At 53.4% G+C, this 143,050-nt stretch overlaps 1 long non-coding RNA gene across 1 annotated transcript; it reads right to left on the reverse strand.

The window, feature by feature from the left end:
- Positions 1 to 36,231: 36,231 nt before the first annotated feature.
- Positions 36,232 to 98,305, reverse strand: LOC144299522 (uncharacterized). The gene is made up of 6 exons (XR_013366229.1): positions 98,205 to 98,305; positions 75,126 to 75,249; positions 63,127 to 63,407; positions 61,646 to 61,806; positions 38,644 to 39,686; positions 36,232 to 36,514 (listed from the first exon to the last, which is right to left on the reverse strand). It is a non-coding gene; the product is annotated as an uncharacterized LOC144299522 (long non-coding RNA).
- Between the last annotated feature and the right edge of the window lie 44,745 nt (positions 98,306 to 143,050).

Here is a 143,050-nt window from a genome sequence, read left to right on the forward strand (position 1 = left end):
ACGTCCTCTCCAGATCTAATCTCAGGATGTGGGGAGATCATGGTCAGGGTGGATCAGGGAGGGCTTTGTAAGCCATCAAGCTTACAAGCACACGGGTTTCTGCGGAAGGACCAGCCACTGGGCAGCCTTGAAGGGGTGACCCTCCCTCTGGGACTCAGTTTCCTCTATTGTACAACCAGAACATTGGACAAAGTGACCCTTTACGTCTCCTCCGGTCCCAAACCCTGAGATACAGAGTATCTATGAGTCCTTTTGTATGGTGACAACAACCTGACACCATCTGCAAGGTACCTGGCACATGGCAGGTGCCCATTAAGTACAGAAACCCTCGAGGTGGGATGCCTGGGTGGCTCAGCGGTTGAGCACCTGCCTGTGGCTCAGGGCGTGATCCGTGGTCTCAGGATCAAGTCCCACATCTGCTTCTCCCTCTGCCTACGTCTCTGTGTGTCTTTCATGAATAAATAAATAAAATCTTTTTTTTTTTTTAAAGAAATCCTCAGAGGGTGTCTGCCCCAAGTCACAGAGCCGGTCAGGGTCAGAGCCCAGGTTCCAGGTGGGCTCCAGATGCCAGCCTCCATCCCGTTTCTCCCTTCTCCCCATGCCCCCCCCCGCTGCCTCCCAGCAGAAATGCCATCTTCATCTTGTCTTTTGGTACCCAGTCACCAGGGAACCCCCTCTTTAGCAGCAATTGGCTTATTGAGCACAGAAAGGTCAGCTCCCTCATGGAGGATGTGTCTGCAAAAAACAACCTTTCACCAACTGCAGGATCTTAATGATCCGTGCCATTGATCTGCCTCTGCTCCCCATTCCCAGGCTTGGGAAACACCCCAGACCTTCCAGGAGCCCGTTGAGCGGGAGCTGAGAGGTACCAAATATCTGCCCACAGCCCCACCTGTTATTTGCATGGCAACTGGCTTCCCCAAGCCCAGATAAGGATACTGAATGTGGCTGCTAGATAGAGAAGTGGGAATGGGAGCCAGTGGCTCACACGGTGCATAGTGAGCATTTAACCAACCTTTGCAGGGTGGGAGGTGAGAAGGAAGGAGAGAGAAGGTGATCCTGGAGCCTTGGTCCTTGGAATGGCCCCCTTTTATCTGGTAGACCTCTTGCTATGGCCATTGTAGAAAACCAAATTCAAATTGTTCTTAAGAGAGAGAAAAAAAAATGACAGAAAAGGAATGTACAAGGGGATTTGGGGGAAATGGTGGAACTGTACTATATCCTGACTGTGGTAGAGGTTACATGACTCTATGTGTTTGTCGAAATACATAGAACAGTATGCTAAAGAATGTGAACTTGACTATAAGTAAATTCTATCAATAAACTTTACCCTTCTTTTAAAAAAAGAAAGAAATTTATTAACGTATATATTGAAGTATCCAGGGTTATCTGCTTTCAGGCAAGGCTTGATCCAGCAACCCAATGTCTCCATGGTCCCAGTTGCTCTGTCTCTTCATTCTGCCTCCTGTACCACCTGCTTCTTTCTCAACTCTCTCTCTCTCTCTCAGCTGCCCCCAGAAGCTCCAAGGTACCCCCTTGTAGGATATCCAAAGGTGTCAGGGTCTCTTGACCTGGTAGAAATTTGGCCACCTACAACCCAGCTATTACTTCCTCACTCCTCAATCTCAAGTAGGAGAAAGAGGAAGTGTCTCATTTCTGGAAACCCCAGGAAATACCTCCTGGCATCTCATTGACTCTTGGTGGGATCCCCAGAATCTACCCGTGAACCAATCACTATGGCTTGGAGAGGGAAAAGGCTGATGGCTTTAAGCCACTCAGGGGCCCGCCTGGAGAATAAGGAGAGTTCTGAACTACCCCCATGGAGCTGAGAATGGGAGAAGGGAGGAACCCCAGAGAAACACCAAACAGGCCTTCAAGGAGGGGAAAAACAATTGCCCATTACATCCCCACTGGGGAGACTCTCTCTGCACAGCAGCACTTGTGCTAACATGGGTACCCCCCTCCATGGGCGTGCATGTGCACACACACCCTCCCGGCAGTCCCCCTCTTCATTTCAGGGAACCGTGGGGCCTGGTAGCTGCTCCCAGGGAAGGCGGTGGCTTATGGCTGAAGGATGGAGGATGGAGGAGGCTCACCAGCCCACAGGGATTTCAGACCTTGAAGCATGCCCCCTCAAAGGCACCACACAGTGCAAAGAAGCAGAGAAACTGAGTCATTGAGCCCTGAGAGATATCCAGCCAGATTCGTGTGGAAATATTGCCAGGCCTGGAATCATGACCTTCTGGCTTCTGGTCTGTAATCCACAGAGCCCTGGCTCTGTGTTTCTGAGCAAGTCGCTTCATTTCTCTGAGTATCGGGGTCTTTGCAAAAATGAGAATGAAGATGCCCCCCACCATGGAGTTGACACAAACTAGAATGGCGGTGGCCACCAACAGGGATCCCAACCCTCACCATCAGTGGGGCTGCATTTCAGGAACACAGATGTTTGTGATTCATGCTTCTCTTTGCTCTGCTTTGAGAGAAAATTTTAACTATTCTCCTGTCTTAGTTTGGATTTCCCTAGCAGCAGGCCTCGAGATGAGGGGTTTACATGGCACGTGCAGGAAGGCCTGACCAGGCAGAGGCACAGTGAGTGAGGCAGCAGCCTCACAGGATGTGTTATCCGAGGTGGGCAACTGGGGAGTCAATCTCACTGGGAAGATTGGCAGATTCAGCAGTTATTCTGCCCAAGAAGGGAGGGAGCTGGGGTATTGATACACCCATTCCCATTTCTAAGCAGTTGAGGGCTTCCTTAGAGCGTCAAATCCCAACCCCCTCCTGCCTGCCCCTCCGGAGGGCAGAGCAAGCTCTGGTGGCCAGACAAATCCTCAGACACGGAGCTGTTGGTGCTGCTGGCCATTGGGTGGGGCTGGTTTGCCCAGAAACACTTAGTACCAAGAGATATGGGCAGAGCCCCAACAATGCATGCCGCACCCTCTTTCCTTCTCCGAGTGGAGAAATGCTTTCTTTATCTTCTTTAAGACTCAGCTCAGAGTGTAACTTCCACTGTGAAGCCTTCTCCAAATCCCCCAAGGAGAATTGGAACGTTACCTTCTTGCTGCAACGTTATCTTATCTCTATCACGGGCATTGCTTTCATTCACGTCCCAGACGTTTCTTCAGAGGTAGCTGCGTGCTAGGTACTGTGCGGGTCTCCGATCACACGGCCCTGCTCCTGACTCACCTAGACCATGTGAGCACTAGACCATGAGGTCTCCGCCTGCAGGAGGGGCGTGCGAGGCTCATTCCCGCATCCCCAGAGCCTAGCACATGCTAAACACTCAGTGAGTCTTGGCTGATTGGAACCTCAATGTAAAAGCAAATCTGATGGTACATGAAAAGCGCTTGGCTTGGTACAAAGCCTGCCCAAATAAAAGTTCTGGAGCAACCGTAGTTGATGCGTGGGTACAAGCTGCGCACGTCCCTCTGGAATACATCACTCCACCATTCAGCACCCACCTCGCCCCTCCAGGCATCGCAGTCGACGACAGAGCCTGCATCCTCTCGGGAGACCCCAGCACCGGAGCCATCTAAAATTAGACGTACCCCTGCTGGTGCTTTAAAATTAGAAGGACTTTGCATTCCAAGATGCCAACAGGTGCCGAGCAACAGTTCATGGACTAAAATAAATCGGTGGCACTCTGGGACTTAAAATTAGAAGAGCCCTCTGGGTTCAAGCTGTTGTCAGCATTGGGCAGGCTCTCTTGGATAAAGGGCTGAGAGAAGGAAGTCCAAACCCCTCAGGGTCTGAAGTCAGGACTTGAAGGGGAACCCATGGGTACTGAAAATCTATTTTGTGCCTGTCCCTGGGCCAACAGCCTGGTCTGCAGCATGCAGCTGGTTGTGCACAGTGGTGCTGGGGAAACATGTATTATGATGCCGCCTTGCACATGACCCAGCACGGTGTCTCCCAAGGACTTGTCCAAAGGCACCCGGCAGACAGGACGCAGGACAGGGTTTGGTCTTCTACACCTCACTGGTTGTTCCCACTTGGGTTCTGGGAGCCAGACCAGCATCACTCGTTTCTGGGAGGACCGCTTACCCATTAATCCTATGTTCCTAAGCAGGCTTTATGTGACCTGCCCCTGGCCACGCTGATTGGGCAAAGCAATGGGCATCTACCCTAGGGTGAGCTGCTTACTGGTCAGCCAAGGACCCCTGGGGCCGGCCAGGGAGGACGAACCGGTCCACTCAGATGTCTTCGGTTGAAAGTGCAGCAGCACAGATAAACACAGTCATAATAGCAATTTCAGCCGATGTCAGGGAGCAGCTGGGCCTGTCCCACTGAATCCTCAACACATGCTTAGGAACTGAACCTTGGGCAGCCCTGGTGGCGCAGCGGTTTAGTGCTGCCTGCAGCCTGGGGTGTGATCCTGGAGACCTGGGATCAAGTCCCACGTTGGGCTTCCTGCATGGAGCCTGCTTCTCTCTCTGCCTGTGTCTCTGCCTCTCTCTCTCTCTCTCTCTCTCTCTCTCTCTGCATAAATAATAAATAAATAAATAAATCTTAAAAAAAGAAAAGAAGGAACTGAACCTCCTTTTACAGATGAAAGTAGCTGTGGACCGGAGGGGTCAGCAAGGGCCCCCAGAGAGAGATGAAGAACGATGTTCAGGGCCCCAGGGTCTTTCAGAGTGTGTGCATGTGAGTGGGTACAGGTGTGGGTGTGTGCAGTTGTGGGGACCACACAGAGGGAGGTGACAATTAGGAATCCATCCAGACCAGCATGACCCTCCATGCAGCCGCACTGGGTGCCCCACCCTCTGAGATTTCTCCTGGTTTCTGATAACAGAGCCATGTCAGCTCCGCCAAGGCTCAACTGGAAATTGCTGTTGACATCAAGACAGAAAAAGCCTTTTTTAAAAAAGATTTTATTTATTCATTCACGAGAGACGCAGAGAGAGAAGCAGAGACACAGGCAGAGGGAGAAGCAGGCCCCATGCAGGGAGCCTGACGTGGGACTCGATCCCAGGACCCGGGGACCATGCCCTGGGCCGAAGGCAGACGCTCAACCACTGAGCCAGCCACCCAGGTGCCCCAGATAAAGCTTTTCTCACTGGCGGCCCCCATGGCCCGGTGGCTCTTCCAGGGACAGCACAAGGACTCTCTGGGAGCCCTGGGAGGGGCAGGCTCAGCTTTGGCTGGAAGTTCTCAAAAGAGTAGATTTTAAATCTGACTCTGCTGAGTGCCAAAGATGTCCCTCTAGAAGAGCGAGCAAATCCTACCCCAAATTTCTGGTCAAGGCAGGCACCTAGTCTCAAATCCTAGATCGTCCACAGAATGACTGTGAGCAAGTTCAAACCTCCTCAAAACCATTTCTCCATCGGTCATGTAGGAGACTTAACAGTACCTTCTTCACAGGTGGTTCCAAAGAAATAAAAATACAAAGCCATTGTGCAGTATTTTGTCAGTTTCTTTGAGCATTTTGCACAACAGCCTAAAATAAATCTTACGCGAGGGCTCAGAAATACTAGGCTCTACTTCCTCACTCGGCCACTGACATACTGTGTGACTTGGGACCAGCCCCTTGTCCTCTCTGGATCATAATTGTTCTCAATCCCATCATAAACGTGTAGCCTGTATTCATTCATTAATCCCTACTATGAACCAGATCCCGCATTCAACATGGTCGGTGCCGATGTGAAGGAGGCAGAGAAGGTCGCTGTGGCATCTGGGAAGGCTTCCTGGAAGCAGAGGCACTTGGCTGATTTTCTTAGGAGGGGTCGCAAAATCTAAAAAGAAACAGAGTCCCCCTCCAGGCTTCTCGCAGGCCTGTTTGTCAATTGGCTCGTTGAGCACGAACACACAGGTGCGCTCCCATCTGCATGGGCGTGTGTACACATGCAGACACACACCCACCAGAAGACAGGGCTCTACAGGCCCAGAGACGGCGTCTCGGGAGAAAAGGACTGATCTGAATGAAAACAGGAAGGAACTCCAAATGTTCAAGCCTCCTTCAGCAGCCCCATCCTTTTTCCATACTTTGTGAAAACGAGATCGGACGGCAGAGGGTGGGGAGGTGCGTAATGCTCTGGCTATTTCCTGACGTCCTTCCCGGTGCCCCAGAGGCTTGGACCCAGTGGAGTTATCTCCTCCCTGGCTGGGAGGGGGCTAGATGGGAGCCAAAAACACCAAGATATGGGGAAGAAGCATGAAGAACTATACAAACAAGCCAGACGTGTGGCTTTAGGCCAACGGGAACGGAGCCAACGGCCCTCCCCAGCCCCGTCCCAACTGAAATGCCGGCTGGTCCCCCGGCTGTTGGCCAGAGAGGTGATGGGGGTCCAACTCTGGGATCAGAGTCCTGCTTCTTGAGTGGAGCTGACGGGGAGCTGGTGCATGAATCTAAGAAGCAGAGGATTGCTCTCTCGCTCTCTCGCTCTCTCTCTTCTTTTTCTCCCTGTGAACTCAGGTCTCTCCAGCTCTGCTGTGCAGAGGACTATGAATCTGCCTTTATACCTACATCTCAGCATCTGCCCTGTCCGTGTGTGTGTGCACTGTGCGCACATCCATGCTTGGGTGTGTGTGTGTGTGTGTGTGTGTCCCCAGTGTCTGTCTCTGGGGGTTGGAGTCTATTTCTCTCCCAAACGAGTAGGGGGAGGCTGGCAGGATAGCTGATAAACCCAACCCTACAAAGAAGCTTGGTATGAAACAAGAATTAAAACAGGACACTGGGGATCCCTGGGTGGCTCAGTGGTTTGGCACCTGCCTTTGGCCCAGGGTGCGATCCTGGGATCCCGGGATTGAGTCCCACGTTGGGTTCCAGGCATGGAGCCTGCTTCTCCCTCCTCCTGTGTTTCTGCCTCTCTCTCTCTCTCTCTATGTCTATCATAAATAAATAAAAATAAATCTTTTAAAAAGAAAAAAAAAACAGGACACTGTGTTCTGCCTATCACATTGACAAAAATGAAAGGATCAGTAATATCCTTCACCAACAAGGGCAGAGCCATGAGGCACTCTCAGAAACTGTGGATGGGAGTAAAAACCAGCATTGTTAGGGTTTTTTAGATTTTTAATTTTTTTTTAGTGGATCATTTGGCAATATCCACAGAGATGTTAAATGCACATGCCCATGTGCAGGAATCAATGTGCGCAGAGATGTGCAGGGATGTGTTAGGACACAGTATAGTATTGTTGACACACTGCTGTTCGTAACAGTGAAAGATTGAAAGTAATCTAAGAAGGGGACAGGTCAAATAAGTCAAGGTGTAGCCATGCTGTGGAATATTACGCCGATATGAAAAAGAGTGAGTTAGACTTACACGGCAAGGCAGGGAAAAAGGCCCGTGAAATTAAGAAAGCTCCATGACCTATCAGTCAGGAGAGCTCAGGCTGTGCTGCAGAAACAAATAAGCCCCAGAATTTCGGTGGCTTCACGCAGAAACGGTTTACTCCTTGCTTACACGGTGTCTGATGGGAGCTCAGTCGCCCTCCGGAAGAGCTGTCCTCCGTGCGGGGACCCAGCGATCCCAGCCTGTGTCTACCCTGTGGCCCCACTGTGTCGCAGGGGCCCCAAGATCCCCCACAGCAGCAGGAGGACGGGCACAGAGAACTCGCGGCTGCCCTCCCCTGGATCACTCACTCTCTGGAAGGCACTTGATCTGCCTGGTGGTGAAGAAACTGGGGAGAATGTGCAAGTATCAGGTGAGCAGTTCTGCCAAATATAAGGATCCCATGCAAAGTACGATCTCACTTGTGTGAAAAAGTTCACCATGCTGGGAAGTACGTGATATATACACCAACCCTAAGATAAAATCAGGAAGGAGGCGCCCGGGTGGCTCAGTCCGTTAAGCATCTCACTCTTGGTTTGGGCTCAGGTCGTGGTCTCAGGGTCATGGGATCGAGCCCAGCCTCGGGTTCCACGCTTAGTGCAGATCTGCTTGGGATTCTCTCTCCCTCTCCCTCTGCTAGTGCTCTCTCTCTCTCTCTCTCAAATAAATAAATAAGTAATTTTTTAAAAATCTTTTTTAAAAAAGAAAAGGTGTCACATATCAAGGTGTTAAGTGAATTGATCTCTGAGGAGGGGGGCATAGCATTAGAATTAATAGGTTGGGGCATGATGGTCCCAATTTTGTTCCATATTCATTCATATAGATTGAATTTTTACAAGCAGGTATGTTTGTTAGAAAAAATAATAGGGTAGACACAGGGAGAAATTGCCTCTTTCCCATAGGTCAACCACCTCAGTTTACTAATCATTGATCAACTCACTCATCAATTATTTTTTTCTGTTTCCCCAATGACACAAGAAAGATGCTTTCTGCACTGCATAAGGACCATGTGATTGCCTGGTAGACATGGCCAGAGGCAGGGGTAAAAGAAGAGTGGCCCAGCCCAGTCCAGGTGTGTTCTCCAAGAGTTCCACATTTCCCAGATTCACAAAACCAGAAGAGACTGCAAAGACTCTTCTCCAACAGAAGCAAATGAAAAAGGGTCTAGAGATAAATTAGATTTGGAAAATATTGCCTGCTATGTCCCCCCTCTTACAGTTTCCTGAAGCCAACCAGTGTGCCAAAGGCACTGACAAGTCCCGCAGGAAAGAAACTCACATTAATGTTAATACATCTGATCTTTCTCAATTTGACTGTAGCACCTTTGGTCTTTTTTATCATGGCACACATTTCAAGGGCCCATGCTCTTGATTCATATGATCACAGAATGACAACACTGCAGGCTGTGTGACCCCATTCCCTTTTATGGTCAAGGGGTTTTCTCCATGCCAGGAACTGAGCTAAAATTCTACATACATTCTCTCCTCTTGTTCTCACAAGGCAAATGTAAGGATTGTCTTTACTCCATATATGAAAAAAAGAAGTCTCAGAGACTGTCGCTTGCAGCAGTGAATATTTTTACCTGCCTAATATCCATTCCCCTCTGCTCCAGCTAACAGGATCACGTTTTTCCCTTTGGAAACCTGTCCCATTCTCTACCCTGTGGAGTGGGTGGGTCCCTAATGGCTTGGATGAGTTGCCTCTCTCATCTTAGCCAGTGATGGCTTCTAGAAGGTGCATGTAACCCAACCAGAGCCAACGCAACAGGACACATTCGCAAGAGCTCTTCTAGTTCTCTGCAATTGAAAAAGGTGAGAAAGTTACATCTTGGAGCCACAGAGCCATCTTGCCATCACGATGTGCAGCAGTTAGATGACATGAATGATGCCAGAGTGGCAGAGGGCTGGAGAGGCAGAGATTTGGAGCCCTGGGGACCTCATTTGATCATCTGGGTCAATCCTTTCCTGAAGGCGAATCCAATTACTGCACCCAATATATTCTTACATTTCCCCATTTTTTGAGGGTGTTTTTTTTTTTATTTTCTTTTGTTTTGTTTTGCTTAAGCATCTTAGAGGCTCATCAGAACTTACACCCAGATCTCGTATATTCCAATTCTCACCCTCTTAACCAACATATAAGGTGCCTTGTTCTGGGCAATGGAGTCAGAAGAGACCCTAGATGTTGTCTGATGCAAATGAGGAGACTGAGAACCAGGGAAGTCAAGTGACTCCCCTGACGTCATACAGCAAGCCCATCCTGGAGCCTGCATTGCTCTTTACGTACCCCCAATCTTTCTGCAAAGCTCCCTCTCACACTTACCTGACTTTGGTCCCTTGCGTGGCTCTGAGGCCCTGGAATGTCAGCATCATTTCTAATTTTTAGCAGAGGATGACTAGGGCCCACCCTGGTAACGTTGGCTGTGAACTCTGTCCTGCGCCATTTGTTACCAATAGTAGTTGAAGTGCTGACACTCGAGAGTGACTTAGTTCCTTTTTCATTTTATTTAGTGTGGATTCTAATGACATCACCCTCATCTGCCTTCCAGTAGGGTTTATCCAGTGGGAGACAAAGCCAGGGAGTTGCAACTGACTGGATGCAGAGCATTATGAGCCCCACAACCCATCCATCCCCCATCTCGGGACTCCAAGCATTGATTGTATCCCCCTGTAAAATGGTGATGGCAACAGCACCCACCCCACAGGGTGTCACCAGGATTGAATGAAACCTGGTGTGAGACAGCCAAGCTCGTGGGAATGCCCTTGTATGAATGAGTGTCAGTTAGCATCCTTCTCATCATCACTGATGGGGCTCTGCCTGGTAGGGTAACAAGAGTTTGGAGCTGAGATTTAGGAGGCATATGTGCCAACCTCAGCAATGTCATTCATTTCTCTGGACCCTAGAAAAGTTCTCTCAGTTTCCCCCAAGCACAAAGTGAGACCAAGACTCTAAGAGCCTTCCAGCCTCAAAACATATGGATGGCTAGCTGGAGGGACAACATCTATCTGACTGCTGTGATGCCTTGGACATTTGTCACACCAGAACCCCTCCAGCCACTAGCTCACTAGGCCTGGTGGGGTGGGTGTCCTCCCTTCAACTGGCAGAAGAAGGAAAAAGGAGACCAGAGAGCCTGGAAGACTCACGTGGGCAGTCCCAGCCCCAACATCCAACCCTGGACACATTCCTAAGCAAGCAAATTGGACTCTCTTCCAAGTTTCAACAGGCTCTTCAGAATGTTTTCTTTGTTTCCTTAGAAGGAGAGTCCCTCATTTACTAGCGGGAAATCCCAAATCCAGAGGTCTTGACTGACTTGCCCAAAGCCACTCAGACATGGGTAAAGATCCCAGAGTGGGAGCCCAGGGCTCCTGGCTCCCAAGAAATAATTCTTTCCCCCAGACCCCATTTCTTTTGGATTGAGAAAGCCCTTCTCAGCTCTCGGCAAACAACGAGCCATCAGAGCTGTTTTCAGAGGTGAGAGAGATTTGCCCCCTGATTGTTGAGACTAGGAGGTAGGAGGAAGTTGACTCTGAAATCTAGTCATTCTTGAGCTTCAGTGACGACCACTGGTGACCTCCTGAATCACCCAAACTGGCCCCCGGGCTGGTTCTCATGGAAGAAGTGGGAAAAAATATGAGTGTGTGGCCAAGGACGGATCCAACGAGATGCAAGCAGAGCCTTGAAACATGCTTGTGTAAATCACCTGGGCTCTCCTGCTCCTCTGTGATCGCTGGGAGCACAAACCCAAGGGTAGCCTGCTGGCAGGTGAATGACAAGGAAGCAGAGCCAAGATGTCCCCAGCCAATGCCATCCCAGATCAACCCAAGCCCTGGACGTGTGAACCAGCCCAGCCAAGATTGGAAGAACTGGCCAACAAAACCCAGTCTAAATGACCAACCTGCAGAACCATGTGTGAAGTAAACGCTATTGATTTATAAGACTACACGTTGGAATGACTTGTTACACAGCATCATGTGAAGACAGGTGACTGTTACACTACTGACTCAATTCTGTCAATTTGATCACACATATACATGTATGTATGATAGACTTCACCCTATCCCAAGCCTGCATTTCTCGCTCCTGGGTTTCTACAACAGCCTCTTTGTCTGTCTCTCCCCAGCAGACTCTTGGTCTCTCTAGTCAATCCTCTTTACACATTGGCAACCTTGCAGGGGATCCTTGGGGACACCGTGGACCTCTCTGAGTTTCAAGTGCATGAAATGAAAACACTCAAGGGGTTAAACTCAAGGTGCTTCACCACCTGTACCAGGCAAACACCAAGAAATGAGAAGACAGCCAAGGATGGCGGCCCAATAACCCTGATGTCAGCCCAGCACAGCTCCCATAAGGTTAAACAAGAACACAGGCTCTGCCCACTGAGAAGAGGTATCAGTGTCCAATTCATAACTGGACAGACTCCAAAATCAGCCTCCAGGCTCCTCATTTTAAAACCAGGGGAGCCGAAGCACAGAGAGAGAAAGCAAGTTGTCCTGAATCACACAGTGGCCAGGAACCTGAGAGGCGCCAGCGGCCTGTACGGGCTCGACTCATGTCTACGAAATGCATGACCGAGAATCCAGAAGCTTTCTTCTTTTTGCCACACCCCTCTCTATGCCGTGCCCACCGACACTTGCCCCCACCCTGAATGGGTAGGGGGTGGGATGGGTACTCCAGCAGCCAGCCTAAAAGAAGTCTGGCATCATCCCTGGACACACCCTTGTGTATGATGATTCAATCAGCAAACCTTGACTTCACCTGAATGTTGTGCAGAGCCGCTGAGAGGCCCCGGGGCACCAGGAGAACCCAACATGGGAGGGGGCGGCCCAGTAGGAGCTACTAATGATTTAGATGATCCTAGGCTCAAACCCTGCCCTGACCACACTAGCTGGGCTCAATGGCTGTACCTTGCTGAGCCTCTGTTTGCTCATCTGTGAAACGGGGATGACAGGACCTAGCACACAGCAAGCACCCGGTGAATATCAGGTCTCCTTATTACACCACAGAGGCCATTGGTCACCTCCTTCCATTCTTTCAACTTAAAAAATGTGGATAGAAACAAAAAGACAGGCTTTGAAGGGTCCCCCAACAAAGACATCTGAGAAGAGGCTTTAGGGTCGCCCTCTCCCTAAGGGTGTCCAGGGGCGGGAGACCCCTTTCCTACATTCTTCCAAGTCCTAATTGTGTGCTTTGCCAAGTTGATTTTTTAGCTCAAAACATCCACTATCCAGGATGACCTCCGGCCACATGTGGTCATGTGATGGTCACCCATCAAGAGATGGGTGGCTTGATGGTGCCTTGAACCCAAAATAGGGAGAGGCCCAAGTGTGAATTCTGGAGCACCTACTTACTGAGTGACCTTGGGCAAGTCACTGCCCCTCTCTAAGCCCCAATTTCTCTGTCATGTAGGAGGTGTGGCACCTGGCTGACTGGGTCACAGTGAAGGCCAGCAGACAAAATGAGCCAGAAGAATTCGCTAACACTGTGACTCAGCCAGTGAGCACACCAACCACATACAGGGAGCCGAGAGGCAGGACCACCCGAGCCGGTGTGACACCAGGGCCAGACTGGCTGAGGCCAGCGAGGCACCCGGGCACACGCTTTAAGAAGGTGCTCTGGCCCAGCCCTGGTGGGGGTCATTATTTCCAGCTCCAAGCCTCTCCATCTCCAGCAGGCCTGTGGCAGCCTGCCAAACAAGCAGGGGTTAACTGGCGGCCCTTCCAAAACAAATAGAGCTGGTTCTGACTCAAAATGCACTGGGAGAGGGACTCCCCTCCTCCCACTCTCCTCTCCCCACCACCAACCTGGCCGCCTTTGTGAGGCTCCCCTTCTCCTTCCTGCCTGCCTCCAGCTTTGTCAACCCCAATCTGAGGGTGGAGGTACCAGGGCCACCAGTTGACCTGCTCTCTCTGCCTCCCAGCCACTCTCCACCTCCCCAACCCCTGGCCCCTGCCTGCTGGGGATCCCCTCTTTGGTCCCTCCATCACTCTGGCTCTGTTGACATCTGTGCAGGATCTGAGGGTGGAGGCGCCCTGGATGTGTACACATTGAACTCTACCTTAGACTCCCCGCAGAAGGAATCTGATGGCACCCGAAGACTTGGGTCTGCACTTTCTGGGTGCAAAAAAGGGAGGACATTTTCTGCGTCCCTCTCTGGGCCTGCAGTCCTCCTGGGAAATGACATTGCAGCTGTCCGGCTCTCCTCCAGGCCACCTGGGCTGGGAACAGTTCTCATCAGTGGCACAGGTGGGGGCAGCCTGTGGTGGTCTCAGCACCATGGCTGCTCCACCTGTGGCCTTCCTTGCGCAGATGACATTTTCTAGGAAGGAAGAGACTCTGGCTCTCAGAATCCCTGCCCCTCCAAAACAAGAATCGATTCCTGAGCTTTGAGTAATAGTAACCCACAAATACCTCATTGATCCCCACTTGTACCCCAGTCCCCACCCACACTGGGCCATTTCTGTAAAGTTTTCATTTAATCTACATGACAATTCTGAAAGACGGAGATACTCTGCCCATTTTACAGATGAGGAAACAGGCTTGGCAAGCTGAAAAAAATGTACCCGATTGTGTTTCTCTTTGAAGAAGAAAAAGAGAATTGAAGAAGTTCAGCTTTGTCGCCGCCACCCTCATCATTCATCAGTGCCAAAAACAAAACAAAACAAACAAACAACAAGCAAAATGTTTTTCCAGGACCAGAGACACTTTCAGTCTGGACCAGGGACCAGGGAAGGGGTGAGCTGCAGGTGCCTAAATTAGTGCAGACAGTCTGCCCAGGTAACCTTGGGAGCCAGCGTCATTTATTCCCTTATCATAAAAGTGGTTTTTTAAAATGATCTATGTTTAGGATGCTTTAAATGGACAGTGCACGAGGCAGTATGTCACCCTGGAGGCCACAGGGAAGGTAGATCCAACCCGCCCATTTTACAGATGAGGAAGCTGAGACCTGGATCAGGGAAGCAACTTGCTGGTGGTCACAGGCAGTTAGGCGGATCCAGAAGGAGTCTTCAGCAACCTGACCTCGAGCCTGGATTCTGTGGTGTAGACAGGCTGTCAGTGAATCTGACACCAATGAATCTTGAGTTAGTTTCAGAAGGCTCTGGTAACACTTGTTATAACAGACTGCTGGGCTCACCCTCAGAGTTTCTTTTTCTTTCTTTTTTTTTAAATAAAGCTTTTATTTATTTATTCATGAAAGACACACAGAGAGGCAGAGGCAGAGGGAGAAGCAGGCTCCCTGTGAGGACTCAATCCCAGGACCCTGGGATCATGACCTGAGTCAAAGGCAAATGCTCAACCACTAAGCCACCCAAGTGCCCCTACCCTCAGAGTTTCTGACTGGAAGGTCTGAGTGGACCTGAGAATTTGCATTTCTAACAAAATTCCCCAATGATGCTGCTGCCGCTGGCCGGGGAAACACCTGTGATGAGATTCACTATTATGGTGGCCTATTGGGAATTATGAAGAGTTAAAAAAAAACAAAAAGACAATGTTTGGGGTACAGATGGTAACACCCAAAAGTCATTCTGTGTGGCCATTTCCCATTTAGCAGCTGGGAAAACTGAGATCTAGAGAGGGACTGTGCCAAGGCTAAAGGGACATCGCCAAGGTTATGACTAGGTCCCCAGGTGGGACTAGCTACATAATATGCCTGGCCTGGGACAGAGGGAAAATCTGAGGCTCCTAGTTTAGAAATGTATGACAAATTTCAAGACAACAGTAGAGCAGTAAGCCAAGTAAGGGCTCTTCTGAGCAGGGGGGCCTGTACAGTTGGAGAGCTCTGTGCCAAGAACCTGCGTTGCCCCCGGGTCTCCAGGCCGCGCCATATACCCGGTCCCCAGGGAAAGGTCTGCAGGATCTGATCTGTCCCCCAGGACCAGGGTGGCCACCTATGATAGATTTCAACTAGTTTTCTTTAGGAGGAGTGATATCACCTACCCCCCCCCCACAAATCCAGCCCCCAAAGAACTTGACCTGTCCTGGCCCAGCTCTCCCGATGGACCCCCACCAGGCCTGCCCACCCCCACAAGTCTGCATCCCATCCCTGAGTATTTTAGAAAGCTTTGTGGGCAAGGGGGAAGGCCAATTGGGTAAAACGGGGAGAAAATTATTTTAAAAGTCACAGACCGAAGAGATACAACACGAAGGACTCATTGAAGGATGAAGTGAATTTTCCAGAAAAACCAAGGGTTGAGTAATGCTTAAACTGAAACCTCCAGTCCTACACAGCCTGAGCTGGCCCCGTTCAAAACAAGCCATGTGGGGAGGCAGGGATTTCCCAGGAGATGAGACCCTTCTGCTGCCTTCCTGGCCCTGACCCGGTCCCCAGATGCCACCAGGCCAACTCCTCTTCCTCCTTCTCCTCTGACAGGAGACCCCTTTGTGGCCCAGCCACAGATGACAGGGAGACTCTTCCAGGCTCTAGCACCGGAGCCATAAATGAAACCACCACATCACAACAGAGCTCCAGGGGGAGGGTGTAGAGAACTGCCACCCTCTCCCAGTGACTGCAAGGGGGAGAGGAAGAAAGCCAGCTGCAGGACCAGATCCCTGGGAGGAACCTGTTTGTGTCACCAGGCCAGGTGTGCGTGTGTGTTTATGGCAGCAGTCTGTTGACCGTGGCTATCTGGGGAGGGCGTAAGAGAAAGGACAACCTTTGTCTTTGACATGAAACTCTCCTCACTACCTGATTTTTTTTTTCTAAAAATACATATGTTCCAGACATCTGATTCTTGGGATACCGTACAATTGCCTATCCACATGATGGGATATTATTTAGCCGCGAAAAGGAATGAAGTACTGATTTGTGTTACCATGGGGATGAGCCTCCAAAACATTGAGTGAAATAAGCCAAAATCAAAAGGCCACAGACGGTTCGATTCCACTTGTATGAAGGAACCAGGATAGGCAAATCCAGAGAACGCAGAGTGGTGGCTGTTGGGCTTGGGGTGCGGCGGGGTGGGGCGGGGCATGAGGGGAACGTGCAGTTTAATTTCCAGACTGTTGAGCAGGCACGGGGTTCACTTTTAGGGTGATGAAAATGTTCTAGAACTAGATTCGGGGGATGGCTGCACAGCACTCAATGTGCTAAATGCCACTGAAGGGTTCACTTTGAAATGGTTAATTTTATGGTGTGCGAATTTCACTGAAAAATCTTTGGGAATTCATATGAAAGCGGAGTCTGGGTGCACCCACCTCCGGGGAGGCCTGCTCAGCGCACCTGCCGAGGCGGGACACCCGTCTACATGTGTGGGCCTGCCGGCCGGAGGCCCACACCCAATGGGGAGCCGTGTGCGGGCAGCAGAGCCCCGCAGGACATAATCCCCCTGAAGCGGACACCGCGCAGGCGGCCGTCGATAGCAGAATGCGTGAACGCATAAACTACGGATGGTTCACAGAATGCAAAATGCCCCAGCAACGAAAGACAGCAAAACCGCAGATAGCCACCACAAGCACGGATGAACCTCAAAGATTCAGTGGGAGCTCTAGAAGCCAGGTACGAAGGACACATGCTCCGTTCGGGTGAAGTTCAAGGGCAGGGGGTGCATCAGAAGTCAAGATAGAGGTCACACCTGGTGGAGGGGCACCAGCGATGCTGAAGGAAGAATGTTCTCATGGACGGAGAGGTTCAGGGTGCTCCCTGCCAGCCAGGCAACATGTCGAGCACTCAGGCATTGAATCCTTGTAAGTTTGTGTATTCATTTCACAGACAAGGAAGCTGGGGTGCAGAGAGGTGACCTTTGGGGCTCCAGGGTGAGCAAGGAGCCGAGTGGCAGGTGGAGGTCAGAATGCAGTTCCGCTTGGTTCCAGGGCCTGTGTCCCTAAGTCCTGGGTGAGGACTCAATCAGAGATGTATGACTGTCTCCAGATGGGACTTGGACTCGGAGCCTTTCTGGAACCAGAGTCCCACGCTTTTAACCCCTACATTTTAAGTGATGGTGCGTGAAATACTCAGCACATGGCGGGAGTTCGAGCCATGTTGGCTATTACTGTCAACGATGCCAGTGGCAGCCTCACCTAGCAGGTGTACAATGAAGGAGAATTGTAGCCTCACTAGGAAGCAGACTCATGATCAGATGGCTCTGGCAGGGCACAGTGGGACCGTGATCCAGGGCCATCTCTTGAGAGCCTACGGGTCAAGGCGAGTTTCCACACACCAGAGCCCAGACTCCTGGGAACTGTCCTCCCAGAGACCCCAAACCTGGCCCTTCTGAGGTCTTCTTGACCAATTGGACCAACCTGCATAGCCCACTCCAGGCCCAGCCTGGGTCAGAGGGAGCTGGAGCATGTGTTCAGAGTAGCTGGGGGTTGGGACCAGTGCAGTGCGTTCCGAGCCATTCCACTGTGAAATGTGCATTGAAAATATGCCCAGATCGATCAGAAGCCAGAGGTCGGGCTCCAGGGACAATAAGTATTCCCTGCATGCCCAAATGTCCCCAGCAATTTCACAAATGAAAATTGAGAACGCCTTGATTATCTCCCCTAGGACAGACAGGAACAGCCTCCTCCAGTGCCCCGCTTCAAGGCCAATGTCTCGTGCCAGCAAAAGCAATCTCAATCTCAGACTCAGAATTGAAAGTTGCCTCAATCTCATCTACTCCATTACCCCCATTCTACAGATAAGGAAACTGAAGCCCAGCAGGGAAAATGGACTTGCCCAAGATCAAAGAGGGAGAGCTGGAGGGAGAGCCAGGATTCAAACTCGGGGTCCTTGACCCCATCCTTCCCCTGCAGGCTGGGTCTTGCTCTATACTCCCAACTCTGTTGGCCAAAGGACTCAACCTAGAGGATCTTTGAATCATTCATGCATTTTGCAAATACTATACACCAGACTCTGTGCTAGAAACCAGCAAGGCAGCAATGAACAAGCCTAGGAACAGATCGTACCCTGGAGCTTATGGTCCAGGCAATGGCACGTCCAACTGGCCATCCAGCTAAGCTCCTTCTTGGCCTTAGAAATTCTCAGCACCTCAGCACTTCATGCACATTTACCAGACCCTTCTTGCACACCAGGAAGAGTGTCAAGACTGAGAAATGCAAAGATGAAGAAGGTAGAGCTCAGGATTCTAGAAAACCAGTGGGGTAGATACTCCCTGTGCATGAATAATTACAAATTGAAGAAGATGAATGGTGGATGTCAAAACAGACAGAGATGGTGCACAGAGCCTGGGAGATTAGCCAGGGCTTCTTGGAACATGTGGCCTTTGGTTTGGGTCTTGAGACCATGCAGCTTTGAGTAGGGAGGTGAGATGGGGAGACAGGCATTCTAAGCGAGAGAACTGGTCATTGAGCAAAGGTGCAGAGGCGAGATCATGAGTGTTCTATTAAAAGAAATCACAGCTGACCTCACTGGATGGAGCAAAACAGAAGCTGGGATAGTCGATTGCAGTCATGTCATAGAAGGAGTTCGAGGCCAGATGAGAAGGTTATTCTTTATTCTGTTGTGCAAGGAGAGAATGGTGGAAAATGTGGATTCCTCACCCCATCCCAGACCTGTTATATCAAAATGCCTGGGACGAGTCTGACAGTTCCTTAAAAGGTAAAATAATTCCGCTCCTAGGTAAATACCCGAAAGAAATGAAAGCAGGGACTCAAACAGACACTCTTACGCCAGTGTTCCCAGCAGCACTATTCACAGTGATCAAAAAGAGGAAACAAACCAAATGTCCATCGACTGATAAATGGCTAAAATGGAATATTACTTGGCCACGAAGAGGAACGACACTCTCACCCATGCCAAAGAACCTTGTAAACACGCTCAGTGGACGTGCGTTTGTGGATGAACCTTGAAAACATGCTCAGCGAGAGAAACAGGGTACGAAAGGACACTTACTGCATGACTCCGTGTGAAAAGTTCAAAATAGGCAAACCTATATACAGAGGGAGGAGAGTAGGGGGTTGCCCCGGGCTAGGGTAGAGACAGGGGGTTGGGGGTGATGGCTAAAGGGATCAGGGCTTCTTTTGGGGATACTTCTATTCTAAAATTGTGGTAATGTGAATATAGCAAATGCTTTGAACTGTACACTTCACATGGGTGAGTCGCATAGTGTGTGAATTATGTCCTAAGAAAGCTATTACGGGGGCACCTGGCTAGCTCAGGCAGTGGAGCCTACAACTCTTGGTCCTGGGGTTGTGAGTTCAAGCCGCACACTCAGCATAGAGATTACATTAAAAAAAAAAAAAGGATAATAGGGATGCCTGGGGGGCTCAGAGGTTGAGCATCTACCTTCAGCTCAGGTCGTGATCCTGGGGTCCTGGGATCGAGTTCCATACCAGGCTCCCCTGCAGGGAGCCTGCTTCTCCCTCTGCCTTTGTCTCTGCCTCTCTCTCTGTGTTTCTCATGAATAAATAAATATAATCTTAAAAAAAAAAAAGAAGGGGTAATGGCAGTAGGGATAATGGACGGTCACTGAGGGGACAGGCTGGGGGAAACAGCACATGTAAGAAGTGTTAGCAGAATATGGGTCCAGAAGAAGGAAGGCAGTCTAAGGGCCATCTCAGAGCATCCATCACCACCACAGGGGACGTCCAACCCTATGCACTCACAGTTTCTTTTTTGGCCAACCCTTGGAAACATGGTGAGAAGTCTATGGAGACTCTTCACCTATTCCTCCCAGGGCCCACCTGGTCCACCCTGATCACTGAACCCCTTGTGGGTTGTTCCTCTGTCAAAGCCCCCATTACCAACACCCCTCCTACAGGCACAGCTGAAGCCCCTCCTTGCTACCACGGCCACGGGGACAGTTACAGCCATGATGACCCTTGCCAGACAAGGCACGTCCTGCCAACTTCATCCAAAGGGTTCCATCCCAACCACCATCTTCTGGCTCAAACCACAGGTCTCGGGTTCCCCATAAATCTGACATGATTGGCTCTGCAGCTAAGTTCACACCACATTCTGGCTGATTCCTGTGCCCTCCCTTCCTCTCTCCAGGGGGCTGGGTTGTCAAGAGCACCCCGCTCCTCGAGCCTGACCTACTCCCCTCATTACCACCCAGTTAGGGGCTCTCCCCGCACCTTCCATCTGGCCTTTCTGGGAAGAAGCAATGGTGTCCGCCCCCTGCCCTGTTCTGCAGGTCATGATGGCCTCGTGTAGGGGAGGCCTCATTGCATCATTTTCTGGGCATCAGCCTTCCTGGATTATTCCAGAATGTGTTCTCGGGAGGGGGGCGGGTCACACTTCTAGTCATACCCTGATTGCAAGGTGATTGCAGCACCTCACATTTCGCATGCCACTCCTGACTTCACTTCTCTTGGCCTTGGTTTTTCCCATCCATAAACTGGGGGCAGTAATAGTAGCCATCTCATCAAAGTGTGGGACCAGGCTCTGTTTCAATTGCCGAGGACACACAAACCATCTGGAAGCTGACAGTGGGGCGGAGGGGGGAGCGGGGGCAGGAAACAGGATGAAAGCAAACAATACAGATGACACATAAGGAAACAGTACCTACGGTTTGGCAGGAAGAGCATGTGAAGAGGGAGCTGAGGGTTCGTTTCTTCATCTAGATGCTGGTTAGAGGGGCGTGTCTGGTTTGCCAAAGCGCACCGAGCAATGCTGAAGGGGCAGACACTTTTCTAAACGCTCATTACAATTACATTCCAATATGTTTTTTTTTTTATAAAATATCAGAAGTTAGGAAGTGATAAATGCTATATTTAAAAAGAGAGAGAGAGAAGCAGAGTAGAGCTAAGGGACAGCATGCCAGGGAGGGTAAAGCAGGCTGATTTTAGATAGGGTGGTGGAGGGAGGTCTGGAGGAGGTGACGTTTGAGCAGAGACATGAAGCAAGTGGGGGAACTAGCCTTTGGGTTACTCGGTGGCGGGGAGAACATTCCAGGCTGAGGGGGGCGAGCCAGTACAGGCACAGGGCCACTCGTGCAAATATTGATTTATTGGTAGCATGGTTTGTGTGCGGGCTTGGCTCTTCACACCGAAGTGTGCCAGCCGACACCTATGCCTCCGCTGAAACTGAGGCCCCAGGAGGGGAGTGCCCTGTGCAATGTCACAGACAACTTACTGGCAGCTGAGGGACTTGGGGGTCGGTGAGGTGGGCAGGGGCACCTTGCCGCACCCTCGAATCTCAGGGCCCCGGCCACCAACACCTGCCCCAGGTGTTCCTTTCAGAGAGGGAGGCTCCGGGGGGAGTGCCCGCCCCCATCGCACCCCTGTGGCCTCACCAGAGCAGCTGAAACCCTTCAGGTCCTGGCCCCTCGCCTTTGGGGGGCTGGTTGGGAGAGTGGCGCTGGGAAAGAGGATGGAGAAACACAAAGCCTTCCTCCTTAGAGACAGTTTGTTCTCTCAATGGCTTTTGGAAATTGGAGGCTTTCGTGCTCCAGGCTCAGAAAGGAAAGAGGAGAGACAGCCCGGTGGCAGGAAAGTTCTTGGGAGACATCTGAGTGCAGGGAGGGCGGGCGTGCACCTACTGTGCTCCGAGAGCCCTGTGGGCAGCCAGAGGGACCCCCTACCCCAGCTGTGCTGCATTCCTGGCTCCACTGACCTCCTGCAGGAGACTTGGCTACTCTCAGCCTCAGCCTCCTCATCGATAAAATGGACCCGACAATAGTCCCTGCCGTGAGGGATGACTGTGACAGTGAGAGCTCCCAGTTCTTAGCACTTGGCACAGTGCCAGGAGCAGGCCTGTGCTCAGTAGGTGCAAACTGTAGTAATCAGTTACGTGCATGAGATTCTCATTGCTGTCGCCACACTGTGCATTGAAGCAATCATCTCCCTTCTTGAATCAGGAGCTAAATCCCAGGAGGTCGAATGACTCACCCAAGGTCTCATGGCCATAGAACCTCCTACAGGATTTGGGTGGCCCCGTGCAAGATGGAATACAGGTCCCCTTGTTCAGAAATTCTCAAGAATTGCAAGACGGCAAGAGTGGAGCCCTATACAGGTGCAGGGTGCTCTTGCACAGGGAAACTCGTGCCTCTGCACAGGTATCATGCCCGTGAATGGACAACAGTGCAACCCGAGTGAGCAAAAGTAAAATTCACACCTAGGTTGCCCTGACTCCAAAACTGATGCTCATTCTCCTTCTACACACCAGCACGGCACAGAACCTGAGCTGGCCACTGCAGCAGTGAGCTGGAATCCAGCAGCCCCCAACAAGCACCTGCCACAGCCTCAGGGAGAAAGCACACGTGCACTTATTCGGGGTAGGGAGGTACCCGGTGACTGCTGAGATTCAGACCCACCCCTGCCCAGAAGCTGCCAGGAGGCTCACACACCACCCCCTGCCCCAAGGAAGCTCCCCCAAGGTCCAGGTCAAAAGCCGGGTCCTTGCAAAAGTCTTCCCCGATTGCATGTCTGCTCCCCTGACATTCCTTCAAAGGCCTAAAAGATACCTGTTGAGCACCTGCTGTGTGCCAGTCTCTGTCCTAGGCCCTGAGAGGGTCGAACAGGGACAGAATGTGCATTGTACCCGCAAGGAGACTTGCTGTCAGTGAGCTCTCATCTGGGCAGAGAAATCGACCTACAAAAAGTACTGGTGGGGAGGATTTCAACATGTAGAGCACCTGTCCTTGTGAGGGAAGTGACAGGAGTTTTCCCTTTGAGGCAAACAAAGAGCCTCCGTTGGTCGGGGCTGCTGAATCTGGCTCAGGGACTTCTGGGCTGGCAGGTTTAAGCTGTAGGCTGCGAGAATGTTTCAATTCAGATATTTTTTAGATTAAGCTTTTGTATTTTTTCCAAAATTTTTATTATGATCCCATGGTAGTTGTATAATTAGGGAGAAATGAATTTCTTCATTTAAATGATATTTTAAGGCGTGGGTCATGATTAAAAGATGTGGAAGGGTAGGAGCCTGTGTGCCTGACTCCCAAGCTTGTGTATCACCTTCTGGCTCTGTGCCTCAATTTCCCCATCTGCAGATAAGGAGATGGGCTGAGATGCCTTCTATCCTGAGATTGAGAGCATTTTGACATGGGCTGCCATGTGGGAAAAACTGGGGTAGTTTTTGGACACTAGTTATGCCATACCCCTCAGTCACAGATGCCGGCTGCACACTTACTGGACATGCTGTGACTAACAGGCCCGTGTAACATCTCGAAGCTCAATGGCAAACAGCAAACAAGTTATCTCAAATGACCATCGAAGTTAAGTCCAAGTTTGCAACATGCTGCAAAGAAGAAGTGTGGAAGAAGGTTTTGGAACGTAAAGCACAAGATCAAATGCACGGGTCAAGTGAGGTTTCCTTGTGGAAGCATCGCTTAAGGGTTAACCAGAGCCAGCTAGGGAAAGGGAGGAGGGAAGGGTATGTGAAGAGCTGGAGGCAGGGGTCCCAAGCTGTGGGAGGGATGCTCAGGGTTCTGGAGCAGAGAGAGCCAGAGGGGTAGAGGTGGAGGACAAGGCTGCAGAGACCAGAGGAGCTGGTCCATGTGGGGCTTTGGCCAGGCAGGAGTTGGTACTTGTCTCGAGGGCACTGGGGAGCCATGGATAGTTCTCATCCCAGGAAGAGGATGGCAAGCCTCTAGGAAGACTGGAGCCCTTTGTTCTGAGCAGCCACTTGAGTTGGAGAAGGCTCCATTCATAAAGGAGGTCTGGCTCAGGTGTCAGGAGCAGGATCCCCACAGAGGAGAGGATTTTGAGGAGTCAAACACCATGAACATTCCCCAGCTGCCACCACAGAGCCATCCCAGGTAAGCTCATAAGCCGGACTGTTGAGCACTCTTCATTGCACAACCTGCATTGTCTCATCTCAGACCCTTCACCTGTCATGGGCTTAACGGGGACCGTTCCTACACAGGGTGGCACATAGTAGGTGCTTCACAATGGAAGCCGCCATTCACTAAGCAGCTGTCACTCTTCCCAACACAGCACTGAGACTTTACAGTCATCGACAGGGTCCACCATCCCATCGATCCTTGAGCTAAGCACCAGCATCCCCTTCATTTCATAGATGAATACGCTGGCATAAAGAGCCATTTACACCAGAGACCAAAGTCAGGCCCCAGAGATCACATCTCTGTCACAAACTCCTCTTTTCCTCAGCCCTTCTCCACTCGCCTCTTCTTGACACACACGGGGTGTCTAACAGAGCCTTTGACTTTTTCCATCTGCATACATTCTCTCAGGGAGAGTAGAACAGGGTCACCACAGGCTTAAATCCCTGCACACGGGCTGTGATGAGAGTGAGTCAGGGCAACATAGCTAGTGTGTGGCACATCATATAAAAACACTCAGTAGGTGCTCACCATGATGATTGACCACCCCCCACCATGTTACCACTGGAAGGGCTTCATGGCACATACTCCATTGGACATATGGGCCTAGGTGGAGGGGGTGGCGAGGCAGAAAGTTTAAACCAAGTTAGAAGACTCACAACAGGGTCTGATTAGGTTTGCCCTTGCCCACCCTCACCCCAGGAATCCTGACTAACCTCCTGGCGCATTGTTCAAGTGCTTTTATAGAAGTATCCCGATAACAGGAACTGTGTCTGTCTCACTCACTATTTTAGCTTCCAGGCCTGGTACAGCACAAGTTATCAATAAATACTAGTTGAATGACTGGATGAATGGATGGATGGATGGATGGATGGATGGATGGATGGATGGGTAGATGAGTCACTGTGGCAGAAAGTCTCAGGATGGCCCCCCATTCCTCACCTCCTGATGTTTGTGCTCTTGAATAACCCCCCTCCTCCTGAGTGTGAGGGGAACTTATGACTTGCCTCTAACCCATGGCAGGGTTGATGGGATGCCCATGATTACTACACCAGATCATAACATCCATCTTGCAGGAGTCCCTAGCTCACTGATGGGCTTTGAAGAAGGAAGCTACCGTGGTGTAGGCTACCATGTTGGGAAGCTAATATGGCAAGGGAATGTGGAAGGTTTCTCAGAGTTGAAGGTGGCCTCTGACCAAAAGCCACCAAAAAACAGAAGCCCTCAGTCCTACAACCACAAGGAACTGAATCCTGCCAACAGCCTAAGTGACTTTAGATCCCTCCCCAGTGAAGCCTCGGATGAGACCACAGCCCCAGTTGACACTTTGATGGCAGCCTTATGAGACCGCAGCAGAGGACCTGGCTCAGTCAGATCTGGACTCCTGACCCACAGAAACTGTGAGATCATAAAATATATGTTGGGTTAAGCCACTAAACTAATGGTAACTTATCACCCAGCAAAAGACAACTATTATGGCCATTGTCTTCCATATCCATAGTTCCTAACTAGGCTCGTTTACAGACCAATTCCCATCCCATAATTTCATCAAGGAATATTAAGATAAAAAGAAAACTATCGGGGGCTGGAAATACAAGGGGGAAAGGGAGTTTTAAGACCGTCCTGGGAGCTCCGATGTGCTTGAATCTGAGCACATGCTCTTCCTAGAACTGGCTTGGAAATGGGATCTAATGTCATTACCCTAAGAGAATTCATAAGGGGGAAGGCTCGAGGTCATCTCAAGAACCAGTGCAGCCACCCTCTGCTGGGAAGTGAAGGTGGCTGCTCTCTGCTTCCCAACCATGATCTCAGGCTCCTGCGGGTGGGACGTGCTCTGTTTTCCATCGCTCAGCGATGGAAAAGGCTCTGTTAGGCACCCCGTGTGTGTCAGACACAATGCCTGATTCAGCCTGGGAAAAAGCCTGCTCTGGCCGCAGGGTTTCCACGTGCATTCTCTGAATGTCAGATTGTCCCAGGTGTCAGCTCCTTGAGTGGAAGAGTCATGAAATGCCAACCTCCGTAGGCACAGAGGCACGGACTGTGATAATCAGTATGTTTGTCCTCAGAGCCAATTCATTTCCAGATGCTCCAGTTTGGGTGGCGGAGACAAGGTGAACACAATCAACAGTGAGTTGATAGGTATTGAGATTGGCGCTGGGGGTTCTCTATACTAATCTCTTGGCTTTTGTGTATTTGAGGGGTTGTGTAATTCAAAGTTGAATCAGAAGGGAGGGAGTATAGCCTCATGGTTAGAGTCGCACACATCAGGGGTAAGTCCTGGCTCACCCAAGCTAAATCATCTCAGGTTTACATCAAAACCTTTTTTAACATTTGGGGCTTTTTCAGCTGTAAGAGCAACCTCTGCCTATGCCACCTTCTGCCTCACTTTCCTGGTCTGCAACATGTATGTGAAGAGGTTGGCCAAGTGGCCTGGCTAGGGTGGGTGCTCAACAGGCAGGAATAAGCCTCTCCGGTTTCAAGCTTTCCCAGGGAGCTCACCATGGGGCTGGGCCTCATTGAGATTCTAGCCCCATTTTACAGATGAGGCCCAGAGAGGGGCTGTGACTTGCCTGTAGTCCCACATTGAGGCCCGGAGAGGGGCTGTGACTTGCCTGTAGTCCCACAGCTCAGAAGAGGCTGAGGCAGGATTTGAACCTCATTTGAGTCTTCTCTATTAATTGCTTATACCCAGGTCTGGCTACACAACGTGCAAAGCCCAGTGCAAAGTGAAAAGGCATGATCTCTTGTTCGAAACTTTTGCATTTCAAGTCTGTGACAGCAGAGCGTGATCTCAGCACAGCGCTCTGTGTGACAGCATGAGTCACATGCCAGTGAAGCTGGCCCTGGCAGCACAGGCGGGGTTAGCTGCTATTATTCTTATTCTTATTATAATTTCATCCTTCTGTACGCCTGGATCTTCATGAGGACCTTGGTGATCCCAGAACTACAGAAACAGTACCCATCCCCTCAAATCCTTGCTAGATCGGGACCCAGAAGATCATAAAGAATGAACAATAGGTTGTCAAATATAGTGTTGGAGCTAGAAGAGGTCAACGAATCGACCCATTTGACAGATGTGGAAACTGAGGCCCAGGGAGAGGTAGTGGCTCTCCTGGTATCCAGGACCCCGGGATCTGTGAGATCAATTCTCTGGGCCCCAGCTCTGCCCATTCAGCTGACAGGCTTCCCCCATTCCTCTTGGCTCTGGCCTTTCTGAGGGGGAGCTCCCCAACCTGTTGTCCTCCTCCTGGGCCCATCTTCGTCCAAGCCAACCGCCTCTCTTAGCTCAGTGCCCCAGGGGAGTGTTACCAGCAGCTGCTTAACTCAGATTATAGCTTCTTTAGAAAGCAAGAGAAAAGGAGAGGAGATGGAGGCAAACATTGCCACTCTAAAGAGGCCCTCGTCAGCCTGTTATGAGCGAGGAGTTTGTTTTTTGTTAATATTTTTTCTGCATGGCGTGCTGCAAATAAGAACATTCAGAGAGCAAATTGGTGGCGTATTTATTGCTGTTGGTTCTTCGGCAGTGCTAAGCCAGTAATAACGGAGAAGCCACTTGAAGTGCTAGCTCCATTCCGCCTGGTTAAAGAGATCAGGGCTCTGCTCGCGGGCTGTGTTTTGTCAAGTAGACGCAGAGCGCAACCCCAGAACGCCCAAGCTAATAGCATAATAGGATTGAGCCTTCTGTGGGCTCCGCACATCCCCGCGGGCTCTGCAGGGCAGGGGACTGGACTCCAGGCTCTGAGTGCCCACCAGGCACCTAGTGCAGGCCCAGTGAGGGCTGGCACCTCCCGCTGCCCAGCCAAGCTGCGTGATGCTCTCTGGCTACCTAATTTGCAAAGCCTAGTGCAAAATGAAAAAGAAGGGTCCCCTTAAGTTGTGCATCAGGAGTGTAGGATACCCCTCGAATGGAGAATTGGGCAAACAAGATGGCAAGGGGGCCACGTGGGTCCAAATCCTAGCACTGGCTATCTCTGGCTGGGTGATCCTGGGCAAGTTACTTTAACCGCTCCATCCATACCTCTATTTCTCCATCAATACAATGAGTGGGGCTGGGCCTCAATGAGATTCTAGCCCCATTTTACAGATGAGGTTATTGAGGCCCAGAGAGCGGCTGTGACTTGCCTGCAGTCCCACAGCTAGGAATGAGTACCAACCCCATAGGATTATTATAAGGATTAAGCTGAGTTAATACATGGGAAATGTTTAAGACATGCCTGGTCCAGAGGAAAAACTAAACAAGCAATGAATTTTATCATGACTGGGAAGATCACAGACCTGAACTTGGCACGCTGTGTGAACTTGAGTCACTTCATCCCTGGCTGTTTTAATGGAGTTATAACTCATGCCTATGTCACGTGAGCTAAAAGAGTTAACCAGGGTAAAGAATGTTTGCAAGTGTTGTCAACAGCTCTGTACGGTGGCTGTTACCATGGTCCAGTTCGGGCCCTCCTGGGACATCGTGTGGTCTACTGCCTGTGTACTGCCTGGGAAAGATTTTGCCACAATGTGGCCCCGAGAGGAAGATGCACTCAGCCCCTGACCCAACAATTCCGCTCCTAGAGATAAACCCAAGAAGAATCCTGGCCCATGTGTTCCAGGAGATGTGCACACGCATGCTCACAGCGGCCACGGTCAAGAGAGCTCCAAACTGGAAACCAACCTGATTGTCCATTTCCGTTCCTCTTGGAAGCACCAGGGCCTCATCCTGTATGCAAATAGGTGAACTGTTGCTTCCCATCCCTTCTCTGATTTACCCACATGGGTGTAGACCTTGCTGGTTTTCTCCCTTGGGTCTTCTTCCTCCATGGCAAAGCTGGAGTAAGCATGCTTCAGCATTGGACTTGTTGGGCAGTGAGCCCCATAGGCCTCACGCCTGGACCCTGTGCCCCAGCCTGGCTGGACCAAACCTCACCTACAACCATATGACATTCACCTTCCCATCCTTCTCTTCCCACCTGTATCTCCTTTGAAAATCTTGTCATAATTACTGCTTTGAGCAATTTAATTCTACTACTCAGAAGGGCAGACTTGGTTTTGTGTTGATTGGAAACCCAAACACTGGGATGCCTGAGTGGCTCAGTGGTTCAGCATCTGCCTTTGGCTTGGGGTGTGATCCCAGGGTCGTAGGATCAAGTCCCACATCAGCGTCCTTGCAGGGAGTCTACTTCTCCCTCTGCCTGTGTCTCTACCTCTCTCTGTGTGTCTCTCATGAATAAATGAATAAAATCTTTTAAAAAATGAAAGTCCAAACACCAAATAAGGGAAAGTCAGCCACTATTCACCCCTCTTCACCTGCTCTGACCACATGGGCAGAGGCTCAGTGATGAAATATCCCTTCCATTTAGAATAAACCTGTCTCTTCCCGACTCCTGCCCCCCTGCTTCCAGCTCCCTAAATATGTGTGAATAGAAAATATAAATAAATGTAAATATAATTCTGTAGCCATTTGTGTTCAGGATTTAGAATTTCCTCCTAGAGGGAAAAGACAGGAAGGGAAAGGCTTGTAAGCACAGGCTGTGCTTCATTAAGAAGCGTGTTTGGGTGGCGATCACTTTTCTCTAACGTAGACAAGCCGGCTGGAAGCTGACCCCCATACATCCTGAAATTTCATCAACTCCTCCCTGCCCCCACAAAGAGTCTCCCTTGACTCCTCCCCCACCAAAACAGAGCCCCTTCCTTCCTGTCTCCCCAAGGACCTCCAAGGGTCACCGGGACTGCGTGAAATACGCTCTTCCACTCCCACCGGTGGGGCTCTGGGCTGCCAGACGGCTTTAGATGCCTGGCAGCCGGCCCACCGGCACTTGATGGGGCCCTGGGGCCACAAACAGCAGGGCTGGTGACTAAAGCTGGGCCACTGCCTCAGTTGACGGAAAGGGGTCCTTGTCCTGATTTCAGCAATGGACATGCTCTATAGCACCCTGTGTCTTCGACAAAACTGTTTAGGAATACTAACAAATGGAACGTCGACGATAATGCTGATAATCCTATCAGCTGTATCAGAGTGCTCTACTGTCTCCCATGAAGCTGGAAAGCGTGAGAGCTGTTTATTGGATACTGATTAGATGCTAATATTTTATGAACATCCGGGGATCCGATTCCCACAACTATCCTCCGAAGGAGGGCCGAATATTCCCCCCATTTTACTGATGGAGAAACTGAGCCTCGGTGGAGGTGGGCTCCTTTGCCCAAGGGCACCTCCTCCAGTAAAGGACAGCACCTCACACTGTCCCTGGAGCCACAACTCTCTCTCCAGTTCCAACATCTACCACGGCCTGGAGATGTTAAAGTGATGTTTCTTCCTGGATTTGGCTCAACAGAGGCTCCTTCGGAGCCAGAGCCCTTGGTAGGCGAGCCTGGGCTCCCCACATGCCCTCCCGGCCCCAAGTGTCCTCACAAACTTCCAAGATCCCCAACCAAGGCCCCTTCCAGCAGAGCCCCATTACAAAACCGTCGGCTGCCAAAGCCCCAGCATGTGGGTTAGCCCAGCCCCTGTAATATCAGAAATATTGAAAATAGCTCGCAGGCTCTCCCCCGCCACAGCAGCCCCCGCCCACCACTGCCTTCGGGGCTGGCAAGGTGCCCCCGACGCCTGGCTTTGTGCGGACATGCGGGCCCGCCGCGCTGGCTTCAGTTCTGGGTGGGCCAGAGGGCAATCCTGCGGGAGGCAGAAACTTCTGGTGCTCTCGACTTAACCTCTCGTCCAGAGTCAGCCAGTCACGCGGGGGCTGGGGTGGGGGCGGGGGACCCCTCCAGCCTGAGCGGCGGAGCCCCCTTCAGCTGGCAAGACATCAAAACCCACACAAAATGCTTCCATGTGGTGCCAGCCCTCAGCCTGTGTCCTTCACGTCGAATTAATCCCGGGGCTGCTCGGACAGACATGTCCTCACAACTCTGCTTTCATGTTTGCCCACAATTTCAACGTCATCACACAAAATCAAGGCTAATTGTGAACAGGCCTCCCCCGCCCCCCTGCCCTGCTCCCCTCCCCCCGCCACATCTGGATCCCACAACCTTTCCCGGGGGCCTCAGAGACCTGCTCAGGCTCCGAACTCTTAGACTCTAATTTGATCTCTCCTTCCCTTCCCCAGCCTCCTAAATGTACGGATTGGAATGTTCTTTTCTTTCCTTTAGCCATCGACCTTGTCATTGCCGAGACTACCCTACGAATTCTCTACCTTTCTGGGCTCTCTCTGAGTGAACAGCTAGGCTCTGGAAAAGCCGGGGGAAACCCGCCTTCTAACCAATGGGGAAAACGTCTCCCCCTCTGCCTGCCTGGCACATCCCACCCGCTGCCCTGCGCTGTATTTCCTGTGGCCTGTCCGGATGCATGAGTATCCTCACCCTGTGCCCAGATCATGTGAGTGATGTTACCCACGGCAGAGGGGAGGTGGTCCAGCCTGATAGGGCGCCCTGGGCTAAGAGAAGGAGTTTGGTGCAGGAGAAATGGAGGTATTTGCCTTCCTCAGAGAAACCCAAAGGAAGGAAGGAAGCCTCTTTGGTATTGGCCAGTGACTAGTTTGGGGGAGGAAAAGAAGAGATCTGGGGGGAACCTACAGGTTCTGAGAGCTCCTCAGAGGCGAGCATAGGGACCCCCAAGTACTCAGGGCTCCGTGGATCCTTTGGGGCAGAAAGGTAGGGGTGGGAGGGTTTCTGAGCATTGGTTAATGTCAAGTGTGTGTGGCCAAGGCCCCCAGAGTATTCCAAAAAGGGGGTTCTTAAGTGGTAGTGAACTTATCCTCTCTTCTGAAAAAAAACCCACATCGTTTCAGAGCCCAAAGAGGGCTCAGAAACCCCCTGCATGCCCATTCTGCAGACGAGAAAGCCAAGGCCCAGAGAGAAGAGAAAGGCCTACCTGAGGTTGAAGAAAACAATGGTCCTTCAGGCCTAGGAGGGTCTTTGTCTGGTGTCGCCTGTCGAAAAAGATGGCAATGAGCACCACTGGCAGCCCCTACTGGGTGTTGGGGTTCCCAGAGAAGGCGGCCCCACCCTAGACAAGGCCAAGCGAGGACAGAAGAATCAGAGTTTGGATCTGTGCTCAGCCCACACCACTCAACCACAGGCTGGTGGCCCAGGGCTGGATCCACAGGCCCAGGCAACACATGTGCTGACATTTAGCAGAAGAGCAGGGCCGAGGGAAGGAACGCAGGCTCTGGGTCCAGACCCCACCCCAAGGCTCACTCTCAGGCCAAGTGACCAAGTGACCATGAGCAGCGACCTAACCTCTGCAGGACAGAATATCGTCCACCACCGCCCCTACAGTACCAGCCCCATCCTGTGGGCATTTGCCCCGGGCCAGGGAGTAAACCAACTGCTTCATTCTAATGACCCCAGTTCGTCCTAGTAAGGCTCTGGACTCTCATCATCCCATTTCCCAGGGGCAGAAACTGAGGCTCTAACATACATAAGAACCCACAAGAAGTTTTCCAGGGGAAAACCCAAAGCAATTCAGGGGAATGAATAAGAGACAACGCACATTATTGAATAAACCACTGAACGAATAAACAAGGGGATGAACGAATGAATGATGGGGGGAATGAATATAGATTTGCCCTTCTTGGGACAGAACATGAAAGACTCTTAACTCTGGGAAACGAACTGGGGTGGTGGAAGGGGAGGCAGGCGGGGGGTGGGGGTGACTGGGTGACGGGCACTGAGAGGGGCACTTGTCGGGATGAGCACTGGGTGTTATTCTATATGTTGGCAAATTGGACACCAATAAAAAATAAATTTGTAAGTAAAAAAAAATAGAATGAAATAAAATAAATAAATAAATGTCTCTAAAAGAAAAAAAAAATTGCTCTTCTCCAGGGCTCTAGGGCACAATTTTTGCTTTTTCCCCTTTGAGGTGAAATGCGGTGCTTGAGAAGGAACCCCTCACCCCCGGCCCCCGCCCCACGCCACCCCCTTCATTTCCAAAAACCACAGAAGGGGATTTAAATGCACTGCGTCCCCTATCACCAGCATCTGCCGAGAAGGCTAGAGCTGCTCGGACAAATGAAATTCTGACAAAGCGTGTCACAGGTTTGAAGCATCTGTCACCGAGGGGGAGAGACACACATTTGAATGCTCTGAAAGCAGGAGAAGTGCCACGGCTCTCGAATGACAATCGCACGGGCCCGCTGACTTTCCCTCTGACCTTCTGGCGGCACCGAAGGGCTCCCTCCTGTAAACATCCCGCAAATAGTTTATCTTCATAAAAGTGCCTGTAATGGAGACAGAGTTAATTTGAAATGGTTTCCTAGACCGTTTGTCTTATGGGCCAATTGCCGGGTGACGGCGGAGTGAATGCCGCCCCGCGTGGCAGGGTCCCCCCAGGCCGCGGCTTGCGCCCATGTGACGGGGCAGCGCGATGCTGTTTAATGGGCCTTCGAGGAGTCTCAGTGGATGAGTTCAGCCAGTGCTGGACTTGACCTCGGACACATTCAAGGGCCAACCCCCCACCCTCCCGGCCTCTTTCTCCTGGGGTTTGGGAGCGGAGAGGGGGGAACCTGATGACCACCCTACAGACATAGACACTGAGGCACAGGAGGAGGAGATAGGGAGCCTGTGGTCACCTCGCAGATTGTCCGGAGCGTCGGAAACCGTGTTTTCCCTTCCTGAGCGCACGTGAGCTCGCCAGCCAGTTGCTTGACACTGCGATGCACGGTTTGAGAAATCTCCGTAGGAACCCCCTGGGAGCTCCCTCCACCCAGGTAGCAAAAAGGAGCGGAGGCTTTGGAGGCAGAAAGACCTGGATTCCAATTCCACGCTGGGAGCCTCCTGGGCTGGGTCACTTGGGCGCATTGCTCCGCTGTTCCAGGTCTCGATAAGAAAAATAATAATATTTCACAGGAAGGCTTTGAGGGCCAGACGGCTTTGTGCAGGGCCTGCCGCCGAGGAGGCCTGGTCAAGTGCAAATTCCCTCCCCCGGGGTCCAAGGCAACGTCTTTTCACCCAAGGCCCTCTGCCTCCCCGGACTGCCCAGGCCTAGGCCTCCCTGCTGCCCGACCCCGGACCTTGCAGATGTGACAAATACGGAAAGCATTAGGCTCGCTGGCGATCGTCGGCGCGGCCGTGTTTATGTTTGCAATAAAAGCAAGCAGGTGCTGGCAATTTAACTAATCAGGTACCATCCTGGCCCCAGACGCTGGCCTCCCATTGCTCCTTGCTGTGGGCTAATCTCCACTTGGCCTTCCCTGAGCTGCAATTAGCTGGGTCCCCCGGCCCCTGCACACAGCTCCGATTCCCGCCGTGGGATGGACGAATGGACAAATGGACAGACCCCTGGTGATCCGAGACCAGTCGCGTGGGGCTGAGACCTCCAACCAAGAGGGTTTCTGAGAACCCATCTGCTAAAGAGGTGAGATCTGTCTGGGGGTTTCAGCAGGGAAAGGAGTAACTTTGAGAGGTCATACGGTCCCCAGACCCTCAGAAAAACCCCAGCCTGGGTTCAGCTGTGTCCCCAAAATTCAACTGGATCAACTGGCCTCTGGAATCAGACTGATCTCTAAACCCACAGAGCCTAGCACAGTGCCAGGCACACAGCCTAGGGACAGAAGTTCATGAGTCCTGCTTGTCTGACACCAAACACTCCCTGCATGACCCCAGACAGTGCCCATCGGCCAGTCTGGGCCTCAGTTTGCTTGGCTGTCAAATGGACAGTCTAATAGACTAGAACAGGATTCCTTAACCTGGGCACCACTGACATTTGGGGCTGGATGACTCTTTGTAGTAGGGCCTGCCCTGTACATTATAGAATGTCCAGTAGCATCCCAGACCTCTATCCACTAGGGGCCAGTAGCTGCCCCCTCCAGTTATAACAACCAAAAGTGTCTGCAGACATCACCACATGTCCCCTGGGAGGGCGACATCCCATCCACCCCCAGTTGCCACCCCCAGTTGAGCCCACTGGCATAGAACAGGGTCTTTCCTTCCTGCTACCTGCACATCAGAATACCCCAGGGAAAGGTCTTGGAAAAAGAAGCCATGCCCTGCTCCCATCTTCCAAGGGATGCCACTGGGGTGGGTCCGGGCCATCAGGCCTGTATTTTTTCAAAAAGCTCCCCAGGTGATTCCAGTGATGGGGTAGTCTTGAAACCCACCTTGGGCAGAAAGATCACCAGGACACTCCCAGGTCTCTGGGCAGAGACCTCCTGGCACAATGTTAGCGACGCCTCCTGCAGCCCCGTGTCCGCCCATATTCCTGTCTGTCATGCAGGACCGCCCAGAGCCACCCCCATCCCATCCCACCCCACGTGCGGTCCTTTCATGTTTCCTTGCAGACATTATTTAACCAATTCTGAGTTGACCAGAATCCAATAAAATGCGGCCCCTACAACACTTTCACAGCTAATTGGTTTGACTGGTACATTGTAAATGTGTGAAGTGACTTTACTGAGAGACAGCAGGGCCCTCGTTAACCTTTCCGTGGGACTTAGCTGGTTTATGTGCCTCTCCCAAGGCCTGTCCCGCCCCTGGGGGTGCTGCGGCTTGCCCAGAAAGGGGACCCCGGCCCCCAGAGCTCCTGGCTGGAGTGCCGCCCTGGGCTCCACCCCATCCTCCTGAGATGACCTCCCAGGCCTTCCTTCCTCTATCCTTCCTCACCCTCCCTACATTCCCACCTCCCTCCCCCACCTCCCCTTCTTGTTGCCTCACTCCTCCCTGCTTCCCCACATCCCCACACTCCAACTGTGCAGTCACCCCAGCATCCTTCCAGCCCTCAGAGCTCAGCTCAAACACCACTTCTTGGTGAAGCTGTCCCTGCCACCAAGCAGGCTTCTTCAGAGGACTGGATTGGTCACCATCCGTCATTTGGGGAGTTGATCTGGGTAATCATCTGTCACCCTGAACTCGAATGGGGGCCCCTGGAGGGCAGGCCCAGGTGTGCCTGGTCAGCCAGCCTTGGGGGAAGGTCACCGTGCCCGGCCAGGAGCTGGGCCACCGGAACGGAGAGTCAGGGAGGCCAGGCCTCTGTGCTCAGGGACTCCCACCACATGCAGGGGTGGAGGGCCCACAGTTTGGGGCTGGGGGACGCTCAGGGAGCACTCACCCATATGCCAGGCCCCAACCTGGCTACTTCCTGCCAACGTGCAGAAATAAGCACCCTATCTCCAGTGGCAGCCACTCTGCAGCTCACGGGCCGCCCCGCTGGGGGAAGCCCTACGACCGGCGTGCGGTGCCAGCTGCTGTGGGCTTGCCTCCCCCCAGGGACCTGGAAGATGGTTTGCAGAGTGAACTATATAGGCCATTGTCCCTTTTTCAATTAATCTTTTATTTGCTGTAAAAGGAACACAAGCGCATAGGCTTTACAAAATCCAATGGTACTAAAATGCTTCATAGCCAAAGCGACAACTCCCTGCCCCACACCTGCTTCTTCCCGGCGCCGCTCCACAGGGACAGCTTACCTGCGACATGATTAGCTGACTCTTAACTGTATTGCTGAATACTGCGTATGTTACATGTTTTACTATTTTAATCTTAACCACATACAGACAGTACTGTATACACATTTTTTTTTTCTTTTGAAGGGCAAGCTTTAAAATCCAGTAGATATGTTTGATGCTGTGAGGTCCTGGGCCGGTTCTTGACCTGTCTGAGCATCAGTTTTCCCTGCAAAATAAAGATAAGAACACCTATTTGGCTGGGTCGCTGGGGTTTGAAATGGGCTGATCTCATAAACCTGGGGCCCCTAGAGTAGGTGATAAACCGCAGCCTGCCCAGGCCCAGCTCAGAGGGCCCCTCCTCCAGGAAGATGTCCATGATTCAGCCCTCAGCCCTCCTGCTCCACCCAATCTTAAGTATCCTCCAGCTGGGACACTCTTGCACTCTTGTCAGGTGCAAGTCCTCCCAACGGGCCTGGTTTCTCCCCGAGCATCGTGAGTCCTTAAGTACAGAGGTCTCCACTCTTCCCTGCAACAGAGCGAGCACAGGGGGGCAGCTGGTGTATGTCAGCTGAGGCAAGTCCCATGTGGGACCCACGCAGGGCCAAATGCCTCTTCTGACACAGCTGGACAGAACTCTGGGCACTTCTTGCTTCCCTCTTCCAGCCAACCAAGGGTCTATTGAACACCTACTATGTGCCAGGCTCCGTCCTAGGGACAGAGGACAAAGCAGTTATATATTTACTCATTCCTCTGGACACAAACATGTGTGAGGCACCTACTCTGTGCCAGGCAGCATGGTTGCCGTGGTTGCAACGTAGACAGGAGTTCTGGTCCTCTCCGAGATGCTTCAATCACATTTTAGAGAGAAGGCTGTAGGCCAGGCACAGACTGGGAGCCCAAGATAGAACTGCTGAAGTGAGTCCTTACTCCTGCCTGATGCATTTTTTTAATTTATTTTTTTATTTTTAAAAATATTTTATTTATTTATTCATGAGACATATACACGCACACAGAGAGAGAGAGAGAGGCAGAGACACAGGCAGAGGGAGAAGCAGGCTCCATGCAAAGAGCCGGATGTGAGACTCGATCCCGGGTCTCCAGGATCACGCCCTGGGCTGAAGGCAGTTCTAAACCTCTGAGCCACCAGGGCTGCCCCAATTTCTTTTTTAAAAGATTTTATTTATTTATTCATGAAAGACAGAGGAGAGAGGGGCAGAGACAGAGGGAAAAGCAGGCTCCATGCAGAGAGCCCGATGCAGGACTCGATTCTGGGACTCCAGGACTCCCTGGACTGAAGGCAGATGCTCAACCACTGAGCCACCCAAGGGTCCCCTGCCTGATGCAAATCATACTCAGAGGGCCTGCAAGCTGTCATGAGCTTTTCATGAGTGCCAACTGATGCACTCCACCGTGCTGAGCCCTGGACTTGCCTGAGGTCAGGCCATCCTCAAGACAGCCACCTGAGATCGGTGCCAGCCTCTGCGTTCTTCAGGGAGGCAACTGAGGGTCAGACAACCCAGGTAGAAATGAGACTCAGGGTCTAGTCCCTCTGAGTCTAGGCTACTCACTGCACATCAGCTTTAATTGATTTATTTCTTTTCTTTCTGGATTGAGAAGTTGCTTTCAGTTTCCTGGTGGCCCAGAGGAGTGACCTTCTTGGGTATTTGAGCAGACCCTCAGGTAAAGAGATGTTTCGGGTGTCCCCAGAAAAGAGGGTCAGAGAATATGCCAAGGCAGCACCTACATCTTCCCACAATTCCAGGGATGGTCTTGGGAAAGGAGAAGCCAGTGCCAAATGGAACAGACTGGTCTGGAGGCACCTGGGTGGCACAGCGGTTGAGCATCTGCCTTCGGCTCAGGGCATGATCCCAGAGTTCTGGGATCGAGTCCTGAATCGAGCTTCCCTTAGGGAACCCGCTTCTCCCTCTATGTCTCTGCCTCTCTCCCTGTGTCTCTCAGAATAAATAAATAAAATATTAAAAAAAAAATAGAGGGAACAGACTGGTCTGTTTGGAAGTGAGCATCCCGTCATGGGAGGAATCCAAGCACTTGCCAAGGATGCCACAGTAGAATTCCAGCATTCCAACAGAAACAACCACAGTTCTTAATTACAGTAAATTCTATTTTTTTTTATTTTATTTTATTTATTCATGAGAGACACAGACTGAGAGAGAGAGAGGCAGAGACACAGGCAGAGGGAGAAGCAGGCTCCATGCAGGGAGCCTGATGTGGGACTCGATCCCGGGACTCCAGGATCACGCCCTGGGTCAAAGGCAGGCGCCAAACCGCTGAGCCACCCAGGGATCCCAAATTCTATTGATTATATAATAACATGCAGCTATGAAGGTTTCTTACCTGCCCTTTATAAACAGGGAAACTGAGGCTCAGAGAGGCTAAGTGACTTAGCAAGTAGCCAAGTCCCCAGCTGCCTTGTCTGTGTAGCTCAGAAACTGCGCTCTAAACGTTCTCCTTGACGCAATCCGTGAAGTCTCCTCCGGCCCTGAATGTTTGTGATTATCTGCTCACTGTGGGCCCCGGAAGGGAGACTGAGGTTCAAAGGGAGTTGAAGGGAGGGCATCTGAGAGGTGCACGTGTGGACCACCGAGCCCTCGCACAGCCCCGGCGGGGCCGGACACTGCAGAACCCCGAGGGGGCACAGACCACAGAAAAGACCAGTTGGCCTCAGGCTCCGACGGTCCTCCCTGCCCCAAGTGGGGTTCCGGGGCGGGGTGCACTGACGGCCTCCCCCCACCCACCCCCAGAGGCCTCTGGGGGCACTGGTCTCCCTGTTCAGCTCGCCTAACGTTTTCTATTTAAATGCAAATTTTGACTTTTCGCTTGGCAGCTAGCAAAAGTTTTCTGCACTGGAATGAGGGTCACGATAATAATTTATCCACAGGCCTTTTTCTAACAATTATTATTTGTTCAAGGGAGAGAGCGGAGGCCCCAGCGGCTGGGAGAAGGGGCTCAGGGCCTGCACGGAGTGGCCTGCAGGTGTTGGGAGCAGAGGCCACGCCTGGGCCTTATCCCCAGGGCAAGGGGGCAAGGTGGAAGTAGAGGCTGCCCGCCCTGGGGGCCCCAGCTCTGGGAGGCATGCGCAAAGGGGATTGGTATTTACTCAGCCCCGAGCCCTGCGCTGAAGCCTGAATAGGCCCGAAGACTGGTTTAATCACAGAGGTTGGTCTCAGGGAGCTCCCAGTCTGAAGACGGGGACAGAGAAGAAATAGACCAGTGTCATACAGCATGCCACATGCCCAGCGCAGAGGCAGGGGTCCAGACAAGGCTCCTGACACGGCCGGAAAGTCTGAGAAGGCTTCCTGGAGGAGGTGACTGTCGTCACATCTTAAAAATGATGAAGAGTCAGCCAGGCCGCTGTCATGTTCTTCTGGTGATAAAGTCTGTCAATAAAATAAATGGACATTTTCAGATTTAGGAATTTATGCTGTAGAATGTCCCCCCTAGATGCAGATAGATGTATTAGGTTATTCAATGAAGTCTTTAAGCAATGAGGGAAAACCACGGGGAACACTCTAGAGAGCCACTGGTAGGAGATTAGATGAAGGAATGGTGGGATAGCCACACCGAGGAATACGATGCAGCCGTATAAACTGAACACGTGAAAAAGATGGGTTGTGTATGGTGGAGGTGGAATTCGTGTGAAAAGCAGCACATGGATAATTTTTTGAAGTATTTGCTTACATTTGCAGAAAGCTTCTGCAAAAGGACATATGCAGCCCCGGGCATTTTTCCACACAGCCCTGAGCACCCCCACTGCCCCTCTCTGCGTCCCTTTGCCCTCATCTGTAGATGGGGAGCACTGTGCCTTCTTGGCTGATGTCCCCAGGTTGTTGTGACCTGCAAAGGACCGATGGCAGGGAAAAGGCTTTATATACTGTAAAGTGCGATGACCCGGAGTCGTCAGCCTCCTCCCCCCTGTGGGCTCCTTCCTCCATCAGTGTTCTCAGAACAGGAGCCATGTGGAGGAACGAGTGTCACAGCCACCCTGGGTCGGCGGCTTATGCCCAGCCCTCAATTGGACACCTCCTGCAGCTTCAGGAGGATGCCCCTCTGGGTATTCCAGGTAAGCCCCCACCTGATCCGTCCCAGTTCCCAAGAAAGCAGGTGGACAATGGGGAGAGGGTCCTGCGAAAGAGTGACAAGGGAGCAGAGAATGAGAGGGAAGAAGGGACAACCAGGAGAGGGGCTGATGCTGGGGATTACTGTGTGGGCACCTGGGGCTCTGTCCTGCTGGGGAAACAGCACCTGGGGCTCCGTCCTGTGCTGAAATACAGCTCAGGACTATCCCTCCAAAGGGTGGGAGGCTGAGACACTTATCCACGATGCACTTATTGATGGCATCCCACGGTGCCAGGCAGAGGAGGGAGCGATGTCGGGGCTCAGGTGAGGTGTTGCTGTAGTGCCTGGAGCTGTCCTGCAACTAGATGGGGGTAGGGTCATGTGATGTGAGGCAGAGAAGGCACCTGCTTCCCGGGGCAGTCCCTCTTCCTCTTACACCTTCCCTTTCATTCCCCGTGGCACCCCCAACCCATTTTCCAAGCTCCCGGCACTCAATTGTAGGGCAGGAGACAACCGGGAGAAATCACCCCAGCAAAGGAAAAGCCCAAACCAATGCCAGAAGGAACTATTCTCAGCGTAGAAAGGCAATGAGCTAAAAGGTGCTCCCCACCCCTGCCGTCTCCCGCAGTCCCCCACTGTCCCCTGCAGTGGAGATGGCGGCTAGAAGCAAGTCCTTCGGTATGGGCTCTGGCGCTTCAAACCCAGCCTCTGTGGCGGCCCATTCCTGTGTGTCTCCTTGCGCCTTCCCCTCCTCTGCACACACACACAATGGACACCTGTTCTCAAAGCCCCCTCAGGCCACGTCCACACTCCTATGAAATGCCACCCCTTCTCCTACTCCTGCCTCTTACCGTCCATGTTATTAAAACAAGCAGCCACACCAGCCATCCAGTTCATGCTCCTGCCTCTAGACTCCTAGGATCCATGACTGCTGCTCTTCAAACACCAGGAGGACCTACGGCGGCCCCTGTGCCTAAGCCCCAGCCCTGTCTCTCCCCCATATCCCCTTCTCCTCTCTTTATTTGCCATGTCAGCCTCCTTTCTGTCCTTGAAATAAGCCTCCACATCTCCCACCTCAGGACCTTTGTGCTAGCTGTACCCGCCTCCTAGAATCCTCCTCCTGCAGCTTCCTCACCACTACAATTGTTCTCATCCTTTGGGTCTCTGATGACATGTCACCTGATCACACTGACCTGCTGTATCAGTTAGCTACCGCTGCGTAACAAAGCATCTCAAAACTTCATGGCCCAAGGCATAGGCATTTGTCTAGCTCAGAAGCCCACAGTTCTACTGACTTCTGCATGTGAGGCCCACTGGCAGAGCAGCTGGGTGCTGGCTGGTCCAGCTTGGCCTTGACTGTGATGTTCATCCCTGTTCCACGTGTCTCTTGTCCTCCAGCAGGCAAGCCTGGGCTTATATTCCCAAGGTGGTAGCAGAAGTCTGCAAGGTCTCTTGAGACTCGGGGCAGGAGCTGGCCCTGCATCACCTACATCACATCCTATTGTCCAAAGTCGGTCACAGATCCAAGAAGTGGAAGGGAAATAGTGTCTACCTCTTGACGGGGTGAGCTGGGAAGGCCCATTGTAAGGGGCCGTGGCGACAGGGAGGTGTGAAAGGCTGGGCACATTTGTGCAATCCATCCACTTCACCTTCCCTGACCACTCAATCTAGAAAAAAAACACCCCAAGGAATGTGTCTCCGCCCATTTGGTTTCCCTTGCTGCATTCATCCCAGTGTGTTATTATCTTGTTTACTTAGTTGACTCATTCTTGTCTGGGGCCCCCATGTAAGGTCTCAAGGCCCAAGACCCAGAGACAAGCACAGTGCCTGACACATAGTAGAGAACACTGCCTGACCCCATTTCTACCCCAGAAGGAACAAAACAAGCCAGAGCCGTGGCAACTGGGCCTGGGCAGGGAGGGCGGGTGCTCTGGTACCCCGTAGGTATGGGGCTCAGCCTATCCCGGACCACTCTGCCCAGCCTCAAAGGCCCCTGACCCCCAGCCCCCAGCCTAAGAACGTAGCAGATCCTCCTCCTCCCCATCCCAATCCTGATCCCGGGGGCCCGCTCTGAGGAGCCAGGGTCTTGCTTCACAATTGCGTCTGAATGCAAATAGCTCCGCCAGTGAGAATATATTAAAATCCGCGGTGTCAGCGATCACAGTGGAGGAGGGGGAGGGGAGGGGGGCCTTGTGGAACCTGAAATACAGACGCCTGTCCCGATTATTGCTGCCTCCCAAGGAGGCCGGAGGGTGCGCACCTCATTGTATCTGGGGAGGGTTCCCCTGCTTGGCTCCCCGAGGTTGTGCACCACTGTGGCCAAACTCTGTGGTGGGTGGGCGAGGCCCCAGGATACGGCAGAGAGTCTAAGAGTGTAGGGGTGCTGTCTGTCTTTCAGGGAGGATCACCTGCCATGGGGCAGTTTGAGGAGCAGTGAATAAAAGGGGGCTGGACAATGGAGCCCCGTGGGCCACGGTGTAGAGGATGCTCACTTCCCAACTCATTCAAGTCGCTCATTCCTTCATCGCTCACCATTCCCTAGGCACACACTCAGACCCGCTAAGTCCTTTCCTTAGAACCTATCTGAGGCTCTTTCAAGTGCCTCAGACCTGCAAAGCCTGGCCTCACCAGTGCCCCCACCTGTCCCCTGACAGTGCAGCATGTCACTGAGGCCTTCATTGCCCTTGCCAGCTCCCAGAAGTCCTCCCTGACGGCCCCCCTACAAGGACACCACCCATGACCCCTTACCCTGCCCCCTATTCCTTCATAGTTCCTGGCATCACTTATATTAATTCACTTTTTCCCACCTCAGTCTCCCCATTAAAAATGTCAGCTCCGTGCCCATCTTTTTCGTGGCTGGGTCCCCAACATTTGCACATTACCTGGCAGGTGACAATAAATGTTTATTGAGTGGCCAAATGCATGATCAGGATGAGAGGCAGGTGTCACAGGTCATCGCCACCCAGCACGTGCTGATTTCAGCATGAAGGGGGACTATGATAACCCCACGATTCTGAGTCAGGAGGGCAGTAGAGACAAGCCTTAGGATAAGGCCCAGGGAGCATCCCTCTACAGGCCCAGAGGCCGTGTGCGACTCCCTTTATGCACCTGAGGACATCACCTGAGCCAGGGGGAGTAGCCAGCTCCTACTCTCAGGAGCTCTCAGGCCAGCGTGGGAGGCACTCAGTGACTAATCGAACAAGTACATGATGCCATAGAAAGTGGGAACGTGTGGTGAGGAGAAAAATAAAGCTGAGGGAGGGGTCGGGTCGAGCTGAGGTCGAAGGACAGGGAAGGTCAGGGAAGGCCTCTCGGAGGAAGTGGTGCTATGGCAGGAAGCTGGGTGGAGAGGAGTAGCCCTGTGAGTTCCTGGGCTGGGGGAAGAGGGCCTCATGAAGGGAGCCCTTGGGGAGTTCTGAGCAGACCTGGGGAGATCCTACAAATGGGTTCATGGCTTCCCCCTGCTAAGAGGGGCCACGGGAGAAGCAGGGAGCCCAGAGAAAGGGCCACTGCAGGTGCCACGTGGGAGGGTGACAGAGGCTCGGGATGCTCTGACGGTAGAGTTGTCAGGACGACTCCAGGACTGGGTGTGAGGTGGAGGGAAGAAGAGGATTCTAGAATGGCCCATGGGTGTGCCTTGGTGCTAGAGGCAAAATGAAGCTACCTGGGTGTGGCGGGTGGAAGACAAACAGGCTTGGCAAGTAAGCCCGGCAGGCAGGTACAGGTCCCCCCCAAACCGTACGGTGCACCCCCACCTCACCACAACGACCGCACCAGGTTGTCATCTGGCTTCTGCTAACGGCCCCGCCATGCCGGGGAGCTCACCACCCAGCCAGGCAGTGGGTCTCGTTGTCACAAACACAGCTCTTCTCTGCTTTCCTGAGCCCTCCCTCCACCCCGTTCCAGCACAGAACCCCTCTTGGAATTCTGGAATCCATGAAAGGAAACAAGGAAAGGAAGAGCAGGAGGGAGGGAAGGGGGGAGGGAAAGGTGGGCCAGGGACCTGGGCTCGTAGAAGCTCCCTTTTTCCCTCTGTCTTAGTCTGCTCACGCTGCCATCTCAGAACACCATGGACTGGGGGTTTAAACAGCAGCCTTTTCCCTTCCCACAATTCTGGAGTCTGGAAGTCGGGGAGCAGGTGCCAGCGGGGTCCGGCTCTGGTGAGAGCCCCCTTCCTGCTCCTGCACGTGGCAGCCTTCTCGCGGCGTCCTCACGTGGCAGGGGGTAGAGGGGTCCCTGGTGTCTCTTCTGGAAAGGCACTAATCCCATCAGACCATAGCCCTGCCTTCATGACCCTAATGACCTCCCCAAAGCCCCCAATCCCATCACATTGGAGGTCAGGGCTTCAATACTCAGCCTGTGACATCCTCCGAGGGCCACTCCACTACAGTGATGCCACTGTCTCCACGTGACAGTCCACGAGCCTGAGGCTCAGAGAGACGAATGGATGTGCCCCAACCCCCACCCCCGGAGGCAGTGAGTGGCAGAGGAGAGACTGGAGGCCCTGTTGGGGCCCCACCTTCAGCACAGACATGATCCCACACTGCCTCTGAACAGAACCGACCCCAGGCGGTGGGGGACAGGGGTGTCACTTTGTCCAGCCTCCGACATCCCGGCACACACCAGGAGCGGGAGTGTGACACCCAGGACAGGCTCCTTGCTGAGATGCCAAAACACGAGTATGAAAATGGGCCCGTATGGCGCCGAGGCCCCTCCACCTTGGGGGTACCTAGAGAAAATGATTTGGGGCACACAGTCTCCCCGGAGCCAGTGGAACTCATGCCGATGTTTCGAACACCTGACCCCTAACAGGAGCAAAACCCCCGGTTTGCTGATACACAGCAGGTGCTGCGTTAATGTGTGCGCGCGTGCATGAATTAGGGGTTAAGTCATGACCTGTGTCTGTCCCCTTTCCTGGTAAGGAGACGAGATCATCAAGCCTTTTGGTAATAATAATAATAATAATCAATCAATCAATCAATCAACCCCAGGGTTTCAATGGCAGGGCCGAGAGACCAGGTGGGTGCGCCAAGTTGAGCCGGGACGAGGCGGCCGCGCCAGCCCCACTGTGGGCCACTGATAAGAGGGCTCGGCTGGGGAATCCAGACGGCTTGTCTATCAGCCTCCTAAACACCATTCTTACAAGTTTTTTTTTTCCTCCCCCCTTTTCATTAATACGCAGAGTGAATAGAACATTGAATAAAAATCAGCCCTTTCTGCACAATTGTGGGATTGAAAGGTAACTGTCAACAGAAGAATTGGGTGACAAAGGGACCCGTTTCGCGCTTAGCAAATGATTTTCGGCTTGTCATTTCAATGGGCTGTGTTTTTCAGAGATTGTGGGGTGGGTTTTTCTTTTTCTCTTTTTTTTTCTTTTCTTTTCTTTCTTTCTTTCATTCTTTTTTTTTTTTTTTTTGAATAGCATTTATTACCACACTTTAAAAAAAAAATTTTTGCGTGTTGTCTTTGCAGCCGCCCTTCCTTCGCAGATGCTGTGTTTCCCTCCTCCTCCCGGGTCTCCTCGATGCAGCTTTCTCCAAAAATAAAATAAGATAAAATAAGACACACGAAGAGATCTGGAAAGCCGAGGAGGGGAAGAGAGGTTTTGTGAGGAGCAGATAGTTGCAAGGTAGGAAGCAGAGGGTGAGGGAGCTGGGCTGAGGCCCTGGCGGGTGGAGAGGGGGCCTTGAACTCTGACCCTTGGGCTTGGCCTGGCGGGATTAAGGATTCTGCGGTAGCCTGGGGGTGTGTCTACTTTGTCCCTTCGGGGAGTCAGCATCCTGTGGCCCCCTTGCTGGCTGGACCTTGCTGTTGTTGTACTCAGGGCAGCTTACTTACAGGAGCCCCAGGTCCGTAAAGAGGGTGTGTCCCATGGTCTGATGGCCATGCTGCAAAGTTCTGCTGTGACAACGCATCGCTCATAGACACCTTGAAGCCAGCTCTCCAAACAGGCAAGACGTATCACAGAAAGCATACACCTGTCAGGGTATCAAAATCATACCTTCCACACTTTCATAAAAAAGCATCGTTTTTAAAGAGCTTCTTTGCCTCCCTTTTCTCAGAAGAGCTTGTGACCAAGAGCAGGGATCCAGCTGTAGCTGAACAAACCTGTTTCAACCCACGAGCCTCAGCTTCTTTCATCTGTGAAATGGGCCGGTGATACAAAGCCACTGTCATTAAGCACGGAGCAGGGGATCACTAGCCATCAGTGGGACGCCGGTGAAAACTGCAATGAGACGGTGCCGCTCACCTACCAGAAGGGCTACAATTAAAAATAGTGACACAACCAATTGCTGATGAGGGCGAGGAGGAACTAGATCATTCATACAATGCCAGTGGGAATATAAAATGGGAAAAACAGGCTGGCAATTTCTTCAAAAAGTAAACACTCTACCGTACAACCCAGTAATCACACTCCTGGGCATTTGACTCGGAGAAATGAAGACTTATGTTCTCACAAAAACCTGTACGTGAATGTTCACAGCAGCTTTATTGGTAACAGCCCCAAACTGGAAACCGCCCAGATGTCCTTCCACAGGTGAGTGGATCCACACAGTGTGGCTCATCCATCCCACAGAATACTACACAGCAGGGGCAAGGAGCAAGCTATGGATCCGCACCACCTGGATGACTCTTTAGGGAACTGTGTGGAGTCAGAAGAGCAAGTTCCAGGAAGTTCCATACTGTATGATTCCATTTACATACGACTGTCCAAGTGATGAAATTAAAGAAGTGTAGATGAGTGGGGGAGGATGGGGGACAGGTGTCAAGGGTCAAGGAGAAACTGGGGCGAGCGGAAGTGGGTGAGGCTATGAAAGGCCAGTGGGAGGGTCCCTGTGCTGATGGAGATGCTCCTGATGTTGACCGTGTCCATGCCAGTTTCTGGGTCATTACATGTCGTATGTTAATATTGAATCTCGTCTCAGGGTCATCACTGGGGGAAAGTGGGGGAAGCTCTGTGGGATCTCTCTAAATTCTTTCATTCAACGACATACGAATCTGTAAGTATCTCCAAATAAAAAGCCTGATTAAAAAAATAAAAATTAAAACCACAGAGCCCATTTGACAAATAGAACGTTGTGCAGCCCGAGATGTGTGCCAGGTGGATTTGGGGGTGCTCTTGTTGAGCTGGGGTCATGGCCAGCAGCTTCTTCTCTGTCTCCCAGGGGCACCCACAGTTTGGAAACCCAGGGGTTGTAGGACCCCTCGGGGATCTCCTGTCCCGGAATCTGCAGATCCTGGGAGGTGTCACTGGGGGCCAAGCCAGCCTTGGGTTTCCAGACTTTATCTATGTGGGCTCCAAAAGGTGAGACCCTTTTTGTCCCTTGGCTGTTGTGCTGAGTCATCCCCTGGACCCTGTGAGGGTTCCAGGCAGGGAGGGGGTGGGCAAGACACACCAGGCCCAGGGCAGGGGCCGCAGCAAAGTCCGGGAGGGCTGGACTCTGTCTCCGCACCCCCTAGCAGCTGGACCACGCCCTGGCCACACCGCGGCCACGTACTGCGGTGTCTGTCTACCTGGGTGCCTACTGCCGTGCTCTGTCCCCCTACCACAGGCCCATAAAGTCAGACCCTTCCCACCCTAGTCCAGCCCCACTACTCAAGGGGGCTGTGCTGAGGCTGGCAGGGTGTGGGACCCCCCAGAACAGGGGCAGGAGGAGCAGCGCCCAACATGCTGGGACTGGGGCGCCGGTCTCCTCCATGGGACTCTGCTGTGGGCTCACTGCGCCGCTGAGTGTCCCATGGCCCTTCTCCTTCTTTGACCTGTGTCAGCAAGTGAGAAGGCACTCAGTCATGTCATCGGTACTCACTGAGCACTTCCGTGCGGGATGCTCTTCCAGATGCCAGAAGGACCCCAGCTCCCTCTCCAGGGGTGAGGTTGAATGTTAAACGAGGAAACACATAAAGGAGAATATTTTGCAGTAAAACAAGGTGACAGAGCAGGACTGGTGGGGTGCAGGGGAGGGCCTACTCTCTGAAAAGGGGAAGTTTGAGCAGGACACAGTCTTGTGAAGGTCTGAGGAAGGACGTTAGGGGTGGGGGAGTGCATGCACAAAGGGGGGGATGGCATGCACAAAGGCCCTGAGATGCAGACAAACTCAGTAGGTTTGTGGGGTAGAGACCAATGTCGGGATGGGGGTGCGGTGAGCGCAGCAATGCAGGACCTGAGGTCAGATGGGTCAAAGGGACCTAATGGGTCCTGAGAGGCGAGGGTTGCCAGGAGTGAGGAGTCCGGCTCTCCTTCTCAAGGCAGGGAGGAGGAACCACATGGGTTTGGGGGTGGTGGGCAGTGGCCAAGCTCTCAAACACTTCTAAAGGATCGCTGTCTGCAGTGGGAGGACTCCCAGGAGGGCACAGACAGGACAGGGCAAACATCCCTGCAACCTCCCTGGGGAGGCTGTAGGGCCCAGAGCATGTGAGGTATCATTCACGCACACAAGGCCTCCCCAGCCTCTAACAGCTCCCAGCCACCAGCCTCTTGTCCAGCCCTGCTGCTGCTGGCAGCCCGGACCTCCCAGGTGTCCCGAGGACAGTCACAACAGCAGCCAGGGATATCCCCAAGCGGTCACAGTCCAGGGATGCTGGTGCGGGGTGGAATCCTCCCGCCACCTCCCTGCGTTTCCCCAGCCTGCTCTGCACCATACAGACCGGCCCTGGTTCTCCAGCTGCCTCGCCCTCAACAGGGCCAGCCAGGGGGAGGGGCAGGTGGGAGACCGGAGGCCGAAGCAGGGGTGAAGGCCGCTGCACCTCCTGCGTGGCTCCCGTCAGGCAGCCCTGGCCCCGGGGAAGAGATCCTTGTATTACATTCCCTCTGTTGATATACTGGACGCCGGTGGCCTCCCTGGACACTTGAGCCCTACCACCCAGGCCTCAGGTCATTCGGAGAGCACCAGGTCAGCCTTTGCCCAAGCATCCCTCCTGGGGGGAAGGCCACCTGCCCAATCCAGGGTGTGTTCACCCCTCACAGCCCAGGACAGAGTTCTCCACCCCTCTCTCTGTGGCAGAGGCCTGCTGGGAGCTTCAACTCCATCCCACAGGCTACAAGAATCCCCAGAGGCCCAGACTCTTAACTGAGAGGGAAGAGCAAAGCACCCGCCCTCCTAGGCTATGGAATATGCCTCAGTTTCCCCATTTGCGAGAGGAAGTCAGAGCAGGTGATCTTCCAAGCTCTTCACTGAAATTCCAAGGATCTCTGATTCATCGGCAATATTAAAGTCTAGCATTGATTAAGCACCTAATGTATTCCCCACATGTTAAGTGCCCTCTGAAGGAGGCAGCTCATCAGTCCTCAGCACATCCTCACGAGGCAGGCACAGCTAGCATCCCCATTGCACAGATGAGAACACCAAGGCACAGAGAATTTGAGTCATTTGCCCAGGACGCCTGGCTGATACATGGCACAGCTGGAATTTGACTAATGTCTACTTGACCCTAAGCCTGTCCCCCTAACCACTCTCCTATGTGGCCTCTTGATTATAAGTAAAATCCATGGGTGAGAGCAGCCCAGGTGGCTCAGCGGTTTAGCACCGCCTTCAGCCCAGGGCCTGATCCTGGAGTCCCGGAATCAGATCCCACATCGGGCTCCCTGCATGGAGCCTGCTTCTCCCTCTGCCTGTGTCTCTGCCCTCTCTCTCTCTCTCTCTGTCTCTCATGAATAAATAAATAATCTTAAAAAAATAAAATCCAAAAACTTATTTTTGTCATAGATGGAAAGAAGATTTATTGAGGTCCTACTAGATGCCAAGCTGGTGCTGGATATTGAGCAGTGAGCAAAAAAGATAATAAATCTTTCTGCTTCCACCAAGTTTATATTCTGGTTGGAGGAGGCAGACAATGCATAAGTAAGTTATATGGCAGTCGGTGAAAGGTGCAATTGAGCAAAATAAAGCAGGGAAGGACACTGGGCAGCACTGGGGCTGGGGGTAGCAATTAAAAAGAAGGCGGTCAGAGGAAGCGGTGCTGAGAAAGTTGGCAGAATCAGACAGGAGGTGAGGAAGATGACCGGGCAGGTACCCAGACAAGGAAGAGTCTAGGCAGGAGGAGCAGCAAAAGCTGGCACCATGTCACTTCCCCTCCGAATGCCTCAGTTTCCCCATCTGTAACATGAAGATGGTCACTCAGGTTACACCGTCCACCCGGAGCTCATCTTTGATTCCTCCCTGGAGACAACCCCACCCAATGGTACCAAGTGTGAGTCTTTCCAAGCAGGCCTTCCAATGCACATGAGGCACTTCCTCCTCATCCTCAACCCCAGGCTGTGGGCTGCTGCCATGAGGTTCTGGGACACTACAGTGGAGGCTCTGCTGTAGATTGGGCCTCACTCTTCTCCTCTGTGTAATGGGCACCACACCACCACCCCACAGGTGTCTTTGCTGATCCATGGGGACAAAGAACATAAAGCATCTAATACTAGGCCTAGGACAAAAAACCTTTCATGAGGCCAAAGCCACATGAAGACAGAGGTGGGAATTAGAGCGACATGGCCACAGCTAGGAAACACCCAGAGCCACCAGAAGCTAGAAGAGGCAAGGAGGGATCCACCCCTAGAGCCCTCGGAGGGAGCACGTTCTGAGTGACACTTTGATTTTGGACTTCTGGCCTCCAGAACTGGGAGACAATCAATTTCTGTGTCTTAAGCCATCAGGTCCATGGTACTTTGTTACAGCAGCAACAAGAAACTAATCCAGTATTGCTTCTTTTAATACTCTTGCACCACATGGTTATGAATCACAGCTGCCCGCACATCCATCCTCCCCTCTAGATTGTGAATTTCTGGAATGCAAGCACCATGCTTTGGGGGCCTACAGAAGCATGGAATATCCCTTAGCTATTCTGCTTGAGGGAAACTAAGTCCCTGCTTAGAAGGATTAGGAACAAGGTTTTTATTTCTGATCCAAGACTGACGGAGCCTTGCCCCAGTGCCACTGGCAAGACTTGGACCCAGAGCCCTCGGAACCATCAAGCCTGTAGCAGCTCCTGCCAGGGATACATGCAGCCTCCAGAGAGCATGTCACTCTACCAGCCAGTAGTTCAGACCCTGCCTGAGTGAAAAGGCAGAGAGAGAGAACCTAAAAATCTCTATGGACTTGTTCATTTAGTCTAGTCCGTGAGGGAGGCTGCATTTTATTAGAACAAGAGAATCAAGTGCTGTGATTCAATGGGTCTTGGAAAGAATCGACTCAGGGCCCCACATGTATTGACTGCTGGGCTGGAATTACAGGACATGGAGAGGATTTACCTGTGGGTTCCTGGGGAAAATGGACTCCGTATGCCAGCAACTCCCCACCCCACTTCCCACACACACCATCTTCCCTGTAAAGGCTCTGATGTCCAAATTGAGTCCCCCTGCTGAGTAAGAGAAACCCCTAACTTGTTGCTTCCTGCCTCCTCCTGGCAAGCTTAAACTATGGCATTCAACATGATCCAAGTGGTCAATCATGATGACTGATGGTCAGACTCCAGACATGGTGGCCTTGGGAACAGTTCTGGGGCATCACTCATTGACCCCTAGGGCATCATTCATTATAAGAATGGTTATTGTCTGGCACATGCTTGATTACATTGGATGGATGGATGGATGGATGGATGGATGGATGGATGGGAAGGAAGGAGAGAGGGAGGGACAGCAAGGGAGAAAGAAGAAAAGAAGGAGAAAAGGAAGGAAGGAAGGAAGGAAGGAAGGAAGGAAGGAAGGAAGGAAGGAAGGAAGGAAGGAAGGAAGGAAGGAAAGGAAGTTATATGGGAGTAAGGAAAAGAGGAAAGGAGGAATGACAGATGGATAGTTAAATGGATGGACGGATGGATGGACACGTGGATGGATGGACGGATGGACACATGGATGGATGGATGAATGGATGGATGGACATATGGATGGGTGGATGAATGAATGGATAGATGGACACATGGATGAATGGATGGACACACAAATGGATGGATGAATGGATGGATGGATGGATGGATGGATGGATGGACACACAGATGGGTGGATGGATGGATGGATGAATGGATAAATAAAATCTTTTGGAGTTGAACAAACACAGATTCAAATTCTTATCTCCCCCCACTAACTTATCTGTGTGATTGGTTCAAATTACTTCCTATCTCTGAGCCTCAGTTTCTTCAATTATAAAATGGAGGTGACGATGCTTAGCTTGCTGTGAGTTCTAACAAAATCATGCCTGTGAAGGGACTGGTCCCACTTTCATCACACCTTTCTCAGAGTCTCCTGGGCAAGGCTCATCTGGCACATACTAGGTCCTCAGGGTGCCTTAGAGGGGGCCATCACTTTTAAGCCCCAGATCGCCCATCTTGCTTTGGGGCTATGAAAGCCCTTTTCTCTGTGGAATCAGAGGGAAATTCTGATTTCACACAGAGGTGGGTAGAGAGCTAGGCTGGGACATGACCCCTGCTCACTGAGGACCAAGGCAGACACCTGTCCCAAGACTTGTCCTCCACAGGAGTCCACAGGCTGGGAGGGTGCAAGCACAGCACACATACCCCAGCTGACCTCCCTACAGGTGGACTTACCTGAGCAGGAAGGAGAAGCAGCCTCTTTCCTCTACCCTCTGTCCCAGGCATTGGAGAAGGGAAGGCTGCACGGAGCAGAAACAGATGTACATGCTGTGCCTCTCTGGGCGACTGGACACACATTCCCAACTGCTCTGCCAACCAGTGAAGAGGATATTTGGGAATCTGGAGAGTTTTCTGAGTGGCCTTCAAACCCACACTGCTCATGTTAAAGTCAAGAAGAGTACAGGCCTTGGAGCCAGGCAGGACCTGTGTTGGCTTCAACTAGTTAGTCTACCTCCTTGACCGAAATGGGTGGACAAATATGTTGCTCCCAAAAGATCACGTGAACTGTATCATGTCAAAGAGATGCGGGCATGAAGAGTGGTCTACTGCACGAGAATGGAAATCTCCAGCCTGTCACCCAGGCCACAGGCCCCTCAGCAGGGCTGGATATCACCTGGACAGGAGGCCTGCCTGGCTAGGACCACTCCAGCGGTGGGAGCATGTGCAGCCGAGGTCACGTGAGTGAGCCTGGTGGATGCAAACTATTGTTCTCAGATCTTCACCTGCTCTTAACCAGCTGTCGGGGGCTCTGCGAGGGACACCTGCCATTTCCAGGCTGGAGCTGCCCCATTCCAAACTCCCCAAAAGTTCCCCCATTAATGGTCCCAGCTCCTCCTACTCAATCCTTCCTTCCAGAATAAAGCAGCAGAGAATTTTCTTCTCCCTGCAGACGCATCCCCTAACAGGGGCCCCAAGAGAGGGCTCTCAGAATAATTGAATAATCCCAGGCAAGTATGAACAGCAGTTGAGGAGGCGTGTGGAGGAGGAACCCAAGGTGAAATTTATTTCTGTCAACTGGTGGTCTATTTCCCTGATACTATTTCCTTGTATACAGATAAGGAGTTATCTTAAATGACCATGTCTTTTTCAATTTGTACTTAACAGTCAATCCCATTTTCCTTATATGATACTATCGCAGCTGGATGAAAAATGCATTCAATAATCCCTAAGGATCTTCATATATCAATATCAAATGGTCTGAAATTGACCTGTTATAAAATCCAGTCCTTCAAGCTAGCAAGAGACTGAATCAAAAAGAAGCAAATTTTAGCGCTCACGGCGTTTTGTGGAAGCTGAACGCTCCAGCACCGGAGCTCACGTTTCCCGGGTCCTTAATGAGAACAAATGCTCAACATCCATTAAAAACCAAAAACTTACCTGGAAGATGTACCTGGATTATTGATACATCTGTCTAACGCATGGGGCCTCTCAGACACGTGGACCAGCAGGAGCACGAAAGCCAGAGGGGTGGTAACAAGATCCACCCAAAAGTTCTTAGGACCCTGAGGTCGGTGCCCCAAGTTGCAGAGTGTCACGGAGTCCCGGGGCTCAGGAGAGAAGGTTGGGACACACGTCTCACACGGCCTCGGTCCCTTTCCACGGCAAATATGCGATATGCGTTCTTGCCAAGTTCCTCTGATGGTAAATAAAATAAGGAGTTCGGCCACTATTCACAGCTCTTCCTCTGTTCGTATCAAGTCCTCAGAAGCTCTACTAGGAGGGACGGACTCTAAAGTCTCCCCAACTCTCCTCATTAATAGTTACGATGGAAGAACGATCAACATTGTGTCTGTACTGAATCCTTAGGATAACCCTCTGCTATTAGAGACTGAAGAAACTGGAGCTCAGCGCAGTAAAAGGACATGCTTAAGGCCATCTATCTGGTGACAGAGCTGGGGTCCAAGCCCAGAGTCTCCTAACGCAGAGACTATACCCTCCACTGCTGCACATTTCAATTAAGTATAAGACTGATTAATATTTGATTAATATTAGAGGAGGAGGAGGAGGGAGGGGAAGAGGAGGAAGAAAGTGGTACAGATGATGCCACCGTCTGGGCTCTTTGGGATCAAAGAGGGGAAAATGAGGTCCCCGTGACTGGGGCAATCAGGGCAGGCTTCCCGGAGAGGTGGTTCAATCGGTGCCCAAAAGGGTGTAGATGCTGGAATTGGTTCTGTTTGACACCCCTATGCTCTGGCCTTGCTGCTATTTAGACAACATGTGGGATCCGTGGGGATGAACCAGGATGGAGAAGACACAGGTCCTGTCCTCGAGGAGGCTCAGATCAGAAATCAGGTCACCACAGGGGTGGAAGAATGACAGCCTCCACGTTGGACTGTCCCTTCCACAGACAGGTACGGGTCGCAGGAGAATCACATGGGCCGAGTCTAAAGTCCAGTGAGACCACCCCAGAGCTGGTGAGCTTGGGCAGTTGACTTCGCCTCTGAGCCTCACATGTTGGTATCTGGAAAATGCGGCAGCAAAACCAACCTTGGCTGGTTGTGAGCATGAAAATCACGTAGGAGGAATCTCCAGCGTGTAGTAGGTGCTCACAGCACATTGGCTTCTTTTCCATCCTGCATGGAACATCAGCTCTGTGAGGACAGGGATGGTGTCTGTTGTGCCACCGCTGGGTCCCGGGTGCCAGACACAATCAGTGCTTGGGGCTCATTTATGAAATGGATGGAGGGATAGATGGATGGGTGGACGGGTGGATGGTTACAGAGGGACCCAAGCTCCAGACATCACATCCAGGGCTAAATGTCCTGCAGCCCCCATGTCCTCCAGGAGAAACGTCCTCTACTTTGAACCAGAGAGCCAAGCCCCAGAAGTCACTAGCTTCCCAGCTCCAGCCTCTTCCCCAGCTCCTTCTAGCTGTTTCACACCAAAGGGTCAGGATGCCACGAATCTCCATGCACGTCTTCAAAGTGTGAGTGTCCGCGTGAGTGTCTCCCACCAACATTAAATCCAAGACATTGAAAGAACAGCCAGATAGCAAACCTAAACACATCCCTGAGCAATGCCCGGGGCTTGATGAGCCGAATTTCTGTCTGGGGTGAGGTGGTGGGGACACTGGGGGCGGCAGGGTCTGTCCCCAGGAAGCACAGCCAACACCTATTGATGTCACTACGTACCAAGGACACTGTGGTAAGCAGCTTATGAGCATCACAGCAACCGACCTTGACAAAAACAGTTTTTCCTTACTTCCCGTAAGGGGGCACTGAGGTCAAGCTGGGATCCAAGAAGCTCCTGAGGAGACACAGAGGTAAAATGAGGCTGAGCCCTCGGGAGCCTGCCATCCAGCAAAATGGGCATTGGCCACAATTCTGAGAATGTATTACTGTATTGTGGTGTATTTATGTATGTGTCGTGAATGCTCAGGGGGAGGTACATCTAAAACTGCCAGAGTGGAAGCAAGGAGGGTTTCCTGGAGGAGGTGGCATCAAAAGCCTGAGTCATATCAGTAATAACAGAGATATTTACCAGAAGTTTCCCAGGAAATAGGTAAAATGATCACTCTTTACTTGCCAAAGGATAGGGATCTGGCCCAAAGAATGGTCCGTGAGCTCTGTAAGTTCCCACCGTAACACCCTGTAAAGGCTTCCCACCAGACTCAGAATACAATCCAAGCTCTGCAGTAGCCTGTATGTGGTCAAGCCCCTGACTATCACATGCCGTCTGCCCTTGCCCACTCCACTCCAGCCACACTGGCCTAACTCTTGCCCGCCCCAGGACCTTTGTGCATGCTATTCTCTCCACTTGGATTGACCTTCTTCCACTATTCATGCAACCAGCTTTCTCTCATCTTTGAATCTCAAACCAATAGTCCTACCTTCAGAGAGATCTTCCCTGACCCGCCATCCAGTGTAAAGTAGGTGCCCCTTCATTCTCCATATAACCACCTTGTTTATTTCCTTGAGGACACTTAGAGGTGTTTTGTTTTGTTTTGTTTTTCCTTTGTCTCTTGCCTTGTTGAATCCATCCGTGCTAGAGGACTACAAATTCCCTGGAGACACAGATGACCGCATGCTTCTCAGTCACTGCTGTATCCCCAGTGCCCATCACATAATAGATGCTCAAGAAAACTCGTCAAATGAATGAATGAACTGATGGCTTCTAAATGTGAAAGAATGGTATCAGACAGAAGCCTGGAGCATCAGATATCCTCTGCACGGCTCTCAGACTTGGCCAGAAAAAAAAAAAATGAGAGGGGTAGACGCAGGATCCCTGCAAGGGTGATCTGTCCTACGAAAGAGGGAGTCGGAGGTGACTTGCTGGAGACACAGCCCAGTTGGATGCGGGAGTGTGGCCGGGAGCGTGCCGAGCGGAGGCAACGGGAGCACGGAGTCTTCCCTCCACACCGCGCGTTTTTCGGAGCGGCCCCAGAAACACCTGCATCGGCATCTCCGGGAAGTGGTGAACAGGTAGTAAAGGTGCATGACTCTGCTGAATCAGAGTCTCCGGGGCTGGAGCCGGGGGATCTGCATTCTCACCAGCTATTGCAGGGTCCAGGTACATCGGGGTTTGAGAAATGCTCCAGCCTCAGAGTCAGCGAGAAACTCGGAGCCAAAGTGAGCCAGCATAAGCCACCGCCAACCGATCTGGCGTTCTGACACCCCCCCACCCCAGGCCTGGCGGGCGCGCGTCCCTTGAGCCCCGGGACCCCCCGGGCCAGCCCTTCACCTCCAGGACAGAAGTTCTCTACTTCCTGAACAGACCCTGACAATCCCTCCCCGTTTGGTGCTAATGGACTTGGGCTGCCCCCGAGCGTCCGCGCTGCGCCCCAGGAACTTGCTAGATCAGGGAGAGAGATTGGCAAACACGATGCAAACATCACTCATCCTGTTTGGTGGTGGGAGAGATTTTCTTTTTTAAAGAGGAGGGAAAAAAAAATCCCTGATGATTGACTGTGTTTTTGCATCTTCCAGCCATTTGTTGCCATGTAATATAGACATTTGCCTGTCAACAAAAACGCCGTCAGTTTTACAAACACACTGATTCCACTGGCTTCGTCGGGGGGAGTGTTTTGACTGGCTTCACTTGTTGAGTATCTGTGCACCGCTCTGCCCCGAGCAGCTGTGATGCAGCCTCGGGCCGCCCGAAGCTCTCTCCTCCCGGCAGACTTCCTTCCCTTCAGACCAGCAGGATCCGACCCAGAGAGGCGCCGGGCCCGTGGGAAGCAGACTGGGCGGAGAGAGAGCCTGGGCCTGGAATCAGACCCGATGGCCCCTGAGCCTTGGGCAAGCCACTTTCCTTCTCGCCACCTCAACTTTTTCTTTTGTAAAATGGGAACTGTTCTCAACCCTTCCCTGTGAGGATTGAATGAGATCGTCTCGGTGAAGGAGGTGGTGCCACGTGGTAGCCAGCCTCCGAGCTGGCCTCGCATCCTCCTCGCATCCTCCTCGGCTTCTGCTGTGCGTGCCTCTGTAGAGTCTCCTCCCACACTGAATCACAGAGGGCCTGTGTGACCAGCGGAAGATGGTGGCCAAGACGGGGCAGGACTTCCAAAGCTAGGTCATAAATCCACTGGTGCTCCCCTCTTTGCACTCTTGGGTCACTCACTGGGGAGGAATCCAGCCACCATGCTGGAGGGTGCTCAAGCAGCCCCAATATAGACCCACGTGGAGACCCAGGGGAACTGAGGCTCTTGACCAAACCAGCCCATGAGTAGGCCACCTTGGAATTAGATCTTCCAGTCGGGGTCAAGTCTTCGGATGACTACAGCCTCCCTCCGCCCCCCCCCCCTCCCCCGTATCTGAATGCAACACTAAGAGAAATCCAGAACCAGAGCCACTCAACTCGGCTGCTCCCAAATCCTTGACCCACGGAAACAATGAGGGACAATATACAATCACTCTTGCTTCAAGCTACTAAATCTTGGGGTAATTTGTTACAGAGCAATCGAGGGTTGATACATGCAGTAACTGGCACATAGATAAATACACCTCGAGATAAATAATAACTAATAGTTATTGTTTTCTGGGCGCCAGGTACTCTGCTCAGCGATTTACATACATACCCCTATCCGTCCTCACCCCACAACTGAGTTAGAGACCCGTATTAGGCTTGCCTTACAGACGAGGCTCAGAGAGATGGAGCCACTTGCCCCAAGCTCACACAACCTGAGAGTGGCACAGTCAGGATTTGAACGGAGCCCTGTCTGACGCCAGGAGGGTATTCGCAGTAGCTATGCCACATGCAATCCAGAGAGCACCAGGAATCAGGGTTATCGGTGCTGGTCCTGACTTCGGAAGGGGTGTTTTCGCTAGCGAGGGGCGGGGACCAAGAAAAGGCAGTTTGTGTTTATGCACCCTGCCCCCACATCCTCCGCGGCAAATGGGACAAAGCCCAGAGTCCCCTGGCCTCAGGACATGGCTTCTGGTAGCCAAGTGGAGGAGGCCCAGAGAGGGCCGCAGAGTCCCCGGGCAGCCCAGGAGGGACGGCCCACTCTGCTGCCTGCGTGGCCTGCACACCAGGGCTGCAGGGGTTAAAGAGAACCGCTTGGCTGCAAGAAAATCTCTCCACCGGTGTTAGAGCAGGGGAAAAAGACAACATGATTGTAAATTCCGCCAAGGGAATTCTGCTATGAATCCGGCTCACCTTTCGCAGACCCCCCCCCACCGCCCCCCGCCCTGCCTGAGAGGATAACTGACCTTTGGAGGGAAATAATGAAAAGAAGAAATTCCTTGGAGAAAATAATGTGTCCGGGCCTCAGTAATGAGATCGGCTCCTTTTATGTTGCCATGGTGACGGCAGTCATTTTATAATACAAAATACATGAATGGGTGCGGGTGGGCGCAGCCTCATCGAGCAAGGGGGGGCCTGGGGGTGGGGGGGTTGGCCTCTTGCAGGCTGCGGTCTAGGGGTCAGGCAAGCGGCCGGGGTCACGGCCCGCGGTGCCCCATTCCCCTGGAGAAGCAGGCCTGGCTCCATGGGTCTTCTTGGGCTGAGGGGGGGTCAGGACTTAGAGGGGGGCTGGGGGTCCGATGGACAACATCAGCCTCCGGGAGGGCTGGGAGTGGGGGTGTCAGGGGGGCCAGGGCGAGGCTCTGGCATATTAATAATAGTGACACTTAACCCCACTTTTCTGCAGGCGTGTGTAAACCAGCACGGGGCCTCATCTTCTCTGCCCCATGAGAGAGCGGGCATAGTGACTCCATTTAACAGATTGAGAAACTGAGGCTCAGAAATGTGAAGCAACACATTGGAGGTGTCACCATAGGGATTCCGGCCCAGGCATGGCTAAGGCCACAGTTTGGGGTCAAGGTGGTGGACTCTGGCCCAGGGAACTTCTCAGGGTGTTTCATGTTGGGCAGTGTGCGTATGTACAAAGGCATTAAGCTCTCACTTAAACTTTGTTCACTTGACAATTTGTAAGTTAAACCTCAATTTTTAAAATTCTTTCTGTGGGGACACCCGGGTGGCTTAGTCAGTTAAGCGTCTGCCTTCAGCTCAGGTCATGATTCCAGGGTCCTGGAATCAAACCCCTTACCAGGCTCCCTGCTCAGCAGGGAGCTGGCTTCTCCCTCTCCCTCTGTCCCCCACCCCCCCTCCACCACTTGGGCTCTATCTCTGTGTCAAATAAATTTTAAAAATCTTTTAAATTTTTTTAAAAATAATAAAATTGTGTGTGTGTGCATGTGCGCACACAAGCATCTAACACAGCGTGCAGATGAAGTATGAGGTCTCTGGGGTCAGTCAGTGAGACCTAAATGCAGACTCAGCCCTAGCCCTAGCTTCATGTGTGACCATGGCAGGTGGCTTCCTGCCCTGGGCACCCTTGTCTTTGCCGGGAGACAGCACAACAACGTGCCCACCTCCTAGAGTTGTCGGAGGATGCTACACACGGGATGGACTTAGCTCACGGGGTGGGATAGAGGGAAAGCTCACACATGCTGCTAAGTGTCGCTCCTCTGTCCTGATGTGTTTTCAGGATTATGATGATCACGACAGGAAAACCAGGTGGAGTGGGAAGCCTTCTGGAGAAGGGACCGGAAGAAAGGAGGAAAGGCGGGGAAGCCAGGAGACAGGGAAGAGGAGGGAGAGCCTGGTGAGAAGGGAAGAGGCCGCACAAGCGAGGCAACCAGAGAGAGAGAGAGAGTCGGGGCTGCGAGTCTGGGAGAACCAGTCACTCTTGCGCTGTGTGGCCTTGGGAAAAGCACTGTCCCTCTCTGAGCTGTGGCTTCCTCGGCTGTGAAAGGATTACCTGGGGGGCCCTGGGGAGCACACAGTAGGTGTACCGGCTGCTGGAAGAGGGAGGAGAGGAAGGGGCAGGGGTGGCAGCCAAGAAGGAAGGGCCAGCCCTCCTTGGAGTGTAAATTTAGCCTCGGACCTTAACTGTCGCTGACACCCACTGTCTGTCCCTTGCTCTTGAAAGCCGGCACCGAGCTCTGCCGCCAGCCGTGAGAACCGGAGGTCAATTCCAGCAGGGACCCTTGGAGGGAAATACAGTGACAGCCCTCAAAATAACAGCCCCAGTCAGCTTTTTATAGATCCGAGCCTGAGCGGGTGGCATAGGGGCGGGTTACAGAGGTTTTCGTCTGGGAAGGTAAATTAGGGAAGGCCCGGACAGCGCTGCAGAGAACCTAAGGTCTGGTCCAGAGGGAAGATCCAGAACGATGACATCACACCTCACCCAGCGGGCTGTGGGTCGGGCTGCCCTGGGCTCTGACCTGGCCACTCGCCTGCAGAAGCCGGGCTGCTTCGGGCATGTCCCTTTGTCTCTCTGGAAAACGGGCTTAACGTCCAAGGCCACTGACACCACCAGCAGCTTCCTGTGCCAGCCCCGCTGAGCACCACACAGGTGCCTTTAAAGCCCTATGCAGTGAGGGCATCCTCATCTTACGGATGAGGAAACTGAGATCCACAGAGACCAGGCAAAGTGCCCAAGGTCACCCAGCTGCTAAGAGGCTTGACAGGGATTTGAACTCACCTCTGGCTCCCTCAGAAGCCCGTCCTCCTGATGCTGCATCCCCTTGGGAGGAAAGGACGAACCACACACCTGGCAAACAATCATGTCCATCCCCGGCACTGTGATGCTTACGTTGTCACCGTGATCCCCAACTTCCGAAATCCCAAAACTGAATCAGGAGCCTGAGGTGAAACAGAGCAAAGCTCCGGGTTGGGGAGAGGCAAGTGTTATGTCAAGGGCATTAGTTTGGGGTCGTTTGGATGCTTCAGGGAGAAATGCCTTCTTGCTGTTCAGTGATCCCTGAGAAAAATGTCTTAGGGCAACACGGAAATGTAAGAACAGGCCCGCCAGCGGGAAAACAACACTCTTTTCATTCCCGTGTTCTATTCCGCGTTGCCGCTGAAGCAGCCGGTTCAGTTAAATAGAAAGTTACCCGGTCACGATTTGTAGGAGCCGGAGTCTGAGCCCAGTGTTGCCACTGGCTCGCAGTGGGATCTGTTTTCCACCTGCAGAGGGAAAACTGAGCGATCGCTTGAGTTCTAAGTGTCAAAGTCCCCGTCTGGCCTTGCTGACCACTGCCCAGGCGTGGAAACCAGGCTCAGAGAAGGCAGAGGGTCAGCCCCGTGTCTCACGGTGGCTCCAAGCCGGACGTCAAGCCTTAGGGCTCCTACTCAGCCCCCACATCCCCCCTCCCCGGCCTGCTTCTCCTGCTCGAGGAGAGCCTGTGACCCTGGTGGAGCGACGGGTCCCTTCTGAGCATCTGGCTCCTCTCTGCCTGGGGCTGGAGGTGGTGTCATGGAGACATCTGGGGGCAATCTGGCAGCCCCCTCAGCCTGTGGATCTCGGAGACATCCTGGGGCGCTGAGCACATCTGGCTGGCGGGCGGGAGCCACAGCAAACATCTGGGGGAGGGCGGGAGGGAGGGGCGGAAGGAAGCCGATGCTCCTGGGGTCTGAGGGACACGGTCCTGGCCCTGCTCCAGGGAGCCAGGTGAGCACTATAGTTTCGGGGCTTCGGAACGTGTGTGTGAGTCCGTGCATGTGTGCACATCTGTGTGGCCATATGTGTGCATGTGTGCGTGCATTTGCGTGACCATTGGTGAGTCTGTTGGGCTTGTGTGTGTGCACGGGTTGTGTCCGTATGCGTACACATGGGGCGTGTGTGTGAATGCGTTGCTCTGTGTGTGCGTGTGTGCGTGTGTGTGTGTGTAGGCATGTGGCACGTGGCTGTCTAGGTGTGCATAATGGTGCTACAGTGCTAAAGACTGGGCTCAAATCCCAGCTCCACCACTCCTCAGCTGTGTGACCTCAGGCCAGTCGCCACCACTCTCTGAACCTGTAAAGATGGGCAGGACGACGGGCGGCCCCAGACCCACAGCCGAGCCTGGTGACTCCTGGGTGTCGTCCTGCCCGTCGCGTCTCTGGCCACCAGGGCCCGGCCCACGGCCCCCAGGAGGGCCCGCCATCGCCCGCCGCAGGAATGCCATATTTCTATCATCTTACCGACAGCGCCAGCCTCTCTCCGAGCTGTTTCCCTTTGGCTCGCAGCCAGATTTGAGAGTTTTATGAAAATTCCCAAGACCTTTCGCCGTCTCGACTTGAGAAGTCGGAGCTGCTGGGGCTGGGGTGGGGGTGGAGGCGAGACTACCGACGGCAGGAAGCAAGCTGCGTTCCTGGTCCCAACGAGGGGCTGCTGGCGGGAAGCTCCGAAGGGCTGGGACGTTCTTCTCCGAGTTAAAAATATGTAGCCCGTCAGCTGCAGCAAAGGCCTCTGTGACCTAAACCTGTAAGAGAAAGCAGGAAGGTGCAGGCGGCGTCTGTTGCCGGCTGGGAAGCAGACGAGGTTGGTCGGTCCCAAAACCAAAGGCGCCCAGCTGGCCTGTGTCAGCCACATGCTCACCCGGGGCGGCAGCGTCCCCTCTACTGGGGACTCTATCCTCAGCCACAGTCTCTGTGGCACAATGCCTGGATCCGGGGTTCAAATCCCGGCTTTGCTTCTTACTTGCTGTGTGTTCTCTAGAGAGTTGCTTTACCTCTGTGAGCCTCAGATTTTGTTTGTTTGTTTGTTTGTTTTTAAGGGGGTTTCATACCCAACTGTGGCTTGAACTCACAATTCTGAGATCAAGAGTCACATGTTCCACCGACTGAGGCAGCCAGGTCCTCCCGAGCTTCACAGTTCAAAATGAGAACAAGAGGGGCTCCTGGGTGGTTCCGTGGGCAAAGCATCTGCCTTCAGCTCAGGTCATGATCCCAGAGTCCCAGGATCGAGTCCTGCATCAGGCTCCCCACTCAACAGGAAGTCTGCTTCTCCCTCTGACCCTCCCCTCTCCTATGCTCACCCGTTCACTCTCACTCTCTCTCAAATAAGTATAAATAAATAAATAAATATAAAATAAAGTGAGAGCAAGAAGGCATGCCTGAAAAGATGTCTCTGAAGATAAAGACAAATGGTATCTGTGAAGCTCAGCCTTCTTTGGTTCCAGAGTTAGGCTGGGCCCATGCCTGGGGGAGCTCTGCTCTCCTGATACACACAGTTGTTTGCGAGAGAGAGGATGGCCCCAGGCCTGCGAGTCAGGAGGCCCGAGCTCTGCTTGCTGTGTGGCCTTGGGCAAATCACTGAACCTCTCTGGGCCCTCTCATAAAATAAGATGGTTGAACTGGACCAGTGAGTCCCCCAGTGAGTTTCAAACATCCCAGTGGCCAAAAGATGGTGGTTAAAAATTTTTTTTTAATTTAAAAAATATATATATGCACATATATATAGTAATTATCTAATATTTATTTTAATATGTTTTAAAAATATCACCAGTTCTAGCCTGGGATGTCTTGGATATTGTTGCTAAGGCTGAGGCTAGGATTTTTTTTTTTGAGTGAATCAATGTAAGGTTGATTTGGAGAATAACCTTGGGTAGATAATGGGGCAAGAACCATTGAGATGGAGGCACCTGGGTGGCTCAGAGGTTGAGCATCTGCCTCTGGCTCAAGGCATGATCCCGGGGTCTTGGGATCGAGTCCCTGCGGGGAGCCCGCTTCTCCCTCTGCCTGTGTCTCTGCCTCTCTCTCTGTATCTCTCATGAATAAATAAATTAAATCTTAAAAAAAAAAAATTGAGATGGCCCAGGAAGGACCAAGTTTGGAGAAACAGCCCTGCAGATTCCACAGAGGAACCCAGTTCAAGTCCCGGCTCCTCCCTTTCCTAGCTTCAAAATGAGGAGCAAGTCCTGGCGTATCTGAGCCTCTGTTGGCCCCGCAGTAAAACGGGAAGGGGAAAAGCACCCCTCCTTCCCCCAGGCTGCGAGGGAAGGATTCATGGGAACGAGGCTTGTAAAATGTTGGACATGACTCTGGCCGATGACAGATGCCCCGTGCAATGAGTGAGTTACACTATTACCACAGAACTTCAATCCTAGGCTAACTCTTAGCACAATTCCATATTACCATTACTTGTACTGTCATCATCCTCCGGAACGCTGTTCCAAGCACGTTACACCAACACCGCAGTGAATGTTTATTAAGCCGCTATTGTGGGCCAGGCCCTCTACATAATTTCTCTTATGTAGTAATCCCCATGACAGCTCTATGGGTCCTACTTTCAAGCGGATGTTTATTGAGCACTTATTTGATTGCAGACACAGGAGATGTCAGAGAGAGCGAGACGGCAGGGCAAAGCCCTGCATCGGAGCAGGTGTTCTTTCTCATCCCCGTGTGACAGCTGGGAGAGCTCAGGAAAGGGACAGAGGCCCAGGACAAGGCCGAGCCAGGATGCGAACCCAGGTCTGAGCGGCCCCGGCACTCGGGCTCTACCCCACAGCCATCTGGAGTGAGGGCACTTCCCCTGTTCACAGCTGTGGAGGAGATTGAGCCTTGGTGACTGTGTCCTCTGCGCTCCCCACATCATCCCCGCTGGAGGACCTGGCCATCCAAGAGGCTGGCACAGCCCCCACAGCCTAGGCTTACAGCTCACCCCCCTGCGAGGGCTTCATCCCAGGACAACGGGAGTCTCCTGGGGCTGAACCTGATTAAAAACACTGTGGGGCGTGCTCCTCTCCAAAAGGTCCTGGGTTCTAATTCTTTTCTTAAGACTCTGGATCCTGCCATTTGAAGGGCTCCGCTTCTCACTTACAGGGTGCTCAGAGTTGAAGGAGGATGGCTGAGTGTGAGGAAGGTGAGCATGACCACTGCACATGGGGGCCCAGGGAGGGTTCCCACAAATCACAAAGCAGACTTGACGTTGGACTCGGCTCCAACTTCCCAGCACTTTGACTTTGGCCATGAGACCTAGTCTCAGTTTCCCCATCTGTAAGATGGAGATAACCTTACTAACTTGCAGGGTTCAGCGTGTGGGGTGTGCACATCACCCACAGCAGCATGAAGGCAGCATCCAGCCTGTTGTCAGACGCGGACTCCCTGTTCAGCCCAGCTCAGATCTGCACACGGTTCCAGAGCCCGTCCTCTGAGTGTGGTGGCCTGTAGTGGTGCCAAGTCTCCCTGTTGGCTCTACCGATGACAAACTGAGGCTCAAGGGTGGAAGGCAGGCCCAGTGTGGCTCTCTCCAACACCCTGCCCTCCATCTCCCCAAAAGCAACGCCCTTCACAGAAACAACAAAGTCCAGGGGCCTGTCTCTGAAATCAGGAAACCCCTGGGGCCACATCCTCACCACACCACCCTCACTGAGGCAGGCTGAGAGTTAGTCACCTTCTGGCCACTTCTGCTAAGTCAAAATGCCTGAGGGGGAGTGGGGGTGCTGTGTGTGGGTATGCCCATGTGCACCGTGTGTGGTGTGCCTGAGAGCCCACACGCCTGTTGGCTGCAGCACACACCATGCACGCACATGCCCAAGGGGCACCGCCAGGTGTGGGCCACCGAGAGGGTCCTGTGTGCGTGCCCGGATGTATAACACTGCACATGTGTGTGCAGGAGGTCACACAGGTGGATGGAGAAAGAAGTCCTTGAAGAATCTCTGAGAAGTTTCTATGCTCACAACCCCCAGTGGCTCCCATCACACATAGAGGACGATCTGAACTCCCTACCACAGCCGCAAGACCCCGGATGTACTACTTCGTCACTCTCAAGTGTCCCTCAGCGTCATCCACTCTGTCCCACCCTCTCCCCATTCCTCATGACCTCTGCCCCCAGGTTCCCTCTTCCAGAACATTCTGTCCTGAGATCTTCCAATGCATGACCAACCAGCACCTTCTCATGATTTCAATATGGTCTTGTACAGGGACAGGGTGTCTCCCTGACCCCCCATCTTCTGATAACCCCCTTTCCCACCACACCTGCAGTTAATTCCACTGCAGCCCTTCCCCCGATCAGAATGGTTTTGTTTCATGTGCTTTGTTTGGGGCTTTAGGAAGCATCTGCTTCCCCCCTTAGACTAGACATTCAGGCCCTCTACATATTTTCTCTTACGTAACCCCCACGACAGTTCTATGGGGCCTATTTTCTCATCTGCCTTTCTCGGAGTTGGGAAGCGCTGCCTAGTATGACCGGCAACAGATACACTCATTGGACTGAATTGACCATGTGTATGTGTATGTGTGTGCATGTGTGTGTGTGTCCATGTGCTAGGGCCGGTGGCACGCTCACGCGCTAGCATATGTGAATGCATCTGCGTCTGTGTCCATCTCGACATGGATGTGTGTCCACGTCATGTGTGTCTGAGAGTGTGTGTGTATCAGGGAAGGATGACCTAGAGCTAAATCCACTGGCTAGCGTCCCAAGGGGCCTGTCCCTGCCTACGTTTCCTGGTTCTGTCACGGTGTGCAGAACCCCCAGGTGCTGCGGAGACGAGGCTCGCACCTCTGCTGGCCCCTGAATGCCCCAGGGGCACGGTCTCATTTCACCCCCACCCCCCACTCCATGCTAGGTGGACCCTGCTAGTCACCCAGATCTTCCAGACGAGGACCTGGGGCTCCCCAGGGGACAGCGTTCACCCTGGGCTCTGCAGTGAGAGAGCAAGGGCTGGCATCCAAACCCAGGCCCTCGGGCCTGAGCCCCTGGTTCTTGCCGCCCATGCCAGAGCCTTCTAGAGAGACCCAGGGACTCCCAGGGAGCAGTGGGAGGGAGAGAATTGTTCCAGCAACAGCCCCCATCCCAGCACTTGGCAGCCTGTCCCTACGTGTGACAACAGCGTGAACATAGACACAGGAGCAACAGCTGGTCCCTACCCCAATCCAGATGTAGAAGAGACAGTCTCTCCCAAAATACTCTCGCTGTGAAGTCAGAAACCCTCCCAATATAAACAAAACGTGCTGCTCAGTGCTGGGAAGGAGCTGTTCACGCCTCCGCCAGTGGTCCCCAGCCACCCCCAGGCCCCTGTCCTGGGCTCTCCGCGAACGGTCTCCGGGAAGGCCCCGTTCAGAGGCAAAGGCGTTCACCTCCGCAGAGCCCAGGACGCAGCTGGCTCTACCCAGAGGACAGGAGCCCGAGGGGAGGGGACCAGGCAGGCCGGGCTTCCACAGGCCGAGGGGTCTGGGACAGCGACTCCAAACTTGCCGGTTCCTCCTCTTTCCCTCCCAGCCCCCATCTCCGCCTTTCTCTCTGAGGAAGATTATTCTAGATCCCTGCTGTGTCCTGGTCTGCCCCTCTCTTGTTCATACTGTTCCACCTAAGGTCTCATTTGGAAGAAGAAAGTTGTTGCAAATAAATGAGGAAAAAAAGAAAAACGGTTCTCTCGGCTCGCTGACGTGCCCTAACCCACACCTTGGACAGGGCACTAAGGTGCCCAGAAGGGATGTGACCTACGTCAAGCTAAACGGTGGGTCTGTAGTAAAGTGAAGTGGTACTCACGTCCCCCGTCTCCCCACTCAGGACCCTTTGCAAATCTCCATCCTGCTGAGGATGGGTGGGGAGGCGCCGGGTCCCACAGGGGCCAGGAGACGGAGAGGCTTTAGAAGGACAAGGCCTCTTGGACGCCAGGCTCACTTCAGGCACAGGGTCAGGTGTCGGGCAGCAGAGAAATGACGGTGATGTGTGTGTGTGGGGGGGGTCTCAAGGAATAATCGGGCCCATTGGTCAGCATGGACACCCAGCCTCCTGCCAGGAATCAAGGAGCAGCCCACTCGGGTGGAAATGTCGAGATGGGCACGGTGGGCTCTGTTCCCCCATCCAGACAGGACTTCCTCGTCACCGAGCCTGGCCAATTTCTCTCAGGCAAAAGCTTTGTCATAATTCACATGGACGCAGAGAGGGTCCAGACGCTCTGGGGTGGAGCATCGCCAAGGGGAGGTTAAGGCAGCTGCCGGTGGGGTTAGAAATCAAACCCACAGAGCCCAGCAGTAGAGCCTGGGTTCTTACTGCACCCAGCACAGTGGGAAGAAGGTCCCCTGGCTGGAGCGAGATGAGAAAACCCAGAGTCGTGTGAGCTCAGGGTGCTCACACACACACACACACACACACACACACACACACACACACACGTCGCTGGGTTTCCACCCAAGGGACCCGCCCAGGCAGGAGGCAGGAGCAGCTGCTGTGTCCAAAGAGCGTGGAAAGGCCCCAGAGTCGGTGGGCTCCGAGCGGGGCACGGATCCAGCGTTGCCCCAGCAACCCCGGACAACAGCCTCATAAACAGGACAGGGCCCAGAGGAGGCAGGCCGAGTGGGGCCCTTCCTTGCCCGAGGATGGCAGGGGGGGCAGGAGGCTCCTGGCAAAACCCAACAGGTTGGAGGAGCCAGAAGCCAGTGTGACGCTGGGAGCCTGTGCGCAAATGGGCTCAAAGCCATGAGGCTTGGGGCAATTCAGTGGGAGGGGATGCTGGCCAGGGTCCAGCCCCTAGCCATAGACACCCAGGGCTGGGAGGGCTTTAAAAGTCCCGTAGCCCAACCCTCTCATTGGTGCCAGAGCATATCAAGGAGTTGTCTAGGATTTGCTTGCACACCTCCAATGACAGGGAGCTCACTCCCCATTTCAGGTACAGAAAAATCTGTTTAATATTGAACTTACTCAACCCCTACTCATTCATCCATCCCTTGGACTACACAGAACTAAGGCTGAAAAATGCACAGACCTCATTTAATAAGTTTTTGTCAGGCCTTGGTTGATATATATAAATTCCATGAGAATTCTGTGAGCGCTTTTCTTGCTATGCCCCTTGTTCCCAGCACAGCGCCTGGCACATAGTAGACCATCGACAGGTATTTATTTAGCATATGACTGAACACCTGAGTGAACGAATGAATGAAGCTCTGGTGAGCATGCAAGAAAGCATTCCTCCCTAGGTGTTGAAGCCAAAGTTCTCAGACTAGACTGGTTTGGCAGAGGATTTACCCAGGACAGCCGGCGGCAGTCAGAGAAGGGATGCACGGGTGTTGAGTTCAAGGTAAGACTATGACAAAAACTCAAAAGCAGGGATCCCTGGGTGGCTCAGCAGTTAAGTGCCTGCCTCTGGCCCAGGGCGTGATCCTGGAGCCCTAGGATGGAGTCCCACATGGGGCTCCCTGCATGGGGCCTGCTTCTCCCTCTGCCTGTGTCTCTCATGAATAAATAAATAAAATGTTTTTTAAAAAAAGAAAAAAAAACTCAAAAGCAGGAGACAAGGTCTCAGAGGTCAGGATGATAGAAGCAGGTGGCAGCAAGGAAGGCTGAGTGCATGGTCTGGGAGGCTGGGAGTGAAGTGAGAAGCCATGGTCTCATATTTGCCCCCTGTGAGCCACCACAGGGGTGACCCCGAGAGCCTGACAGGATGGCTCAGGTCAGAGATGACAATATCCCTCGTAAGAACACAGCAGCTTTGCAGTTCCCTATAGCATCCTTTCAAGGGCAGATATCACCCCAGTTTGTAGATGGGGACAGTGAGGCTAGGGAATGGCAGAGGCCAAACTAGAACACGGGTGTTCTCTGTCCACGGCCACATTTCAGCCCGCCCCACACCTGCCATATTACCCTGCAGGGCAGAGGAGGCAGGGAGAGGCCACAGCTGCCTGGGTCTTGAGGAAAGGTTACTTGGGACTGCCAAGTAGGTAAGTGGAGGCCAGAATGTGAAGGGGAGGAGTCTGGGCTTGCTCCTGCAGAGATGGGACACTGCTGGGCCCGCTTTCAAGAAGTAGCAAAAAGCAGTACAGAAAATCAGTGGCCAAGGCTTGGTCAGCTCCTCACTTCCTTGCTGTGTGACCCAACGTCCCTGAGCCCCCATTTCCTCATCTATGACACAGCTACAGAAAGAGCAGCCACCCATGGGGTTGCTGTGGAGGTGAGATGTATACAAGGCACAGTTCCTTGCACACAGAAGTGCACAGTAAATAAATATCCGTTACTCTTATTAAATCTTGAAAATAGGCATCTCTCTTGCTCCTCATTCCACAGCTGGGTCCCCCCCACCAGGAGCCTTTTCTCTAACCCTCAACAGCCCTCCCTTTGCTGCAGGGCATAGTATCTGGGCAGGGGAGGTGTTGGGGATAGAGATGCTTGATGCTGTACCCTCGAGTCTCAAAGCAGCACCAGCAGGGCAAGGTGAACCAGATCATTCTGTACTCTCCACAGCTGCTCATCGGTTCTCCTCTCAGAATCTTTTTACCTCTCCCTGCCAATGGCCTGTCCTGCTGCCATGTCCTCAGTGTGAGGGGTGGAGCTGATAATCCCTAATTGTTTTGTTTGTCCACACACAAGACTGGGGGAAATGGAATCTCTCAAAAAGACATGGCTTGCTGTCAGAGTTCATCCATCCATCCACTCATCCAACCACCCATCCACCCATCCACCCATCCATCCATCCACCCATCTATCCAACCATCCATCCACCCATCTACCCATCCATACATACATACATCCACTCATTCATCCATCTGTTCATCCATCTACCCATCCATCCCTCTGTCCATCCATAAATCATTGTACCCATATAACCGTCTATCTATCCATCCATTTATCTATCCATCCATCTGTCCTTCTACCCACCCACCCATCTATCCATCCATCCATCTATCCATCAATCTATCTACACATCCACCCATCATCTACCCATCTCTCCTCTCATTCAACCTATGTTCGCTGAGAACCTCCTCTGTATACTCTACTACTGGAGGATCCAGGACTACAAATAGACCAGACCTTGCACTCATAGACTTCACAACCTGGCAGGTATCAATTAAATAATCAACTGAATCAGTACTTCTCACCTCTAACCTATTCCTCCCTGTGGACCTGGAGAGACCCTTGGAAAACCCAAATCCCTGACCCCCATTAGTCTAGGAACAATGACCCCGCCCCACTAGACGGGGGAGAAAATGCCCTTGCGGTCATCACTGCCACAGATGTAACATGTTACAGCCTTTGAGAAAAGTGATTGTATTCCATCTCTGAGAATGTAAAATCCACCGTAGGGCCCTGCGAATCTGCCCCCCCCCCCCACGGGAGTCTCTCCCACAGAAATAACACGCAGCTCTCTAAGGCCACGTGCCTCAGAACGTTTCCTGCAGCATCACTCGTGATGGCAAAAAATCAGCAAGGCAAAAGCACACAAATGCTCTCAGACAGGAAACAGTGAGCACGGGGGTGTGTCCGTGCCCCAGAATATCACAGAGCCCTTGACGAGAGGGAACCAGACTATATCCCAGTCGGCTCAAGAGATTACAGGAGACGTTTTGAGTGGGAAAAGCCAGGTAGAGCAAAGTGTGCACAATAGGATCCCCTTGCTGTAAAAGGAACATCAATCAGGAAACTTCACATGGGTATTTGTGTGTGTCTGGTTAGGACGATGTGAGCACAGGGACGGCTATGACAATTGTAAAGGAATTAAGACCAGGTTGTTAACTTGGGTGACCTTGTCAGGCAGGTGGTCGGGGTGGGGGTGGGCGGGTTGGGGAGGGGAGGAAACCCAGGATAAAGAAAAAGAAGGAAATAAAGCTGTCAGCACTAGAGAAACACAGAGGCGACATGACATTTACGCAGGTTCATAAAATTACATACATGGGGAGTGTATGAAGGAATTTGAAAAGTTGAAGAGAAGGGGAACTAATCTGATCATGCCTCCTCCTGCTGCCACCCCCCTCTCCGCAACTGTGCCACCCCACCTCCGCTCTCTGGTCTCACGGGGTGCCCTGCCTGCACCGCTGCCCCACTGCTCCTGCGCCCCGGACAGGGCCTGGTTCCCTAACCAAGCACAGCATCCGCCCACCTCCAGGCCCTGGCATGAGCTCTTCCCTCTACCCGGGATGCCCTTTCTTGCTGATCTATCACATCGGGGCCTCTTTTTGAGGATCCTTGAGACCTATTTCTCAAGCCTCAAGACCAGACATGAGCTGACACCACTGAGCACCCGCTGTTTACCAGGCAAGCTGTGGGCTTTGCCAGCTGACTCGTCTGCTTCCCCCAGCCTTGGGGTTGTTCTTACCAAATGCAATCACCTCCGTCCAAAGCTGGCTTCCCTCCTAGACTCTCAGCTGCATTTGATTTATTCCCATTTACAGAGAAGAAAACCGAGGTTCAGAGTGGCCCAATTACCACATAGTTAGTGAGACAGGACTTGAATCCAAGACTCTGACCCTTAGGCCTAGACTCCTTTCTTTCCACTGAAGACTGTCCCTTGGAGCAGAAGGACAAGGCATGAGTTTGGCTCAGGCAAAACCATTTGAGGGTTAGACTCTCCCATCTCAGACGGGTTCTTTGCTCAGACAGGTGCTCTGGAGTGGCGCTCCAGGAGTTGATGCAGCCACTGCAGGTACAGACATGGTCAGGACCCCTCGCGCTTCCCAGCTGGGAGAAGCCGTCCACCCAGCCCCCAGCCTGTGGCCATCACCACTGCTCACCTAATATTTACTTGCCTCATTAAACACCCTCTGCCAGTGCTTTCCTGACCTCCCTGCCTCCCAGGCTGAAAAAGTGCAAGCATCGTGACCTTTGGGGCAGGTACATAAATCACCTGGGTTTGGCAGAAGCACTACTGTGTCACCTCTGGCTGGAAAGCAGAGGCGGGGCCCTGCCAGGCTTTAATCAGATGCTCCTGTTGTTGTGCTGTGCCCTGCTATTTACACCAGAGGTTTCCCTGAGCACCTGGAGACAGAGGTGGCCTGGAGGAGGCCTTGTCATTCAGAGCCTCTGCAAAGCTGGCAGGCCGGGAGTCATAGGCCATTGTAGGGCATCGCTGTCCACTGAGATCTCCGACTGGGTGAGGGCCAGCCCAGAGAGGGGGAGGGCCTTGCCTGAGGCCACACATTGGCCGGCATTTCCCCGTGACACAGGAGACGGTCACCTCTCAACCAGAAAAATCCTTCTCCTCCTCCTCCTCCTCCTCCTCCTCCTCCTCCTCCTCCTCCTCCTCATAATCTAGCAGCCATGGACCACCTTGCTAAGCCCCTGCCTGATGCTGAGGGCTCCACGTGAGCACCCTCCGAACCTAACACACTTCTGCCCCATTTAAATACATTTAAATACCCCCCCCAACTATTTATTTGTCTTTTTTTTTTTAATTGACTGATTTTTTCCAACCTGAGTGTCATCTGCAGCAATAACACCCATGGAACCACAGGTAGGATGTACTCATTAGATGTATGTCCAATAGATATTAAAACAAATACATAAACAGGAGAAATAGAAACCATGCTCCTGTCCCCCTCACTGGCGAAATGCAAACCGCCCTTTGACAAATGCTATGTCCTTGTGCTGAACCTTACAAGGACCCGTCATGGCTGGCAGACCGTGCCTATTTCACGGATGAGGCAAACAGAGCCTCCGAGGTCAGCCTGGGCTGGAGGAGCAGCCCAGTCAATCAGCCCGATGGAGGCAGAGCCGCAATTCAGACCAGGGCTTGTGAGACGCTGAGGCTGGGCTCAAAGTCCTTCCCTTTGCTGCTTCTAGAAGTCAGATGTGCCAGGCACCTTTCAACCCCGCTCAGCAATGGAAAATTACTGGAGGTGAAAGGCACCACGCAATCAGCAGGTTCTCCCCAGCCACAGATGCAGAAACTGAGCCCCCGGTGGGTGAATCACCCAGCCACAGGCGGACCCTGGCTCCCAGCCTCCTCATCTCCCAGCCCTGGCGGTCCCCAGAGGCTTTCCCCAGGCTGTTTGTCCAACCTGCACCCTGTCCTATGCCTGCCTACCTTCTGTTCCCTGTGATATTTGTTTTGCTTCCTGAGATATTTGTCATTTTCTAGGGGATGACAGGGGGAGAGTCAGCGCAATGAAGAAGCCAAGGAAAATGGATGTATCTCCACTGTACTGAAGTATAGACTCTTCTCAGCTGGGCCAAGGTCCAGGCCAACAGGGGACAGGCTAAGGGAGCAGAGGATGCAGAAAAAGAGGTTCCCTGGTCCCCAAGAAATCCGGGAACAGCCACAGCACCCTCTTTGGCGTCCAGCCTCTGCACGGGGCTCCCCTCCTCCTCGAATGCTCTTCGCCCCAGACTCACCCACGGCCATTCAGCCTTCCAACCTCCCAGATCATGCACTCAGCCTTCCTTCCCCTTCTCTGGTGCTTCCCTGAGCACCTTCTCCAGGTGGGACCCCTGCTTCTCTTTTCCTCTGTCTTGACTTTATAGTATATCCAGCATAATTTGTACTCACGGTTGTGGGCTGACTTGACTCATGTCTCCCCCTGACTCAGCAGCTCCAGGAGGATGAGGACCTGTCTTCCCAGCTCCCGTGCTGTTTACCAGCTCCAGGCACAGAGCGGGTCCTGAATAAATATCTGTGGAGTGAATGAATGAATGAATGAATGAATGAATGAATGCCTTGAGGACTAGACCCCTTATAAGTCTTAACATCCTCTTAGCACCTAGGGGAGGAATGAATGGAGGGAGGGGTGGGGGAAGGAAGGAAGGAAGGAAGGAAGGAAGGAAGGAAGGAAGGAAGGAAGGAAGGAAGGAAAGATAATGGATCCTCACATTTTAAAATAGGAGGACCCGAGGCCCAGAGAGGGAAAAAGATTTGCCTGAGGTCACACAGCAAGCAGGAACCAAGTGGCCAAGTGGCAGAGTCCCTGGGCACAGCCCTGCTCGCCCACCCCAGGAAGGCGTGCACCGGCCTCCAGGGACCCCGGCAGGTCCCCGACCAGAAGCCCGACTCTCGCAGGCCTCCCGACTCTCCCTCCCAGGAGCCAAGCAGTCCCAGGCGGAAAGCAGTCGGGGACATCGGCCCGCCTGTCACAGACGATTGAATTCCAACCAATTTATCTGTCAGGACGGCACTCACGGACCCGAATCCCGGAGCTTATGACTGTGTAGTCGAAATGCACCCCTGATGCCTTCCCCTTGTGAATGATGGGCCCGCGTGTCAGGTGAGAGGCTCCAGCTGACCTACTTCCCTCCCGCTGCAGGCAGCGGCCAAGGGGGGTGCAGCTGGCCCTGGATGGATTCCTGTCTATCAGCCGCAGCAGGGCTGGGCACTGGGGTGGCGCCGGGCTGGCCCTGGGCACGTGTGCCAGCCGGGGCTCAGGACCCAGAGTCCATATCCTGCAGACAGCCACGGCCCAACGTCCATTGGCATCTAGACAAAGCAGGAAGCACAAGCTGGGGGAGAGAGGGGGGTCTGTCCAAAAATCAAAGCTGCCCAGGGCCGCTAGGGCCTCCCGACCAGGTGCCCTGGTCGCTGCCTTGGGGTTGGTGGCATTGAGGGGGCTTGTTGACGGTGACCCATGAGGAGGAAGTAAAGCAGCCATTGGTTTCTGCATCTGCCTATTTGTCTCTTGATTCATTCCTTCCTTTGGGCTGACATTCATTCATTCATTCAGTCAGTCAGCCAGTCAGTCAGCTGGTCAGCCGGTCAGTCAATCATCAACTCATCCTCCATGGCAGGTGGCTAAGGCTCGAATGCTGGAGTCCACCAGATATCAAGCTCAGCTCCTCCCCATCAGGCCTCTTGGGCCTGCTAGTTATCTCTCTGTGCCTCACCTGGCTTATCTGTAAAATGGGACAGGAGTTTGACAGTGAGGGTATGGTGTTTAGCACAGGGCCTAGCAGCCAGCACCAGCCCTTAATGTTATTGTTAGGCCCCTACTTCAGTGATGTGAAAAAAACAGTCCTGGGAGTGGATTCATGAGCTAATCTCTTATTAAAGAGTGTCATTGGGCCAGTAATTGCTACATACCAGGCGCTGGAGCTTGACCCGGAGACAGGCAAAGAAAGAGGTACCTGTGCGAGTGCATAGAGGGCAATGTATTCAGGGAGGACCTCCTGGAGGCGATGACTCCGAGGCTGGGCTTTGCAGAATGTGTAGGAGTTTTCTGGAGAGATGTAAGGGAAGGGCATTCCAAGCCCTGGGGTTATCATTGGTAAAACCCTAGAGGCTCCGGAGGTCTGTGGGCTCAGGGAACTATAAGTAGTTCCAGACAGCTGGAATGGGAAGTGCGTACGGAACACAGACGGAGGACCTAGTCAGGCCTGAACACCAACGCTGGAAAGCAACTACCCTACCCAGAGTCATGGCTCCTGAGGGTCCAGTCACTCGTTCAAAGAATCATCACTTCCTGAGCCCCACTATGCATCATGCTCTCTAACGATGTTGCCTCCCTTAATTATCCAGCATTCTGAGCTGGCTTCCATGCCCCCTTTGGACAGATGGAGAAACTGAGACATGGAGAGTCATATCTATCTTCCCAAAACCACAGTTGGGAAGGGAAAGAGCCAGGACTTGAACCCAGGTCTCCTCACCCAGTCCCTCTCTGTGCCTTCAGGCCTGGACCAGGGTAGTGTGCAGGCCATGAAATTATCCAAATATATGAGTGTGGATATGTAATTGGGTGGTGTGAAATATATGCCTGAACCTCCATGAGTGTGCTTGTGGGCATGCCTGCAGTGTGGACACACATGGATGAGCATCTGAGTATGTTTGGGTCTATGTGTGTTTGCACAAACACACAGATGCACTAAGCCTGGGTAAATGCATGGTCCCGTGTGAGCGTGACTGGGTGCATCCCTGTGCATGTGTGTGCATGCACATGTGTATGTGTGGGCATGGCCATAGCATATGTATGCACGCACACCAGTGTGGGCGTGCACTGTGGCTGAGTGTAAGCACAAGCATATATTCCCTCACGCGTGTGTCTGCATGTGGGCACGCCTATCACATGTACACAGTGTATGGGCATGAACACGTGCTGTGGGGGCTACGTGCCCGTGTGCGTGCGTTCCCAGAGGGTGTGGATCTCCCCACATGTGCATCTCCTGCAGTTCCCCCGGCGATCTGCAGCCCAACTCCCAGAGGCTAAGACGGGACTCCCTTTTTCTCTCAGCGCCTCTCAAGCAAATGGTCCGACTCCGTCAATACTAGGAGGACGAATATTCTCAGGTAGTGATTTTCATATAAAAAACCCGACAGCCCCATAAATCAGGCCAAAGCTGCGGTCATCACAGCCCCAGGATTAAACACACATAGTGGCTTGTTTCAGCATAAATCACATGAATTTGACTCAGGCCAGGCTAGGGGAGGACGTATGATGGGAGTACGGCCCGAGAGGGTAGCTCTCTCCACTGTCGGTGTCAGGCCCGGAGCGCGAGTCCTGCTTGGCAGTCCTGAGGGGCGGACGCTGGAGCGCAGGTGACGGACGTGAGTCTGCAGCCAACCTCAGGACGAGGAAGGAGGGAGAGACCTGGGGGCCCGGCCCAGCCTGGCTGCCCCCTGCTGTGCAGCTTTGGGCGGGTCACGTGACCTCTCGGAGCCTTAGTCTCTTTTTTCTGCAAAATGGGAATATTGGTCACACTTGGCGGAGATGCGACGGGATTGGATGAGATAAAGCAGCAAGGGCCTGGCTCCGCACAGCCGCTGTTCCCTGTCCTGTGATTGCTGTTCCTGCTGCTCCCAGCTCAGATCAGGAGGGAAAGCCCCACCGTGGAGAGGAGACCCGCCGGCCGCTCTGCTAGTCTCAGTGGATGCTTCCTCCCTGGAACCCACAGATGGCTCAGGGAAGGAGGGGCGACGTGCCGCTGTTGGGCAGCCTGGTCGGCTCTGGGCCGACACTGTCCAGCGTTGCACGGTGGCTCTGCAGACAGGACAGCCCGAAAGGTCATGTTGGCCATGCCCCTGCCCCGACGTGCTCCTAAACCCACTCAAGCAGGGCCAGAATCCCCGGCCCTTCTCAGCAGCTCCCGAAACTTCTGTGTCCCCCCATCGTAAAATGGAGGCATGAGAATACCTGCCTCCTAGAGCTGCCGTCCAAATTCAGTAAGATAATCTGTGGACAGTGCTCATCAAGAGGGCCTGGCTATTACTACTATTCTTGTTCTTACTGTTTCTTTTTTTTTTTAATATTTTATGTATTTATTTGAGACAGAGAGAGACAGAGAGGGGGCAAGGGGCAGGGGGAAAGGGAGAAGCAGACTCCCCACTGAGCAGGGAGCCCGACCTGGGGCTCCATCCCAGGACATTAAGATTATGACCTGAGCCAAGGCAGAAGCTTAACTGACTGAGCCACCTAGGTGTCCCTTATTATTATTATTATTATTATTATTATTATTATTATTATTTTCTGTCTTTCATGAATGGCATTCCATTTGCTCTCCCTTTGAATTAAGCCCTCCCCACTCTTTCCCCTCTTCCTTCTGTGCCCCTCTCCCCATCTTACCTGTAGCATGCAGCTTCTAGGAGCCCCCTGGGCAAGAGGCTGGGTCTGGGCACAAAAGCCAACCAGGTCACCTGGCAGCATCAGCTACAGTAACCTCAAGCTGCACCCAGGGTGGGGACCCATCAAGGGCAGGGGTGGCAGTGGGGACAGGGTGGGGGGTTCCTTCTGAACCAGCCAAATACCCACCCCTGAGAAACGAGGGGGCAGGAGGCTCGACCCTGGGAAAAGCACGGGGGCAAGCTCTAGAGGCCGACCCATATCCAGATGCCAACCAGTCCCCTCTGAGCCTGTTTTCTCATCTGTAAAATGGAGCTAATGCTGACACTGGAGTCACAGTACAGCTGGTAGGGTAGTAGGGTTGCTCTGCCCGTCTGTGCCCATTGGGGTGAGGGTGATCAGTTTGCCACACACACCCCACCTCCCAAGCCCAGAGAGCTGCTCAAATAAGACCTGGAGGTTTGGACAGTGCCACCCAGGGAGCTCAGATGCTCAGTCATGCAGACACACGAACAGGGTTGAAGGTGGAAGACGTTTGGCCTTGCCTGGTGCCCAGACGACATCACCCACGGTGCCATGCATGTTGCTGTATTTTTTAAATGTGGTTATTTTGCCCAACGATCCAATCTCCCTGCCTGTGGCTTCTCTGCGTTGAAAGCTGCACTGTGGTCAAGGTGAGCTTGTAAAAGGCACCTGGACACTTGTAACCCCCTTGCCCCTTCCTGGTTGATGATATGGCTCTGAAGGCCCAGAAAGTGAAGCGGCCAACAGCCTGCCCTGCTCCTTGAGAAGCCCCGGGTGTCAGGCACCAGGCCCTGCACCTCCTCCCAGACTGGGGCTTCCAGAAGCCCCAGCTTTCTGCATCCCATCTCTCACCCACAGTGAGTCACCTGCTCCCTTTCATCCTAACACAGAGGCCCCATGTCCTTTGTCTCCTTTTGCTTTGTGCCTGGAGCCTCGTAGACATTCATTTTGCAAATCCTTCTGCTTCCTCTCTTCAAGCTGTCCCAATCAGGGCTGCCGAGACATGACTCATGTCCCTCTGCTCCCCTTCCCCTTCTCTTACACCCCTGATTCAACCTTCCCTTTCTCTTGCTCTTCCCTACACCCAGATTCCTCAAACTCTCAGCCAAGCCTCCCCAAATCCAAGACCTGTCCCATCTCAGGCAGCCCTGGGTTCAAATCCCACCTCCTCCTCTTCCCAGCTCTAGGCCTTAGTTAAGCAAGTTCTTCATCTCTCTGGCTTGCTTTGGTTAAAAGTCTTAGATTCATCAGGCTGGTGAGAGAATTTTGTGAGCAAGTGCATGTAAAGCATTTAGTGCTGTGCCGGCACGTAGTAGGCATGCAATCCACGTTCCTGTCTGCTGTGGCTGCTGGTTCTTCCGCTGTTGTTAGGGTCACCGTTACCCTGGGGCAAGGAAAGGCAGGGCAGGGTGATCCAGGGAGAGAGAATAGCCTCCGACGTTATAATGTAACGCGGCTCATATGGCCGACTGGAGGGAGGAGGCCGTCAAGGGAAAAGAAAGTAGCCCCTGAAAACTTGTAAGAATTTCCATAATATCCTTAGATTCCAACAAAGTCCCCAGGGTAGTGGGAAAAGGTTGGTTTCCCCTGGGAACCAGCACAACATCCCTGTAAATCACACCCGGCTAAAAGGAGCCAGAAGAGTTGAAAAGTCCTTCCCCACCCTCCCAGTTTCCACCAAGCAGCCTCCCAGGCCCCCTTCCTCAAAAGCATGCTCAGATTCCAGGGCTGGGAATGGTGAGGCCCAGCCAGCTCTGGTATGCAGGCTGTGGGGACCTGGGATCCCTCCGGAGCTGACAGGAGGACCAGAAGTCTCAGGCAGAGCCACCCGGAGAGACCGATTTCCCCTCCATAGTCTGTCCCGTTCCCAGCAACCAGCTCCCAAAGGGGCCTGCCTCTCTCCTGCTCAAGGACTTGCCATGGCTGCCCACTGCCCGCTAGCCACAGTCCAAATCCTCATGCCAAAATTTGAGGCCCTGCCCAGTGGGCCTGTACCTGCTTTTCTGTTTCATTTCATCAAGTCTCCATGCTCTCTCCACCCATGATCCCTGACCTGAGCCACATCAGATTGTCCAGCCTCCCCCAGTACCTTCTAGTCCTCAACCTCCAGGCCATCTGCACATGCTGTTCCCTCCATGTGGAATTCCATTCGCTTCCTCCTTCCCTCTGGAGAACTCCTATTGATCCTTCAAGACCCAAGTCACATGGTTCCTTCTCAGTGAAACTGATGAGAGCAGCCTCCTTCCTCCTCCTTCCACACCTAGTTCATACAGTAGTGGGCACACACACCTGCAGTGTCACCCAGGGGGTCACAGGTAGAATGATCTCTATGAATCCTCTAGTCTCAATCTTACTTTTTAGTAACGGGATTCTTTGTTCAAACAAAATTTTAAAGTGGAATTCCAAAGTATAAAATGGATAGATGGAGGTCCCCTGAGTTGAAGTGGGATGAGAGTCCACGTGAGTCAGGACCCTTTAGGCTTCTAAGTTACAGTAACTCAACTTATAATTGCTGAAGGAAAAAAAAAAAAGGAATACATAAGCTCATAGGTTCCTATAACTTAAAAGTCCAAGGCATCAGGTCTGGCTGGATCCAGGAGTTGGAAAGCTGACATTGGGAATCTGGTTTTTTTTTTTTTTTTGAAGATTTTATTTATTTATTCGCGAGAGACACAGAGAGAGAGAGAGGCAAAGACATAGGCAGAGCGAGAAGAAGCAGGCTTCACGCAGAGAGCCCGATGTGGGACTTGATCCCTGGATTCCAGGATCATGCCCTGAGTCAGATGTAGACACTTAACCTCTGAGCCACCCAGGTGTCCCTGTTTTGTATTTTGGTTCTACTTTCCTTTGCATCAGCTTTGTTCTCAAACAAACTCTTCCCAAATCATGACCAAGATGGCCCTCAAAGCTCTAGTCTCTCATTGTCCTGGCTCAGCCACCCCAAAGTTATGAGACACTCATTCTAAATAGTTCTAGCGAAAATGCCAGGATAATAGGTTCAGTGGCTCTGACTGGACACATAGAAGTCACGTGATTGCTCCAAACCCATCACTATAGTCGAGGCAGTTTGCTGGCCAATCTGGGTCAGAGCTACCCTCTGGAACCAGGAGGTGGGTTAACTCTTCCAGAAATACATGGACCAGGGGTGCCTGGGTTAAGGGTCTGCCTTCACCTCAGGTCATGATCCCAGGGTCCTGGGATGGAGCCCAGTGTTGGGCTCTCATCCCATCTGCCTTTTGGGCCCTCTGCTCAGTGAGGAAACTGCGTCTCCCTCTTCTCCCCACTCATGCTCTCTCGCTATCTCTGTCTCCGTCTCTCTCTCTCTCTCTCAAACAAATAAATAAAATCTTTATAAAAAAAAAAAGGACTACATGGAACTAATAAGAGTGGTGGGAGAGAGATTCCCCAAGGGACAATCAGGGTGCCAGCACTCAAAAATGGAATCTAGACAGACTCCCCAAAACTGACGCCCATTCTGCTGAAATCTCATCCCATCTGCCTTTTTTAAGCTCCCAAGACATTTTCTGAAGCCCTAGGACTCTGCAGGACATTATATGGAAACCATACCTCTGGTCCCATTCTATAGAAGAAAAATAAAGGCCCAGAGAGGGAAAGTGGTTCCCCAAAAGTCACACAGCACACTCCATCCTCACACTCCCAATTCCCCGAGAGAGCCAAAGCCTCCTTGATGAGTCTCTTCCCTGCGGGGTCCATAGCATCTCCATTACCAGGTTTGGCTGAAAGGATTTGTCAGTTGTCGGCTTGCTTGTCTAACTAAATTAATGTTTTACATTTCTCCTCCAGTTTGCAAACTTTTTAAAAATTAATCCCATCATTTCAACAAGTGTAACAACTAAATTATCATCTTTACATGATTAAGGAGCCTGCCGCGTCTTCTCTTGGCAAACACTGCATGCACATAATTTTACTAAATGTAATAAACCAACCATAGAACTATTAATTTTGCCATGGTATTCATAACAATTAGAAACGCATGAACCTTAAAATGATAAAAACTGAATGGAATACTGAAATTGCAGGAAATCCCCAATCCTCCCTCTACAGGCTGAAGACAATGTCATGAGATGCAGATTAGGGTCGAGAGACAGAAATTAGATGTCGTTTGCCTCTCAGCTCCGTTGCAATACACCCAGAACACTACAGACCAGAGTAGGAGCACTTGGCTAACTCGATGAAGCATGACTCAAAGTCTAGACATTTCTGAAAAACGAGGTATTGGGGGAAATTCCCTACCTATTCGGAGTTTCAGTAGCCTCTAAGGGTGTCTAGTCCTGAAACAGCAAATACATGGCAAAGGCTCCATCACCCCACTTCCCATGCCTGTGGCAGGCATTATTAAGTGATCACAGAACTCTTCCCTGCCAAGGCAGGAGGGCTGGGCAATCTCTTCTGAGGCAGGCATTACCAATCAATCACAAGGTGATCTATGTTCTGTTCCAAATTTAGCCTAATCTTGCTTGTTTATAGGAGAGAAACTGCAGAGGGGTAAACGACTTGCTCAAAGTCAAATAGAGATTCAGGGCAGAGCCCGAACCCGAGCTGTAAAGCTGCGGCTTCAACAGTACAGGCCACGAGGCTGAGCCCTTACTGACAGACTGTTCTTCCTTCAACCTGCTAAAGAGAAATCTCTCTCTGCAGGCTCCTGGCAAACCAAGTACTCCATCATATCCTCTCCTTCTCCTCCTCTTACTGTCATATCAGATTTATACTGGCCTTTTTCTTTCCTGCATTATTGGTGGAACAGCGCATCGCTACAGCACTCCGAGAGAAAAACTTGGCAGTTTGTATCAAAAGCCTTAGACACCAGATATCCTCTCGCTCAGAATTCCTAGAATTTATCCCAAGAACTTAAATGCGCAAAGACCCAGAAGCATGTTCATCATAATATGGGATAGTATCACTAAGTGGAAAACATTGAAAATAACCTGATAGCCTAAATTATCTTAAAGACATTTAAAAATTAGATTTTTATTAACACAAAAGATGATAACAGTATTCTTTCGGTAGTAAATGCAATTTTTCAAACAGTATATGTAGTTTGGCATCATTGCTATAAAAAATTAACATGCACAGACATACACATACTCCGGGTTGCCATACACAGTGGCCCAGGCTGTGCACTAGACAACTGTAATCACTCAAGAATACCGTATGCATGGTGCCTGCTGGAATGAGTCAATGCAACATCCCTGCATATAGCTTGAAAAAGTATGAAGATTCATTTACCAAAATAGTAATAGCGGCTACTGGTGAGAGGGATTTTATTTTTAATCCTTATCTTGATGTTCTAGTATTTTTATCATGAACATGGCTCACTCGTGTAAAATACATAAAATAATAATCCTTTCAAAGCACTGTCCTGGGACACCTGGGTGGCTCAGCGGTTGAGCGTCTGCCTTTGGCTCAGGGCGTGATCCCAGAAGTCCTGGGACCAAGTCCAGCATCGGGCTCTCCACGGGGAGCCTGCTTCTCCCTCTGCCTGTGTCTCTGCCTCTCTCTTTCTCTCTCTCTCTCTCTCTCTCTCTCTCTCTCTGTCCGTCATGAATAAATAAATAAAATCTTAAAAAAAAAAAAAAAAGGCACTGCCCTGCTCGAAACCCCTCGTACATATCCTGGCTTACTTTGGCATGTTTCTGTGTGTGTGCGTGTTTATCTTACAATATTAAGTCAGAACTAACGAAGGACCTATGGGGCCCAGGCATTGCTTTAGGGGTGCCATGTCCGTCTTTGCGAGTTGCGAATCTATCGAGAGGGGCGTACATCACGCAAACGCCCTGCGAACATCATGAGCCAGAGCTGGGAGGGAGGGAGAGAACAACCCGCCTTGGTGCACATTGGGGGGTTGGGGGCTCTGGGAAGGCATCGGGGAGGTTCCACAAGGTGCATCACAGAGCCGGGCGTCTTTCCCTGTAGGCCAAGCATCTGGTGGCAGATACTGTGTCCTGTCAACATTCTTCGACCCCAGAATAGGAAGCCCAGACACACCGCAGTGGGGACCGGGGCCAGCCAGCTCCCGACAATCCCCTGCAGTAGGACACCGGGCCTGAGCCTGTCCATAACACTCAGTCTACTACCTCAGAGCTTTGAAGCCAGCGGATCTGGGTTTGAATCCAGCCAACCGAATCTCACTTTCCTCCTCTGTGAACTGGGAAGAATTCCTAACTCCTGAGGATTAAGCGAAGTCAGGCGGGCCATGCACAACCGCCAGTGGTAGTGTTTAAGACTTATTGTTACTGTGAGTATATGAGGGGCGGGGGCAGAGCTGATGGAGGCACCAGGCAACAGCCCCCAGCCAGCCCCTCTGGACGGGACTGGAACAGGATGGGAAGGCGAGGGCTTTCCCAAGCTGGCGAGCTCCCGTCCCCCGCTGGCTGCGGACGGCGAGGCCGGCCCAGAGGACAGGGGCAGCTGGTGGCAGAAGCGACCCAGACATGGCAAGGTGCACCTCCCTTCCCTCCCCTTGGTCTACCAGCCAGTCTCCCCAGACATGCCCCTGCCACCCCAGACGGCAGGTCATTTCCTCCAAGGAAATTGTAGTCTGTGCCTCTGTGACCCCCACACCCTTCAAGTAACATTGAGGTGATCTGAACAGGCCTGAGGAGTGCCGTTTCCCTCCATGGCCCCAAGGGCTTCTCTGTAGGCCAAGTACCTCCCATTTTCCTCCTCGGGGTGTGTTCCCGAACCAGGGAAACTCGACTCAGAGTCAGCTTTCAGTTCTGGTTCTGTCGGAAGCAAGGCCCCCTGGTTCTGTCAGAAGCAAGGCCCCCTGCCCCTGGCCTCCATTTCCCCACCCATGAATGGAGGCTTGGGTTTGAGGTTTCTATAGGCACTGAAATTTTATTTTATTTGAGAGAGAGAAAGAGAGAGCATGAGCCGGGGGAGTTGCAGAAGGAGAGGGAGAGAGAGAATCCCAAGCAGACTCCCCCTCTGCTGAGCACAGAGCCTGACACAGGGCTCGATCCCAGGACCCTGAGATCACAACCTGAGCCGACATCAAGTCAGACGCTTAACTGCCTGACTTTCTGATACTGCACCAGTCTTGGCTTCAGACAAGCCTCATTGTTGGCCGTCTCCCTCCTCCGTGACAATTTCCTTTCCAGGCCTCCAGGCCTTTGTTCAGGCCATTGGACCTTCCCTTCCCTGTCCCCCAGACAAGACCCAAAACATCTTGACCTGAGTCCCTTCTCTGGACAACCATAGGCTCCCAGCTCCCAAATGCTGAGCCTCACTTTACCTTTAGCTCCTAAGGCCATCTCTGCCCAGCTGGATCCCATGACACCATGGGCTGAATGTCCAGGCCCCTGGGACCCACCACGTGTCTGGGTAACCCCCAGTGCTTTGGACCACCTCTTCAGAAGATGTGGTCAACCAACAGGCTGGAGTCACTTAGTCATACAATGAACGTGCATCCAGCCCCTGTGATGAGCTAAGGCACATGAAGGGTACCAGGGAACCCAAATGGGTAAAGTCCAGGCCTGTCTCCAAGGAGCTCACCGCCCAGGGCAGGACAGGAGGGAGAAGCAGACCATTTGAATACATTGTGGCTTTCCAGGTAGAAAGGGCAGCATGTGCACACTGAGGTATGAGGGAGAAGAGAAAGAACATGTGCAAAATTGCAGGTGATCTGGTCGTGCACGTGGGGCTTGGACAGGTGGCAAGACTGGGGTGGCAGGCAGGTGGGCAGGGTGTCCAGACCCCATAGACTCTTGAGAAGCTAGATTTGAGGCAGGGGGTGAGCTGCATCTTAGAGGAGGCTCTGGCTGCTGTGGGGTGGCTGAGTTGCAAAGGGGAGAACAGACTGGGGTGGACTGGTGGGGGTGGGGGGTGCTTGGCAGTCTTGACCCACTAGGGTGGTGGCAGTGTGGGAGGCGAGAGGCAGACAGACCTGAGATGCTCAAGGCCTCGGGGACAGTCGTGCCTGGGGATTCCTGGGAGAGGGGACTCGAGGGCACCTCCTAGAAAGACAGAGGTGTTCCTCCGGTTTATGAGAGAAGCCACCCCAGGGGAGAGCGAGGAGGGAAGAGGAGGGGATGTCGGGTTCAGTCTGGGGCACATCGAGTTCAAGATCTCAGCCTAAACACAGCAGATGCTCCGGGACAGGAACGAAGGTGCCGACAGCCACACTGGTCTGATGGCCCAGTAAACGGAGCTCTACAGAATGGATGGACACACATGACAGGAAAGGGGCTCAGGGGTGTTGGAAGAAGCCTCTGGAAGCCAGCATCTAAACCCAGAGGACCGGCAGCCTGGGTGGCTCAGCGGTTGAGCACCTGCCTTCAGCCCAGGGCATGATCCTGGAGACCCAGGATAGAGTCTCATGTCGGGCTCCCTGCATGGAACCTGCTTCTCCCTCTACCTGTGTCTCTGCCTCTCTCTCTCTCTCTCTCTCTATCTCTCTCTCTCTCTCTGTGTCTCTCCTGAATAAATAAATAAAAATATTTTAAATAAATAAATAAATAAACAAACAAACCCAGAGGACTGACCAGGACACCCCGCACCTAACCAGAGTCCTCCACTAACCAGAAGGTCCAATTCCGGACGCGGTGGCCTGACAACCAGGAGACCAGGGACTGTGTGGGGCCTCGGGACGAGTTCCCTGGCGTCACCCTGGATGAGGCCCTGGAGCTCTCTGAGCCTCGAGGGGCTGCTGGGCAGGGAGGGGGTGTCGGAAACAAGACAGGGCATGTGGAGAGAGGGAAAGAGAACTTTCTCGATGGGCGAATCGCACTGGGTGTTGTGGTCAATTCCGTCGCCCAGCCGCCGGGTGCCAGCGGGTGCCCAGCCCGGCCACCTGCCCCGTCCCCAATCAGCGAAGAGCCCTGCGCAGCCTCCCGGCCGCCATCCCCAGACACAGCCCATCTCCGTTTCGGACGAGCCGGAGTAAAATCGGTGCCAGGATCCAGTCAAAACAGTGTCGGCAGGCACGGCCCGGCGGGGAGCGAGCATCCCCGGGACTCGGCTGTGCCCCTCAATCTAGCAGCCGGTTCGCAAACGTGAGCTCTAGCCTTGCTGCGAACCCGATAAGTCTTTCAGTTTGACTTGAAAGTCTACATTTTTCCTCTTTAGAAAAATGTCACCCACATTCCTCTGTTTCATTACTCTTGGCTGTGCGGCCCCGGCCGTTAGGGAAATTGCCAGCGGAGGGAGGCTGCCGAGTGGACGCGGCCTCCGCCTGCCTGGACCCCGCCCCGGGCCGGTGCCCCACGCAGCTCATGGGCCGCAGACCCCACAGGCTGGCCCGCTCCGGCCTCCCCCGGGGCGGGCTCCCTGCCTCCGGGTCCCGCGGGCCGTCAGCCGCCCCTCCGCCAGCCACCGACCAGGCACTCTGCCTCTGTTTTGCATCCTCTCTCCATTTTTGTATCCGACAAGCACATATCGAGCACCTACTGTTTGCCAGGCACCGTCCAGAAGCTGAAGATGTGGCAGCGAGTGACACCAGGTCCCTGTGGTCACGGGACAGCAAACAGAGAAGCAAGCAGAGTTAAGGCAACGGATTATATATTTTCCAAGGACGGTCACCGCCGTGTCCCCTGTCCCTCACACTCGAGAGGTGGAGCCTCCATCTCCACTTCTGTAAAACGAGGCTGACCTTTGTGATGGCCGGAGCAACAGAGGGCGGCTGAAGGCGGCCGTGTTCCTTCCACGCGGGCTGGGTAACATCACACACGTCCCCCGTGCTCCGTGCGGAGACTTGGAACCAGCTTCCACGCGGGGAGGGGGACCAAGCGGCTCGTGGACCATGAAGGGGAAAAGAAGACCCCGCTCAGACCATGGCAGCTGATGGCACCCGGAGCAGCGAGGAGTCCCTTCTGCTGAGCCCGAGCCGGGTGACAGATTCAAGAGCCAGGTGAACGGTGGCTGCCGTTTTAAGCCAGTTAAGTTATGGGGTATTTGTTAACACGGCAGCTGATACCTAGAACGGCAATAACGAGGCGGGGATGGGCGCTAGCAAGCTGAGGGAAGCCAAGAACGGGGGGAGGTGGGGCTTGGCGGAGTCGGGTCCCCAGTCCGCCCCGTCTGGCCCCAGGTGCCCAGACGGCATTCACCAGCCCCGCGGACACGCTGGGACCATGTCTGGTAAAGAAGAGGAGCTTAGAGGCTGTTTCATTCCTAGGGTGAGAATTCCGACCCCGGCCTCTGCCTGCATGCTTCCAGCGACGGAGAGATCACTCTCTAGCCAGTCAGCCCCGCCGGCGGAACAGCTCTGGCACTGAGAACCAGCTTGGTTCCACTGAGGGAGGCCTGGCTCCCTGCTCTGCTCTCTGGGGCCACGTGGACGCAGATGGGGACATGTGTCCCGCCGACCTCTGTGGCCCCTTCTGCACCCCATGGTGACCCTTAGAGAAAGGACTGGACACGAGGAACGTGATCAGGAGCAGAACAGAGTCCCAGCCAGGGAAAGCAGCTGTCATCATACATACAAGGCAGGGGGTGACAAGGACAGGTGGCAGAGTGTGTGCGGAAGTTCTGAGACTAAATGGCAAAGCCGCTGAAAATTTTGGCGAAATCATGCCTTCATGATTCACAAGCTCTTTTGAGGAACCAGCCACCAACAGGGCCCTGACCTCCACCCCACCCCATTCCAAAAAGTGAACAATTCCTGAAATAAAAGCATAGGTTTTGCACGCACAAGGACCTGAGTTTGAGGCCTTTCTACACGCCACACGCTTGCTGTGTGACCTTGGGCAAGTCACTGGCCCTCTCTGAGCCCGAAGTCAAACTGACAAGGGGGCCTTTGTGGCCTCCAGCAGCTTTTCCAGACTTCACTGGTTTTATGCACCTCCAACACGATTTCTGTGCCGATCTACTTAGTATTTTCCTCTAAACTGACCTCTATCTTTTACTTAAACTTATTTGTAAAAGAAACGTTCTAGGGGATCCCTGGGTGGCTCAGTGGTTTAGCGCCGCCTCCAGCCCAGGGCCTGATCCTGGAGACCCAGGATCAAGTCCCACGTTGGCTCCCTGCGTGGAGCCTGCTTCTCCCTCTGCCTGTGTCTCTCCCTCTGCCTCTCTCTCTGTGCCTCTCGTGAATAAATAAATTAAATCTTTAAAAAAAGAAACTTTCTATTCCGTCTTAAATGGGAACCCTGTATAAGATGCCATCGATAAAAAGGAACCCTCAAAACGATGAAAAAGCAGTGCAGCTAACTTAGAGACAGACGTGGTTGCCTTCTCCATTTCCCGAGGCTTTACAAAGGGAGAGAAATCAGTCTTAGGGACGAGTATTGCCGACACATTAACACCCAACCAAGACTTTCTCCCTGGTATTACCAGCAGGTTGAAGGAACACCAGCAAGAAGCCACTTTCTCACTGTTCAATGTCCTTTGTGCCAACAGACAGCAGCATCTCTTCCGGCCTGGGGCCGGCGGTCCAGCCCTTGGGAAGTCCCGACCTGCAGCGACCAAGGATATAATCTACGAGTTCCAGCAATGGCTTTTGGCCCAGGACTCCATTGAACACCCAGGGCAGGAAGTCCTGAAACTGTAGAAATCAAGAAAGGGAGGGACATTGGGAATGTGTCGCCTTGTAGGGCACCACAGGCCTTCCAGATGCTGGACACCAGCCAGCACAGCGACAGCCCAGACCCAGGAGAACATGGGGTTCAGCTAGAGGCTTTGCAGGGGGCAAGTCCTGGGGGCGCAGGGGGATGGCCCCTTTCTTGGTGGTAAGTCACCCACCCCAAAATGAACCTTGGTTTTTCCAGCTCCTTTTGTTAACAGGTTATGTGTCTGAGCTAGGGGCCTTACTTCTTTGAGCCTCAACGTCGCCCTGTGCCTCAGTTTCCCCTCTGTACAGAATCAATTTAACCATCAAGCCACGGCAGTCACGGAGCCTAGGACCCGAGATAACATTAGGGGCTTTGAATGTGTTTTAGTTTATTTTAAAACCAGAAGGGAGGGCAGCCCGGGTGGCTCAGTGGTTTAGCGCCGCCTTCAACTCAGGGTGTGATCCTGGGGACCCGGGATCAAGTCCCGCGTTGGGCTCCTTTCATGGAGCCTACTTTTCCCTCTGCCTATGTCTCTGCCTCTCTCTCTCTCTCTCTCTGTGCGTGTGTGTGTGTGTGTGTGTGTGTGTCTCTCATGAGTAAATAAATAAAATCTTAAATAAAATAAAATAAAATCAGAAGGGCAAAAAAAGAACTTTTGAACACAATGGTTTAACATATGAAAATATTTTCATTGTTCTACCAACATAGTCATAAAATATAATTTTTAGGATTTTTTTATTTTTTAAAGATTTTATTTATTTATTTATTTATTTATTTATTTATTTATTTATTTATTTATTTATTCATGAGAGACAGAGAGAGAGAGAGAGAGACGGAGACACAGGCAGAGGGAGAAACAGACTCCATGCAGGGAGCCCGATGCAGGACCCGATCCCAGGACCCCAGGATCACGCCCTGGGCCTAAGGCAGGTGCTAAGACACTGAGCCACCCAGGCATCCCTAATTTTCAGTATTTTTTAATGGAGAAAGGGGCTCATGAAAACTAAAATGTGAGCCCTATAAAACAGGGAGGGAAAAGTACCTGCATGGAAAACCTTTGGCCCAGGACCCAGCATCTGGTATATGCTTGACAAATGCTTTTATTGTCATTCTTGGAGGAAGCAGCACTGGTTTAGGCGTCAGGACATGGAAACCACTTTGGGCTCTCTCTCCCTCTGTGTCATCTTTGGAAGCTGTCCCCTGGCAGGCCTCAGTTTCCCCAGCTCTACAGCGAGAGTCTCAGAGTCGGGGATCCTCTCCTGGCTCTTTCTCTGCCTTTCTGCCTGGAGAAGCAAGAAGCCCTCCACCCACGTAAACACCCCCACCCCCACCCCCACCCCCACCCCCACCCCCAGAGGCAGACCAGCTAGAAGCTGGACGGCTCACTCCTCAAAATTATATTGTCTCCCAGTCAGGTAAATATTACCGGTTCAGACAATAATTGTGGCTTCTCTTTTTTTGTTTATTTTTTAATTCCCGGATGTTTGATTTGGCCCGGGCCCAGCTCCCAGTGTTTTCACTTGGCCATCTCTGATTCCTGCTCCCAGCACCAGATTTCCCTGTAGGGACTGGGGTTGATGAGCACAGGGGGAGGTTCCCGTCGGAGCCGGAGTTTGCAGCTATAATGGCAGCTACCACTTCCTGAGCTCCCACTCTGTGCCTCATGCTGTTCCAGGTGCTGGGACGCTGCCAAAAAGCTAAGAGGCATCTCTGGGGAGCGTCCTCTGCTCACAGTGCCGAGGGTAAGGTGGCCATAGAACAGGTCCGTGCAGGCATAGGATGAGGGTGGGGGGGATTGTGGGAGAGAATTGGAGAAAGCAGAGGGAGGGGACCAGGGACCCTTCAGGAAGGCAAGCCCAGGGGTGCCAGCCAAGGTCCCTTGTAAGAATAAGTGACGTCCAAGCTGAGCCCTGGCACATGGAGAGGTGTCAACTAGGACGAGAGGCAGGGAAGGGAGTCCTAGGCAGGAGGAACAGAACATGCGCAGGTTAGGTGCTCTCCAACCCAGGGAGGGAGCAGCCTCACTTTCCAGGTGGGGGAACAAAGTCTCGGGGAGGTCACACAGTTGGTAAATAGCAGCGGCACCACTTGAACCCAGGCCTGGCTGGCTCCAAAGTCGGTCCCTAACCACTGGACTATGTTTCCGCCCGCCCCCAGCACCCTCCCCTGGCTTCACCCGAGGAACCGATCAGAACTCGGATCACCTACTGAGTCTCCAGAGACACCGTCCCCCTTGCGTCAAAGCAACTGCCAGCGTCTCAAATCCCACTTTCAGGGCCCATCACTTACAAAGTGAGGCTCCCCTGCCCCCACTCCGTGGGGCCCTCCTTGAGGGGACCCCAGATGGGGAGACTGAGGCTCCGACCCCTGAAACGCTGTGCTCCCAGCCACCCAGTGTGGGAGACTGGAGACAGGGAGCTCCCGATGCTGAGCCCCCGAGCCCCAGCCCCTCCGCCTGCTCGGGGGACCCCTCCCCGCCTCCCGCCCCTGCCCCAGGACAATGGGGCCTTTCACAACCAGACAAAGGGAAAAAGTTTAAAAGGCGAGAATTATGTTTCCACCATGGCGCAGGGGGTGGAGCGGGCAGAGGGAGAAGGCTGGGGAGGAGCCGCTGCAGAAACCGACCGGTGTGTATTTATTCACGTCTGACACAACACAATTTGATTTTCCACATAAAAGATCAAATAATATTTCAGTTACAGTTAATTACACACCCCAAAAGCACATCAAAGGATGGCCTGCGTCCGCCCAGCCCTTGCTCTGCTGCACCGCGTGCGCCCGGATTTCACGCCCCGCTTCGTGGCGTCGGAGGCACAGAAGCTCAGCCTTTCACGCCTGCATGGGCCTTTGAGGCTGGGCCCCGGGGGCCAAGGTGCCTCTGGGGCCCTCAGGCCCCTCGCTGGGCTCCCAGGACAGTCCTGTCCCTAATTGATGCCTGGTCCCCCCACCAAAATAGTAGCCCTGGAGGCAGAGTCTACACTAGGGCCCAATCCCCCTCACCCTCAGCAGCCACCACCACTCCCCCAGCAGACATGAACGTCGAGACGTGGGCACCCTGATCTCCATTTGTTAGATGAGGGAACAGGTCCAGGAAGGTGAAGTGATTTGCTCAAGCTGACCAACAAGCTACAGCGCCAGTAATTATGAAGGGGCAGAGGCAAAGCCCAAGGGCAGGGACACCTCTGAGGTATGACCTGGGAGGACCACAGCTGAGCTGGAGCCTTAGCTGACCCTGCAGGGCTTCCCAGAACAATCGCTGGTGCACAAGACAGACACAAAGTGGTCGAGAAAATTCTGGAAAGGCTGAGTCTGAGAATCACAGACTCTCAGAAACCTGAGGCTGAAGGAATCTTAATATCATCAAATTAGAAAATTCAAGAGCAAGAAGAGAGATTCCCAACTGATGTCCTTTCCAGTGCAGTGAGGAGGCCCAGAGAGGGTGTGTGCTCTGCCCAAGATTACACAGCAAGGCAGGGTTGGGCTCCTGGCACCCCAGGGGCCGTCTGGGGTGGCGGTCAGTGTGCCCCACCTCTCAAGCCCGGACAGAGCTTGCCATGCACCCCTGCATGGACACTCTGTGGGGAGGGATGTGGGCGGGAAGGGCAGTGAGGGAGGGATGGGGGAGCTTTTAGGATGGCTTAGACTCAGAGCTTGTCAGATGCAGGGTCACCACACCCCCATACCCTTTGTGTCACCGCGCTCCATTCCAGAAATCTCTCTTAAGAGCCACCTGCCCTTAGGAGGAGCCTTTGAAGGACGTTGAAAGAGTCTGCTCCCAGAGGTTAGAGCTCTGGGAACCGTGCCCTGGGGGAGCAGGGTGCAGAGATGAGGGCCAGGAGCCCCAGGAAAGGGGGGATCTAGATTCACTCAGATGGCAGCTTGGCCAGGAGGTGAGAAAACCCCCAAAGGCGGCTCCTTCTTCCCCGACCCCCGATCCTGAAGGCACCCCGGGCCTGGAGCTGGAAGCTCTTTGACTGAGCACCCCCCTGCACACTGCTGGGATCCCACAGGTACCCACTTCCCCTCCCTGAACCTCTGCTTTTCCCTTCTGCAGGCTAGGGTCCGTGCGAAGCCCGGAGGAAGCAGGCTTGCTGGTGGAGGTTCCCATCTGCGGGCACCTGCGGGGGGTCGGAGGCCGCTGAACAGCAGGCAGGGGCCTGGCAGGGGGCAGGGGGCAGGGGGAGGGCAGGAACTATTCTGGGCCTTTCTGCCCCGGCACCACGGCGCCCGAGGCTCAGACGGCAAACGACCATCCTGTTTGCCAGGCCAAGATGTTTCCTGTACGGGCCTCAGCCGGGCTGAACCCGGCCGGTGCCCACCGCAGGCCTTTCCCAGAGGCCTCTGCTCCTCGGCCACCTTGGCACAGCGCCCCTGCGCACCACCCCCCCGGCTCCCCCGACAGCCTTTAACTGCCCCATGCCGCCGGCTCGGGTCCCGGGGGTCCCGATTGCTGAGAAGGCTCAAGCAGCAGACTAAGGACACTAAGACGGCCACGAATTAGGTCAACCCCGGGAGGCCCTGCGCGCAGTAGGTGCGTGCTCCAAACGCGTGGCGTGGCTGGGAAGACACTCCTCACAGTTTCTGGCCCACAGAAGGGAGCTTGAGAGCAAGCTCAGATGACGGGCGCCCCGTTGTCGCCAGCACCCAGCTCTGCTCTGCCCACGGCGGGTGCCGGGGGGTGGGCGCTGACCTTCCCCAGGGACATCAGCAGCCGTCTGTCTCCTTGGGGGCGGGGCTGTGCTTTGTTGAGCTCTGTACCTTGCATATACTCTCTGCTTCACAAACATTTGTTGGGTGGACAGACCAACTGACGGAGAGGCTGACGGATGTACAGACGGACGGATAGATGGATGGGTGGGTGGGAGAATGGATAGACGGATAGTTGGAAAGAAGAAAAGGGTGGACAAGTGAACAGATGAGTGGGTGAATAAAAAAGGAGAAATCCAGGGGAAAGAATACTCTTTGCTCATGGGACTCAAGCATCCTCGATGCAAGTCACCTGACTCCGCTGGGCAGCCTTGGCCGGGACAGTCACCCCCTCTGAGCCTGTTTCATTTGTAGAATGAGCATCACGGTGACTCCGGCCTGCCAGCCCCCTGGGAGGCCTGGAAGATTCCCTGAAGGGCTGGTGCAAATTACTTCCCAAACTGTAAAATGTTCTGCTCTGGGCAGGTGGCGGGCCGTCCTGAGCCTCTGAGGAAAGCAGGCCCGATGGATGAGCCCCGGGGTTGCGCAGCCCGGCAGGTGAGGGGGGCCCCGAGGGCCGGCAGCCCTCTAATCCTGCGTGGCTGCCCTCTTGGGCAGCAGCTCTTGCTCCAGTAAAATTTTATGGCCTCTGAGAGCAGGCGGAGAGCTGCCAGCGGCAACTCACTGGGAATTTATGGCCAGCCTCCTCCCTCCTGGCGCACTCTCCCTGAGCTCGACTCTCACCAAAACTGAGCTCCCTAGGCTTGGCCACTGAGGCCTGAGACCCTCTGTGGGGCAGGGGAGGAGGGGCCGAACTAAGAGAAAGTAAAAGTTTGTGGTTAACGGCAGGATGGAGGCAAGCTGGAAGACCCCGACCTGAGAAGCATTGGCTTGGCAAGACTGTGCAAGAGACCGAACCCCCCTGTGTCAGGTTACACGATGGCCTGTTATCTAAGGTCCCTTGGGAGCAAACAGGAATGTGGCCACAGCAGGCACAATTGCCTCTTTGAGTCCCTGAGCTTACCTGTGCCCTCCCACCACAGGACCTTTGCACATGCTACTTCCTCAGTCGGGTGCACCTTCTCCCCAGCCTGACTTGCATAGTTAACCAGAATGCATGGTGGGTCTAACACATGTAGACACGTTTGTGCAAGATGCATATGTGAATGTGTTCATGACAAAGCTGGCATATGGGCGTGTGAAGACATGGGCTTGAATAGGAAAATCAGAGCACTGTTGTAGAGGGGTGTGCATGTGTGGCAAGTGCTGAGTGTGGCCACAGATGGGCTGGCAAAGGGGGCAGAGCTCCCATTTCTGGGGTTTTACAGGTTCTGGGCACTGTGAGGCCTAACATGCATTAGCCCATGAGCCCGATGTGGGGCGTACTTGTATTATCTTCATTTCATAGAGGGAGAAACTGAGGCACCCAGGAACTCGCTAGAGAGTTTACACTCTGAGCTTAGAGGGGATGTAACGATCTAGGAGGTGGACCCGGGTGGCAAGGGAAGAGTCTTGCGTGGACGTGGAGGTGCCGGGTGCAGAGAGCAGACCGGGCTTGGGGCAGTCCCTGTGGACCAGGGTGACAGTGGGGAGGGACGGAGGGGCCCGGGCCCAGCGAGAGCCAGAAGAGGCGGAGACTGGGCGAGCGGAGCCCAGTGCGCCCCTGCCCTGGGCCAGGAACCTGGGAACGCCGGTCTGGCAGCCCGGGTGACTCCCTGGGGCTGTGCTCTGGTCACGAGGCGCTGGCCGGCGTGGTCACCGCGGTCAGGCTGATTTACGGGCGCCCGCCGCGGGGGCCGTCAGCTGCGGCCAGATCTATTATTGATGAGCTTCCCGAGCCCTGCTGGTCCACTGCGCAGGCCCACAGCAAGCGGCCTGGACGCCCCAGCCGGCGTCACCCGTGCCTCCCGCATCCCAGCGTGGGTCGTCTGGAGGGGACAGAGCACGGGGTCCTCGGGCACAGTCTCAGCCATCTCAGTCCCGGCCCCAGGGGTGGGGGCCTGCCGGGCTCTAGCCAGGACCCCCAGCTATGCTGCATGGCCTTAAGCCAGCTGCTTGGTCTCTCTGACCCTGGGACACAGATCACCTAGAACACTGTGGCAGGGGCCGGGTCAGTGACTCCCCTGCCAACCTCAGGGGGCATTGGGGTGGCACGAACCTCAGGAGACTAGCCCATCAGTGGGACCTGGGTTCCAGCCCCTTCCAGGGAGCTTCTTCCTAGCAGAAGAGCAATGGTGAGAGATGGAAGGTGGGCCAGGGGGACCTCGATTGGGGTTGAAGAGCCAGCGAAGGCTCCCTGGAGACTGTTGAAGCCTCGGGGCAGCAGTGGTGGGTGGAATGTTCCCGAACGGCTACAGGAAGGAGGCAGGCGGGCCAGCCAAGGGGCGGGCTTGGAAGACCAGCCAAGAGGAGATATGGCCAGGGGCAGGGCCTCGGATGCGAGACTCAGTGCTGGGGTGGGAATCTGAACCCAGGACTGGGGCGTGGAGACAGGTGCCCGGGGCTGCCTGTCAGGTCCCCACGCCGCCTCTGGGTGGGGGGTGGGGGGTGATTCAGCAGCTGCCCTGCCGCCCCGCCTGGCCCCCTCCCCGGCTTGGCTCCTGTGAACACCATCTATCCCCTCCCCTCTACCTCCACCGCTAGCAGGTTCCAGAGTCAGGAGGGAGACAGTCCTGGGGACACGGCCAGGACTCTGAATCTGTCCTGATTTTGTACATGAGGACGTGAAGGCTCGGACGGGGCAAGCAACCCCCCCAAGACCGCACAGCTGAAACCTCCCGGGAGCATCTGTTCTGGGGCAGGTGCAGCGCAAGGAGGAGGCCCCCTACCCGCCCCCCCGCCCCCTGCCCCCCGACTCCCCACGCCCACCTTCTCCTGAGCATCTCGCCTCCTGTCCACCGGGGAGGGCAGGGGGTGCACTGAGGCAGGAGAGAGAGGTCTTGTCTCCTACTTCTCAGGAAGGAACTGGGCTCCGAACTGGTTTGACAAGGAAGAGGGAGCTGAATTTCAATTTGTCTGTAGTTCTTTTTCATTGTCTAGAGACATTCCTTTTTCTCATCTTTTACTCAATTCATACAATATTTATCTTGTTTGTTATGGTTTTTTGTTCCCCCTTGAGTCCGCCTCCCAATCCCATCCAAAAAAGTTAAAATAAAAAACCGAAACCAAACCCCACAGGTCATCTGTGTAGCTATAGTTTGGGTCCTTTTACATCTGTTTTCCTAAATCTGTCCTTCGGGGGTCACACACACAGGATCTGAAGCCAAATGGAAGTGAAGCAAAGAGACGGAGACAGGGGAAGGGACAGGGGAAGTGAGAGGAGGAGAGACACGGAGGGACTGGCAGGGTCAGTGGAGAGAGCAGAGGTGCAGACGGACAGACGGACGGACGAAGCAGGACGGGAGCCCGGCCGGGCTGAGAGCACAGGTTTTCATCCCTGAAGGCGGAGAAGCCAGGGTTCTGAAGGCCAGAGTGGCCATGGCTCAGAGCGGCCCAGTGGCATCCGGAGCCGCGGGGGACACCCCGGATTTCCTCGTGAAGTCTCCTGCCCCCGCCTCCCCCAGAGCAAAGTCACTTGAGAGACAGGATCAGAGCGGTGACTTCCCCACCACAGGCTGCCTCACAGTCACGGGGCTCTCGACACCGTAGGGTGGGGAGTGCCCCCCAAATCCCCGGGTGCTGAGGAATTTCCACCCTGCTGCCTGTGCTGGGCGACAGTCTGCAGGAAAAGGCAGAGGGATGACAGGGCGGTGACAGAGCCAGCTACTGAGGGACAGGAGGATGGGGGGGGTCAGAGATGCTACGTCACCCTTGACGAGTCACCTCCTGTCTCTCTGGGCCTCCTCTATGTCCCCAAAGCCTTCTGTGGGCCAGGGGGAGCTTCTCCAGTGGAAGGGGTATTATTATTTCCACGTGCGGCTTTGTTGTTGTCTGAAAAGAAGGCTAAAGGGGCCACTGGGTGGCTCAGTGGCTGAGCGTCTGCCTTCAGCTCAGGGAATGATCCCAGATTCCCAGGATCGAGTCCCACATGGGGCTCCCTACAAGGAGCCTGCTTCTCCCTCAGCCTGTGTCTCTGCCTCACACTCCCTGTGTCTCTCATGAATAAATAAATAAAATCTTTTTTAAAAAATCTTGAAAAGAAGACAGGGAGACAGTGGTTCGGGTTACAAATCTGGGTTCAGATCCTGCCTCTGCCACTTTCAGCTGTGACCTTAGGCAAGTGCGTTGCCTCTCTGAGCCTGTTTCCGAGTCTATAAGAAGGGTCGCAGCAGCCCCTCCCTGTGGGTCGTTTGAAGGAGTCAGTGGGTGGGGAGGAGGTGGCAGCTGGTGCCCCAATAAGCAGGCACTCGGTCATGCTCCCGCGCTCCTTACCCGTGGTCCCAAGGAGCAGGGACGTCTGGCCTCCTGCCAATGACGGCCGCCCCGGGGCCCCCAGCTCCCTCCCGAAAACACCTGCGCAGACCCCCTTTCCGGCCTCACGGAATGAAAATTATGTAAAGAGGCCCATGCTTCTCCCTTGCAGACAAAGACCGAAAAATACAAATTCCAAACTGTCCCAGGAAGCAGCTGGAAACACAGGAAAGACCGGAGCCAAGACCTCGTCCCCCCTGAGCACGGGGGCCCGCCCTCCGGGGCCCCGGTTCATCCTCACTGCTGCCCGAGAGCCGGGCGGTCATGCCAGGCTCCCCATTTGCCAGGAGAGAAAACCGAGGCCCTGCGAGCAGAAGCCCGTGGCCCCCAGTGCGGCGCTCCGGACCCAGACTTGCCCCTGGAGTGTGACACAGGTCGCTGGGGAGTGGGGGGGGGGGGAGCCGAGGGGGAGGGGGAGAGACTGAAAAAGTGCTTAGGTCTTTCTGCAGGATCGGAAAGTCCTGGGCAGGAAAGCAGGTGCTACAGAGCGGGCTGGGGGCCACGCACAGGCCACGAGACAAACGCCGCTGAACGCCAGGGTGACACAAGTCGTCCTGGTTGCCTTCCAGCGCCCCTGATCCGGCAAGGAGGGGGCGTCTCCTGGGTGCTGCTGCATCTCCCCCTCCAGCAGAGAGGGAGCCTCTGTCCTGAGCCTCGGAGCCTTGGGGCGAGCCTGCGGCCAGCTGGACCAGAAAGACACTTGCATTTCTTTTTTTCTTTTTTTAAAGATTTTATTTATTTATTCATGAGAGACACAGAGAGAAGCAGAGGGAGAAGCAGGCTCCTCGCAGGGAGCCGGATGCCGGACTCGATCCCAGGACCCCGGGATCACGACCTGGGCCGAAGGCAGATGCTTGACAGCTGAGGCACCCGGGCACCTGACGCTTGCGTTTCTAATTCAGCAGTTACTTCTCCTTTGTGGTAAGTTTTCAATTCAAAGCAATGAAAGAAGGCTTCCCGATGAAATGAGAGGTGGATGTCTTTAAGCACAGGGCAAGTGCGAAACGGGGCAGCGGGGTGTGGCCCACATCCGGAAGGAGGGATGGCCGCTGGGGAAGCTGTGTTTTTCCCAGCTTGGTGCGTCGGGAGCTTTCAGACCTCGCCGTCCCCAGGAGGACGCTCCACACGTGCTCGTCCGCAGTCACTGGCTGCTATTTAGGGGCCAGCCACCACGCGCCCGGGGGTGGTGGGGGACTTGCAAGGCTCTGCGTGATCAAGCAGACGTGGCCCTGCCTGCCCTCCAGAACTTTCTGGAGTCTGTTGGGGAAACTGATACATGAGATCCTCATGGAGGGTGAGAAATGTCCTGAGGACCCAAAGTTGTGCTAGAGAAAAACTGAGGGATGGAGGTGGGGGGGAACGGAGATCAGGGTGGGCCAAGGAGGCCCCTCGGGAGAGGCACCGTATTAAGCAGGCGATGCTGAGAACAGAGGGGACGGCAGATGCAAAGGCCCTGAGGCAGGAAAAGACCACCCCCTCCCCCATGGAAGAATTAAAGAACCACATTAAAGGATCTTTTATGTCCTGGGGAGGATTTAGGGGTTTGTTCTGGGTGCGGTGGGGAGCCACTGGGTTGTTTTTGCTTTTTTAATCAGGAGACTGGCCTGGTCCAATTTGAATTTTAAGAAGACCCCCCCACCCCCATGGCTGTAGCTCAGACCATGCACTGTAAGGGTCACAACAGTGGGTCTGACCCAGGTCCAGAAAAGCAGTCAGATCTGAAGGTTTTATTGGAGGAAGAACCAAGGGGCTTGGTGATTTGTTTACACATTTAGCAGACATTATGAAGCACCTGTGTGTGCCGGGCACCAGTCCGGGCAGCAGGGAAACCTCGTCATGGGTGAATGACACCCCCAAGGCATCCTGTCCTCACGGGGCTGACTCTCCAGGGGGTGGGCAAGTCACACAGAATGCCCAGATCCACGAGTGCCACACACGTACACGTGCACACGTATGTGCGCCTGCTCAAGCCGCTAACCCTCTCCCAGGGGTCCACCCGCACACACCCATACACAAGTGTCCCTGCCCCAGGCACCCGCACGCACACGTCTGGCCTCCTCGCCTTTGCACCCGCACACGCCTATTCACCAGCCTCACTTATAAAAATAACCTCGGTGATTACACTTCATCGGGCTGACGTTGCCAGGGAATAATTGAGATCCCCTCGCTCCCGCGGTAGCAGGTGATTCATTGAGAATGCGCTTCGCCCTCGCCTCAGCCCCGCTGAACACCGCCAGCACTAAGAATACTTTCTTTTATTGTAGCGAATGACATTTGAATTCATTTTCCTACCTATTATGCGCCGAGACGGCAGAGACTGAGTGGTTATTACCTGCCCCCCATTATGTAACATGACAGAAATACGACACGGCTCACGGCTGCCGGAATGCCTCGGGGGCGCCCGGACCCCGCCGGCCTCCTGGACAAGAGGCAAGAGCCCCGTTCCCTAAGCCGGGGCCTGCCCCAGGCTCCGGGCAAGCCGTTGTGTCGCTTGGGGCCTCAGCTTCCTCATCTGCTACATGAGGGTGAGATGGATGCGCTGGATGATCCTTTGGGAACTTTTCCAACTCTCCTGCACGTAATCCAGAGCTTAGTCAGGGAGATTGGCCTCCTCTTGGGCCTCCTCTCACCAGGGAGTGAGGGTGCCTCCCCCGTGAGGCTCACTGTTCATTCACTCACAGAGCAAGTGTGGTTGCAATCTACCATCCGCCAGTCCTGCTCCAGGGACTGGGGCCAGGGTGACACGCAGGACAAAGTTCCTGCATGGTGGAGCTTCCATTATAATGACAAAATCTCATGGGTGGATGGGTGGATGGATGATTGAATGAGCCTGGAATGGAAATGGAGGTTGAGGAGGTGTTGGTAGAAAATGGACATCAAGCCCAGAGTGGACAGCAGATGCAAAGGTCCTGAGGCAGGAAAAGCCTGCCCCCTTGGAAAAGCTGACGTGGGAAGAGGAAGTGGGGAGTGAGAAATGAAGCAGGTGAGGGGGAGTAAGAAGAGCGTCTGTGCTGAGCTCGGAGAGCTCCAGTCTATGAGACAAGAAGAAGAAGAGTTCACAGAGGAGCCTGAAGAGGAGTGAGAGAGAAAACAGAACCCAGGGCAGACAGGAGGAGGAGGGGAGGGGACAGTGGGCCATCAGCAGTGTGGAGCCTTGGACACAGCAGGGGAAGAGGGCCCTGGCTCCTCACTGGGGCCAGAGCTCTGCACAACCTGTATTTCCAGTAAACCTAGGGCCCCTGAATATTGGTGCAATTAATCCATCAATGGATTCCCCACGTTAGCTGCTGCGTCTTGGCCTCAGAGCCACCGCTTCCCGGGCCAGGCACAGAGCAGACCACACCTTAGAATCAGTGTCATCATTTTACCACACGGAGTTATTCCCCGGGCACCTACTGTGAACACCAGCCCTGAGGGCATTTTGCACGGCTATCCTGTGCCCTTGCCAATAATAGCAGGTGGTCGGAGTGTGACAAACCCATTTCAGAGATGAGAAAACATACCCAGAGGATAAGAGAACTTTGAGATTAGCTAGCTCTCGAGGGGCAGAGGGATTTGAACCTGAACCTCTGGCTTCAGAACTACCCCCACCTCACCCCCCCACCCCACCCCACACACACACTACGCCAGAGAATTCAGGAGGCATTTTGCAAAGTAAAATCCCTGGCATACATGGGGGCCCTTACACTCAGGCCCTGGACTGGGGGCTCCATGTGGCTTTCCCAGGCCAGGTCCCCACCCCTTCGGGTCCAAACCCACACTCCCCTCTCTAGGACCCAGCGGAGCGGGCCTAGGGCCCCGCAGCCTGGCTCCAGGCCTCTCACCTGCCCAGCCTCAGGAACCCTGCTCCTGGTCGCCTGGCTGAGCTGGATCCCCACTTCCCCAAGTTCAGCGGAGCCTGCAGATCCTTTTCACAACTGCTGCCGATTATAGCAACTTAACTGGCACCTCACCAGGAATGAGGAGCCACGCTCTGCTCTCGGCTTAACGATAACCACATCCCCTGACCTGATTCTTCAGGCTCTGCCCTTGGCCTCCTACACCCCTAAGCATAGAAGCTGCTGGAAAGCCCCATGTGAGCACACACTGTCACTGGCCCTCACCCCAGCCCTATGTTCCCCAAGAGCAACCCATGCCAGTAAGCCTGCTGTTGACAATTGCCAATATGCCAATTGTCCTTTGGCATAAAGTGTACCTCCCCGTGCTTACCATGCAAACCTTCTGGAAGACTGCACACTCCTTTGCCATGGCTCATGGGATGTGGTGTGATGGGGTCCCTGAGGATGCCCCAGTCTTGCTTGGCCATTACCCCCCACGCATGGTGTCTCAGCCTTGTCGAAATTCTTTCCACTCTCCAAGAAGCAGTGATGCGCCACCCTGCCAAGTCCTTGCCCACGCTGAGCCCTCTGCCTGGAGCACCTCTTCTTCCCTCTCTGGTTCTTCACCTGACCCGCCCATCCCTGATCCCAAGCACTCTTCACTCAGACTGCTAATCCTCACCTCTTTCCCCAATTCCTCCACGACGTTGCAGGGGCGGCAGGTGCGTCCCACTCAACTATGCTTCATAATAACTTCACAATAACGGCCGTAAGAATAAACCAGTAATTATTGTAGCTGTGATGCACTGAGCACCTACTATGTGCCTGGCCTGGTGCTGCGCGCTTGGCCATTACTCCTGTTTTAGAAATGAGGCAGCCTCGGATCAGAGAGGAAAAGCCACTCACCACCCATCGCCCATCGGATGTGGGCTCCCAAGCCTTCACTGTCCCAGGAAATAAAACCTGCCTCCTGCTTCCAACCCCAGGGGGGAGGAGGAGGAGGCCCCCGGCAAATCGGGAGTGGGGGTCATCTTGAGGCCTCAGCTCCTTCCCCGGTCCCCACCTCAGCCACAGACTTGAGGTTGGGGGCCGAGTGGCTGTTCCATCCCCGCCTCCCGCCCCAACAGCCCAGTGTTTATAACATTACACCCCAGAGAAGGAATTTACTGTCTTAATCCTGAAATATCAAGGAAGACATTCCGAGCAGACGTGTCATTGGCAGGGCCCTGGAGAGCTGCTTCCCACTTCTACAGAAATAAAATAAATACCCTGAGAGGGCCATGCCTTTAGATGGGAAAGCCAGCCTTGGGGCTTCGGGGGAGTGGGGCTGGTGTGTGCTCATCTGGCCTGAGCCCATCCCGCTGGGTTTAGGATGGCAGCCCGGAGGGAAGATGCGTGCAACAAGATGAGGACTCCCCTCAATTCTGAGAGCGGTCTTGACATTTCAACCCGGGGTGTTTTCTGCCTCTGGACAAAGCTGTGCACCCTGGGCCGAGTGGAGTGCCCTCTCTGGGCCTCTCATTTTCCTCACTGTCAAATGAGGGGCTTATTTTTCACCTTGGCTCCTCTGAGCACTGAGGTAAAAGCAGGAAACCAAGACCACTGGTCCGCACAGCAAGGCCAGGGCAGTGCTGGCATTAAGCCCAGCTCTGAATCCCCAAGGAAGGAGCTCGACTTCCCACTGGTGGTTTTCAAACTGTCCTCTGTGGAACCCTGGGGGTTCTGTGAAGCCCCTACAAGTAGCCCTGTGGGGTATGGATGGGAGACAGGGGAGCAGGGGATTACAGGCCCTCACCCCTCCCCAGCCAGGGCAGCTCTTCTCATCCATCTTAGCTCAGGGGTTCTGGAAGAATTTGCCTGAACCAATGGAGCCATGACTAAGAAGAAAAACTAAAAGCCTTGGCATCTGTAGGACCAAAGCAGGTAGAATGGAAAGAGAGAGGAAGGCAAGAACACAGGCTCCCCAGCACAGGCAAGTTTGGGTTCTGCCTCCTGCCCCAACCTTGGTGGGGAGGAAGGGGACCCCGCTCCGGAAAGGAAGGGGCCCAGGGGTTCCCACATGAATCCTGGAGAGATGGTCCTCGTACCAAACATGTTTGCTGAACCCAGGATCCTCAGTGGGCCTGAGATTCCAAGAACGGCTAGGGGGTGCCAGGAGGAATAACCTGGTGTCCCCAGGAGCGGCCGGCAGCACCAGGCCCGTGGGGTTAGCTGGGCACACCCATGGTTCTTCCTTTGGGCCTCCCGGCAACCCGCCACACACACGGAGGTGAGCTCCAGCCTCCCTCCAACCCGTCATACCCCTGCCATCCTGACAGGACACCCCAGCCTCAATGCAAACCTCTGCACTGTGACAATGTTGGCACCCTCTGTGAGCAAGGACCCACAGGCTCGCTGGGGGTCAATACAGAGACTCGTGGAGAGGCCAGGGTAAGGGCACAGAGATGCCTGGGAGGTTTCCTGGGGCCCCGTCCGGTAAGAAACAGGGCCTGGTTTCTGGCATCAGCAAGTCGCCTCCAAATGGCCCTAGAGGACTTCCTCCGAAGGCCCCCTGGTGGGGCCCACAGTCCAGTTGATCATGCGTTTGATGAGACACCACTGCAATTTTGACCTTAGTATATTTAAGTCCCAAGGCAGGAGTTAAATGTCCAGAGAAAGCAAAGAATAAAAAGACAACGACAGGAAGTTTTCTTGTCTCTTAACAATTCCTAGCTGAGTTACCCACAAATGAAGAAAGCCTCCTTCAAATGGAGTAGAGGCAGGGGGTCCTTCCCTCCCTGCCTCGGCCAACCCCCAGACCTCCCACCTCCCCTCCCTTCTATGCTCTGGTGTCTGAAATTCCTTTACCAGCATTGTTTGCTTGTTTATAAAGCACTCAGCCTTTATCATGTTTAACCTCCCTACCCAACCCCTGCCCCTGCCCTGAGTATTTTCCTGATGGACCCTCAATTAATCAGGGAACTTTGCACTGACTTTGAGGAACCAAAGGTAGGCAGCTGATCCCAGCTGTGCAGCCCAGGCCAGCCCCATCCATTTGGATCCTGGATGTTTGATCCAGACTGAGGTGGCCGAGGGTGGCCAGACACTTTCGTACCCAAAGCCCAGGATTTCCAGATCAAAACATGAGAAAATCTCTTGCTTTGTCATTGGTTAAAATTCCAGATTTGACATCTTGGTCATGGAGCTTTGAACTGGCTGTTGGAGCATAAACCCAAGGCCCGACTGCAGGGACCCTTGGCCCCTGGGATTTGGAATTGCGTGCTCTCAGGAGCTGAGATCTGAGAGTTTGGGAAGTTGTGTGCTCTTCCCATTAGACACTTTTGAACCTACGTGCTAGAGATCTTTTCATCAAAAGGATTGGAGGAGCATACCCCGTGTGTGATTTCTCAGTTTCAAAAAGAATACAGTAATTGAATAAATTTTTCTAAAGATGTATTTATTTTTGAGGGAGAGGGAGAGAGAGCGTGTGCAAGCAAGGGGGAGGGGCAGAAGGAGAGGGAGAGAGAGAATCTCAAGCAGACTCCCTATTGAGTGAGGAGCCTGACTCGAGGCTCCATCTCATGACCCCAAGATCATGACCTGAACCAAAATCAAGAGTTAGACACTTAATCAACTGAGCCACCCAAGCACCCTCGGTAATTGAATAAATTTTAAGAAAATACTAATCACCGAAAAATCATAAAGGGAAAACCACCTAAAATCAGCAAGTCTCGAAGTCACCACACTCGTCTTCTTATTCCCTTTAGACCCTTCCTCCACACAGGCATGGTGCACGTCTACACAAAAAGGGGATAACACAGATGATCTTGACAATAGGAAGATGACCTTTCCATGTTAAGCATTTGTTCCTTCACGCATTCTCCAACAAATGTTTATTGAGCACCTCCTCTATGCCAGGCACTGTCCTAGATCCTGGGGATCACAGCAGCAAAAAACCCAAAGGATGAACAAGAACCCTACCCTTGGTGGAGCTGCCATTCGTCTGCTACAACCTGTTAACAAGCTGGCTGTATGATATTCCACTATGGGCATGCCACATGATCCGTTTAACCAATCCCCTATGGCTGGGCAGGTAGGTTGCTTCTAAATGTTTGATGAGATGAATATCCTTTTATAGCTGAATCTTCATGTGATATTGTAATAACTTATTTTCTTAAAAATGGAGCCCTAAGAATGAAGCAGATGAGCAGAGAGATAAATAAATACATATTTATATATAGCACGTTGAACGTCTACTTCCGAATCGCCCTCCACAAGAAATTATACCAACGTGGACTTCAGGTGGCAGGAAAGGAGAGGGCACCGTGGGACTGTGTTTAGTTAGACTAAAAATGAGAGGGGCGCCTGGGTGGCTCCGTTGATTAAGCCTCTGCCTTTGGCTCAGGCCATGATCCTGGAGTCCTGGGATCGAGCCCCACATCAGGCTCCCTGCTCAGTGGGGAATCTGCTTCTCCTTCTCTCTTTCCCCCTCCCCACACTTGTCATGTTCTCTCTCTCTCTCTCTCTCTCTCTCTCTCTCAAATAAAAAATGTTTAAACTAAAAAGGAGAAAGGTAAGGAGTTTCTTAGTGTTTCTAGACTCCTTGGACATTCAAAGTCATTCCGCTGTTTCTGGAACACACAACATTTTCAAAAAATGTGGTCAGCCCATAACTGGACCACCTGTGTCTTCTCTACATAGTGACCAAGGCTCAGAAAGGCAAAAGTTACACAAGGAAAGATTCTGCATCCCACTCTTTAAAACGTCCTCGACAGATCCCCGTCCAGGCTTCTGATTGGATCACACAGGAGGCAGGTGCAGAGGCCCAGCCATCGCCGGCACAGGGACGGGAAAACTTGAGGGCATGGTCCCTTCTTCATGACCATTTCCAACAGGCCAGTTTGTTTCCAAAGGACATTTGGTATCAGCCTCATAAACGGGAAAGCAGCCTCAGCTGTCACAAAATAAAAGTGTGAAAATGCACCCCGTGAAAAATGTGTTGCTGAGTCCTAAAGCAGCCGCTTTTGCCTGCTGCATCTCTGGCCTGCTGCCTGGCCCCTTTGGGTTAAAAAGGAAGATGAGCAGGTGGGGGGGAGGTGTGAGAGCCAGAGGGGCGCCTGACCGAGATGCTCCCCTCCACGGTGACTCAGCAGACCAAACGGGAATTTCAAAAAGGAATCCTTTTCTCCCCGGGGTTTGGTGTCAGTTAATCCCACGTCCCGTGCGCCGTGGAACAGCCAGCCTTGTCCGGCCAGCAGTCTAAGTCTCTCACCATAAAATAAATATAAGGATGTCAGTGCTTGAAGTGGGTTTTCTTATGTGTCAGGTCCCACTCTGAGTGCTTCGCTCCTATTCACTCATTTAACCTGACAGTCCTCGTAAGTGGGGACAACTGTTATTATCCATCCCATTTTGCAGATGAGGAAACTGAGCCTCAAAGAGGTGAGGTGACTTCTCTGAGGTCACACAGCTGGCGCAAAAAGGACTGAGATTTGAACTCAGGCAGCATGGCATCAAAGGCCTCACAATCGCTAAACCTTTTCTTCCTCCTGGTGAGGGGAGAGCAGGTTTGGGGGCCGCCCAGAAGTCCTGAGTCCCCTTCGCAACCCAACACCTTATAGCTGAGTGGTCTGGGCAGGTTCCTTCAGCCTTTGTTTCACTTTCCGTGGATCAGGATCCTAACACCTACCGCAGGCCTACTGGGTGTTCCAGGGGTGAGGGAAGGCTTCTGGGGTTGCATCCCCAAGATCCCAGGAGGACTCTGATCAAATCCAGCAGGGAAAGAAGAGAGGCTGGCCAGGGAGGAGGAAGGTCTAGCCTTGGCGAGGCTGGAGCATGGCTGGCCCATGTTCTGGCTCAGAATTCACTCCAAAGAAGATGTCAGGTATGACATGAGCAAACCCATTCCTCATCAGAATGAGAGCCCCATCTCAGGGGACCACTTGGCAGGGCGCACGGTCACCTGGGTGCCCACACACAGGTCATTGCACACACAGAATCAGAAGCACATCTCAGAGCTGTCTCCTTCAGTCTAATAGAGGACGTGCTCTGTCTTTTTCCTCCTGACATCCCAGGGATTTAAAATACCTACAGAGTCCCCGACCAGAGGAGAGTGCCAGGTCATCCCAGCACAGAGGGGGCTGCAGCAGTCTGGCCACTGCACACTGTGCAGTCTTCAGCAAGTCCCCTGTGACCTTACGTTTCTCACCTGCCAAATGGGAACGAGCTGGAGTCCATGGGAACCAGTGCTCACTGAGTGCCTGTGACTTCATGCTCTGAAAGGCCCGGGGAGGGGACAGTGTCCTGAGGCCCAGAATGGTGACTCACTTACCCAAAGTCACCCAGCTGAGAAACGGCAGGGGGAATGCAAGACCCATGCTGCTTGGTCCCTGAAGAGCAGCTTTGGGAGGTGCAGTGAGCCCTATCCTCTGGAGTCAGGGCCCAGCTCAAGCCCCAGAAAGTCAGGGCTGCTTCTCAGCTCCCCCCAGGTCATCTGAAGACACTGCAGGCCTGGTGCTGGGGGAAGGAGGCCTCAGCTGGGCCCGCAGAATCCCACTGAGGCTCTACGATAAACACAGCCAAGCGGACCATCTGGCTGCTCCGCCCTGAGTGAGCCTCACATCAACCCTGCGTGGAAAAGAGGACCATCCCCATTTTACAGACGACAAAACAGAGGCGCAGAGACCTTAAGCAACTCACCGAAGGCTCCTGTATCTGTTTCCCATTGCTGCTATGACACGTCGCCACAATTCAGTGGCTGCAAACAACACAAATTTATTATCGTTCTGGAGGTCATTATTCCAGAACGAGTCTTCTAGGGCTAAAATCAAGGTGTCAGCAGGACCACGGTTCTTCTGGAAGCTCTAGAAGAGAATCCGTTTCCTTGTCTTTTCCAGCTTCTAGAGGCCACCTGCATTTCTTGGCTCAAGGCTCCTTGCTGCCTCTCCGAAGTGCGTCACTCCGACCTCTGCCTCGGTCAAGACGACTTCCCTGACTCACTGACCTTCCCACCTTCCTCTTAGAAGGAGCTTCGTGCTCACGTTGGGTCCACCCAAGTAATCCGGGGTAATCTCCCAACCTCAAAAGCCCTAACTTCAAAGTTCTCTTGCCATGTAAGGTGACATATTACAGCTCCCAGGGGGTAGGACACAGCGTCTTTGGGAGGTAATGTGGGGGAGTGTTATTTTGCCCCCTTCAACCTCATGGGAAGAGAGTCCCAAACCAGCTGGAACCAAGTCCCCCTGGCTCCAGAGTTTGTTTCTGCTACCCCCAGACCCTGCCAAGGCTCTTAAGAATGGTGGATAATGTTGCCAGATAAAATACAGAATAAATCATTTTTTAACATAAGTATGTCCCCAATACTGCACAGGATATACTTGGACTAAATTTTGGTCATTGTTGATCTGAAACTAAAATCTGGGCATCCTATGCTTTTATTTGTTAAACCTGGCAACCCTAAAAGCCAAAACAAAACAAAACAAAATCCTCAGGAAAAACAAGAAGCACTTGAATGAGAAGATACGGGTCCAAGGCTTAGATCCGAGTGAGTGTCAATGGAGACTCCCTCGTTTTCCCTTTCTGGGTCTCAGTTTGTCCCGTCTGTAAAATGGGGCCATGATGGTGCCCCCTCCCTCCCTCCCTCCCTCCACCCCCACCAACAGATGCTGTTGAGAACACAAAGGAGAAAGTGTTTGCACACTAGAGAGATGTGCCCACCACAGGAGCCTGCTCCAGCCCCTGCTCCCCGATCCCCAGGCCAGGGATTGAAGAGGCTATTCCCAGGGCCCAGCCCAGATGGGGCTTACACTCCAGTCAGACAGGAGCCAATTTCCCCAGCTCATTATCCCAAACCAAATTAGGAGCAGCCTGGGCCGCGCCACTCGTGGCTTAATTGGGGCTCACAGACGCCCTCGCCCCGTGGCTTCTTTCTTTCCCATTCCCCTGTCCCCAGCCGGACCGTGCCTTGAGGGAGCGAGAGGCTGCCCAGGCCCTGCCACCTGGGCCCGCGCAGACGCCCCAGTGTAATCAATTAGAGCCAGGCCAGGCCCGGCTCGTAATGGGGCGCCGCTGGGCAGCTGGGCCCGGCATCGATCCCGGCCCCTGGTGACCCCCAGGGAGGCAAGGCAGCCAAGACGGCCACGCAGATGGCGGTCTCCAGTCTCCGGGGCCCGCTGCCCCCACCCCCAACCAGGGCCGCCGGTGGGACAGGGGCCTGTGCACCTGATGGGCCCCAGATGAGCCTGGAGGCTGCACTTGGTGTCTGTTGTCCCCAGAAAGAGGCAGAAATATTCAGGAAACACTGCCCTACTGGGGTCCAAGTGCCCCCCTGACAGAAGCATCTTTCATCTCTTTAAACCACCCGGATGCCCCCTCCGGCCCCTATTCTGACCGGGCCCACTGGGGAGCCACTCCAGAGGCTCTGAATGCAGGAGGGCACAGGCGGGGCCAGAGGTTTTCTTTGAAGAATCTTTTCCTGGGGCCTCCCCTGCTCCCTTCCCCATCACAAAGGTTGGTCAGGCTGGCGGGAGGGGTGGGGCACAGGGGGGCAGGGAGGGGAGTGGTGGCAGCCACGGGATTCCCATCTGCAGGCCCTCAGGAGGCCTGGGTGGGGGCAGGATCCCCACTCAGCTTTGTTTGGGGCTATCAATGCTGCCTGAGTCCCCCACCCTACTTTCCGGGAAAGCAGGGCAGGAAGATTTGGGACAAGGGGAGGGTAGCGGAGGAGAGATTTGAGGAGCTAACCGGGGCCTCCCGTGTGTGGGTGCACCCGTGTTATGTGTGTGTGTGTATCAGGCTGTGCGTGCAAGGGGGTGGGGTTCAGGGGTACATTGTCTGAGGGTAGGGATTTCTCTGGGTCTGGATTACTCTGTTTCCCCATGTGGGGCACACAGCAGGTGTTGGGAACTACTGGTAGTAAGTAGGATCTGTGTTTCTGAGCTCATGTGAGGGAGTGCGTGTGAGTGTGTGTCATAGTGTGGCATTTTGTCCTCCCTCTAGGTGAGGGTACATATCTAAGAAGGGACCTCAGGGCTCCACCTCCCACCCTGGAGACTCCAGGCCCAGAAGCACCCACCCTGTGTGGGCCTCAGGCCTTGGCCACCTGCTACCGGAGCTTTCCAGCCCAGTCCTGGTAAAATGCAAATTTGGAAAAAATGAGGTAACAAGAATAAAACACCCATCACCTATAGTGACATCCCCCCCGAGATAGACCCCTTAGCCTAAGCCCTCACCATGCACCCCCTGGTATCCTCACAGCCTGTGGGGCAGCTACTGACAAGAGCCCATTTTACAGATGAGCAGAGTGAGGCTGGGGTCGGGGCTCAGGTGCCAAGTAACGATGCTGGAGTGGATCAAAGGCAGGCCTTAGGGAGAAGGCTGCCTTGTGGACAGAAAGAAACAGGTTTTGGGATCCCTGGGTGGCTTAGTGGTTTAGCACCTGCCTTTGGCCCAGGGCATGATCCTGGAGTCCCAGGATTGAGTCCCGCATTGGGCTCCCTGCATGGAGCCTGCTTCTCCCTCTGCCTGTGTCTCTGCGTCTCTCTCTCTCTGTCTCTCTCTCTCTCTGTCTCTCTGTGTCTCTAATGAATAAATAAATAAAATCTTTTTAAAAAAAAAACAGGTTTCTTATGGGGCTAGTGCCCTTTGGGGTTTCATTTTATACGCCAGGTGCCCAGGGCAACAATGTTTGTGGAACCACATTGAACCCAACCCAAGATTCTCACAGGCTTTAAGTCTTACACCCGCTACCACTGGCTGTGTGACTTTGGGCAAGTGCCCTTCCCTCCCTGGTCCTGGTTTCCCTGTCAGCAACCCGGTCCCGAACAGCTTACATCTCCCAGAGTGTCCATCCCACTCTGCCCAATAGAGGATTCCCCTCTTCCCCCAGTAACCAGGGAGAGGTCTGCCCAGCCACTGCTTACGCTCCTTGCCAGATGGAGAGCTCACTCCCTCCCAAGGCTTCAGGTTGCGCCGTCGTCCGCCTGAACCACACAGGAGAGGTGTGTGGACTGGGAAGCCAGACTGCCCGGCTTTGAGACTCGCCTCGCATCATGCAGCGGTGTTACTAATCTAGCAGTGCCTCACTTGTCCCATCTGCAGAAGGGGCTTATCTACCTCGCAGGATTTTTGATGATTTACGGGCACACAGCACGGCCTTAGCAGCTGCCCTGAATGCTAGCTGAGCCACTATGAAGCCCCCACTGTCTCCGCCAAAAAAGGAAGCTTTAGAATCAGGAAGGGGATGTGAGAGGAGTAGTAGTGCCTGGTGCAGAGCAAGCATCCAAGTGTTTGTTATTGTCATCATAGTAACGACCCTTGCCTCTTCCACCCATTAGTCCCCAAGCAAGATTTTTCTCACCCAGGGACACCTGAGTGGTTCAGTGGTTGAGCGTCTGCCTTTGGCCCAGGGCGTGATCCTGGAGTCCCAGGATCGAGTCCCGTATCAGGATCCCTGCAGGGAGCCTGCTTCTCCCTCTGCCCGTGTCTCTGCCTCTATCTGTGTGTCTCTCATGAATAAATAAATGGACTCTTAAAAAAAAAAAAAGCAAAGAATGATCTCACCCACTTTACAGACGAGGAAACCGAGGCCCAGAGAGAGGAAGACATTTGCTGAGTTCACCGGGAGGCTTCCCGAGCGGCGAGGCAGCTGCCACCCTGGGGTCCGCTCCTGCACCCGGTCAGCCCCTCCTTGTCCGTCCAAGGCCGAGCCAGGGTGGGCCGGGAGGGTAGAGAAAGGGGGTGGGGGCCCGAAGCCCCCCTCGGGCCCTGCCAAGGCCACGGTGCCGGGCCAGTGGGCTGCGGGCCAGCCACCGGGCGCAGGCTGGCTAATTGCCGACGCGCGGCCGCTGCCCTGGACCGTGACACGGGCCCCTGACAGACGTGATTTATGAGGGCCCTCGGCAAAGCGGAACCCACTCAATTGCCTATTACCTCACTTAGCAGACACCTTGTCACCGCCCGAGAGCCGGGTGTTAAAAATACAAACCAGGCAGCCGGCAGGCCCTGAGTGCTCGGGCCCTCCACCTGCTCCAAGCCAGATAAGGCCCCCTCCCCCTCGGCCGGCCAGCAGCTGATCTCCGGACGCCTCCGGGGCCAGATTCGCCGCGTAGACATCATCAGGCCCCAGCTCCTGGGTGGAGGAGCGGGCTGGGCAGAGCCGGGACAGGGCCCCCACATTCAGACGGGTCTGTGGTCAGTGCCCACTGCAGAGATGGGGACAACTGAGGCCCAGGCAGTGGTAAAGGTGGGCCTGGATCTCGGGAGTGCCTAGATCCCCACCTTCTTTGCTCCTGTCCTCACGCACCCTTGGTGCTTGCAGTAAACCAGTCAGCAAATTCTGGGCCCCTGGCTGTCGGAGCCTCGCCTTTGAGCCTGGAGTCCCGCACCCTTCCTGCTTGGCCTCATTGCCTTCCAGAAAACCCCAGCGTGAGTCTGGTTCAGGTGGAGCCCCCCCACCACCACCACTTGGTGCTTGCAGGTCGCAGACCCCGGAGACACACCCAGCGTCAGCAGCTTTATTTGCAGGACCCGGGGCACGATGACACTGCGAGGTGCCTTGTTCAGAAGTGACTAAGAATTTGGAGGTAGCGACGGGAGAGCAGGAAGCCACACACCGGCCTTTCTGAGCGTGAGGCCCTTCGGGGCGGCAGAGGTGGGCCCATGCCCTGCGTGCCTCCGGGGGAGTGCAGCAGGAAGCTGAGGTCTTCACCACGTCTGCACATGTAATTCTCATGCTAACCTTGCTGGCCATGTAGCTGCTGTTAGCCTGATTCCCTGCCCTCCATGTGGGGGAGAGCGCGAGACCCACAGGGCAGAACCAGAGGCCAAGGGTACCCGGTGGTGGCCCCCCTGCCTCAGAGCAGAGCCACGTGCGTCCCCATGTGTGAGTCGGTGTGCATATCTGTGAGAGTCTGTGTGCATATCCGTGTGCATCCATGAGAGTCTCTGTGCATATCTGTGTGTGTTCATGTGAGTCTCTGTGCATATCCATGTGTGTCCGTGAGAGTCTGTATGCATATCCGTGTGTGCATCCATGAGAGTCTGTGCACATATCCATGTGTATGTGTCCGTGTGAGTCTGTGCACATATCTGTGTCTGCATCCATGAGTCTGTGTGCATATCTGTGTGTCTGTGTGAATCTGTGTGCATATCCGTGTGTGCATCCATGAGAGTCTGTGTGCATATCTGTGTGTCTGTGTGAATCTGTGTGCATATCTGCCTGTGTCCATGAGAGTCTCTGTGCATATCCATGTGTGTGTGTCCAAACGAGTCTATGTGCACATCCTCCTCTGTGTCTGTCCATGCGCAGGTATGTGTATGTGGTCCTGTGCGTGTATGTCTGTGTGTACCTGCGCCTGTGGCCACGTCTGTGTGTGTCTCCACAGATCCTTATAGGTGTGTACTGACAGACATTTCCAAACACCTGAGAACAAAAATCAGATCAAAAGCAGTTGGCCCTCTGGGGAAGCCTCACCCAGGCTGGCGGAAGCTCCCTCCTCCCCTGGGAAGACGGGATCCAGTGTCCCCACCCCACCCCGTGCATCCCTGTGGGGTCATCGGCTGGGGTCTGGGTAAACTTCTGGGGTGGTGCCACCAGGGGCAGAAGGGACTGTCCCCATGAGTCTCCTGGGTGCCAGCGTCACAGATTTCACCCTCAGCAAAGAGAAGTCAGGCAGTGGTTTTCCTCACTCCTTCCTTTACTCAACACTCACCGAGCACTCCCGCCACACTGTAGTGACAGGGACCAGTGTGGTGCCCAAACCCGGCCCTGCTTCCAGGGAGCAATCTGGGTGGCAGGGGACCAGTCAGAGCCTAGAGGAGGCCACCAGCCCAGCCAAGGAGACAAGGCCACAGCTTCCTGGAGGGGACAGTGTCTGAGCTACGGCCTGCTGGGCAAGCTGGGAGCCAGAGCCGGAGGAGGGACAGGCCGAGTGAAGGCCCGCCAGTGGGATGAACCAGAACGTCAGGCCCCTGGAGTATCTCCCCTCCTCCTTGCCTCTGCACATTTGCTGGTTCCCGCCTGACTCCTGTTCCCCCTTCCAGCCTCCATGGACACCTCACTTGCTCTGGAAATGGCAGAAAAAGCAAAACAAAACAAGGTGAGTCTCACACGTCCCTGGGCTTGCCCTTCAGAGCACACACCAGAGTGTAGCCAAGCTGGGAAGTCCCGTCCCCTGGATGGGGTGAGCTTAGCTCTACCCCACACTTAGCTGTATTCCAGCGCAGAGAAGGTGGCTCCTAGGAGGTGCTCAACAAGTGTTTGTTGATTGAATGAGTGAGAGAAGACAGAAAGGCACGCATCTTTCACATTGGGATCAAAGAGCCAGGAACAGCAGGAGCTTCAGAGATCAGTGGGAACGGGCCCGGCTCCCTGGAGGCAGGGACCAGGGCTGACCACATGGCTCATGTCATGGTCAGGGGCATAGAGGTCCTGAGTCAAATCCTGCCTCTACCCCCTCCCAGCTCTGTGACGTCGTTAGCCTCCCTTAGCTGCTCTGGGCTCCAGTTGCCTCATCTGTAAAATGGGTTATCAAGAAGGTTGGATGAGTTAGTATAGGAGGTAGGCTTAGGAGAGCATGGGACACATTGCAATCGCTCCGTGACCGTGGTCAGCGTGTTATTCTTGTTCTCTGTCCCCTCAGCACTCAGCACCAGGCCGGACACTCCTGCGTTCTCAGTTAATTAATACACCGTCATCGCCATCATGACCATCACTCAGAAGGATGGGCCAGGCCATTCCTGGAAGTGGGGGCGTCTCAGCGTGATGACAGCAGCCCCTGACAATCACACAGGTCCGTAAAGTTACCAAGGATTTTCCCAGGTGCGGCTTCCCCTTCCTCCTCCTGAGGGGAGGTGGGAGCCAGGACCCTTTCTCTCCAGCGTGGTTTTGGGGCTACTTGCAGCAGGCTTGCCCTCTGCTTCTGCACCCCCTGCCATGTGACCTCAGGCTGGTTTTGCCCCTCTCTGAGCTCCGGGATGGATGGGCAGCTCAGCCCCCTGGGGGTGTCAGCGCAGCCTCACACTGAGGAGCCCATGCTTGGAGAACAAATGGCCTCTGGTCCCAGGCTGACCAGTTTCCAGGACGCAGGGCCCTTCAAAGGCCCTTCCCCAGAGCGGTACCTGCAACCTTCATGACTCACCTACCTCCATGGGGCCCCGGCTCAGGTCCTCCAGCCATGCTGGGGTTTAAAACCAACATTAAAAGAAGCTACAGAGACCCCTGGGTGGCTCAGTTGGTTAAGTGCCTGGCTCTTGGTTTCGGCTCTGGTCATGATCTCAGGGTCATGAAATCGAGCCCTGCAGTGGGCTCCATGCTCAGCAGGGTATCTGCTTGAGATTCTCTCTCTCTCTCTCTCTCTCTCTCTCTCTCAAAATACATAAATAACTAGTCAAAAGAAGCTACAGTTGTATTTTTCCAACAAGATCATGCATTCATTCAACAAACATTCCCAGCTCACTCAGGAGCTGAAGACAGAGATGAAGCAGACGTGGCCTCTGTCCCCAAGGAACTCACATTTCGAATGCACAGAGAGCAGCTTCAGTCAGAGCCTGGGGCTCCTGGGGGGACGATCAGGGAATGCCCCAGTGACAGCTGGAGCCCTGAAGCAGAGACAGGGAGGAGGAGAAGGAATGTGCTAGAGGGGAAGGAGTTTCAAATAGAAGGAACAGCACATGCAGAGGACAGGGAGCTGGAAAAAGTATCAAGAATCCCAACACATTCAACAGGACTGGCATGAAGCAACAGAGAGGGAGCACAGCAAGAAGAGGGGCGCTTCTCCAAGACCTCCCACTATTGGGAGGCAGAGGCTGGGAGGGATTTGATCACATGGATCTTTATTCATCTATCTGTTTGGTCATTCAGCAGTTACTAGTCACATACTCCATGCCAGGCCTGGGGTGGGCGCCAGGGTGGGGGGCAGGGGGGTGAGGAGACAAATAAGGGATGACATGAGATGGGTGAGGTCACGGGGCAGAGCAGGTGGGGAAGGCATGAGGGAAGACTGCCTGGAGGAGGGGATCCCAGACAATCTAGAAAACACTTCCTCGTGGCTTTAAACTGAGTTCATAGTAAAAGGAAAATCAGCCCCAAAATTGTCCCTGCGGTCAGGTGTGAGAAAGTCCAGAATTCTCCAGTGGCCATCCATTCATTCGTCCATTCATTTGTTCCTTCGTTCATCCCACCCAGCATCTACTCAGGTGGGCAGCCGTCACTCAGACCCAGCCCTGCCTTCAGAGGCCTGGATGCTGCTGCAAGAGAGACAGGTGTGAATAAACAAGCACACCTCAGTGTCAGGAGTGGTGGCAGGTGGACAGCCCAGGCTAGCTGGCAGCAGAGTCACCTGGGAGCTTTGTAAAGAGCAGATTTCCAGGCCCTCCCATCTGGCCGCTAACTCTGCCTCTCAGGGTCAGGGCAGGGAATCTGTATTCTAAACCCCATCTCCCAGCCCCTCCCGGAGGTCGGAGGTGGCTCCGACTGGCACCCACCTGCCAGCTGTCATTTCGGAATCCCCCCCCCATGCCAGGAGTACTGAGCCCCAAGGGGCTGGGCAGAACCAGGTGGCGGCAGGAACAGGCTCCTGCTGACATTTTCGCCTCTGCGTGTCCCCCAGAGGCCCAACGGGAGGAGGCTGGCTGTTTTACAAGGGGGATTTGCATGGGTATTTTCAATCTGGGGAGAGGGGCAGACTGGCCCCAGCCAGCCCTGCAGGAGGAGAAATCAGGCACTGAAACCTAATACCACTCGCCACACATCACCCACCCGGGAGAAGTTGGTTCTCTCCTGGGTCCTGGGCTGGGGCTTGGCAGCCAGGGATGGGGTGGAGGAGCCTGGGTGGGCCACATCAGACCTGTCATCTGGTGACTCCCAGTAGCTTGAGGCTTGGATTGCCTGAGAATGATGAAGCTAGGAGCCTGGTCCCCATTTCTCAGATGCAGACACTGAGCTCTGGAGAGGCCAAGGCCAAGTGTCATGGCCTAACCCAACCCAAGTCCTCATGACAACGAACTAGATTTTTGCTAGAAAGGCAGCCTCAGCACCAAACAAATGCCAGGCCCAGCTGATGACTGGTGATGTTAGTACATCACCAACGTTTGCATGGTCTGGTCCTAAGCACTGGACACATTTTACTACTAATTCATTTGCATCCTCATAGTACGCCCATCTGCCCACCTGATAGATGAACTAAAGCCACCACCCCACTTGGAGGTGCCGCAGAAGGGCCCAGGGAGCCTCGAGTCCCCAGAGAACATTATTCTCCCCAGACCACGTCCCCAGCCCCTCCCTATTGCCTGCTCTGACTGGGACTCCCGAGGTCAGGATCAGTGAGGGGCTTAGCAAGATGCACACCCGCCATGGGGATTGGCTTACACCTACCAGGTAGAGGCAGAAGACGGTCTGGGGTTGAGAAGCGAAGCCGAAAGCCTGGGTTCAAAATCCCGCCCTACCCTGGCCTGGCTCTGGCTCCTTGGAAAGACCACTGGCCTCTCTGAGCCTCAGTTTGCCCTTCTGAGAAGTGGGAGCCCCTCTTCCCATCCACTCTACCTCCCAGCATGGAGGGTCGGGCCAAGCAAGCAGGAATAGGCTTCTGTGCCCCCAGAGGAGGAGGCGGAGGCCCAGAGGGGCTGAGAGATGCCCGGGCCCCTCCCACGGGGCAGGGACAGAACTGAAGGGGGAGCAGAGGAGCGCTGAGGGGCTGGCAGCAATGTCTGAGGCCTCTCTGACTCCCGGGCTGGCCGTCCTTAACAAGGGAAGCCACGAAAACCCGGGCGCTGGAGCTTAACCCTTCTAACCAGCTGGGTGACCCTGGGCTAACGACTACACCTCTCTGGAACTCTCTTTTAGTCATCCTCAAAATGAGCATGATCACAGCAGGGCTTTCATGAAAATCCAGTGAGGCGGAGGTGTGGAGTTGCCTTTTTACAGGTGTGGCACCAGAAACGGAGGGGCAGGGGGGCAGGGGACATGGGGGAAGGGGCCTGCCCAAGACCACAGAGCCCTCGCACAGCGGCCCAGCAGAGGGGCCGTCACCGCCCTTCCCTGGCCCACGGGTCTGGGGAAGCCCAGGGCCCTGCCAGTGTTGGGGGGTCAGGGGATGGGGACAGGGAGGGGCTCAAGAAGCCAGGGCTTTGGCAACCACAGGAATGGCCCGGAAGGGGGTTCAGGTGCAGGAACCGCCAGGCAAAGGCCCAGAAGCAGGGCCGAATGGAACGTGCATGGAGAATAGCAGCCATTTAAATGGTTAGATGAAAGGATGCATGAAGGTCTGCAAATAGGGACGCCTAAAGGGTCTTTCTCCTCCATGCATGCATGTGTGTGTGTGTGCGTGTGCGTGCACGTGCGTGCGTGCAAGTGTGTTTGCTCTGCCTACCGTTCCAGGATTTGTTTGCTCAGTTCCGGGTCTCCCGTCGCCCCCGCTGCCTCACTGCACCCCGTTTGCCGGTCTGCTCTCTCTCCCCCTCCCGGGGGCTCCACGGGTCACTGAAACCGAAACAAGCCCCTGCTCTGATCGTTAAACCAGATGCCCAGGCCCCGTCCCGCCCGGGCCCCCTCCCGGGTCAGAATGAGCAATGGAGCTGCTCGGGAGGCCCCACCTGGGCCGCAGCAGACCGTGGGGGGCCTCGGGTCCCAAGAGGGACAGGGCCAGACAAGGGGAAACCCAATCCCCGACACATGGAGATCATTTGCAGAAGGAACCAAATCCGTGACCAGCTCTGCACGGACACGGAGGGGAGGAAGGGGGGCTGGCCCGGGAGTGCTGGGACCAAGGGGCAAGAGAACCGAGGCCGACCTGGGCCAGCCGCAGACCAGGTTCAAAGGGGGCCCCGGGCAAGGCTCCCCCCTCCTTGGGCCCCTGTGTCCTCTCCAACGCGGTAAGGACTGGATGAGACAATTCACAGCACACAGCCAGCCTTCTGCAGACGGAGTTCACGTATGGATGAGGACACCGAGGCCCAGAGAGGTTGTGTGACTTGCCAAAGCACACACAGCAAGTCAGTGAAGAATGGGGCCGGAATCTCTGGACAGCCTTTGGGGGAAAATGTACACCCCCAGGGAGGGATCAGCGACAGCCCGCCCTCATTTGCCAAACTGGCCTCTTTCTCCGCAAAGGCGATTTCTCCTTCTTTCCATTTTACTGAAAATCCAAGGAGCCCCAACATAGCTCCCACCGTTTTGTTTTTAACAGCTTTACTGAGATAGAACTCATATGCCACAGATATACTCACTTTTTTAAAGATTTATTTATTTATTTGAGAAAGGGGGAGAGAGAGAGCGCTTCAGAGGCAGAGGGAGAAACAGACTCCGAGCTGAGCAGGGTCCCTGATGATGTGGGGCTTGATCCCAGGACCTGGGATCATGACCTGAGCCAAAGGCAGGCATTTTAACCCACCCAGGGGCTTCCCAATATACTCACTTAAAGTATAAATTCAGTGGGTTTTGGTATACAATTAATTTTTTCGTTGTGGTAAAATATACACAACATAAATCCTGCTGTCTTAAACATTTTCATTGGACAATTCGGGTGCGATATTTATAATACCGTAGTGTTGGGAACCCAAAGGTTTCTCTGTTTTCAAGACTTCTTCATCCCCCCAGACAGAAACCCTGTACCCATGAAGCAATGACTCCCCGTCCCCCCTCCCCACCCAGCCCCGGGGAACCTCTACTCTCCTTTCTGTCTATGAACTTGCCTCTTCTGTAGACGTTGTGAATAAGTGGAATCACAGCATTGGTCCTTCTGTGTCTGCTGTCACTTAGTATGATGTTTTTAAGGCTCGTCCACGTCGTGACGTGGGTCAGTGTTTCATTCCTTTTTAAGGCTGAATAATATTCCGTTGTATGCTAGAGCACATTTTTTTTCTCTGCTCACCTGTGATGGGCAGCTGGGCTCTTTCCACCCAATGGTTGTTGTGAATGGCCCGGCTGTGAACCGGGTGTACGAGTATCCCCCCCAACTCTCTGTTTACAACCCCTTTGGGCGGACACCCAGGAGTGGAAATGCTGGGTCGTAGGGCAAGGGTAAGTCTAAGCTTTTTGAGGAACTGACAAACTGGGCCAGTACTAGGAGTCCACAGGCCTCTGGCTCAGAGCCCAGCCTGTGGGAAGACGTGGGGTCTGGGGCCAGGCTCTAGTCCCCTCTCACCTGGACCTTCCCAGGAGGTCCGACACCACCCCCTGCCTTTGCCCCAGCCCCTTGGACCTGGGGAGATATCACCGAACCCTCGGAACCCGTGCATGGCCCCGCAGTGCTTTCTGGATAAAATCCTCCAGACCAGTGCCCTCCGTGGAGCCCTCCCGGACTCCAGGCTGGGTAGGGGTCCCCCTGAGGTCCTCCTGCCCCCTCTGCCCTCCCACCACCCCACTTTCCTTGTGTGCTGGGCTTTCTACTAACTCACCTGTCCCCCTCCCTTGGCAGGGAGCCCCACGAGGTTAGAGACTGTGTCTAATTTATGATTCCTCGTGGTCCTGAATATAGAAGGTGCTCAATAAATAAGTGCGTCTCATAGATGATGAGCACCGGAGCTCAGAGAAGGGAGTTAACACGCCCGAGGCCCCAGATCTGGCAGGTGAGGGTAAGCTGACACCGGTCTGTCTGATTCAAGAAGACCGTGAGTGTCAAGTGCCTGGCACACGGCTGGTGTTTGAGACACGCGCGTGCTGTCTTCCTCCCTCCTCTTACCTACGCTCCTGGGTCCAGCCCAAGCCCTCCCTCTCACTCGCTGTGTGACCCCAGGCAAGGCTGTTGCCCTCTCTGGGCCCCGGCTTCCCATCTGGGATCTGGAGGCTGGAACTCGAGGTTTCTCCAGCCGCCACCACCACCCACCCCCCTTCCAAGCAGCTTCCTAAGTAGCTGGCCCCTCAGCTGGCCCTCCTGCCCACAGGTAATTAGAGGAACGCAGTGGGGGTTGGGGGCAGGGGGAAGCCTCAGCAGGCAGCTCCTTCCTCTGAAAGAGGCCCCTCAATGCTGCCCGCCCAGCCCCTGCTGCGGGAACAAAAGGCCTTGTGGACGTTCAAAGCGAGGCGCTGGGCGGGAGGCCAGCGTGGGAGGCCACAGCGATGGCCACGGGGCTCGTGGCGGGGACGGCCGGCGACTGGAAGCTGTCCCCATCCATCCGTCAGCGGTGACAGCTCCCGGGGCCCAGCGGCCCCCTGCAGCCCAGCCAGCTGACCATCCCGGCTGCGGCAGGCCCTCCCTCCCCCACCCGGTGGCTCAGCCTGATGACCTGAATAATGGAGCTGCCTTTAGCATCCGGCCAGAGTGACAGACACATCTCTGCTCCGTGCCTCTCATGCTCCACCACCGAGCTTTCCCTTCCTGGCCGTGTCCCTGGCCACCGGCCCCCAGTGTGGAAGGAGACGTGTGACACATGTCACCCTCATTCCAATGGGGTGATGCAGTCTGGGCCGGTGTGGCCGGGAGCCTAGGGGTTCAGGAGATGACCGGGGCTAGACCATGCTTGCTGCCAACTCTGTGTGACCCTGGGCAAGTCGTGGTCCCTCTCTGGGCCTCAGTCTCCCCCTAGGTGAAATGAAGGCGGTATATGTGTGAATTCTGTGATGCTCAAGTGTCCAAGGAGACAAGTGAAGGCCATGGTGATGTTAACCAGGCAGACCTGGTTTCAAATCCTACCTCTGCTTGTCCTTGATGTGTGACCCTGGGCAAGCCACTCCACACTGGTTAATGCCTCTAAGCCACCGCCTCCTGCTCCTCCTCCTTGCCTGTGACATGAAGACCATGTCCCCACTTCAAGAGATAATTGTGAAGATCAAATGTAAGGCACTCTGCCCAGGGCCGGTGCGGAGTAAGTGCTCAGTCCCAGCATTACTTAGCAAGTATCTACTAGACACCATTGCTGGGTGCTAAGGACATAGAGATGGGGGACACCTGGGTGGCTCAGTAGTGCAGTGTCTGCCTTTGGCCCAGGTCATGATCCTGGGGTCCTGAGATCAAGTCCCACATCGGGCTCCCTACAGGGAGCCTGCTTCTCCCTCTGCCTGTGTCTCTGCCTCTCTCTGTGTGTCTCTCATGAATAAGTAAATAAAATCTTTAAAAAAGAATAAGGACATAGAGATGAAAATCGAGGCTCTGCCCAGTGGAACTCACACACCTAAACCATGACCCAGAGGACTAGTTAATTATACATGTAGTGCGTGCTGGGAAGGAAAAAGAATAAAGGATCCCAGAAGGCTCTTGAGAGGCAGCATGGGACATGAGGCTGGAAGAGCATTCTCGGCAGAAGGGAATAGCGGTGCGAATGCTCAGAGTTATGACCAAGCTGGGGGTATTTGAGGGATGTGATAGAGGAGGGACGGGTGACAGAGGAAGAGGGAGCAGCAGGGCAGGGCAGCAGTTGGCTCAGAGGGTTTGCATTCTGGCTGGGTGGCCTTGGGAAAGCTGTCAGGTCTCTCTGGTCTCCATACCACTGTCTGTTACGTGAGATCAATGCCAGGGTCCACCTCGTGGGGCGTGGGGGTGGACAGGAGGCTGTAGGCTAAGGGGCTTGCGGCAGACTTGGATGAAGGAAACATTCAGGACCTGGGAGTTGTCTGTTATCCTCGTCATCCTCGTCATCGTGGGGCCCGCTGAGAGGTTTGACAGGTACTATTGGCTTTCTGTCACCAGGTGGTTTTCTTTCCTAAAAGAACACCGAGGCCGAGGGTGTCGACGGGTACAAGAAAGTTCCTACAGCTTGGGTGGTAAAAGAGAAAGAAAAAAAAATTGGAAACAACCTAAATGTCCATCAACGGGAGGATGATTCAATGAGTAGTGACACATTCATACTGCGGAATAGTCTATCACGGTGACAGTGTGTCAACTGGAGCGTCACGTATCAACAAGGATCAGTCTCAAACGAGGACGTCGAGCCAAAAACGTGATCATGGGGTATACATGGGGGATGCTTGCATTTACAGAAAGTTTTGAAACACGCCGGGCCACGCCGTATACCATTGGTGGTTACCTAAGTCGGTAGCTGGTAGCCACGGGGAAGGGCAGGCCTGGGAACGAGAGACCCAGCTTGGGAGAGGCATTCTCCTGGGGGACTGACCACCCCCGTGCCCGCTTCCGGTCTTCTCTGCTTCATTTTGATCATTATCTGACATATTCTATGCTCTGACCTGTTTTGTGCATCATGGGTCTTCTTTCTATTAGAATGTAAGCGCCATAAGGTCAGGAACCTGGGCCTGATCGGTTCTGTGCTGGACCCTCAGTGGCCTAGAAGAGGACCTGGAGCATCGCACAGAAGGGGAGGACGGGGAAGAGGAAGGGAGGGAAGGGGAGGGGGGAGGGGAAAAGGAAAAGATGCAAGAGGGAGCGAATTAGCATTGCTGTGGAGAGAAATAAAGGACATACCGCAGAGTCCCTGGGGACCCCAGAGGGGTGGCCTCCCCCTCTGTCACCGCTGCACTCCCCAAGGCCCACCGCCCCACCCCATGGCCCCATCCTCCCATGCACCTGACACCTCCTCCCAGAGCTGGAAGGGGAAGCTGTGACCAAGGGCATCTGGGGAAAGAAGACAGGGGATGGGGTCCCTGAGGGCCACAGGACGTCTGTCTGTCCGGTATACAAAGAGATTCGCCATCTCTGAGTCAGGGTAGCCTGAGCAATACAATGCACTCACTCCCCCCCGTTCCCGGTCCCCATCTCTCCTGCACCCTACAGCAACGTCCCTTGGCCATGTCCCTGTGGCCTTCCCTGGCCCCTCCAGACCCCTCTCCTAACCCATGGCCCTCAGGACACAGTCTTTGCCTCAGCCAGAGGCCTTGCCTCCTGCTCCCTAGCATCATCCCCACCCCACCCCCACTCGCCCTGTGCTCCAGCTGCTTCTTCAGAGGCCCCCTCCATCTCCCCACTCTGAGCTTTTTGCACATGCTGTTCCCCCCACACCTTCCCTTCCCCCTCTTTCCCCAGCTCCTTGCCCCCCACACTGGAAGGCTCCTCCTCGTCCTCCCATAACTCAGCTTGGATGCTCCCCACCACTGCCTCCACTGAGAAGCCTTCCTGGCCTTCTCCATTTGGGCCATGTTCCTCCTTGGGGCTCTCAGGGCACCCCGAGTCTCTCGAGACAAAGCTTGCTGCATTTGGGAGTGTGAGCCCCCAGAGGGCAGGCACCGTGTTCAGTTCATAACTGCATCCCTAGTGCGGGGTTCAGGGCACGCACAGGTTCAATGCTTCAGTGAGGGAGGGAGTGGGGAGGAGAGGGAACGAATGAATGAACCACACCGGTCACACCTGGGTAAGCCCCAGGACCCTTTGGAAGCTCCAGACTCGGGTGTTCCAAACTATCTGAACTGCGGGCGTCCCGGGGGTCTACATGGCCCACAGCCCCTTCTCCCAAGGACTGAAGATGTAGAGAGTTTATCACCTGCTCCGAGCACTTGTCCAACGGCACCTGCACGTCCCCCAACGAGCAAAGTGAGTGTGATATAGCTGATAAAACCACATTAGAATTCCCCTTGGCCCGATTTCCCTACAGGAGGATGGTGGGGCCCTAAATCTCTCTGGGTATGAAATACAGCCGGTGCGGGGGTTGGGGGTGGTTAGAGCCGCGCTGCCAGGGGGAATCAGGGAGGAGGGAACGGCAGGCCCATAAATTGCCCCGGAGCCGCTGGCCCGGAGGGCTCGGCCCAGAGCGGTCAGGCTGATCAGGAGAAGGCAAAGGCGTGAGGGTCCTGGGGGGGCCGAGGAGGTGCTGGATCCCCGGGGACTCCCCCTCCAAGCAGCCAGATACAGCTGTACAGATGTGCCAGGAGGCGGGGCCGTGGCAGAGGAATTAACCAACCTCGCCAAGCCTTCAGGTCACCTGAAGCCCTTACTTTCCATTAACACCCGCATCAGCCCCAGGACGAAGGTGCATCCATCATGCCCCTGTTTCCAGATAGGGAAACTGAGGCTCAGAAGGGTTATATGACATGCCTGATGTCACACTAGTTGGAGGCCCAGAGGCAGGCTGACGGTGTCCATGGTCCATGGAGAGAATGTTTTAAAAAATACCTTTTCATTTTCCAGCCTCTCTATGTCCTCGGACTTCTGGTCTTCGGTGGCTCCAGTGGCCTCCAATTGCCCTTCACAACCAAGGTGGTGCAGACCCCCGAGATCTCAAGGAAGAGGCGGATCTCAAATCATCGAGTCAGCTGTCACATGACGGCTTTTTATTTTCGCGATGCTCATGTTTGAAGACACTTTCTGTCGGATGCCGCTAACGTTGGTTTCCTGTTATTTTCAGCAGCAGCAAACTTCCTTTAAAGAATGTATTTGTGTGTGTGAAGTGAGCCAACTTCCAGAAAAATAGGAAGCAGATGATACAGGTGGTGCCGAGTTACGGCCAAGACGCCCAGTGCGCACCCCCTAACCTGCCAGGCCGGCTGGTTCTGTGTGGTCACGGCCCCTCCGTGGGTGAAGGCCAGCGGGCAGGACACTTTGGCCTGCTTAGCTTATGGATTTATCCCCAAGTGGCCTAGAACAGTGCTTGGCACATAGTAAGTGCTCAGTAAATATTTGTGAAAGAGAGGTGTTGGCAACACGGGGTGGGGTACTGGCAACTGGCGTAGGCAGCCCCAAGCAGTGCTCCCCTGACTCCCAAACCCTCTGCCCCCAGTGTTCTGTTATCCCAGATCCCGTGAGCCCTGGCTGCAGACTTCTGGGGTGCTTAGATCCCAGGATTCTCGACTCTAGGCTTCTCTGCTGCCACTGTCCTCTGTTCCTCAGGGCTTCTGCGGCTCAGATGGGACATGCGGTCGGTTGCTCCTGGGGTCTAAGAACGTGGCTGTGATCGTGTGTCTCTGAGACAACCAGGGCCAAACTGCAGAAGCAGGTTCTCCCGCTGATGTTGACAGAGAGCAAGAGCCCCGGGGGTTGGGGCTGGGGAGAGGAAAGGGAAGGAAGAGGAGGAGGGGAGGAGGAGGGGGGAAAAGAGGAGAGGCAGGGGTAGGGGGACATGAGCAGAGATCCAGAGGGGACCGAGGTCCCACAACCACACACAGCCTGGCCCCTCGTGAATCCCCCTCCCCATGGTCCCTCGCCAGGGCAAGGGGATAGGTGGCCCCTGCCCCAGGGTCACCTGGGCAGTAGGTCCTCCCTCCCTCCTCTTCCATGGGTGTGGTGTGACTTGGCTGAGCCCTTGAGGAATTAACCTGCTAGGGAAGAGGAGGTAGAGGCTCTGCAAGCACAAGAGCTAGATGAGGAGTACATGCCTGCTTCCCAGATCCCCGTACTGATGCCAGGGCTTCTGAGAGAGGAGTTGGCCAAGCCCCTCCTCTGTGCCAGGCACACCTTCGGAACCGTGCCTACATCATCTCGTGTGAGCCACACAGCCGCACTGCGAGGGAATGTTTATCCCATTCTGAAGAAAAGAGAATTGAAGCCCGGCAAGATTGTATAACTTGGCCAGGTCAAATAAAAAGCTTAATAAAAATTGTGTGAATGAGGGCAGCCCGGGTGGTTCAGCGGTTTAGCACCACCTTCAGCCCAGGGCGTGATCCTAGAGACCTGGGATCAAGTCCCGCTTCAGGCTCCCTGCATGGAGCCTGCTTCTCCCTCTGCCTGTGTCTCTGCCTGTGTGTGTGGGTGTGTGTGTGTGTTTCTCATGAAGAAATAAGTAAAATCCTTTTTAAAAAATTGTGTGAATGAGTAGATGGATGGGTAGAAGAAAGGATGAGTGGATAGATGGCTGGATGGGTAGATGGATGGACCAGTGGATGGGTTGGTAAGTGGACAGATGGACAAATGGGTGGATGGATGGATGGATAGATGGATGTACAGGTAAGTGGATAGGTGGGTGGATAGATGGATGGAGGGATGGGTGGATGGCAGATACACAGGTAGATGGGTGGACAGATGGACAGGTGGATGGATGGTGAATGGATAGATGAACAAGTGGACAGGTGGACAGATGGATGGATAGATGATGGATAGATGGATGGACAGATGAAGAAATGAATGGACAAACAGGTGGTGGATGGGTAGACAAACCGGTGGATGGACAGATGGATGAATGAATGGATGGGGAGATGGATGGATGGATGGATGGATGGACAGAAAGGAAGGAGGAATAATTAGTTTAACAGATGACTACATGGCAAGCAGCCCATCCTAGTGAAGGGTGCCTCTGCTCCCGCAAAATCATTCCAAGCATCCACCACCTTTGTCACCCCAATCTTGTTCCAGACATGTCCCTATAACCTGATATCAAGGTAGTGACCACTAGAAAGAACATAAGGACATAAGAATAAAATCACAAATACTGGTGAGGCCTGCCGGACAAGCAGAAATGAGCCCTGAGAACATCAAGAAGGAACAGTCTAAGCAAAGGCCTGAAGTGGGAACCTGGTTGAACTTGGCCCATTTAAGGAGCAAAACTGAGAGCAATGGGGCTGAGTAAAAAAAGGAGGGCCTTGCAGGCAGAGTCTGCATTTGCGTTTAAAGCCACAGGCTTTGAACAGAGGACTGATGTGACCACTTACACTCAGCCAGGACCGCCCCTGCTTCTGGTGGAGAAGAAATTGGGGGGAGCAGGAGAGGGGCAGAGGGAGAGACAATGGTGAAGGTGAGAGAGGGGAGAGGGTTTGGATACATTGGAGGTGGAATCGTTGGGTCTTGGTGATGGAAGGAAGCAATGGTGCCTCTCAGGCTTCTGGATCTAGGTTTTGAGATCATGGTGGGAACACATATTGGCCTGGGAAGACTGGTGGAGGTTTTAGGTGGGGAGATCGAGACTTTTTCTGTTCATTTACTCATACGAAAATATGTACAGAGGACCTACTATGTGCCTGGCACTGTGCTGGACTCAGAAGAATGTACCAACTCCCCTAACCCCCACACCCCCAGTCACCCAGCACAGCGTGTACCCGACCAGGTTACCCACCAGCTCACCAAATCCCCTGGGAGTGACAGGGCCAAGTGTTCTGGGGTGTCAGGTTCTCCCCCCCCCGCCTTCCCCTGAGACCAGCTGGCCCAATGACCGCCTCGCCAGGCCTCCCAGGGAGCAGACAGGCTGAGTGCTAATCCCTCGCCCTCCTCCCCCTGGACAGGCACAAACAGTACTTGCACAATGGTGGCCTGTGTCACCACCAGGGTCCATGCCCTCCCAGCAACCAGCTGGCCCTCGCCCGGCTGTGTGACCTTGAGGGGGAGGGTCACATTCCAGAAATCACCACTCCTAGGAGGTATCATCCTTCAACCACCACTTGCATGGCAACTTCTATATGCCCAAGGCTACCAGGGAACAAAAATTAAGACCTCTGGGCCACCCACCCAACCCATCCATACTCCATATGCCCCTCCCAGCAGCAGATGAACCCACAAACATTTCTGGAGTTAAGGCTTCCAGGGAAATTCAAGAGAAGACAGTGAATCGCAGATCACAGACACACTCTCATCTTTGCACCATCTTCAAGACCAGGGGAGGAACAAAAAGCCCGTTGGATAGGTGGAGAAAGGGGAAACTGAGGTCCATGGAGCAGAAGGGTCTCCGACTTGCATAGAGACTCGGAGGCGAGCCAGCTCTCAAACCCGCATGTGTGACTCCAGCTAAGTGTTTCTGCCTTGGCACCAGCTTCCTCCAACCGAAAGAGAGGCACATGACCAGGTAGACTGAAGGCTCTCGGGCAGAGAGGAATGATTATGAAATGGGATGTGTCCCAGGGGGATTGATGAGGACTTGAGGGTCTCTTGCCCCCTCTGATCCCCCTCATGATGGTTCCAATTCTATCCCTTTCAAAAAAGGTTCTAAGAGGCCCCCAGATCCCAAGCAGGAGCCAGGGTTGGAAAGATGAAACAGCCAGGGTTATACAAGGCTTTGCAAGTTGCTAAATTTAAAACTGCAATGTGAACCTTGGGAAAACACTTGGGGGTAGGACTGGGGCCAAAAGAAGAGTTTGGGACACCCCCCCAGGCCCCCAGAATACTGCAGAGAGAGTTCGTTCCCAGGTGTGACCAGAGAGTGGCTCCTGAAGCCAGCCTTGCAGACAGCAGGAGCATTACCAGCCCACCCACAGGGCTCCGTGGCCTGCCTTGGTCATGTGAGCTACTCTTCCTGACTGGGGAAGGGGGGCATCCTTCCTGATTCCAAGATGGTAAGAAAGAGAGAAACAAGAGAGAGAGAGGAGAGAGAGAGAGAGGAGAGCCTCTTTCACAGGGCTTGAGGCAAATCCTACTACCTCCTACAGAAAGAACAAGTTCGATTTTCCTACAAACCCTTCCACACAAATTAAGGTATTAATCGAGTTAATGAACATTGATATGAAGTGTTCAGAGCAAGCACAAGCCACACCTTGCAAGTGTCTCTTGACTACCAGGTTGCATCTACCCGTCATGAATACACAGGTCACATGTAATGCACACAGGTACATAAAATGCAGGCGTGCCCATGTGTGCCAGCATATGTTGTGTACAGACATTCACCCACACGGGCATGTGTGAATACACACATGTGATAAGCCCAACATATGTGCTAGCTTGGATAAAAATTCTGGACCCAACTTGCAGTGCGCACACATACACACACACACATGCACACACTCAAGCATCATCATAGCTGACCCCTATAAGAGAGCTTAACCTGGGCCAAATACCATTCTTCACAGTTATGCATGTGTTACTCATTCCATCCATCCACTTAGTAGGCTAAAAACTACTACCATCCCCATTACAGGTAAGGCAATCGAGGCTCCAAGAGGTTGAATGGCTTGCTTATAGTCACACATCTGGCAGCTAGAAGAGTTGAGATTTGAACCCAGGCAGGCTGGCAGCAGAATCCGTGTTCTTAAACCCCATGGAAACACAAGGGCCCCACATATGTGAACTCACAGCTACACGCATAAAGCCTATTCTTCCTGTTAGTGGGATGGGCGCATGCACACATGCACACACACATAATGCAATCAAATTGTGAGAATAAAAGGAAGAAAGACCGTAAGATGCACGGACCACAGGGCCTTTGCACCACACTCACTCAAACAGGAACTTGAAGAGGAGAAAGACTCAAGAAGAATAGTGAGAAATGAGGGGCACGTAGTTTCAGAGACAGGGTCAGGATCAAGGATGGAAGGGCCCATGAAGTCAGGGACAAAGTGCAAGATTAAATATTTGTCCTTCCACCACCCGTAAGACACTTCAGCTTCTAGCCCACCAAACCCTAGGCCCACCATGCCTAAACAACGGCTCTCCTGGGCAAGGTCTAACTTGCTGAGAAAGGGCAACACTTGCCCTAGGTCCTTGGCACTGTCAGCATGCCATGCCCTCCCACTCATGCACTGCAGGAGTGTCCAGTGGCTGCTCTGTGCACAGGGACCTGTGGGGAGGGGACTAAGAGGAGCACAAGCAAAGTCCTCTAGGAGGTGAGAGCTTTGTCTGCAGAAACCACAGCCTGAGGCCTCCGTTTGCACCTCCATGTCCTCATCTGTAAAATGAACATGGCAGTAAAATCTGGGCCACTGGGCAGTTAGGACTAGGATAAAATGAGGAAATTCAGGTTCAGAGCTTGGCCAGGAAGGGAATCTTGCTTACATGCATGATTAATATTCATATTATTATTATCATCACTACATATGTTGACTTTTGTTGCTATTTATTAAATGGTGGGAGGAGGGGAGAACCAGAGGGAACCAGTCCTTGAAGGTCCTACCACTGAGGGAAACCAAGGCACATGGCGGGGAAGGGGCAGGTATGGCAGGGCTGGGAGGGCCCTTCCAGGTCCCTTCACCACCAGGGGTCTACAGCAGGAGTAAATACACAAGCAAGAGCTCTGGAAGCTGTTAGATGCCAGCAACCTCCACACTGGTACTATGAGGCTGCCATTTCCCAGATGGGGAAACAGAGGCACAGCCCAAGATGCTAGAGCGACGTACAAGACGGGACCCCAGCCAGTGCCAGCAAGTCTAAGATGTTCTGCTCCAGCCACTCCCAAGGCCTGGTCCCAGTCACCTGCTTCCCCCAGGGCCCAAACCCCAGACAGTAGCATTTTCTTCCTGTTGCCCAGATGGTGCCTGTTTCTTTGTCTTGAGGGGTTCACTCCCTTTTCTTTTCTTTTTTTCTCCCTTTCTTTCTTTTTTGCCCCCCATTCGAAGGATGAAGCAGCAGCTCCCTGAATGGTGGTGAAAACAAAAGGGCTGCTGTCAGCCAGCCTGTGGCAACCTCCGCACCCAGAGCTGGGGGATGTGTAAACGAGCTGGTGTGTATACAAATGAGGCTCCTGGGTGATTTGCATGGAGCTAGCCTGGGCGGGGCTGAGGTGGAGCATGTGGGACAGGCTGCTGGGAATTCTTGGTGAGCTCCCCTGGAGGGGCCTTCCTCCAGGTACTTAGCTTCTCCAGGCCAGCCTCCCCTCTGGAAGTCCTCCTCGAATACTCCAGACTCTGTAGCCTGATACCTGGACAGCTGTTGGGGTTTGATCATTCCTATTTGTGTAAATAAAGTTAATTTTCTATTTGTTCCCTCATGGTACAAACCTACGGCTAGTTGACTTTTTTTTTTTTTATTACATTTAAAGGGTAATTTTGCTCTGACTTCACAAAGTTTTCCTGTGTGACAAAGGAGTGAGAAAGAATCCTGTGGTAAGGCACCATGGATAGAAAATATACAGAGGTGTCCCATCAGGGCTCTGGGCTGAGGGTCCCAGGGGCAGGTTTTGACATGGTTTGGGTAATGCTATGGTGCAGAGAGTGGGGTGAGGGTGTCAGGGCATCCAGCAGTACCAGCATGGGATGGACAAGGGGTAGGCAAAGGAAGGATGGGGCAGGAGGATGGGTGGCTGAGTGGATGGAGAGAAGGAAGGAAAAGGAAAAGGAAGGAAAAGAAGGAAGGAAGGAAGGAAGGAAGGAAGGAAGGAAGGAAGGAAGGAAGGAAGGAAGGAAGGAAGGAAGGAAGATATATGGATGGATATATGATGATGGGTGGATGGATGGATGGATGGATGGATGGATGGATGGATGGAAGGATGGGTGGATGAATGGATGGAAGGATGGGTGGATGAATGGAAAGAGAGAAGGAAGGAAAAAAAGAAGGGAGGGGAAGAAGAGAGGAAGGCTAACATATGGATAGATACGTAATGGATATATGGATGAAATGATGGAAGGATGGGTAGATGAATGGAAAGAGAGAAGGAAGGAAAAGAAGAAGGGATGAAGGGAAGAGAGGAAGGATGATATATGGATGGATGGATGGATGGATGGATGGATGGATGGATGGATGGGAGATGAAATGAGGGAAGGATGGGTGAGGGAAATGAGGGAAGGAAAGAAGGAAGGAAGAAAGGAAGAAAGGCAAGAAGGAATGGGAAAGGGAAATGGAAGGTGTGTTAGCTCAGACTGCCAAGACAAAATACCATAGACTGTATGGTATAAACAACAGAAATTTATTTTCTCACAGTTCTGGAAGCTAGAAGTCTAAGATCAAGGTTCCAGCTAATTCTGTTTCCGGTGAGACCTCTCTTCCTGGCTTATAGATGGCTGCCTTCTCGCTGGTCCTTACATGGCCATTCCTCTGTATGTGCACAGGGATAGGGGTGGGGAGAACTCTCTGGTGTCTCTTCTTATAAGACTACTAAACCTATCGGATCAGGGCCCCACCTTTATTGCCTCATTGAACCTTCATGATTCCTCTAGAGTCCTCACCTCCAAATACAGCTACCTGAGGGCCATGGCTTCGATGTATGAATTAGGGAGGAGGCACAAACATTCACTCCACAGGCAGATGGGTGGATGGGTGGGTGGATGGGTAGACAATGAATGTAATATCCTTCTCTTATTTCTCCATTCACTCAACAAGCCTTCCTGAAGTATCTGCACAGAGGGCCAAGCTGAGCACTAGAGCCAGACTAAGGAAGGAGCCTGTCCCAAAGTTCACAGAATATGTAGGCTGCCCCTCAGCAGAAGGCCTAGGAGACCAGGGCAATTTGCTCTCAGATCAACTGTGCCCTTTACCAACTGAGTGCCCTTGGGCTATGACACCTTACCACTCACTGTGTTCAGAGGAAGGTCGTGCTTCCTCCCCGAGTCTGGCTGCCATCGCAGACTCGCTGCATGGCCCTGGACACCCTCTGGTCTCTCTCTGGGCTTCCGTTTCCTCCTCTATAAAATGGGGAGCTGGACCACATCCAGCTCTTTCCAACTACAAGCTTTCTTTCTTTCTTTCTTTCTTTCTTTTTCTTTCTTTCTTTCTTTCTTTCTTTCTTTCTTTCTTTCTTTCTTTCTTTCTTTCTTTCTTTCTTTCTTCTTTCTTTTTTTCCTGTTCCCTTTACCTCTGGGGATCTCAGCAGAAAATCTAGAAATTTTATTAGCCCACTGCAAAATTTAGCTCAGCCTCATAATTCCATGATTAGGTCACAGCTATCAGCTAACACAAAATCTGGCCACCTCATCATGGCAGCCGTCACCAAATATGGCCACCATCAAGAAGAGAAAAGTTATTTAATTTTAATTCTCTACCTTCCAGTAAGAGCCAAAGACCCCTGTGGTAGGACCCTGAAACAACTCCCATCCCATCCCTCCAGTGAGCCTGCACATGGAGCATCTCCTTTAACATGTGAACCCAAACTCTCCCTGCTGGCACCCTAGAAAGGACATCCATTTATATCTTCATTGCCACATTGCCAGGCTTCATTACCCCATTTGAAAATCAATTTCCCCCAACTTTCTGCAAGGTGAGCCATCTGAGAGCACAGAAGCACTGGTCGGGGAGTCAGGCACCCTGATGAATTGCAGCCAGCAGCACTGTCAGACCCCCATGGGCCAAGATGTACCCTCACCCTCCTGCAACGGCGAGGTGGGCAGTAGAGGCTGGCAGAGGCCCAGGAGGCCTGGGCAGGCCAGCAAACAGGGAACAGCCCATTTGTTTGTTTGGCCCATCATAGGCAAGAAAGGAGGACCAGTGACAGATCCCTCTTAATACATGAGGCCAGGGAGGGTAGGTCCAGGATGGGGTTGGGGAGAGGCTTGCTCTGCCCACCTGTGTTCCTGCCTCTCAAAGTTTGGCCTCACCAGGACCCCCATCCTGAGAAACCACAGCAGCTTATCACCACCAAATTCTGAGGGTGATGGAGACAGGAAGCCTCCCCAGGGGTCAGCAGGAGAAGAAATCAGTACTCATATCACAGTCATTATCATATTAATCTAATAATAACTGTGGTGTGGTAAGGCTCACTTTGGATTCAGACAACTCTGGGTTCAAGCAGCATCTTGCTCTCTAATGACCCTGAAGGTTGCTTTGCCTCTATGAACCTTAGTTCTATGATCTGTGAATGGGTATCCAGATCATTCCCACCGGTGAGATGAGTTGTACAATCCCTGCGGGCCCAGAGAGCATCACTTCATTTGCCCCTCGGAACAATGCCAACAGGTTGGTTCTCATTCTGCTATTCCCACCTCGAGATGAGGAGCCTGAGTGGTGAAACAAGAAATAACTCCTGTGATTATACAGAGTGAAGTTGGAGTTCGAACTTAGGTCTGTCTGACTCTGAGCCCCAGCTGGTTACACCCACCCACCGACCACTCCCCTGAATCCCAGGCAAGGACCCATGGCACAGGCCTCGGAGACGGAGATCCAAGAGTCTCAGAACTGGGCTCTGCTGAGCATCTTTGGGCAGGTTCCTCGATGTCTCTGGGCCTCCTTGGCCCTACCTGTAAAATGGAGGAATGAGTTGCTCCTGCAGGTTGGGTGTGAGTTAGACCCATCCATGTGGAAGTACCCAGTTCATGCCTGGCAAAGAGCAGCTTTCTTCCACCTCCACCCCATTGCCTGCAGGCCCACCCTGCTCCACTGAAACCCCCACCCTGACTCCCTGGGCTGCTCAATCAGAGCACAGCAAAGCCACTGCCAAAACCACAGAGCCACTCTCTGCCAGTGGCAGGTGCCACATACCTACCAGAGGGCTCACGACGTGCGAGGTCCCATCTGTGCGTTAACTGAGCAGGCCTCAGGACAACTTATTCTCACTCTACAAAAGGGGAGGAGGAACCCCCGTGAGGGACAGGACTTGCCACATAGTTAGTGAGCAGCTGGCCCAGGACGCGACCCAGGTCTGGCACCCACACATGCCACGTGGCCAGACAGCTGCTGGCGTTCAAATGACTCTCATGTGCCGCATGCTGTTCCCCCCTCCATGAACATCAACTGGCTCTTAGAGACTGTTCCCCTGAAAGCCCATTTTATGGCTTTGGAAACTGAGGCCTCAAGATGCTCAACTATGCTTATTGAGCTCCTTTACTATGGCAGGCCCGGGGAATCACTGAGGTCGAAACACAGGAGGATCTTTATTTTCAAGGTTATATGGGGAGGGAGTTGGGCCAATCCAGCAGCCCTAGCCTCCAGCCAGGATGAGCAGGGCTTATGGGTGGCCTGAATCCAACTGCTCCACACCCCCGTCTCATCCCTTGCCCCAGGTGTAGACAGACACTGTCACATTTCCACGGTTCTTTCTTTGTCTCTGCCCCTGCCCAGCCCGCTTGCCGTCAATCCCCCCGTCAGCCGTGGGACAGCTGGACCATCTCCTGGCTCTGGACATGCCCCATGGAGACAGTTACACTTCTGGGTGTAATTACTACCCGGCCATCTCCACTGGGCTCTTCAAATGGATTTCCTGGTGATTTAAGGTCTTATTCATATTCTATCAATAAATGAAGTTCTCAGGCCCACATTTTGATGCAAGCAGTCCTAAGCATCTGGAAGGAGGAAAAAAAAAATCTCATTGCTAAACTGCAATGTCTTGTCGAATAGGATTCTGTGACTTACAGTTCTCTCCTCTTCGCTGCACTTGAATATTAAATGTTGTATTAATAGCTCACTCTTAATTATCCATGAGTAATGTACTACGGCTCGGAAATTAATGAAGGGAAGGACCCAAACGAGAATATTTCCCACTCCTCTGGGGGCCGCGGGGCTGATGGGAGGCAGGAGATTTGCATGCAATTTGCATGAGATGCTGTGGGTTTGGTGGCCCTGGCTGGGAGGGTGGAAGGAAGACATGTGGGCTCAAATGTGGAAGTGGAGGGGACCTAGCCATTTTCCAGCACTATCTGGAGAGAGAACTCCCCTCTCTCGCTTCTACCTCCCAGCTGTTGCCTGTACCCAGCCCCCTGCCAGGAATGCCCACCTACCTACCTCTATAAGTAGAACAAAAACTATCACAAATAGCTCCTACTTCAGGGCAATTTAACTCAGACACCTAACAAAAGTGCTCACATACCTAACACGCATGTACAAATGCAGGTGTCCATGCACTGATTCTCTCTCAATCTCTCTCTCTCTCTCTCTCACACACACACACACACACACACACACACACACACACATACAACTTTTGAATTATTTCAGAAAATAACCTGGTAGTTGCTTAGAAAGTTAGACCAAGAGACGCCTGGGTGGCTCAGTGGTTTAGCGCCTGCCTTTGGCCCAAGGGCATGAATCTGAGGTTCTGGGATCAAGTCCCACATCAGGCTCCCTGCATGGAGCCTGCTTCTCCCTCTGCCTGTGTCTCTGCCTCTCTCTCTCTCTCTCTCTCATGAATAAATAAGTAAAATCTTTAAAAATAAATAAATAATAAAAAGTAAAAAAAATAAAAAGTCAGACCTAGAGTTACCATATGATCTAGTAATTCCTCTCCTAGGGATATATCCACAGGCAATGAGAACACACGGACATACAAAAATGCTCAGGGCAGCGTTATTCGTGATAGTCAAAAGGTGAAAACAACCCAAATGTCCATCAACTAATGAATGGTAAGTAAAGTGTTGTCTATCCATACAAGGGAATATTTTTCAGCCATAAAAAGCCGTAGTGCACTGATCCGCATCACCGCTTGGAAGCATCTCACACACTATGTTACATGAAAGAAGCCAGTCACAGGACCCACATATCGTATGGCTTCATTTATATGAGATGTCCAGAATTTGCAAATCTATCGTTTGGAAGTTCCAAGAGGCTGGGTGGGGGGACGAAGGGTTTGGGGGCTAAGTGCTAAGTGTACAGCGTTTCTTTTTTTGAGGTGATGAAAACGTTCTAAAATTCAATATGGCCATGGTTGCACGATTCTTGAATATACCAAAAAAAACCACTGAACTGTACACTTCAGATGGGTGAATGATATGGTACGAGAATTATATCTCAATAAAGCAGTTACCGAAAACCACCCACATATTTACACACTGTCCCATCTAGGACTTGGCATATGTTGCTCCCGCTGGAGGGAACCCTGTTCCTCGCCCTCCTTCCTCTGAACAATGGCAAGCATCCCCCCAGGGGCTGAGAAGCAGAGCCTAGGGTGGGACATGTGGGGTCTACAGAGAGCTGTCCTACAGGCCCGCTGCGCCCCTGATGGGCTGGCTGTTATGATCCTGGGCAGGCGACTTTGTGGCCCTGCCTGACTGTTGAGACCAGGCATGTGGGGTAGGTATAAGCTGATGGAGCTGAGAGGAGGACTCTTAATTCAGGCTCTGACCTCAACAGGGTGCCCAGTGAGCTGCGGTCATCAGGCCACCTCCTGTCATGACACTGAGGTCAGAGGGTTGCAGGGAGGCTGAGCGAAGCAGGATACAGCCAGCCCAGTCCCGCGTGATGCCCAGAACAGGGGTGACACTCGGGCCCTGCAGGGCAGGCAGGCTTTTAGCCAGGCCAGGGAAGAGATTTGCTGTTCCCTTCTCCCGGCAGTGGGAGAAGGGGGTCCCCGATCCCCATGGGTGCAAGGGGGCCTTGGCCTGTGGCCAGGCGGATGGACCCACCCAGTGTGCAGGCCCCTGGGAGGGATGCTGAGGGGTAGGGGTGGGAGAGGGTCCCATCAGAGCCGTGCACCTGGAGGCCGGACCTGCAGGGCCTCAGCAGACCGCCAGCCACAGCCCTACGGCAGCCAGTGACCTTTTAGAACACGGATCCGGTCACGTCCTTCCCCTGCTTAAAACCCTCTGCTCGCCTCCTACCGCGGGCTTTGAGACTGTGTGCCCTGGCCCTGCCCACTCTCTGGCCCCGTCTCCTGCTCTTGTCCTCGCTCATGCCAAGCCAGCCTCCCCTCTGGCCTTCTCATCTCTCCCATCCTTAAGCTTCAGCTCAGAGGTCAGCCCACCCTAGGCCCCACCTCTCCCTCTGCTCGGCTCTTCCCCACCCCACCCTGCCTTCAGCTCCCAACGCTCCAGTCAAACTGATCACCTGACTGGATGACCAGGATTTTACAGCCTCGCTCGTAGAATGGAAGCTTCGAGAGAGCAGAGGCCAAGTCTGTCTGATTCGGCGTTGATTCCTCGGGGCTGAGCACAGTTCCTGGCATACAGATGGTGCCCACTAATGACTGTCCGATAAATGCACAAGGCAGGCAGCCCGGGGCCCAGTCCCGGGTCTGCCCCTCCCTGATTTGCTGGCAGCCGTTGAGCAGATCACACCTCCTCTCTAGATGATACGCTGAACCTTCTTAGAGGATTGTTCTTGATCAAAATTGTAGGTGGGCCCCAATATCTAAAGCAACTAATTGGGCAGCTGGGTGGCTCAGGCAGTCATGATCTCAGGGTCCTGGGATCGAGCCCTGAACTGGGCTCCCTGCTCAGCAGGGAGTCTGCTTCTCCCTCTCCCTCTGCCCCTCGTCCTTGCTCGTGCTCTCTCTCTCTCTCTTAAATTAATTAATTAATTTTAAAAAATAAAGCAGTTAATCACAGAGCTATTTGGGGTCAGAGTGAGTAGCTTCCTACAAAATTGTGGGATTCCTCAGACCCCAGGGACCGGTTACGTCGACTGGGGATGCCCACACTTGGAATATTCCACCTGCCGTGTTTATGTCTACAAGGATCTTTACTGACATGACAGAGAACGAGCAGGTTATAAGATTATATAGCCAGTGCGATGCCAACCACGTATAGGGAAAACCGAGGGCAAGTCTCCACCAGGAACCACAGCCAGGTGTCAACCTTGACTGTGCTGATGGTGGAAATGTGGGGCAGGAGCGGGGGCTGTTCTGCTGTTTCATACCTTTATCATTTTTCAAATTTTCCACGATGAATAGTTCTTTGTTCGTCAGAGTGAAAAGATTGCTTTTAAAAAAAAATCCTGAGAATGGAGGGGAAGATAACTTCTCAGGGTCCCTCCAGGTCTGGAAAACGCAGCGAGGAGCTCGAGCAGATGACAGGAAGGACTCCGGTCCTAAGTGGAGGAAGGAGGAGGGACATGTGGGGGAGTCTCGGAGGGAATGGCGACCGGTCAGGACGGGGACACTAACACCCGGCCTTCGCTCTTTCTTATTTGAGGCCTCCAGACTTTTCCTCATCTTGGCCACAAGCTTCCGGTCTCGCTCACTCATTCTCTCACCAAACTCACAATCGCGTGGCATCCCTCCCACTTATTGGTGGCATCTGTGAAGTAGGGACAGTTCTAGGCTCCACCTCTAAGATTCACTGTGAGAACTCACAGATGCCCAAATAAACAGAGGCATTTCCTAAGGCACCTGGCATCAGATAGGTTCAAAATCAATGCATTAGGGACACCTGGGTGGCTCAGTGGTTGAGTGTCTGCCTTTGGCTCAGGGCGTGGTCCCCAGATCCGGGATCCAGTCCCACGTCGGGCTCCCTGCATGGAGCCTGCTTCTCCCTCTGCCTGTGTCTCTGCCTCTCTCTCTCTCTCTCTCTCTCTGTGTATGTGTGTGTGTCTCTCATGAATAAATAAAATTTAAAAAAAATAAATTCATTAATATGAAGAAGGCAAAGAGAGAGAGGGAGAGAGACACCTAGCCCCACTGCAGGGGGTGGGGGGGCGGGAAGGAGACCAAGACAATATTTGAGGTTCATTTCCTCCAGAGGTTTCTCTCTGCACAGATTTTAGAAAGAGAGATAAAAGAATTTTTTTTTACAAGAATTGGGATCGCATTAGAATTCTATTTTTGTGACTTGATTTTTACTTTCGTGGAACAGCCTGAAAATGTTAATATCAGTAAAGTTCCCTCGAAACCTTGATTTTTGCAGCTGAACTGTAACAGAACAGCCTATAGCCATAACTTATTTGGGCGATATTAAGAAAAATTGGTGAACAATGAGCAATCTTTAAAAAAGGCAGCAAAATAAGCAACACTGGTTGCTGTAATGTTGGTCATTTTGTTTGTTGTTATTTGCTTGCTGTAACAAGGCTGCCATGGACATCCTCGTTGATAAATCTTTGTCCACAAGAAACAAATGCTTTAGGATTTCTCAGGGAATTAATCCCCCCAAAGCCGAGAGCACAAATAAGCTTCCCAGAGTGTCGTTGCCCCTGTGATGTGCTCATAAGAAGGGGGACAGTCGGGATCCCTGGGTGGCGCAGCGGTTTGGCGCCTGCCTTTGGCCCAGGGCGCGATCCTGGAGACCCGGGATCGAATCCCACATCGGGCTCCCGGTGCATGGAGCCTGCTTCTCCCTCTGCCTGTGTCTCTGCGCCTCTCTCTCTCTCTGTGACTATCATAAATAAATAAAAATTTTAAAAAAATTAAAAAAAAAAGAAGGACAGTCATCTTGGGGGCATTATTAAAGTGCTAAGTGTCGTGCCATAACGCCATCCCTGCATCTCTGCAATA

This window comes from Canis aureus, chromosome 27 (assembly GCF_053574225.1).
Source record: "Canis aureus isolate CA01 chromosome 27, VMU_Caureus_v.1.0, whole genome shotgun sequence".
Taxonomy (NCBI): domain Eukaryota; kingdom Metazoa; phylum Chordata; class Mammalia; order Carnivora; family Canidae; genus Canis; species Canis aureus.